Source organism: Schistocerca serialis, chromosome 3 (assembly GCF_023864345.2).
Source record: "Schistocerca serialis cubense isolate TAMUIC-IGC-003099 chromosome 3, iqSchSeri2.2, whole genome shotgun sequence".
Classification (NCBI taxonomy): Eukaryota; Metazoa; Arthropoda; class Insecta; order Orthoptera; family Acrididae; genus Schistocerca; species Schistocerca serialis.
In genome coordinates this window covers 871,233,909-871,378,087 of record NC_064640.1, presented here as the reverse complement: position 1 = coordinate 871,378,087, position 144,179 = coordinate 871,233,909, and the positions used below count along the sequence as shown (strand labels likewise).

At 43.5% G+C, this 144,179-nt stretch overlaps 1 protein-coding gene across 1 annotated transcript; it reads left to right on the top strand.

Annotated features, from left to right (window-relative positions):
- The first annotated feature begins 51,544 nt into the window (after positions 1-51,544).
- LOC126469609 (U-scoloptoxin(01)-Er1a-like) lies at positions 51,545-108,200 on the top strand. Its single transcript, XM_050096730.1, has 5 exons — positions 51,545-51,619; positions 85,748-85,790; positions 94,800-94,849; positions 101,890-102,113; positions 107,736-108,200. The coding sequence occupies exons 2-5, from the start codon at positions 85,754-85,756 to the stop codon at positions 107,812-107,814; spliced, it is 390 nt and encodes a 129-aa protein (XP_049952687.1). The 5' UTR covers positions 51,545-51,619; positions 85,748-85,753; the 3' UTR covers positions 107,815-108,200.
- The last annotated feature ends 35,979 nt before the right edge of the window (positions 108,201-144,179 follow it).

Genomic DNA, 144,179 nt, shown 5'->3' with positions numbered 1-144,179 from the left:
GATGTGGCCTGTGCAGCTTGCCTGCGTTTAGGTACGGATCTTTCGTCGAGCGAGCGGTTGTATATTAATGTTAGGTATGGAGCAGTTGTATCAGCATACTATGAAAAGAATCTAATTCGTATACAGTTTGGACAGGAACACTTGCCTTTGTTAAGTGATTTAAGCTTCGGTACACCGAGGATATGGAGACTGTGGTGTCACCGCCAGACACCACACTTGCTAGGTGGTAGTTTTAAATCGGCCGCGGTCCATTAGTACATGTCGGACCCCGCGTGTCGCCACTGTGTGATCGCAGACCGAGCGCCACCACAAGGCAGGTCTCGAGATACAGACTAGCACTCGCCCCAGTTGTACGGACGACGTAGCTAGCGATGCACACTGACGAAGCCTCGCTCATTTGCAGAGCAGATAGAATAGCCTTCAGCTAAGTCAATGGCTACGACCTAGCAAGGCGCCATTAGTAACATTGCATGTATCTAAAGAGTCTCACTTGTATCGCCACAATCTCCAGATGTACCAAAAGGATGGATTAAAGTTAAGTATTCCAGAAGCTACGTACTTTTCTTTATAACATTCATTACGTATCCTGTTTCAGACTTCACGCCATCCTACTTTAGCTTAGCGCGTGCCTTTCGGCTTCCTCTCATTGTGTCTAGGCTGTCTTGTCTAGACACAACAGAGACATTCAGACAGTCAAATAATCGGTTAACTAAATAAATGAATACGTTAGAAAAACAAGATTTGCGCACTTTATTTATATATATGAAGCTGTTCTACAAAGAAAAGATGGAAGAATAAGTTTGCATGGCAATATGTGGAACCACAGCACAGTTATCAGTCTTTTACAGTAGGTTACTAAAAAATAATTTATGTACACTCTAAGACAAAAAAATGTCGCACCACGAAGGAACTATCTGAATAGGACGAAAATCGGCACATGTGATGTACATTCGCAAACAAACAAATGGTTACAGTTTCAGAAACATTGTCTGATTTATTCCAGAAAAAGAGCTTCACAACTCGAGCAAGTCAGCAACCCATTGGTCCACCTCTGGCTCTTATGCAAGCAGCTATTCGGTTGTCATTGATTGAGAGAGAAGTTGGATGTTCTACTAAGGGATATCGCGCAAAATTCTGTCCAATTGGCTCGTTAGATCGTCAAAATGCCGAGATGATTGAGCGCCCTGCCCATAATGCTCCAAACGTTCTCATCTGGGGAGAGATTTGGGGATGTTGCTGGCCAAGGTGTTGTTTGAGAAACACGAAGATAATCAATAGAAATCGTCGTGTGTGAGCAGGCATTAACTTGCTGAAATGTAAGCCCAGTATCGATTTGCATAAAAGGCAGCAAAACGGAACGTAGAGTACCGTCGACGTATCGCTGAGATGTAAAGGTGCCGCGGATGACAACCAAAGGGGTCCTGCTGTGAAAACAAATGACACCCCAGACCGTCACTCATAGTTGTCGCGATCTATGGCGGGCGGCAGTCAGGTTGGGTTCCAACCGCTGTCCGGGGTGTCTCCAGACACATCTTCGGCATGGAATCTCATTGACTGGAGTGGAGTTGTGTTCAGTGATACGTCCCACATCAAACTTAGTCCCGGTGATCGGCGGAGACCTGATTGGAGATGCCCCACGCAGCGGTCGCATACCAACCTTACTGTCGCCCACAACAGAGCTCGACGACAAGGAGTAATGGCGTTGCGTGATATTTCTTTTCATAGCAGGACCCCTTTGGTTGTCATTCGCGGCACCCATACAGCACAGCGGTAAGTCTACGATATTCTACGTCCCGTTTTGGTGCCCTTCATGGCAATCCATTCTGGGCTTACATTTCAGCAAGATAATGCCTGCCCGCACACGGTGAGAGTTTCTACTGCTTGTCTTCGTACTTGTAAAACCATAATTTGGCCACTAACCTCGCCAGATCGCTCCTGAATTGGGAACGTTAGGAGCATTATGGGTAGCACCCTCCAACAATCTCGGGATTTTGACAATGTAACGCGCCAGTTGGACAGAATTTGGCAGGCTATCCCTCAGGCGTACATTAAACTATTCTATCAATCAGTCCCAAGCCGAATGAATGCTTGCATAAAAGCCAGAGACCGGAGATGGACCGACGCGTTATTGACTTTCTCACGTTGTGAAACTCTTTTTCTGGAACCGTAATCATTTTTTGGTCTGTATATGTACATCACTCCCATTCACACAGTTCCTTACTGATGCGTCATTTTCTTCTTACTTTTTTGGTTTTGGAGTGTAAATAAACAGCTCCCGCCCACCGTAAACTTGTCTTCAGATTACGAGTTGAGTTTTAAAGGGAGATTACATGTAAAGTATCCAATCTATCATACAGGTGTTGAAACGGAATATACTCGAACACACTGACGAATTATCTAACCTCTCATTATAAGACTAAAGCTAACAGAGTGAAGTACTAAATGTAGAATATCATTACATCACCAAGTTTATTTAAGATTAGCTAATGAAAGACTTGAGTTACTGTCACCGATTCAAATTTGGAATTTTTGACACATTTTTCATTCTTTTATTACTTCTTCTACAGCTACATCTACACTACTGGCCATTAAAATTGCTACACCAAGAAGAAATGCAGATGATAAACGGGTATTCATTGGACAGATATATTACACTAGAACTGACATGTGATTACATTTTCGCGCAATTTCGGTGCATAGATCCTGAGAAATCAGTACCCAGAACAACCACCTCTGGCCGTAATAATAGCCTTGATACTCCTGGGCATTGAGTCAAACTGAGCTTGGATGGCGTGTACAGGTGCAGCTGCCCATGCAGCCTCAACACAATACCATAGCTCATCAAGAGTAGTGACTGGCGTATTGTGACGAGCCAGTTGCTCGGCCACCATTGACCAGACGTTTCCAGTTGGTGAAATATCTGGAGAATGTGCTGCCTAGGGCAGCAGTAGTTAGGTTTAAGTAGTTCTAAGTTCTAGGGGACTGATGACCATAGATGTTAAGTCCCACAGTGCTCAGAGCTATTTGAACCATTTGAACCAAGGGCAGCAGCTGAACGTTTTCTGTATCCAGGAAGGCCCGTACAGGACATGCAACATGCGGTCGTGCATTATCCTGCTGAAATTTAGGGTTTCGCAGGGATCAAATGAAGGGTAGAGCCCCGGGTCGTAACACATCTGAAATGTAACGTCCATTGATCAAAGTGCGGTCAATGCGAACAGGAGGTGACCGAGACGTGCAACCAATGTCACCCCATACCATCACGCCGGGTTATACGCCAGTATGGCGATGACGAATACACGCTTCCAATGTGCGTTCACCGCGATGTCGCCAAACACGGATGCGACCATCATGAAGCTGTAAACAGAACCTGGATTCATCCGAAGAAATGACGTTTTGCCATTCGTGCACCCAGGTTCGCCGTTGAGTACACCATCGCAGGCGCTCCTGTCTGTGATGCAGCGCCAAGGGTAACCGCAGCCATGGTCTCCGAGCTGATAGACCATGCTGCTGCAAACGTCGTCGAACTGTTTCAACAACGTTTCACCAGACAACGCCGGTCAACTGCTGTTTATGTATGAGAAATCGGTTGGAAACTTCCCTCATGTCAGCACGTTGTAGGTGTCGCCACCGGCGCCAACCTTGTGTGAATGCTCTGAAAAGCTAATCATTTGCATATCACAGCATCTTCTTCCTGTCGGTTAAATTTCGCGTCTGTAGCACGTCATCTCCTGGTGTAGCAATTTTAATGGCCAGTAGTGTATGTCTACATTATCTCTCTGCAGTTCACTGTTAAGTGCCTGTCAGAGGGTTCATCGAACCACTGTCAAGTTATTTCTGTTCCGTTCCACTCTCGAACAGCGCGCGAGAAGAAACGAACACTTGCATCTTTCCGTGCGACCTCAGATGTCTCTTATTATATTATGATGATCATTCCTCCCTATGTAGGTAAGTGCCAACAAAATATTTTCATGCTCTGCTTACGAAGTTGGTGATTCAGATTACATGAGAAGATCCTGCCGCAACGAAAAAATGGTTCAAATGGCTCTGAGCACTATGGGATTTAAAATCTGAGGTCATCAGTCCCATAGAACTTAGAACTGCTTAAACCCAACTAACCTAAGGACATCACACACATCCATGACCGAGGCAGGATTCGAACCCGCGACCGTAGCGGTCGCGCGGTTCCAGACTGTAGCGCCTAGAACCGCTCGGCCACTTTGGCCGGCTTGCCGCAAAGAGAATCGTCTTTTTTTTTTTTTTTTTAAATGATTGCCACTCCAGTTCATGTATCATATCCGTGGCACTCTCTCCCCTATTTCGCGACAGTACAAAATGAGCTGCCCTTCTTCAAAATTTTTCGATGTCCTCCGTCAATCCTATCTGATACAGAGCCCACGCCGCACAGCAATACTCCAGGACACTGGTTCCAAACACTTGGTCCGCGGACCCCCAGGGATCCGCGAGGTATGCGAGACGGGTCCTCAAGATGCTATTAGAATACAAAAAAATATTAAATATATTTCGTATGATAGATTTTTTGTTTTGGCCGCTCAATATTTATTCAATAATGAATATGTCAATGTTTTTTCTATGTACCAAAAATAGTAAACGTATAAAAAGACTCTTAATTTGGCCGGTTTAGGTACTTGATACTGTGATATGACGAGGTACCAATCATGCATGATGAGGGGGTCCTCGAGAAAATTTTGTTGGGAACCCCTGCAGCAGGAGAAGACGTAAAAGCGTAGCGTATGCAGACTCCTTAGTAGACTTGTTACATTTTCTCAGTGTTCTGCTAGTAAATCGTAGTCTTTGGTTTGCTTTACCCGCAATATTATCGACGTGATCGTTCAAGATAGTTGTCTTTCACGAGAACGATGTTTCCTAAATTCGTGTTGGCTGATTGTCAATAAATCTTTTTCTTCAAGATAACTCATAATGTTCGAACACACTATACCCGTACGTCCCAAAATTCTGCTGCAAATCCGAGTTAGCGATATGGGTCTTAATTCAGCGGATTACTCCTATTTCTTTTCTTGGATACTGGTGTAACTTGTGCAATTTCCAGGTCCCCGTCTTTCAACGAGCGATGGGTTGTATATGACTGCTAAATATACAACTATTGTATCAGTATACTCTGAGAAAAATCTGACAGGTATACAGTCAGGATCGGGGGCCTTCCCTTTACTAAGTGATATAAGCTGCTTTGGTACACTCAGGATATCTACTTCTAAGTTGCTCATGTAGGTTGTTGTTCTTGGCTCAAATTCTGGAATATTTAGTCATCCATTTCCATCTTTCTTCATCTTTTTTATTCTATAATTTTATTTCAGTGGCCATGGTTGTCTAACGGAGAACGGTCGCCTAGGAAACGGAAGAGACAACGACGTAACCCTTCTGATGATTGCACCAATTGCACGTGTGCACAGGATGGCGACTCTCCTACTGATGATGCGCTGTCCTCTGACGCCCTGGCACCGGGCAACGCGACGTCGCTCCCTTCCCTTATCTCCAGACAGCATCCGCCTACGCACACCTAGCTTCCCCCGAATGTGACTGATGTAGTTTCCCCCTTCTGTGTCTGACGCTACATGTGGGTGTACCTCTGGTAGTGTTCCACTGAACCGGCCCAATGACACCCTGTCTCCTGGACGTCGATGCTGAGGATGGAAGTTCTGGAGGTATACAAAGCGACAGAGCCCTCTTGGTGGGATCAGTTCCCTCCCCATAACAGTGATGTGGCCTTCCACGGGGGACTAGCGTGGAGCTCCCTGTGCTTATCCCATGTTAGCATCACCCGTCCTCGAGGCGATGGCAGCTTTTCAGACTTACCGCATGGCCACGGTCAACGTCAATACCGTTCCCTCACTGCACAAACTGGCTTTACTCCATGAACTGCTGCATGCTGCAGACATTGACGTTGCCCATATTCAAGAAGGTTCATATTGCAACCTTTTGTGCCCCCATAGATTTACGGCACAGATCTCTCATGCTTCATCTACTGGTAGTGGGGTGGCGATCCTCCTACGTGATGGTATCCACGCTGATGCAGTTGCCTATCTCCCTGATACCATAGGTACAGCTCTCACGTGTAGTGGCATCATGATCATCAAAGTCTATGCGCTGTTGAGTTCGGGTCGCCGCCGTGAACGTTTCACTTTCTGCTCCAAGACATTTACGTCTCTCTTCCTGGATCGACAGGATGCGTTGATAATGCGAGGCGACTTCATCTTCACCCAGGCACCCAAAGACCAACTGCCACGTCACTCTCCGTGCACGGCGCTAGAGGCAATTCTCCAGTACCTCAACCTTGCGGACTCCTCGGAGCATGTTCATGGCGATCGTCTGGATTTAGGCATTTCATTAGTCATTCTTCCAGACGCATCGATCGTGTTTACATCTGCCGCGATATTGTCGGTGGTGTGCAGGCTGCTAAAGTTTGGCGTATAGCGTTCTCTGGCCATGACGCATGTGTCTGTGCCATCAAGCTCTGCTGCCAAAGGGTGTGGTGCGGCCAGGACCATGAAAACTGAATGTGATTACCGCCCCTTCGCGTTGCTCAACAGGAACACCAAGATCTCTACCCGGCTCTTGGCTGCACAGCCTAAACGGACGGCCTGATACGTGGTTTCCCCTGACCAAACTTCTTTGGGAGGTTCCAGTGACATCAGCATTGCGCTCTGTCGCTGTATGGACTTGATCGCTCTTGTTCACACTCGTCGTGCGTCTGCACTTTTGCAACTCTTGACTTCAGCTAGGCGTTCGATCGGGTCGATCAAGACTACCTGGAGGGGATGGTCCGCAGTAGCGATACCCTGATACTATTGCCGCTGTCGTAATGCGTCTCCTTCATGGAGCTGCGTCTCGTATAATCTAGAATGGCCGTCTCACTCTTCCCATCTCGATCCGTCATTCAGTGCCTCAAGGCTGACCACTCTATGCACTGTTGTGCGTTTTCGCCATGGAACCGTTGCTCGGTTCAGTCCGGAACCATGCGGCTGCTATGGTCGCAGGTTCGAATCCTGCCTCGGGCATGGATGTGTGTGATGTCCTTAGGTTAGTTAGGTTTAAATAGTTCTAAGTCTATGGGACTGATTACCTCAGATGTTAAGTCCCATAGTGCTTAGAGCCATTTGAACCATTTTTTGTTGCTCTGTGGCCACCGTCGACGCCTGTCTGGGATGTCTCTCTATGGCCACGTATTCAGCTGCGCTGCTTATGCGGACGATCAAGTTGTCGCTCTTCGTAGCGGAGCTTAGGCCAGGGTGTCACTGGCATGTGTTACCACCTACGGTGAAGCTTCTGCTAGCTGACTCGACGTGCACAAATCGAGCGCCATGGCTATTGGTGTGGGGCTTCCTGCGGACAGCGGTGCTCCGCTGTGCGTAGCTGCTACTATCCGATGCTTACGACTCAATTTCACAAATGATCTGCGACGCACGATTGCCTTCAACTGCCGGCGCCTTCTGTCCCAACTACGAGCTGGGCTCCTAGATGACCGTCTACGAGCCCACGATCTTCTGCAACGGACACACAATATAAATATACACTAATGGCCATTAAAATTGCTACACCAAGACGAAACGCAGATGATAAACGGGTAGTCATTGTGCAAATATATTATACTAGAACTGACTTGTGATTACATTTTCACGCAATTTGGGTGCATAGATCCTGACAAATCAGTATCCAGAACAACCACCTCTGGCCGTAATAACGGCCTTGATACGCCTGGGTATTGAGTCAACAGAGCTTGGATGACGTGTACAGGTACAGCTGCCCATGCAGCTTCAACACGATACCACAGTTCATCAAGAGTAGTGACTGGCGTATTGTGACGAGCCAGTTGCTCGGTCACCATTGAACAGACGTTTTCAATTGGTGAGAGATCTCGAGAATGTGCTGGCCAGGGCAGCAGTCGAACATATTCTGTATCCAGAAAGGCCCGTACAGGACCTGCAACATGCGGCCGTGCATTATCCTGCTGAAATGTAGGGTTTCGCAGGGATCGAATCAAGGGTAGAGCCACGGATCGTAACACATCTGAAATGTAACGTCCAGTGTTTAAAGTGCCGTCAGTGTGAACAAGAGGTGACCGAGACGTGTAACCAATGGCACCCCATACCATCACGCCGGGTGATACGCCAGTATGGCGATAACAAATACACGCTTCCAATGTACGTTCACCGCGATGTCGCCAAACACGGATGCGACCATAATTATCCTGTAAACTGAACCTGGATTCATCCGAAAAAATTAAGTTTTGCCATTCGTGCACCCAGGTTCGTCGTTGAGTACACCATTGCAGGCGCTCCTGTCTGTGATGCAGCGTCAAGGATAACTGCAGCCATGGTCTCTGAGTTGATAGTCCATGCTGCTGCAAACGTCGTCGAACTGTTCGTGCAGATGGTTGCTGTCTTGCAAATGTCCCCTTCTGTTGACTCAGGGATCGAGACGAGGCTGCACGATCCGTTACAGCCATGATGATAAGATACCTGTCATCTCGACTGCTAGTGATACGAGGCCGTTGGAATGCAGGACGGCGCTCCGTATTACCCTCCTGAACCTACCGATTCCATATTCTCCTAACAGTCATTGGATCTCGACCAACGTGAGCAGCAATGTCGTGATACGATAAACCGCAATCGCGATAGGCTACAATCCGACCTTTATCAATGTCGTAAACGTGATGGTACGCATTTCTCCTCCTTACACGAGGCATCACAACAAAGTTTCACCAGGTAACGCCGGTCAGCTGCTGTTTGTGTATGAGAAATCGGTTGGAAACTTTCCTCATGTCAGCACGTTGTAGGTGTCGCCACCGATGCCAACCTTGTGTGAATGCTCTGAAAAGCTAATCATTTGCATATCACAGCATCTTCTTCCTGTCGGTTACATTTCGCGTCTGTAGCACGTCATCTTCGTGGTGTAGCGTATATTTGGCGTCACATATTCCCCACGTGGCACAGACACTTCCTATTATGCCGTCCATGGCCCGCCGCACGCCAGCGGCATGGATTCATATACTTGCCACAGCTTACTGTTCAAGATAAGGTACGAAACCTTCACCCTTCCACTGAGCACGGGCGATTAGAACTCTATCATGTTCCTGAAAGAATGATATCCCTGTTCGTCAGCTCTCAAAATGTGCTGTGAAGCTGTTGTCTTACGTGTCTTGTCAGCCTGTTGCTGGAGACCCTTGCACCACGCTCTCTGTCAACCCCTGTTCAGTTTTCAGACTTTCTGTCGGTATTCTTTCACTTTCGCCATTTTTGCCTCGAACTGAACTATGTCCGTACTGTGATATTTCCAACGCAACTGACATCCGCGAGAGCGATCTACGGATTTCTTCAGCAGCACAAGTCACCGAATTTGGCTGAGCGAAAGCATACCCATGTCACTGGCGTGCCGTCTGGCGATCGGCGTGTGCTCCTTGTCTTACCACTGACGTCCAGTCAAAAAAATGGTTCAAATGGCTCTGAGCACTACGGGACTTAACATCTGAGGTAATCAGTCCCCTATAACTTAGAACTACTTCAACCTAACTAACCTAAGGACATCACAGACATCCACGCCCGAGGCAGGATTCGAAGCTGCGACCGTAGCGGTCGCGCGGTTCCAGACTGTAGCGCCTAGAAGCGCTCCGCCACACCGCTCGACTGACGTCCAGTCAGCGCGGTACTTTACGGCCAGTGGGAGGCCAGGATGCCGGCCACGTCTTCACGGGATTCACCTTGCAGACACCATGTTTTGTGTCGCCTGTAATGTTCTGGACACGAATGAGTATCACCTGGTGTACGGATCGGCGATACGTATCTGATTCTTGGTGCGATAGATGCTGGCCCTAATTACCTGTGCTACACTTCATCAGATACCTCATCACCTGCTTCAGTTCTCGGGATACATCCCAAAAACGAAGACGAACTCTGTGAAGTCGATTTGTGGATACGCAATTCACTACTTGTTTTCTGACAGGGAGAAAGGTTTCCTCGATGTTTGGCACTGCCTTAATGAACGCCATTGTTCAGTTGTCCGAAATCCTGAATACAGACAATTTTTCTCCGATCTCTTTTGTAGTGTCTTTCTTAAACCGTCCCAGATTTGGGGTGTTACTGCAATCAGGAGTTGAGCCACGCCTTTTCCACTCTCAGAACTCGTACATTCAGTGTTCATTGGAGTGTTCTTCTCCGTAAAACTAAGCATCCATAATATCACCGAAACCGACGACTTGCCGCTCCCTCCTCCTCGTGGCGTCGGTTTCCTGTATTCTCCTTGGTGTTAACAATAATAATAAGAAAGAAACAGAAAAAATAAAGGTAAAGCACTAGACTATGGTCGTAGAAGTCCCAGGTTCAACCCCGGATAGTGGAGGGAATTTTTCATCGTTCCAGTCTCACCAGGAGAGCGCCAGATTCATACAGCCTGCTGTCAAAATGAGTAGCTGGGATCTTTCCCAGGGGTAAAAGGCGGCCACTGTGAGGGACCCGCCACCCTCACCTCCTGGAGTCACAGCTGATAGAAGAGCTGCACTTACCTACAGTTACGCTTATAGTCCGGTTACGGGCTTGTGCCAGAGTCTTTACCTTTTTAAATTTTATTTCGCGATACAAAGTAGTGGGCTGTTTAAGTAGCAAATTAACAATTGTTAATATAGTGCTTTAGCTACAAGTTAGGAGATCAAACTTGGAAAGCACATCTCTAACGATCGTCCAATGGCAGGTTGTTGTTGTTGTGGTCTTCAGTTCTGAGACTGGTTTGATGCAGCTCTCCATGCTACTCTATCCTGTGCAAGCTTCTTCATCTCCCAGTGCCTAGTGCAGCCTACATCCTTCTGAATCTGCTTAGTGTATTCAACTCCTGGTCTCCCTCTACGATTTTTACCCTCCTCGCTGCCCTCCAGTACTAAATTGGTGATCCCTTGATGCCTCAGAACATGTCCTACCAACCGATCCCTTCTCCTAGTCAAGTTGTGCCACAAACTCCTCTTCTCCCCAATTCTGTTCAATACCTCCTTATTAGTTATGTGATCTACCCATCTAATCTTCAGCATTCTTCTGTAGCACCACATTTCGAAAGCTTCTATTCTCTTCTTGTCTAAACTATTTATCGTCCAAGTTTCACTTCCATACATGGCTACACTCCATACAAATACTTTCAGAAACGACTTCCTGACACTTAAATCAATACTCGATGTTAACAACTTCTCTTCTTCAGAAACGCTTTCCTTGTCATTGCCAGTCTACATTTTATATCCTCTCAACTTCGACCATCATCAGTTATTTTGCTCCCCAAATAGAAAAACACCTTTACTACTTTAAGTGTCTCATTTCCTAATCTAATTCCCTCCGTCCAAGTTTCACTTCCATACATGGCTACACTCCATACAAATACTTTCAGAAACGACTTCCTGACACTTAAATCAATACTCGATGTTAACAAACTTCTCTTCTTCAGAAACGCTTTCCTTGTCATTGCCAGTCTACATTTTATATCCTCTCAACTTCGACCATCATCAGTTATTTTGCTCCCCAAATAGAAAAACACCTTTACTACTTTAAGTGTCTCATTTCCTAATCTAATTCCCTCAGCATCACCCGACTTAATTCGACTACATTCCATTATCCTCGTTTTGCTTTTGTTGAAGTTCATCTTATACCCTCCTTTCAAGACACTGTCCATTCCGTTCAGCTGCTCTTCCAAGCCCTTGGGTGTTTCTGACAGAATTACAATGTCATCGGCGAACATCAAAGTTTTTATTTCTTCTCCATGGATTTTAATACCTACTCAGAACTTTTCTTTTGTTTCCTTTACTGCTTGCTCAATATACAGATTGAATAGCATCGGGGAGAGGCTAAAACCCTGTCTCACTCCCTTCCCAACCACTGCTTCCTTTTCATGTCCCTCGACTCTTATAACTGCCATCTGCTTTCTGTACAAATTGTAAACAGCCTTTCGCTCCCTGTATTTTACACCTGCCACCTTCAGAATTTGAAAGACACTATTCCAGTGGCAGGTAAGCGGACACACAGCATTACATTCTGTATGCGTTCCTTCTAAAGAAAAGTATTATTGAAAAGTATGTAGTTCATATTAATAATCAAGAAATACTATTTGTAGAGGTATATGAATCCAAATGGAACAGACAGTCCATTGTGGCTGATCCAACGCTGCGTATACGAACGAGGCTTGCAATAATTCTACACCTTTAAGGACCAAGTACTAAACACAGCCCCCCACCCTACTCGCTGAATGTTACTGCAGTCATCATAAGTAGTGGTTTTCATTGGCAGTACGATTAGGTTCGTAATGAGCCTGTCATTGTTACTCTTGCGTAATGGAGTGTTAACACTGAAAGCAGGTATCCGCTGGCGAATTGAGTTTAAGAACACATGCGCTGGTGTAACTGAGTATCTACGACCAGAGCCATATAAACTGCAGTGAAATGTTAACATGACAGCGAGTCTCTTCGGAAAGGCGTGTCTTCGCGTTACGGGCCACGTACAGGCACCGACAACAATAAACGCTGCGCGAGACACGGTGCTATTTTCGCTAGTGAAGACGTCCCGCTGTAGCTGCCGAAACGGGAAACACGTCCACTCGCTAAGAGCTGCTTTCGAATGACAGGCGAATGGCTCGCGCCCATTTGCCGAGTGGTAATCTGTGCGTACTGTACGTTTGCGTCAAAGCACGCGCCGCCGGAGGACAAAGGAACGCACTATATGAGCGGAGGTCGGGCTGTGCCCCCACCGCTGAGGCCACACGCCAACGTATCGGATTCTCGACTCGCCGACAAGACTCTCCTTGCTCGTCCTGTCAGTGTTGTCGCGTTAAGCACCTTTGCAGAATAGCTGCATGTTCGAACACAGGGGCTTGTCTTCTCATACAGAATATCTTAAATTGATTAATTTCATGTCCATTTATCATTGCGACATGGAACGTCGGTTGTTGTTTAGTGTGTGAGGCCCGAAATGGAAACAGCTAGCAACAGAATCGGTCTTGACATTTGTTTTTTATATAGAGCTACATTTATCTCCGTAAGTTTCTACTTTGCATTATGGAAGCTATAACAGCCCACTGCGTTACAAAGAAGGCAACAAAAAAAATCAAATGTGTGTGAAATCTTATGGGACTTAACTGCGAAGGTCATCAGTCCCTAAGCTTACACACTACTTAACCTAAATTACCCTAAGGAGAAACACACACACCCATGCCCGAGGGAGGGTGGTTGGTTGGCTGTTTCGGGGAAGGAGACCAGACAGCGAGGTCATCGGTCTCATCGGATTAGGGAAGGACGGGGAAAGAAGTCGGGCGTGCCCTTTGAAAGGAACCATCCCGGCATTTGCCTGGAGCGATTTAGGGAAATCACGGAAAACCTAAATCAGGATGGTAGGATGCGGGATTGAACCGTCGTCCTCCCGAATGCCCGAGGGAGGACTCGAACCTCCGCCGAAAGAAGGCAACAGGGGCAGTATTTCTCGACATCGAAATCGCGTTCTAACGTCTCTGGCAAAACGGCCTCATCTTCAAACTGAGTGTCGCTGGTTTCTCCGACGAGTTCGTACACTATCTAATCAGAAGTATCCGGACACCCATCCGTAACGCAGAAATGACCACTACATGTCACGCGAGGCGGACCCAACAGTATAAAAGGGGACGGGGAGTATTGCGCTGTCAGTACAGAAACAAAGGCGAAACGAGGCGGCCAGGGGAACTCAGTAGCTTCGACATAAGACTAGACACTCGATATAGCCCGAGTAACAAGTCCATCAGGAACATTTAAACCCTTCTGAAGCTGCCAAGTCGACTGTTAGTGATGTGTCTGTAAAGTGGAAATGCTTTGGAACAATCACAGCTAAACTGAGATCAGTCAGACCTCATGTAGGTCCTATTGGCGGAAGGGGTTCAAATGGCTCTGAGCACTATGGGACTCAACTGCTGTGGTCATAAGTCCCCTAGAACTTAGAACTACTTAAACCTAACTAACCTAAGGACAGCACACAACACCCAGCCATCACGAGGTAGAGAAAATCCCTGACCCCGCCGGGAATCGAACCCGGGAACCCGGGCGTGTGGCGGAAGGGGACCGTCGACCGTCGAACTTTGTCGAGGGTGGTTCTAAGTAATCGCCTGAAACTGGCAGAAGGAAACACTCGTGAGTTTCACAGTGGTAGCAGCTGTCCAACCAGCACAATACCTGTACGTAGGGAGTTGGGATACAACTCATAAGCCACACATTTCTGAAGTCAATGCTACGCGCCGCTTGAGGTGGTGTAAAGATTGATGCCACTGGACAGTGGATGACCGGAAACGAATGATTTTGAGTGCAGAATCGCCTCATATCCTGTGACAGACCAATGGAAGGAATTAGGTTTGGCGAATTCCTAGAGAACATAACCAACCATCTTGTGTAGTGTCAAGAGTAAAACACGGAACGTGTGGTCTTACGATATGGTGGTGTTTTTAGTGGTTAGGTGTGGTTCCGTTGTTTCGCTCAGAATACGCGAAACATACACCAATGTGAACATATTTTATAGCATTATGTACTGCGTAAAGTAGAGGAACAGTTAAGAGACATTGATTGTTTGTATCAGCATAACATTGCACACTTACTTATTGCAGCATCTGTGAGGCAATGATTTGTGGGCAATAACATTCCTGAAACTGACTGGCTTGCTCAGAGTTCGGAGGTGAACGCAATGGAACACCTGTTTGATGAGTTAGAACTTGGATTTCGCTCCAGATCCCAGCGTCCATCATAACTAACTTCTCTGGTCTCCGCTCTTGAGGCAGAATGGGCTGTCTTTGGTCCACAGACATTCAGGTATCTCGAACTAGCCCCATACATCCACACATGTTCCGTGAAGGACACATAACCTGGGATGGTTCTAGGTGTTTCAGTCCGGAACCGTGCCACTGCTACGGTCGCAGGTTCGATTCCTCCCTCAGGCACGGATGTGTGTGATGTCCTTAGGTTAGTTAGGTTTAAGTAGTTCTAAGGCACTGATGACCTCAGGTCTTAAGTCCCATAGTACTCAGAGCCATTTGAACCATTTTTTGAACCTTGGACGGAAGTGACTTCCGAACTGGTTTCACACATTTTCTATCGAGGACAGATCTGACGATCTTGCTGGCCACAGGAGCACACCAACATCACACAGACAGTCCACGGAGATAGGCACCATATGTGGACGAGCATTGTCCTGTTGAACAATGGCAGCACGATACTATCAGGTGAAAGGTCACACATGAAAACGCAGGATGTCTGTGATGTACCGTTGTGCCGTCAGATTTCCCTCAGTCACAATTAGTCGTGACCTGAAGTCACACTCGAAGGCAATCCACGGCACGACCCTAGGAGTAACACCGATGTGCCTCTCCAAAAGACTGGAAGAAAAGCACAGCTCCCCAGGTCTCCGCTGTACTCGAAGACGATGGTCACTCGGGGTAGTGCGGAACCGCGATTCGTCGCTGAACACAACACAACGCCATTCATTAGCATCCATGCTTCCCAGTCACAGCATAACTCCAACAGGAGCCGTTTAATGGCAGCCTACGAATGGGACAGTAATTCCCTAATCCGACTACTGATAGTCTTCGATCGGTGGTTTGGGATGACACATAATGTCGCAAGGAGTCCGTTACTTGTTTTCGGATGGCAGACGTAGATGTGCAGGTGTTACAATATGGCGCCCTCCCTTGTAATGGCCATGCGTAGTCGAGTGAAACCACGACGACGCACGTTCCCATTTTGTCCAACTTTGGGCCACTGTCACATTCGAATGTCCCACAAATCTAGATGCCGCACAATTCGACCATCCGGCCAAATGATCACCTCGAAAAATTTTCAAACTCTGTCAGGTGCTGATCACGCTGTCTCAGACGAGTACACGACATCTTTGTGATCTTCACAGTGAACATTCAACATGCGACGCTGTTCGCGCCCCTTATACACCCTACCATTCCTGCTAACAGTCAACGAACAACACTAGTAGCAGTTCTACCTGTCAAAGAGAACTGCAACTTGTAATGGGACACCCTTTTCTGATATCACCTTTTTTTATAGAAATAGCCAATACCATTTGTACTATCGAGTCTTATATAGGTCAACATTCTCGGCTATTTCCCTGAAAGAATTTCATTTGATTTTGTATACGATGTATTATATTTCAGGCTAAAATGTATAAAAAGAAATTAAGTTGTTACAATCGACACATCTAAAATTATTCGTCTCGTAAAAAATTTGAAATTACGAAATATCTGGCATACTTAAAATTCATATTATTAATTGCACAATCTAACGCTAATTAATAAATTTATTTCTGGATTCATTTATAAAATAATGTTATAACTTGGTTATGATTCTTCTTTTGTCAAGGAAGTATGTAAACTCTTTCGCTTTGTAAACTCTTGGGAATATTGTCAGTATCGCAGAATGTTAGTAGTAGTGGGCAAGCCTCTGATGGAGACAAAGATATTTATATGATCTGCACTAACATTGTAATTTGGAATATTAAATGGAACTTGTAAAGACGGTGTGACATGGAAAAATGTGACAAAGAATAAATTTCACGAATAATACAGGCAATTCTTCATTAGTTAATTAGTCATCAGGAACCCACAACGTTAAATCAAAATTTCAGCAGCGAGAATGTACCCCTAGACACAAGAAGTGTAGCCAACAATAAGAAGAAAAAATGAAGATAAGTAAAAAGTTTTTCTTTTGTATACCTTCTGCCTCTCGAAGCTTTTGAAAATAATGAAGAGACTAAGAGAAATTTTATGGTGATGTGTGGGAGGGAAAGATTACAAGCTCTAGTCACTTAAAAACCCGCCTTGGTGTGTTCGTATACGAAGTTGCATTGACATCCGGCCATGTCTTCTGGGTGGTTCACTTTTTTTGTCAGGTGGTGTACCTGTGATCAGAGTAGATAAATGAGAAGCTTCAGAATATTTCTTAGTCTGCACAAGTATGCAAATATATTTATTGTACGGTTCGCTTGTAGTGAGTTGTTCGCTGCGTCGGTTATTTTACTACCTTTTCCTCTGATTACGACATTTATTACTGTTATATAACTAGGTTCTGAAACTGTAGCCACATATACGTAACATTATTGAAGTACTTTAATTGTGTTACTTTGTTGCAGATAAGATCTTATGTTACTTGGAAGTCGTTCCAACTGCCTTTAATCGAGCTTTAAGAACTTTATTACACAAATATAAAGTACTCTAAGTATGCAAATTAAATCGCCTCAATTTACGATCGTCGTTAGTCTCCTTTCTATGACATTAGCAGTGGATACAGCAACTTGAAATGTGAATGTTCAACCGAATTTAAACACATACAGACTCACTACACTACTCTGGTTTCTTGATGACGGTCACAGTAATATTAAAATGTCTCTAAGAAAAACTCGATGATGCTCAGCTTTGTTATTGCGGTCATTAAATGCGTGTACGTAGTGCAAACAGAGAGCATGTGCAGTATCCGCTTGATGGGTAGAAAGAATGTGCGTAATGCAGTTAGAGTTGTCTAACCACATTAAGCTGACACCACCTTTATCCTCTGAAACCGGAGAGCTTAACAAGCATTCCTGTCTGAGCAGCTGCAAGGGTGTTAAATGTGCTCATGTGGGGCGCAATGTTTGCTCAACAGGTAATCTGTTATGGAAAGGGAACATTACCTTACACATTTCATCAAATTTCGTACGCGAATGTTACCTATGTTCTGACTGTTATGATAGTGACTGCAGTTTGTAGCATGTCAATTAAGTGGTCTGTAGGTCGTTTACAAAATGACAACACTTTTTGGAGGTGTTGCTTTCCAATTGCCAAATGTTTATGAATTAATTATTTGCTTTGTGAATTAACTATTTGTAAAAGGTCGAAGATTATTCGTATATAAGTAATACACATCTTCTTCACATGTGCATCACAATACCCATGGCGAAGTAGCTGCGTAATTAGTTGCTTTCCAGCGCTAATAGATACACAAAATAGTTGCTGTAGAGAGCAAAATTTCAGTTACATATCTGTAAATTTTACTCTGACGAGTCATTTACTTCTGACGGTATATAAGATCTTAGCTTTATATTTACCTATCACATGTATTCTGAGGAGATGAACAGGGCGGTCGAGAAATTTTCACACCATGGAAAGCAAGTAATGGTGCAATGCATGAATTTCGTACATACACACACCTGAACGTCACACTGTTACAGTAATTCTCTAAACAGTAGAAAAGTGTGTTGTACGTAGAGGATAGTGTACCTAGGGACACTTAATATATATATATATATATATATATATATATATATATATATATATATATGTATATATATATATATTATCAGTTTAGTGACTGATTTTAGAATCATATGAAGGAATGATCAGTAGAGACCTCCATTAGGAGTTTCTGCCGTTTGTCAAGTGTTTTGTTGTTGTTAGACATGGGGTTGTGTTTTGTTCACCGCTTGATAATATTTCTCTTTCTACATAGTAAAGTCCTGTGCCATTAGGATATGTTGTTAACTCTTTAGTTACGGAATTTTATGGTTAGTAAAATGCTGTATAGTTTTAGAACTGTTTCTATAACTTGTGGACATCTTGTACCTTTAAACTGAAGGTCTTTTACCGTGGAAAATGTGATTATTGAAAATTAACAGTTTCTTTAATTTATTAACTTTTAACCAGTCTTGAAAATGGAAATCTGTATTAGTTTCCAATAGCTGTAATTCAAAAATTAGTTTAACTTGTAACCGGTTTTTGACAATACTTCTTGATTTGGTTTCACTCACAAATTATTGGTGAGTAGTAGAGCAATAAGGTAAAGACTATTAAATACACGCTTTTGAATTTAAATAGAATAGAATATTCTGTACCTTGGAACATGTTTTCACGTTTGGAAGAACCTTAATTTTCGATCGAAACTTTCGTAATTTTAGAAAAACACTGCACAACGTAAAAATTGACAGCCATCATTGAAAAATTAAATAAGAAAATATACTACACTCCTATTACAGGGCTGTATGCAGGCCAAAGTGTGAAAACTGTACCTACGTATCTTAATTCATAGATAGGTGAGCGTGACTACTTTCTACATGTTTGAAGACACTTTTCTATTCATTCCTGCCGTAATGGTCACTTTAAGGTCTTCAAGTGTGAGAAAATCGTTTCTCTTAGTTTTTTCTTTGAGGCAACAAACGCCTTTATTTGAGGAAAGCTTCACAACTTCAAGATACTGAAAGAGCTTCATTCTAGAAACATCATAAACTGCTTAACTGATGTAATCTTTATTATAATTACCTCAAAATTATCAGGAGAGCGATCTCTATGCCAATGTAAAAAAGCTTCCAAAATAGGAAGTGTAATTGCCCAGACAGCAATTGATACATGTCCTGATTACTAGTTTCGGCAAAGTTATATTGCCATCTTCAGATTTGTAAGTGTTACTAATATGTTACAAGATTTATAATTTGCATAAGTAATTTTAAAAAAAGCTAACAGTTTTACACACCATCGGATACGTGAATAATGAAGTACCTACCTGTGGAACATTTCCATATAATAAAAAATATGGAGAAACAAAATTTTAAGGTGGCTGTAATATAGTGTCACAAAGCCAACACGCAAATAAGTGTTTTGTCTGGCTACTGTTTCCGACCCCCCATATCATATCTGTCCAGTACTCTAAATAATAGAGTTTGGCTGAATAACACGGTCAAAATGAGAAATTTCTTTATCACACGTAGTGAACTCTACAGAGGTGCCGATGGAGGCATATTCGTTTTTGTGTTATCAATTGTTTGAAGAAATTTCAGCGCAATCTTTGTAGGGTGTCCAATGTCGCAGAGCATAAGGGAAATGAAATATGTGCTTCTTCTGATATTTCGCGAATACGAGTCAAGCTAATGAGAATACTTGCGCAATTTACCTGAGTTTCGCAAAGCTACGCAACACGGAGAGGTGTGTGCATGAGTGCGTATAACTCTGTCGGGACGAAAACAGAAGTTGACGTAGACCTTTATCTTGAAAGGCGCGTCTGCTAGTACAGGATTTTTCCCCTACACTTATTTCAGTATAAGGTGTCCGACTGGTCCCGCAAGTGTTACGAGGCAGTTTTCATTATCTCCTCCTCCAACATGCCACCCATTTGCGGGAATATGCTATAAAGGACGCACGTGAGTGTCACAAACACCACTTTCAGAAAGAACCGCGTTGTAAAAAACTTGCTTCTTACTACGTACCAACCCTGCAACGCAGCTTCGCTATTCTTTTGTGAGAACTCATCCGACTAATTAGATTAAGAAGACAGGTGTGATGTTCGTGAATTTTCATTTTAACTATGGTTACGTCACCACTATAAGAAATAACTCTGAAATATTTTCCTTTGGGAAGAATACCGATGGTTAAACACGAAGTAAAATGCACAGAACTCAGTAAGGAAAACAATGCCGAGTAATTTCACTAATCTTGAAGACAAACAAAAGTTTGAAACTATGAAACAAGCGAGAAAGAGGATGATAGTCCTCTGTGGGCAAAGCTATTTTTCATAGGATTAAACTTGTGTGCCGGAATTGGAATTCGACTTAGATTTGAGCCTGTTGGAGATAGCACTCTGTTAATTAAAGTCTGAAAAATGTTTTAAAACCCAATTGACGATTTGGGGAACCTAATTTAGATTCAAATTTGATTTATTAAAATGTCTTCTATTGGGTAACAGAAACGTGTGACATCATGTAGGTTTCCCGGTGTATAGAATGTTCCATGAAATTTCGAACTGCCGTGTGTCGGTAACTTATTGCCATAACATTTCGACGCTGAGTCTTCTGACCATCTTCTGCATTATACACCTAGAGATTGCCAGAATCATATGCGATGAAATATCGTCGCAGGAAGTTACCGACATGTGGCAGTTCTCTAATAATTTCGTGGAACAATCGAAACATTTCTGTCACCACGTAAGTGTTGTTCAGTTGAACTGCCAGTCACTTTCAGACAATAGGAAACTGAAAAAAACTCAAAAAATTCACATGGGTGTAAGTAAAGCAGTATTAAAAAGTATCTGCCCGACACTGCGAAATGTGTAACGTTCCAAGTGAAATATGGGCAACAAAGCTAGTGTCAGACACGAACACGCAGGCGAAATATGCATGCAGACAACACAGGATGATGTAAATGACCATCTTATAAGAATAAAACCCACAGGTTTTATTGTCCAATAAGGTGGAATGCCTGTAACGAAAAAGAAGGCATTTTAGTCCTTACGGAAATAAGAGCTGAATAAATACAGTTAAGGCCTATTGGCAGCAACTAGGGACGTCATGGGTGCACAATGAGCAGCAAATTTCTAACGATGATGACCAAAACTCAACGAAATCCCTCACCGACGAAATAAACCAGGGAAGGTGAGAATCATGCCTATCACAACAGCTGAGCATACCCTATTCCGAATAGAGCTACGAGAGCGGCAGACATAGCGTCTGCACTCAGGATAATATTTGCTCGATGGTATCAAAAGATGACTGCAAGAGATGCATCAGGTTCAGCTTTCTCCAATGTATCTTTCTCTTATCAGTAGAACGGGTGAACCTCTTGCCAATAGAACGGGCAACAAGTGTTGGTGGACAAACAGCCTGCAGCCACGTGGGAAGAGCGCATAGCGGCATTAGCAGTACTTTGGCCCAGAGTCACACGTTAAGACCTTTTATTTATGTGAAAGAAATGTTACACTAGTTTCGTTACCCATCAGTCAATCTTAAGCGAAAATTTTCTACCCAGGGGAGGAACGTATATTCAAACGAAGAAATGACCCTTCCAACAACTGTGAGACTCACCATCGACAGTTGGTCTTCAGGTAGCCCTGAAACACTACTATCAGTCGAATGAGTTATTTTTATCTCGCACAGCTCCTATATGTATTTCACACGGTGGTTGCTCTTGATAGTACCTCATAATAAAATGGCTCTATATTTTACATTAACTCTTGATGAAAACGGAAAATAGGAAAGCCATTCACATAAAATTGAGTACTCAATGGACGTATGAAGTAAACATTAGAATTACCCATTGCTAAGTGAAGTATGTTTGTAATTTTATGTAATTTACGAAATGATATCACTTCGCTCGACTGCACATATTTAGTTACAGGAATCACATTTAAAGTGGCGTTTTTAGAGAGAAACAATCTTTCATCCTTAGGACAAGTGTAAAAAAACCTTCATACTGTGAAAATTTTTGTTTGCCTGTCCTGAATATGAGAACATGTTGCTGTTGAAACGTGCAGATTGAAATATGATCACTCTCATTAAATACATCTGACTTCTTAAAATTAAATTATTTCATAAATAAAATGAATTTTCGTTAATTTAGTTGAGGCTCGCAATAGATAACATTTGGTAAATAGTATTAAAAGGAGAGTGATACAAGCGGAAGAGTGTCAAAACCAAGTGTAATTTTCGTAAAAACACTAGAGTAGGCTACTACTGCACATTTTACACAATCAGACATATCCGGTAATCACAGTTAAGTACTGAAATCTGAGAGCTCCTGATTTGAAAAAGTAATTAGAAACCTAAGAGAACAATGTTATTCTTGCTACTCAGTGGGTTGATGCCCCTCTCTGTACATTCATAATCGCCGAAACTTTGATAGTGGCACGACTCCTAATAAAAGGCAAAAATGAAAGATTTGCAATCAGACATTCGAAAAAACTCGAAATTGCAATTTCTAGGGTGGTTATTCCAAATTAATACAGCCATGAGCACCGTAATGGTACAGTGACAGCCAAACTCTGTACTGCAGTTTTCGGGTACTACGCCTCGCGTATATCCGTCTCATCATACTTTGCCTGAAAGATATAGTGATTAAATCTTGCTTATGAATGTTGTTCTGGATTCTGTACTCGGTGTACTTGTTTTCCTGTAATTTCATCAACTCAAGGAAAATCGATGATTCTGAATGCTGCGCCCTTAATACTAGTATTTACCACACATCAATACAAATGAAACTTTTCTGGTAATTTTACTGTCATTAGGACAGTACATATAATTAATACTTTTGTTATGTATACTATGGACGTGTTTGTTCGAAATGATTTTGTGGTTACTCTTACGCAAGCGCAACGCATATTATGTCATTTATTTTTTATCCTTATTATTTTACTCATAAATTGTTCCATTGTCACTGTATGTTTCATAGACGTAACCTCCAGTACACTTATTTTGATTATGAAAAAGTTGCACTGATCCCAGTAGACACACACATGTGACAGTAAGTCAACAGCACCAATGTTTTATTTGAAGAAGAAAGCATGAAGGATTGAATTTAGTCATAAAGGAAAGTGGAGCTTTCTGCTAATACATGAAGCTTGCAGTGAAGGAAAATCCTTTGAAAATATCTCAACAAAGTCCTGCAGTGATGAGACATTAGGAAAGGCTACAGTTGACCTCCCGATCGGGCGTGGTTTCCCTAAACAGCTTAAGGCAAATGGTGGGAAGTTTCCTCCGAGAAGGATACGGATGAGCCGGCTGCTGTGGCCGAGCGGTTCTAGGCGCTTCAGTCCGGAACCGCGCTGCTGCTACGGTCGCAGGTTCGAATCCTGCCTCGGGCATTGATGTGTGTGATGTCCTTAGGTTAGTTAGGTTTAATTAGTTCTAAGTCTATGGGACTGATGACCTCAGATGTTAAGTCTCATAGTGCTTAGAGCCATTTTTGATACGGATGATTTCGCTACTCATCCTTCCCCAGTCCGAGCTTCAGCCTCATTTCTGATGGTATAGTCGTCGACGGGACGTTAAAAATTAAACTTCTTTAATTTCTATTGCAAATATCTCGAAACAAACGTCGTTAACTAAAATTTTCATGTTTCCTAAACTCTGTGTGGCAAGTACAGCTGCATGCAGGTGCTGAAAACAATTATTGCTGTGAAATCGTGATAAAATACAGACTCACTTCATACACCCAGAAGCAATACTAAATTACAGAATTTATCTCATAACTATTTTACGCTTTTATAGCTTCGTACACTGATCACCTAGAACATTATGAACACCGACTACTATCGATGTAGACTTTTCCAGACGATAGATGCGTCACATGGCGAGGAGGGACTGCTAGTCAGAAGCACGGTGTATGTGGTGTCAACGTGCTGTCCGTGTGTAGAATGGGAAAGGATCGTGCTCTGTCTGATTTTGACCGGGGGCGGATTGTGATGGACCGGAGTTTCGGAAACTACACGACTTGTCGGGTGTCAAAGGAGTGTTGGAATGAGTGTCTTTAACACTGGCGAAATCAAGGCGGAACCATGTCCACACGTTGTAGGATTGGGCAGCCAACCCTCATTACAGAAGCCTTAAGTCGCATATTTACTTTTAAAAAGTAAAATACAAAAGTTAATAACAAAATGTTGAACGTTACGTGTAAAGGTAGTACACTCCACCTCACAGTATGACCTTGCCCCTTATCTTTTTTTTTTAATTTCTTTCAAATTATAGTTTCCACAATCTCTGATAATATCAGCGAGTGAAGTCGTTTGCGTGGTTAACACATTGTGTACGGTTACATATCATTTCTTGTAACAGCGATGTCTTCCCGCAAGAGCGACGTCAGGTAAATATTTATAAGTTTATTTTAGCGTACTATGTTAAATATATAACAAGCTACTAAAATAATGTGTACAGCTTTCCGTTTCACGTTGAGTGCACGATTGTCGAGAACCTCGCTGCACATCATTATAAGCAATATTTAAAAAATACATGCAGTGAAACATTATTATCAACTGGAATTCCGGAATGTTACATTCATACTGAGATTACGGACAGCAGACATGATGCGATATTGCATATTATTATTATTATTGTTATCTACTACAGTAAAATGAATCTAAATTAAGAAAAAGTGCTAGCGATATTAGTTGAAATGAATATTTATTTTACCCACAAACCGTTCTTAAAGTAGGTCATGACATCTGCAGAATGATAGGATTGAAAAATACGTCGAGATATCTTCAAGAAAACATAAAAAGAATAACATTATACGATATTAGGATTCAACGAAGTATCATCTATGGGCGCTGGAATTCTTAGTTTCTGGTAAATTATGTAGTGATTTGCTTTTAACTAATACCAGTCGGGAGAAATAAAATTACGAAGATTCTTTCTGTTCTCATCTTAACGGAGTGGAAGAACCTGCAACAAAATAATAATATATGAGAATCTTAATATTCAAATTGAACTTCTCCGAAGAAAGTAATTGATAATTCCGTTGTCTTCGTGATGTTGTCATACGCTTCGTGGTGATTCGAGTTGCAAAGTACAAGGCTCCATTGCAACACGACGAAAGGAACCTTAATGAGATGTTGTACGGGAACACTGTGTTGGAATCGGACTGAAGAGGCCCAAGTCTTAAATTCAAGGAAGACAATTCAGATTTAGCTTTTCTTTAGTTACATTAAGCCAACGGCCTGGCCGCGTTGGTAATGCCGGTTCCCCTCCGTTAAGCGCTATCTGGGTTCGCTAGCACTTGTACAGGTAATGCTCGGGATCTGCCGAGCGGTGTTGGCAAGCGGGGTGCACTCAGCCCTTGTGAGGAAAGTTGAAGCGCTATTTGATTGAGAAGTAGTTCTAACCACATGCCTCTCCATATCCGCTTTTAGTGACGCCTGTGGGCTCAGGATGACACGGCGGTAGGTCGGTATCGTTGTGCCCCCAAGGTCGGTTCAGAGGCAGTTCAGTTATGTGGTTTCAGTAAACCACTGCAGGTGAATATTAGGAAGGTTCCTTTGGAAAGTTAAGTCCTGTTTGTGCTCTGACCTTAAAGATGTCCTATGCAGAGCTTGGAACCGTATTCCTCCATCATCTTTACACTTATGCGTTTTTACAACAGTCAGGATGTTCAGAGAGACGGTATTTCCACATTTACTAGCCAGGAACATTCTTTTTACTATCATATACGAAAATTATACTTTCGTAACCATCTATTGAAAGTATGGCTTCTATTACCTTCATTTCCTCCAGTAGTAATTTTGTGGGAAGCTTAAACTGGGCAGCTTTAGTATTCAGAGAAACCTCGTGTATTAGATTTGAGATTAAGATCCTCTGTTTCTGGTGTTGTAATGAGTGTCGAGCGTTGACAGCTTTCGGTTAACAAAATGGTTCAGATGGCTCTGAGCACTATGGGACTTAACTTCTGAGGTCATCAGTCCCCTAGAACTTAGAACTACTTAAACCTAACTAACCTAAGGACATCACACACATCCAGGATTCGAACCTGCGACCGTAGCGGTCGCGCGGTTCCTGACTGAAGCGCCTAGAACCGCGCGGCCACCGCGGCCGGCTTTCAGTTAACATATGACGTTAACATTCAGTGATGCCTAGACGTACGAAAGGTCAGTTTTCAGTAACATGTGTACGTACCCATGCAGAAATATCGCATAGAAATCGCAGTCACAATCGTCAATACATGTGATGTTGCCGGAAAACTTACTCATATGACACGGCTCACTACAAGATATTCTGAAAACTAATGTGGAGAAGAAAGGAGTATAATTACCGCCTGCCCTGGATAGCTTTCTATCGTTGAAAGTATGTAAATGAACAGTCATATCGCGAAGCTAGCTCTATCACCGTTTACATCCAAAAGAAGGAATGAAGGTTCAACATGTAAGTCACATTTCAGCTTTCGTCTGAAATGATTCGTAAAAACGGTAAAGATACAAAAACAATGGTTACCAAGCGTGTATTCGAACACTACCCACTTTTAATATCGATTCAGTGTCATAGCTACTGGGAAACCTCAACCACGGCTCCATACAGAGGTGTTCCAGTGCAGATCCTCGTCTGCAATCAAGAAAAATTAAGGATTCAATGCAGTAGGAAACTGGGACACGTCATAACGCAGCGGTAACTTGAAACAAAACCAGAATTACATAATTTCTCACATTATCTATAGCAAAAAACGAAAACTATTACTATTCACTCACATCTTGCGAGGGAATATAGAACGAATTCCCTATCTTTTGTTATTGAGACAGAGTATGCCCACGGGTTCTCACGCACAGCATCAGACAAGAATCTTGATGAAGGGATCTGCACCGCATTTATAAGCAAAAATCTTAGTTACATCACAAAATCCTCATCACTAAGGTATCAGTGTTATTAGCTGTTAACATAGTATAGTAAAAGTAACGAGTGAACAATCGCCGCTTATATTATCGATCATATTATTCAAAAAATCGGAATAAAAAATCCGCAAACATAACTTTGCTATCCAGTGTTTGTTTTGGTGTCCGTCATAAGAGACGACTAGTTTTGAGTACTTTAAGCAACTTTTAAACAACAAAAGTAACTGAGATGTGAAAATACGATTTTGTAATAAGATATTTGAGTCTCCATCATCAGCGAACAACTATGATAGCTTTTAACGTAACAATCGAAGCGCTGGCCTTAACGGCACCTGCAGAAATGAAAATTTGGCAAGTTAGTTTCTGCAGTGGCTGCGAGTCAACTCATTACATGGTTAATTCACGAAAAAAGATGTGACGAAAAGTTAAAGTTTAACGTCTCGTCTACATTGAGGCCGTTGAAGACAAACAGAACTAGCTGAATGGAATAAATGCAGTGGAGAGAATCAGTCGTGGTTTCATTGAAGGAATCATACCAACATTCTGCCAAAGAGATTTAGGGGAACCATGCAAAGTTTAAAACAGGAGAACCAGATAAGAACTGAAATACACATCTCTCAAACACGAAGCATGTGTCTTACACTTTGCGCCACTGCGTTTATTAAGTGGTTCAAATGGCTCTAAGCGCTATGGAACTTAACATCTGAGGTCATCAGTCCCCTAGAACTTAGAACTACTTAAACCTAACTAACCTAAGGATATCACACACATCTATGTCCGAGGCAGGATTCGAACCTTTGACCATAGCGGTCGCGCGGTTCCAGACTGAAACGCCTAGAACTGCTCGGCCACATCGGCCGGCGCGTTTATTAAGATCGCTGAACGTTGCATACATGGTATCCCATTTTATCTCGTCCACCCCAAATAACTTTTTGCCCAGAAGCAAAATGAAAAATGCCATCAAGACGTAAACAGCATAACCAACTTTCTTCTAACATCGATCGTTACGAAAATACGAACTGTGGTACATCTTTGTTAAGTAGCGCCCTATAATTTTTATTCGGTAATCGACTTCCTGTCCTGAATAACTATTCAGAAACATGTCGCAGCGTACCATTCACGTGAACTTTGTGCCATTATCACTAGAACAATAAAGGGAGGAAATATTACATTGTTACTAATCCACTATAAATTTTACTTCTATGTATTTTAAGCAAAGGAAGTCATAATTTATACGCTGATGGACAAAAACCGCAACACCAAAAAATAATTAATGTAGAGTAATGGAAATTCGGGAATATATTTGTCTAGGTAACATATTTAAGTGATTCATATTGCAAGATCATAGGTTAATGTAAGTGAGAGATAAGTTATTGCAAATCTGAAATGCTGGTACATTAATAACCGGTAAAAATGTCGTGTGGCTAGGGCCTCCAGTCGGGTAGGCCGTTCGACGAGTGCAAGTCTTTCGATCTGACGCCACTTCGCCGACTTGCGCGTTGATGGGGATGAAATGATGATGATTAGAACAACACAACACATAGTCCCTGGGCCGAGAAAATCTCCGACTCAGCCGAGAATTGAACCCAGGCCCGGAAGATTGACATTCCATAGCGCTGACCACTCCGCTACCGGGGGCGGACTGATAACCGGTCTAACAACCAGAATATTGAATGCACGCGTTGTGCTGTACAGGCGCCGGAAGTCTGCTTGTGTGATGGTTATCCATGATTTTTGCACGTGGTCGATCAATACAGCGACGGTTGATGCTGTTTGTGGATTAAATCTGGAGTTTCCGTCCGATTATATCCTACATGTGCTCGATTATGGACAAATCTGGTGATCCAGCAGGTCAAGGCAACATGTTGACACACTGTAGAGCGTATTGGGTTACAACAGCGGTATGTGGGCCAGCGTTATCCTGTTGGAAAACAACTCCTGGAATGCCATCGACGAATGGCAACACAACAGGTCGAATCGCCAGACAGCCGTACAAAGTTGCTGTCAAGATGCGTGGGATATCTCTGAAAACGCTCCGGCTGTCATACGAAATCGCACCCCAGACCACGACTCCAGGTGCACGTCCAGTGTGTCTAGCACGCAGACAGGTTAGTTGCTGGCCATCAACGGGTCTCCTCCTAACCAACATACAGCCATCACTGGCTCCGACGCAGAACCAGTTTTCATCAGAAAACACCCTGCCCCCCTAATGACCTCTCGCTTGATACCACTGAAGTTGCAAATGGCAGTGGTTTGGGGTCAGTGGAACGCTGGCTACAGGGCGTCTGGCTCGGAACAGCCCTCGAAGTATTGTGACAGTTCTTTGTGTTACTGTGGTGCCAGATGCTGCTCTAATTGCTACTGCAGATGCAATACGATGCTCCGGAGCCATACGCCGAACACGATGGTCTTTCCTTTCGGTATTGCCACGATTCTGTCCGGAGGCCGGTCTTCTTGCGACCATACACTCTCGTGACCAACACTGCCAGCAGTCATGTACAACGGCTACATTCCCGTCAAGTTTTTCTGCAGTATCGCAGAAGGAACATCCGACTTCTCGTAGCTCTGTTACATGACTTCATTCAAACTCAGTGAGGTGTTTATAATGGGGTCATTGTCACCTTAAAGGCATTCTTCACTAACATCAACTCAGCACGTCGAGTCTCAAAGATAGCTAACGCTCACGACCGGTACTGCGTGTATTTAAAGCAAACTTGTGTTGGATCCTCATAGTGGCGCTGCTAGCGCCACACAAATGCGACTTGCGTGAAATCTGAATAGATATCATCTTTCAGATGCAGAAACGCCTACCAACTTCCTTTATGTCGCACAACTCCTTCTCTGTGTTATCATTTTTTTCCGTCTGTGTTGTTTATGCCCTAGTTAATTCCAGTTGTAAGGTCTCCAATGGTATGTCACACACAAAGTAAGTACAAAATGTCCAGTTTTACACCCGATAGTGGTAACATCGAATTGGCACGAATCGCGAATTGATACCAACAAAAATCATAAATTGTAGGAGGGTTTAGTAATCTAGGATTGAAAATGTAGATCAGAATTTACTTTGACTCTTCTGTACTACATACCAGATAGCGCAAGTATCCGCGATAGCCAGCCGGTGTGGCCGAGCGGTTCTAGGCGCTACAGTCTGGAACCGCGCGACCGCTACGGTCACAGGTTCGAATCCTGCCTCGGGCATGGATGTGTGTGACGTCCTTAGGTTAGTTAGGTTTAAGTAGTCCTAAGTTCTAGGGGACTGATGCCCTCAGAAGTTAAGTCCCATAGTGCTCAGAGCCATTTGAACCATTTTTATCCGCGATGACGCAAATCACCCACGTGCTGGAGATGACAGTAAAGAAATGAAAATGCAAACGAAATACACACCGGTCATTCAGTCAACTTTTTTCAGTAATATGGCGCTCTTGTCAATCGAGCAATATGCATTGATGTTTTCTCATCTTCCTACCCTTTAACTTTTTTTTAGTAGGAGAGTGAGGAGAACCAGTTCTTTTACGACATAATTCTCTCAACTGGCTATTTCCCGCTGAGAATTGAGCTGTTATTAAAGAGTGGCGCCACAGGTAGCCTTGTTCACAAAACCTCTGGCAGCTACTGGCGCCACTCGTGACGTCATGCATGAGTGGCGCTACAAGTGTCCCTCGGCTAATAGCGATCTCATGTGTGCACAGTGCTCACCAACCAAGAGAATGTAGAAAACTGAAGACGGTTGAGAGTCGTGGAATTATGACTAGTTCGAGCAGTAATATTGCGCAACAGTCCTACTGTTGTCCAATTCCGACACATGATAGTATATGTTTCTTCTTCTTCTTCTTTCATAAACGGGGCACATCACGATGATTTATCAGATAACCAACATTCAGATACGACTTCTGAATGAGAAACCCTGTTCGTCATCTTTCCCTGTATACAGAATGTAGATGGCGTGATTTGCACGGTTGTCCTTTTCCTTATGCAAGCATGTAGAGATGTTTCATTCTGGAAACATTCCCGAGGTTGTGGCTAAGCCATGTCTCCGCAGTATCCTTTCTTTCAGGAGTGCTAGTTCTGCAAGCTTCGTAGGAGAGCTTCTGTAAAGTTAGGAAGGTAGGAGACGAGGTACTGACAGAAGTGAAGCTGTGAGGACAGGGCGTGAGTCGTGCTTTGATAGCTCAACGCCGGCACGGTAGCTCAGCGTGTACGGTCAGAGGGTTAGCAGCCCTCTGTAATAAAAAAAATGAGTTACTGGATCAATGACGAAGTGAAATGGGTGTCTTGCGACGTCCGCCCCGAACACATACAACGAACGAAAACGAACAAAACGAGATTTAAAATAAAAAGTGTTCGGTAAGAGTGTTGGCTACCGTCTGCAATTTAAAAAAAAAATGAGTGAACGGATCAACGAACAACCTGAACGGGTGTCATGAGCCGTCCGCCCCGAACATATACAGTAAATAAATAGAACAAAATGAGATCAACAAAGAATTTTGAAAAAAAAGGTGGTAGAGCACTTGCCCGCGAACGGTAAAGGTCCCGAGTTCGAGTCTCGGTCCGGCACATAGTTTTAAACTGCCAGGAAGTTTCATGTAGAGATGTCATGTCATACCAATTTGATATTTGTTTCATGACGGTATTACAATTGTTATGGTCGGCTGTGTATTTAGTTTAATGGTCTTTTGTAATTTCTTATCATAAAATAAGCCCAATGTCAGGTGAAAATTTCTGTAATAAATTTTCCCTCATTTACTTAAAATATTCGTTGTCAAAGCATCTCCAGTTTCATGAAAAAATTATACTTGGTGAAAACATCGAATAATTTAAATGTCAGACATCATATGCTGTATGTATTTGCTGCCCATATGCAGGGTGTCCCACAATGTTGCGACAAACTTCGGGCAGTTGTAGAGGGAATCTTATAGAACAAATCGAGGATAGAGATCCGTGTCCGGTAACGTCATTCAACGACGCTACAGAGCGTCGTAGTTACAGGAGCTGGTGCCTTCCACTACACCACGCTTTTGGCAGCAAGCACAGCGTTGTTCCTTTATATAAATGCGCGGTATCTGTGCTTTCAGACATGTCCAAAAGGACAGACACCGCGCATTTATATAACTGATTCGTCTAGATAGGCAATGGATCCACGTTCTTCAGTGCGGACGCGCAAGTACGTCACACCTCATGAGGGGAATTTCTCTGTAGCGAGCAAGGAGGAAATGGACAGGGACTGTGGATAAGTGGCGCTCCGTGAGAATGTCAGCAGGTCGTGAGGTGTGTCAAGATAGTCCGCGCAAGTGGGACAACCCAGTGCCCTAGATGGGGTAGTGTTTAAAGTACCTGCCTGGTAAGCAGGAGATCGTAGGTTCGAATCCTGATCCGGTATACGTTTTCACTCGTCGCTGCTCATTCCGCATAATGTCACAATGCAACTGACATCAATAATCCTTTCCTTTCCTTTCTCCCTCCTTCCTCAAATGGTTCAAATGGCTCTAAGCACTATGTGACTTAACATCTGAGGTCATCAGTCCCCTCGACTTACAACTACTTAAACCCAACTAACCTAAGGACAACACACACATCCATGCCCGAGGCAGGATTCGAACCTGCGACCGTAGCAGCAGCATGGTTCTGGACTGAAGCGCCTAGAACCGCTCGGTCACGGAGGCCGGCCCTCTTTCCTCCTTTAATTTACATGTAACTTTGTTCGCTGACGAATCATAGGCGAAACGACTCACAAGGTTGTTTGTTATTCAGTGATCGCCACTGATTGCCACTGTTCCCAGTGGAGAAGACGGAGGCAGCTGTAGTGTGGAAAGGCCTAGTCTACTATGAATGCGATGCTCTGTTGCCTCGATGGCTGACGGTTTCGGACATGGGATTGCCCTGCGCAATCTTCAGCGAGATCGCGCATACGCTCTTGTTGTCAGTGGCTGCTGAGCATACCACTACCAAGAAAAGAACGTTCTTATGTCGGGATGTTTCCTTTGAAAGGGCACAGCCGACTTCCTTCCCCATCCTTTCCTAATCCGATGGGACCGATGACTTCGCTGTTTGGTCCCATCATCCAAATCTACCAACCAACAACGTTCTTTTCATTCGCGATGGGTTAATCTGTTAATGAGCTTTGCAGCTGACGTGCAATGGATCCACGTTCTTCAGTGCGGATGCAAAAGTCCATCCGACCTCCTGGTGGAACCTCTCAGTAACGAGCAAGGAGGAAATCGTTAGTAACAGCTGACGAGCATATCTTTATATAATAAATTTTTGATTTCAGAGTCCCCTGTCTGAGCGGTGATTCTTCTCCCTGATGTTTCTGCTTCATAAAAACGCCACTGACAATGGTCGTCGATCTCGGACAATTATTAGGTAAAAGTAATGAAAGAGACAGAGTAAATTCAAAGAAAAACAACTGTTTCGTCTCGATTTCTACAAAATGCGTGAGAACGTCGTAAAGTTATCATCGAACTACAGCAGGAGGCATTACAATAAATATATTGGGCATCACGGAGAGATTCGTTCTTAACATTCTGATATACTGTCCAGTCACGTTAATGTGTTATGACATTTTCGTAACGAGTGATGAAGAACGGCTGTTATATGGCTAACGTAGACTTTGTATAATAACAAAATTACGACTAAGGATCATTTATCGGGAGGAAGGTAGGAACAATTGTTAGATATGAACGTTCCATCGACGTCACGTCATTAGACAGATAGCACTAGTTCAGTTCCACAATGATGAGGGAATAATTCGGATGTGGCCTCATTAAAGCAACTGTTCTGCCGTTAGCCATAAATGATTTTGAATAAATATGGAAAAAGTTAATATGAGAAGCCACCCTGGCTTAGAACACTTTCTTTCTATACGAGAGCGGTAAACGAAAGAAAATAATGGACGCTCTTCAAAACAGATGAATCAGTTAATTCTGAGAAATACTTTTCTCTTCAGTGAAATCGAGAAAAAAGCTGAAGTGGTCCAGAGTGGCTAACGGAAGTGAAGTTTCGTTTCACTCTTCTGCAACGAAATGTGAATTTTTCATAAACATTTTCAGTCTATGATATTTCATTGCCGGCCGCGGTGGCCGTGCGGTTCTAGGCGCTGCAGTCCGGAACCGCGGGACTGCTACGGTCGCAGGTTCGAATACTGCCTCGGGCATGGATGTGTGTGATGTCTTTAGGTTAGTTAGGTTTAAATAGTTCTAAGTTCTAGGGGACTGATGACCTAAGATGTTAAGTCCCATAGTGCTCAGAGCCATGTGAACCATTTGATATTTCATTTTTTATGAAAGTGGCTTTATTGCATTAGTATCTCACAGGCAATATACAGGGTGTCCCATTTATCTTGACCACCCTAAATAACTGTTTCCCCAGATGAAAATTACAAAATTTTTCAACCAAATGATCTTTAGCCGTCAGGGGGACATCAATGAGCATTATTGCCTTCGTTGTAGCATTGTTTTTTACAAAGATATGAACAGCAGTATGACTTTTTTAAATGGTACCCTGTATTTTTTATTCGGTAATTCATTTCCTCTCCTAAAGACCTATTCAAAACTGTATCACAGTGTACCATTCACTGAAACACAACGTTATTAATTACATAAAACAACATTGACTTTGAGCCTGGGATGAAAAACTCGTCCGCTTGCTGGAGTTGTCAGAAAACAAATGAAAACCAAGTAAAAACATGACACAAAATTGACTTTGGCTCTCCTGTACCATTTCCCAGGAGTAGAACATTCAAATGTGCTCAAAGTGGTGACCCTGGACACCAACACACTGGTGCACTCGTTGAATGAAAGAATTATTTATTGCTTTCAGTGTTGCCTGCTGAAGAGAATTACAAGCAAGCACGATACGTTCCTGCATGTCCTCTGAGGTTGTTGGAATATCGCAATAGACAACGTTTTTAATGCATCCCCAAAGAAAAAAGTCCGGAGGATTTAAATCAGGAGACCTAGCAGGCCAAGTAACTGTTCCTCCTCGACCAATCCATCTGGCAGGATACCTTCGCTTCAGAACACGACGTGCATGCAATGCATTATGTGATGGACATCCATCGCGTTGATACCACATAAGCATTCTGGTTCTTAGCACCACTTCATCCAGAAGAGGAGGAAGAATTCGTCTGAGGAAGTTGGCAACGCTGTCCCGTTTAGACTACCATTGATGAAATAAGGGCCAATAATTGCAGTACCAAGCATCCATCACCAGACGTTAACTCTCCATTGACGCTGATGTTCTACCTGTGTAGGCCATCGTGGGATGTCGCCTGACCAATAATGCATGTTCCTTGTATTTACCTGTCCTTTGTTTGAGAAGGAACATTCCCCGCTAAATAGAACATTGGAGAAGAAGTTCGGGTTGGCGAGGATTTGCTGCTGTGCCTACTGACAGAACTGTACACGATTCTGAAATCATTCCCGTGCAGTTCTTCATGTAGGTGTACATGATATGGATTGAACCGGTGACGTGTAAGAATATGATGTACACTGGTTTTAGGAATGCCAATCTCGTGTTCAAGCTGTCGTGTGTTCACATGTGGATTCATTGCAACGGAAGCGAGCACAGGAACTTCGGCAGCTTCGTCTGTGCGAGTGCTACGACGATTGCGTTGTCGTGGGTTGAAACTTCCCGTTTCCTGAAACGTCGCAACAAGACGAAAAAACATCCGTCGGGAAGGTGGGTTCTTGTCAGGATATCGCTCTGTGTACAGTTCCGCTGTCTGCGTAGCATTTCGCCTACCTTCAACAGCAACAACAACAATAAAAGAAACGGTATGTCGATGCAGCTTGTAGGAAGGATAGCCTTTACTATACGCCTACTCTACACAACATTATTTAAAACGACTAAACTACTCTACTAAGTGTACCCATACATAAGAAAACAGTACTGCAATTACTGTTCTGATAACTTACATTCCCCATATATGAGTAGCATTCCTACCTTCTCTTCGTTGGTGTACATTCTACTGACACAACTGTTCAACTGATGATGGTTGACGGAATGACGGGTGTGCATTTTACTTATGTTTACATTTGTCTTCTGTCAACGACAGCACGTGTATGTGTTCCATTACCCCGTGTACTTGCACTGAGCGCTGGGACCGTCAATGTCAATGTTGTGTTATGTAATTAATAACGTTGTGTTTCAGTGAATGGTACACTGTGATACATTTTTGAATAGGTCTTTAGGAGAGGAAATGAATTACCGAATAAAAAATACAGGGTGCCGTTTAAAAAAGTCATACCGCTGTTCGTATCATTGTAAAAAACAAAGCTACAACGAAGGCAATCATGCTGATTGATGTCCCCCTGACGGCTAAAGAACATTTGCTTGATACAAGTTGTAATTTGCATCTGGAAAAACAGTTATTTAGGATGGTCAGGACAAATGGGACACCCTGTATAGTATGTAATCGTGCCATCTTTGATGAATGTGAATTCTTTTCCTTGCCGAGAGCTACTGTTGCCTCGAGTTTCTGTAACAAGTGTCACCTGTCCAGTGCAATATATTTCAAACCCCAAACTCACTCTGTATTGAGTCAAATTACATTGTAGATCATCGTTCGATATTCTCTTGGAACAAGGTAATTATTTGTGCAACTGGTAGCAGAAAAAATAAATAGTTGTTCCACACAGTCACGGTGCCTGAAATCAGCCAACATGGCCAAATTTAATTAGTTAACAGGTATTAGGTTTTTGCTGTTCATATACGTTTCCTGATTTTTCGTATCCTGCTGTGGAAGACCTTATAAATGAACCCCAAAAAAAGGGTATGGCTAACTCGTGAACTCACAATCGTAGCATGATGTTGTTTTCTGAAAATCAATCGAGTTTGTGGGACATAATTAAAAAGTGGATGTTTTACCACTTTACTTACCAATTTTCCGTTAATATTTTCCTCTAGAAGAATACCAAACTTCGCTGGTAGTAATTTAGATCAGTGAACACTGATTAACGCAAGTATCTGCTAACTACCTCAGATGTCTGGTTTCAGGCAAAAGAGATGTAATTCTGTTCACTCATCTTCATACCAGTAGGTGTACCTGTGAAAAGCAAGAGGAGATGATAATGTGTGACAGTTTCGTAAAAACAAAAAGTCGAATACCATCGGACATTTATAGGAGCAATATATATTAATTCACACAGATAAAGTGAGTGTATTTCGGTTTCACTTTGGGCTACTATATTGTGAAATTAATCTTCCATAAGTCATGGGCTGAAGCTGCAAAAGTAACCAAAAGTATCTTGCATAATTTCTCGGCAGAAAAACTTTCGCTGGTAGTTACTGCGGATACGCAGGTAGCTCCAGAGCCTTGACAGCATCCACAGTAAAACCCCACACATCTTCGATTGACGATAGATCTTACATTCCCTCTCGCCATCATAGAAAATCCACAGCTGTAATACCTGGTTTTCAGAGTGTGGTGATACTAGTTCGAGTGTTGATCTGGTGAAATACAGCGTTTTTAAAAAAGATTCCTCTGATTTCACAGGACCATATTTTTCTACATAGATGAAGATAGGAATTTTGGGTAAATTTTAATTTCTGCGTAGGGTTTAAAAGGGTTTTTTGTTTTTATTTCAAATGGTTCAAATGGCTCTGAGCACTATGGGACTTAACTTCTAATGTCAGCAGTCCCCTAGAACTTAGAACTACTTAAACCTAACTAACCTAAGGACATCACGCACATCCATGCCCGAGGCAGGATTCGAACCTGCGACCGTAGCGGTCGCGCAGTTCCAGACTGTAGCGCCTAGAACCGCTCAGCCACCCCGTCCGGCTGTTTTTATTTCCTCGCAAGCCCACTTTCATTTGGATGGACTCGTCAATAAGCAATATTGACGCAGCTTGGGGACCGAGGATCCGTATTTCGCGATCGAGAAGTCTCTTCATCTTCAACGGGTGACTATATGGTATGCAATGTCCAGTCACGAGTGATAAGTGCGATATTCCTTGATGGCAGGGTGACTACCGAAAGGACGTGAAAGTTTTGGAAGGTGATTTCATCCCCATTATCCAAAGTGACCCTGAGTTCGACAAGATGTGGTTCATGCAAGACGGAACTCGATCTCACTGAAGCAGGAGAGTGTTCGATGTCCTGGAGGAGCACTTTGGGGACCGCATTCTGGCTCTGAGGTAGCTAGAGGCCACTGGCATGGGCCTTTATAGGCCGCCATATTCTCCCGATCTGAACCCATGTGACTCCTTTTTGTGGGGCTATATTGAAGACAAGGTATTCAGCAAAAAGCCCAAAACAGATGTTGAGCTGGAAACAACCATTCACGAGGTCATCGACAGCATCGATGTTCCGACACTTCTGAGATCATGCAGAATTTCGCTATTCGTCTGCGGCACATCATCGCCAGTGACGGCAGGCGTATGGAAACTGTCATAACCTTAATCCGAATATCTGTAGTGACGTTTACACGTTGAATATAGTGTGTGTACGCTGCAGTTTGTAACTAATTTACTTTTTTCATATAGTTCAGTGATTGTCACCCTGCAGGAGTTCTTCTGTCAAATACCAACCACAAACAGCAACGGAGATCGAGCATCAGTGGGCAATCTTGACCCACTCCATGCTCAAGTAGTTGGGGCATGTGATATGTGACAACAACAGACATATGGAGTAGACAGTTTGAAACAATGAAGATAGTCTGTGTGTTGTTAAGAGAGCACTCCTATGACCGTGGAGAAAAACAGTTCTACGTGTTACCTGAGTGGGATGATGGCAGTCAGCGTGACTCTAAAGTTTGGGATAGACAAGAAGCTCTAGAGATGCTGCCAGATTGTGGGCGTCTGACCAATGTCGGGCAGACTCTGGGCTGGCTGTGTTAGGGTGCAGGAAAACTGCCGTCACTAGATTCCATTGCCGTAAGTGCAAGATATTTTTACATGGAGCGCTGTCGTGTATCACCCAGTGTACCAGTGGACGTACGATGGCACTTCAGAAAGGAAGTTACACACGTCGTCACACTCTAAGACCACTCGCGCCACAAAGAGCGGAGCGTTGTCAGAAGAGCACATGATGTGGGTTTCATGCAGAACTCTGCCGCGATACAGATGACAGGTTCATCACAGTGAGGGAGTGAAATGGCGAGGCAACTGGAAACGTACTGAAATCCGCGGGACGGTCGATTCTTTACACACATATTCGTGTTGAAATTCTGGCGGTATACGAATCAAATGTAGTGTCACATCCAGCCGCAGTTCAATGGTACCAAATATTTGACCAAGGCCGAACAAACATGAGTGATGCTGGTCGGGAACGAAAGCCATTGACATCGACCACTGACGACACTGTCCAGGCAGTCGAGGAACCGATTCTTAGCAATCGAAGACGATGACGTTAACACAGCGGCTCTCGTATGGCACCGTGCCGAATGAGCGAATTTCTAACGTCGAGGAATTTAACGATTGGCAGAATCGAACAAACGTGGGCGATGCTGGTCAGGAACGAAAGCCGCTGACATCGACCACTGACGACACTGTCCAGGCAGTCGAGGAACCGATTCTTAGCAATCGAAGACGATGACGTTAACACAGCGTCTCTCGAATGGCACCGTGCCGAACGAGTGAGTTTCTAAAGTCGAGGAATTTAACGATTGGCAGAACGTTCCGACCATTGTTTGCAGAGATTATGTAGAAAAATAGTGTCATGTATCTGTATCACATTGAAGTCTAGTTCAACACTGAATGAAAGGTGCTTGACCTGTCATAATAATGTTTATCTTACTTTTTAAAGTACTCTCGTACGAGCCATACTGCAGCAAACTACTCTCCAATTTGATGCTGAACGATAATAACCGGAAAGTAGCCATATCGTTCGAAGGGTCCACAGGGCACCACCCTATACACGCGGCTCTGTCACCTCAATGACTGGAAACAGTTGATGGGGCGGGCACAGTAACATCGCTTTCGTACACTCGAAGCATAAAAAGTAAGGTCACTATTACTCAGGGCTATGAGGTGTAGTCATATCGTTTTATCAACTTCAAAAAAAGTTGGGTAATTATTTTTAGTTTTTTAGCATGTAACTCCTGTGTTATTGTGCACAATGAAATCCTAGTGCCACATTACGGTAGCACGCCACTGGGAGAGCCAAGACGAAATCGCACAGCCCACTGATAAAGTGGAGATGGGTTGCGGCATTCACGAGGAACGTGTAACAAGTAATTCAACACAGCTTTTTTCTGAAAGGATGTTATCTAGGATTCCAATATACCACATTATTCCCAACTCTTTTGGTTAAAAAAACCCTTGCTGAGAGGTCCTGTATGTCCGCATGGTACCATTCTACCGGTCGACTTCAGAACCAACGTCTCTCTGCACAAGTAATGTCCTCAACATCGACGTACCGTTTTCTGCGGAGTGCCTCCTTCATTGGGCCAAACAGATGGAAGTGATGCGTTACTTAGTGAACGCCCCTCGCAGGTTTGGCGCGAAGATTTCAGTATGTACCAGGACTGCACATATAAATGTTTCCAAAACGTTCGCACACTACCACATGGTATCAATCTAGACGCATACACACCAGGTAAACAAATTTCGTCCCGTGGGAGGGGGGAGGGAGATGTTGCTACAGGCAGGGAATCGACCCACCTCTGCCACTGACATTAACAAATTCAGAATAACATGTCGATCCTGTGAAATGCGGGAAAAGTCCAGAAGTGCACGAAAAAGAAGCCGACCAGGGCTGCAAACATATGTGCAAGAAAAAAATTCAATTACGTAATTTTACCATTTCGGGGGGATAAGTAGACCCTTAGTATTGTAATCACCTCTCGTAGGTTTCGAAAGCACCTACCGCGTGAAACCAGACTTCCATCATTTGTTCTCGAGATCTAGAAAACCGTAGATAGCAGAGCCGATCTTCATGCCGTGCTTCTTAACTTTCGAGATAATCACACAGTTCCGAACCTCATACTGGTAAGTAAAATGCGTGCAAGCGAAATACATCAAGTAGTGTGCGATTAGACTGAAGTTTTCTTAGAAAACACAATTTAATACATTCTTCTGAAAGAGGAGGAGACATTGTCAGAAGCAAACTTTGCGTTCGGGAAAGCTTTGTAGAGTGTGATAAGCTTGATGATCATGACATGTGTAAATGACCTGGTAAAAAACATCTATGGCTGCCTCGGTAGATGATGTTATGCTAAGCTTCTTATTCTCAAAGTTCCGAGAGTCCACGTTCCAATTTGAGTCAACAAACGTATGATTTCCTTCAATACACATTTTAAATAATAGAAGCCCCATGCTCTTAGAGAAAATACGACTGGTAAAAAACGGAAAGATATCCGACGAACGTGTGGCTGGTAACGAGTAGCTATTAAAATATTGATTATTTTACTTGTGTCAAGAATGGAAAGAAGGGAGGAATATTAGGTTCTATCGACCCTTCCATCATGAGGTTATCAGAGAAATGGCAAAAGATTTAATTTAGGAAGGACGTGGACGATGTCTTTTCTGAAAGTTTTTCCATAAGGGATTTAGAGTAATCACGTTAAACCTAAATGTGTATGGCCGGGCGGAGACTAGAATCACTGTCCTCATACATCGGATCCCACTTTTTTACAACTGCGGCACTTTTTTCGTTTCTATTGTAGTCCTCCAGACCTCCCTTTCAAGTCCAAACCGTTCTTTCCCCATGATTGGTCCCTTGGGTAACTTTGTTTGCTATACCGGTAAGTGAGGAAACTGTTGTTTCTGTTAAGTTCTAACATGATACATTGTCACTGGTTTCCGATTCTGTGTGCAGCTCTGATTAATATATGCTTCGCTATATGGTTCTTGATTGTAATTAGTTTCTGCTTATCCCTTTTGGTTTCACTAAAAGTGCTGTATATTGAAGTGGATTCTTTGGCACTATCACCTGGAATGCGTGCTCTATCTCGGTTCCCTTCCGAGGACTGCCGCGCCAGAGCGACTGTTTTGACTTTCATTCACTTAATACTCGGTATATCAGCGATTATAATCACTGTATCACCGTATAGGTCGCGCGGTACTGGGAGGTAAAACTCTAACGTGTTTTGCCTACATTAAGATTTCTCTTTGGAGAAGTTCTTTGTACATTTCTGGAGGCCTGACTTTGTCAACGGAGTCCTACTTATCCTGCCATCTGTATACGTTGATAACCGTCTGATACATTTATTCCAAGTATATTCGACTTCTTGAGCCAGATACTATCTTTTAAAAATGAGTCATTGATCTATCACACGTCCCTTCCAAGAAAGACGCTGTAGTCGGGGAAAGTAAATGGCCGATAACTTTAAAAAAAAATGGTTCAAATGGCTCTGAGCACTATGGGACTCAACTTCTAAGGTCATCAGTCCCCTAGAACTTAGAACTACTTAAACCTAACTAACCTAATGACAGCACACACATCCAAGCCAGAGGCAGGATTCGAACCTGCGACCGTAGCGGTCACGCGGTTCCAGAATGAAGCACCTAGAACCGATCGACCACCTCCGGCCGGCGATAACTTTACAAATGAAACTGTTATGTTCACAGAATCGGTCGAGTTGTAGATTCGCTATTGGTATATGTAAATCCGGAAGTATTAGGACGGAGAAAAATCCAAGAGTCCTGTACGTAGTTAGTAAAGAGAAGGAAATAAATTGTTATTTTGTTTAGAAGTCAAAACATAGTTCCCGCGTTCTTATGTAGTCCGAAGCTACTAAATAGTTGTTATTAGAGAGGAATCATTTATTATGATAGAAACAAGCGAAATCTTAAACTATGGAATGTTAACAAATAGAAAAGATACGTCAGAGATCCTTGAGTGACAAATGAAAGCAAGATAGGTAATCCAAAGTATTTAATTTTCACATCAAGATCATTGAATTGATAAAATCATAATTAATTAGGGCTATACTAAGTGTTTAAAGGGTTGTACGAGTGATTTATCTACAGAAAATACGAAGGGTTGGTTAATTTTTAGTTCTTAAGTTGAAAGTTTACAAACGTTGTTCGTAACATGAAGATAAAGACGTTGTTTGTATTATTGACGTGCGTTGCTGTAGAAACCAAATAGGTTGCTGACTGTATCTGTTAAAATTCATACACTTTAAACATATTATGGATTTCTGCTGATGGTAGTACGCGTAAATAAGAAGGTAGCAATCTATATTAACCTTTACTGTGACCGAGCGAGGTGGCGCAGTGGTTAGCACACTGGACTCGGATTCGGGAGGACGACGGTTCAATCCCGTCTCCGGGCATTCTGATTTAGGTTTTCCGTGATTTCCCTAAATCGCTTCAGGCAAATGGCGGGATGGTTCCTTTGAAAGGGTACGGCCGATTTCCTTCCCCATCCTTCCCTCACCCGAGCCTGCGCTCCGTCTCTAATGACCTCGTTGTCGACGGGACGTTAAACACTAATCTCCTCCTCCTCGTCCTTTACTGTGATTTTACTAAAAGCTCAACAGGGAAGCGCGTACATTTTTTTAAGGTCTGTGACTTATGTTAAAGAGCGGTCTGATGTGTCTATTGGTAGTAGTGATTCTTGGTTACTGTAAAAGGATGCGAGTAAGAAAATTAAATTATTTCTGTTATAGAAACAATTCTAGAGCGCTACCTCCAACATACGTGTTCAGACAAAATAATTTCATATTAATATCGATCAATTTATGGTATTTATGATATTTGTTACTGGACAATATACGATACGCAATTCTATTTTTCCGTTACTTTGTTGACATCATCGTAGGAGGAAATACGTATTAAAAGTCACCACTATTGACCTTAATATAATAATAATAATAATACATAACAGAAAGGTATTTAAAAACTATGTCAATAACAATTTACGCAAATAGCTGCCGTTTGCATGCTCATTGCAATTTCCCGGAACCTGAACTTCCGTGTAGAGAGAGTGGTCCGCAAACGTTCGCTCACGTTAAAAATCATACTTCTTTGAACTGTTTAGATTTTTTTCGCCGTTTCTTTTCTTATCGGTTCGGGGTTGTGTCTGCTAGTAACAGGGTTAGTTACGTAAAGTTATAGGCGGAAATTCCTGCATAGTGCAAGTCTTTTAGTTGAAGAACTTCACATCACCGTTATAACTGAGACTTTGATCCTGTTTATTTAACCCATAGTTAAAATCTCATTCAGTTGCCGAAGAGGAAGGTCTGATAAACAAGTTGGCTATTTCGATTCGGAAAAATGTGCTTCTCTGTGTTCGCCCATTATTTCCCATAGGTCACTAATATATTTCGTGTAAGACCATTGAGATTCATCTAACCGAAGCTAAAATTACTTGCTCCTAGAAAATAGCTACGCCACGTCCTGTCGCTATATTTAGAACTGCATCATAGGCTACGAGGTAGGTGATCTGAGTAACAATTTTGTGCATGAAGAGGATCTCTAATTGCCTTTCCCCGGCGTATAGTAATCCTTTAAGAATTTAATTTTAGCATCCAACTCGACACTGTTTATGGTTACCGTTGCTATTCTATAGCTCCACATAGTGTCTACGCGAGCTGTTACTCAACGTTAGTCACCAATGCCCTCTCACCAGTCCTAGATTGTTTCTAATGTATTCGAGGCATTCCTTTGCATTGCCTCGGTTTCCTGCACGTTTACAGTCATAGCGTCCATCTCTTAATCCAGTTGGGATTTTGATCTTCCCTCCATTTTTAATATTTTATGCATACTTCGATCAGCCTTCAGCAACTTGCTGACCAGAGCTCAAAGGTGCCAAGAGATGAATAGTAATCACTTTCAACATGTGCTACAGTCAGGTTAGTACTGTATTTCCTTTCCTACATCTACATCTACATCTACATCTACAGTTATACTCCGCAAGCCACCCAATGGTGTGTGGCGGAGGGCACTTTACGTGCCACTGTCATTACCCCCCATTCCTGTTCCAGTCGCGTATGGTTTGCGGGAGGAACGACTGCCGGAAAGCCTCCGTGCGCGCTCGAATCTCTGTAATTTTACATTCGTGATCTCCTCGGGAGGTATAAGTAGGGGAAAGCAATATATTCGATACCTCATCCAGAAACGCACCCTCTCGAAACCTGGACAGCAAGCTACACCGCGATGCAGAGCGCCTCTCTTGCAGAGTCTGCCACTTGAGTTTGCTAAACATCTCCGTAACGCTATCACGCTTACCAAATAACCCTGTGACGAAACGTGCCGTTCTTCTTTGGATCTTCTCAATCTCCTCCGTCAACCCGACCTGGTACGGATCCCACACTGATGAGCAATACTCAAGTATAGGTCGAACAAGTGTTTTGTAAGCCACTTCCTTTGTTGATGGACTACATTTTCTAAGGACTCTCCCAATGAATCTCAACCTGGCACCGCCTTATCAACAATTAATTTAATATGATCATTCCACTTCAAATCGTTCCGCACGCATACTCCCAGATATTTTACAGAAGTAACTGCTACCAGTGTTTGTTCCGCTATCATATAATCATACAATAAAGGATCCTTCTTTATATGTATTTGCAATACATTACATTTGCCTATGTTAAGGGTCAGTTGCCACTCCCTGCACCAAATGCCTATCCGCTGCAGATCTACCTACATTTCGCTGCAATTTTCTAATGCTGCAACTTCTCTGTATACTACAGCATCATCCGCGAAAAACCGCGTGGAACTTCCGACACTATCTACTAGGTCATTTACATATATTGTGAAAAGCAATGGTCCCATAACACTCCCCTGTGGCATGCCGGAGGTTACTTTAACGTCTGTAGACGTCTGTCCATTGAGAACAACATGCTGTGTTCTGTTTGCTAAAAACTCTTCAATCCAGCCACACAGCTGGTCTGATATTCCGTAGGCTCTTACTTTGTTTATCAGGCGACAGGAACTGTATCGAACGCCTCCCGGAAATCAAGGAAAATGGCATCTACCTGGGAGCCTGTATCTAATATTTTCTGGGTCTCATGAACAAATAAAGCGAGTTGGGTCTCTCACGATCGCTGTTTCCGAAATCCATGTTGATTCCTACAGAATAGATTTTGGGTTTCCAGAAATGACTGCAGTTTGGAAAAAGGTGTTTAGTATTACAGCTTTACTCGTGTCATCCTCTGTTTCAATGCCATTATCATCCCAGAGTGTCTGGATATGCTGTTTCGATCCACTTACTGATTAATCGTAAGACCAGAACTTCCTAGAATTTTTTGTCAAGTCGGTACATAGAATTTTACTTTCGAATTCACTGAACGCTTCACGCATAGCCCTCCTTACGCTAACTTTGACATCGTTTAGCTTCTGCTTGTCTGAGAGGTTTTGGCTGCGTTTAAACTTGCAGTGAAGCTCTCTTTGCTTTCGCAGTAGTTCCCCAACTTTGTTGTTGAACCACGGTGGGTTTTTCCCGTCCCTCACAGTTTTACTCGGCACGTACCTGTCTAAAACGCATTTTACGAGTGCCTTGAACTTTTTCCATAAACACTCAACATTGTCAGTGTCGGAACAGAAATTTTCGTTTTTATCTGTTAGGTAGTCTGAAATCTGCCTTCTATTACTCTTGCTAATCAGATAAACCTTCTTCCCTTTTTTTATATTCCTATTTACTTCCATATTCAGGAATGCTGCAACGGCCTTATGATCACTGATTCCCTGTTCTGCCCTTACAGAGTCGAAAAGTTCGGGTCTGTTTGTTATCAGTAGGTCCAAGATGTTATTTCCACGAGTCGGTTCTCTGTTTAATTGCTCCAGGTAATTTTCGGACAGTGCACTCAGTATAATGTCACTCGATGCTTTGTCCCTACCACCCGTCCTAAACATCTGAGTGTCCCATTCTATATCTGGTAAATTAAAATCTCCACCTTAGACTATAACATGCTGAGGAAATTTATGTGAAATGTATTCCAGATTTTCTCTCAGTTGTTCTGCCACTAATGCTATTGAGTCGGGAGGTCGGTAAAAGGAGCCAATTATTAACCTAGCTCGGTTGTTGAGTGTAACCTCCACCCATAATAATTCACAGGAACTATCCACTTCTACTTCACTACGGGATAAACTACTACTAACAGCGACAAACACGCCACCACCGGTTGCATGCAATCTATCCTATCCTTTCCATTGCTTCGTTTCTTTGTATCCTAAAACTCTATTCTCCTGGCCACTTTTATTTGCCCTACCCTGTACAATATAATGAGTTTTACCTTTGTTTAAGTAAGTAGAGTAAAAATAGAAACTTAAAGGAAAAGTTTCTCCAAACGGACTCGAATCCAAGGTCTGTAGATTACCACTCAGTACTCTTTCCGCAGCTCCAGCTGTGGCTGGAAACTATGTTAACATAAACGACTCATTCCTCGCCTGACCTCCACCAAAAATGCTGTTTTCTTCTAAACGCTTCGCCATCTGGAGCTCCCATTTCTGTCACTTTGATTTCCACCAAGCTTTGAATATACTATAAATGTTTACGCGATTGGTGATGGCGAGTAGGCACGATCCCTTCGTAAGAAATTTTGGCCCAACAGCCTCCCGTTCTTGAGAAAACTACCCCTAAAGTTCATGTCTCACTATCGACTCAGAATTTAAGGGGTCGATAAATAATTGAAAATCGAGCATTTACCACCAACTTACACGGGGTCCGCAAACGCATATTTTTCGAGAAATCTAGGAAAGAAATTTTATCGACTGACGCTTTGTACCCATAAGGTAAACAATGTTAAACGAGTACGAGAGCACCGGTGGCATAGCGTGCAAAGCATTTGGCTGGGAAGCAGAGAACCTGTGTCTGATTGTCAGATGCAGTCTACCGGCCGGCTTGTGTGACCGAGAGGTTCTAGGCGCTTCAGTCTGGAATCGCGCGACCGCTACGGTCGCAGGTTCGAATCCTGCCTCGGACATGGATGTGTGTTATGTCCTTACGTTAGTTATGTTTAAGTAGTTCTAAGTTCTAGGGGACTGATGACCTCAGATGTTACGTCCCATAGTGCTCAGAGCCATTCGAACCATTTTGCAGCCTACCGTTGTTTTTTTTTCATTTTGATTTTTTCTGAATAGAAATTGACAGGCAGAGGGGGGATAATAAGGTAAATCAATCGAAAAGCCAAATAAGTTTCTCAAACGATCTGGATTAGTAACGAATTAAGCCAAACTGTATGAAAACATTTCAGAGTAAGACTACAGGAAAGACTAGTATTCGATGTACGTTATTGCATTAGGGAGAAAAACTAAGCCATGTCGTCGTTAGAAGTCTACATAAAATAACGCATTCGCACATTGCGCAAAATTCCATCAGAGCGCCTGGAAAATTGTTAGCTACGGTTTTCCTGTCCACATAAGAAACTAATGATTAATGTCCTTCTCTGGATACAGATGAGAACAATCGTTTAACCGAAACGTTAAAAAAAATCGTTACATCACTTGCTCCAAATCTAGAAAACTGAAGAAATCAATTTACAAAACATATCTTGAGCACATTTTAAAACCATAAGTTACTGATAAGTTTTGTTTACTATTGTATTCCTGGGATGCAGAAACTAATAAAGTTAGGTATGATAGCACATACATAGACGGCGAGGAACAACTGATTTGCACGGTAGAAATAATATCGCCAAACCGCGCACCTGTGTGCCACCTATGTGATGTTTCCTTTTGACGTTAAAAACTTCATTACGAGGCTTAAAAGTTAGTCTGCTTCCGGGAACCTAGCGGGAATTGCGCAACCGAGAAAGTGCAATAACAGTTTACATCATAATTCGTGATTTAACTTCAAAAAATGTTCAAAAGTGTGTGAATTCCTAAGTGGCCAAACTGCTAAGGTCATCGGTCCCTAGACTTACACACTACTTCAGCTAGTGTATACTAACTTATGCTAAGAACAACACACACACCCATGCCCAAGGGAGGACTCGAAGCTCCGGCGGCAGGGGCCGCGCAATCCGTGACATGGCGTCTCCACCGCGCGGCCACTCGGCCCGGCGTTTTAACTTCAGCACCGATTTTTCAGACTATGTAGTCGTATATGTGGTATGCATCAAAAATTAATTCCTGAAAAATAAATATTTTTAAACTTAAGTTAAATGTATCAGCATGCTAATTAACAGCTACGTTTCGCTGGGAGTGAGTTCTTGTCTTCTGGCTTACAATCGCACATTGCAAGTGAACAACACATTTTCAGCGGTGGTTGACCAGGTTACTAAACGATCATACTTCTGAGTGTCGCTAACATTTGCAGGAATAGACCGGTGAAAGAATTGCTAACAATCGGTTGTGTATCCAGTAAGTTCACAGGAACGGTCAAAGGACGTTCGCCAATGGCCGTTGTTATACAGGGTGTTTCCGTCAGAGCGTGTAAAAAGTTAACAGGACATAGAGGATGCTCCACTGAACAATTTGAGGTGGGGTCAGAGAAGCCAGCTTGAGGAGAAAGTAGGAATAAAATCATATTACTGTGTACTTTCTTATTTACATTAAATACAGTTAACTGCAAATGCCACCACTGACACAATGAACATACCATTTGTACTGTATATTACAAAAAGTGCTGAAACTGAAGACCATCAGTCTCAGTGCCAGCATGACATCGGCGGAAAATCTCATCACAGGCAGCCACAATTCTGGCAGCTACTTCCATCTCCGTGTCCACTGGAGACTCATAGGCAAGTGACTTTAAATATCCCCATAGGCAATAATCAAGGGGATTCAGGTCAGCTGACCTCTCATGCCATATAATAGGACCTCCCCTTCCAGTCCAGCGACCAGGAAATACAGCACTGAGATGACTGTGAACATCCATACTAGATTGAGACATTGAGACGGTGCACCGTCATGTTGTATCCAAGGTACGTTATTTATCAACTCGGGTAGAACTCTTTGCACGAACCTCGGCTCAGACGGTCAGGTAGATTTCCTAATAATCAGGCTCACCCTCCTTGTCTCCTTACAGGAAGTGAAGACAGTATATGTAAATAAACAGCACAGTAAGTGTAAACTTGTACGGATGCTAGTTGTAAATAAGCTGGAAAACAGTAATACTAGACAAAGCGGTAGGCAAGTTTACTTCCATATCTCCTTAAGCCGGCTTTTCCGACCTCAGGTTCCCTATCTCAAATTGTTCAGTGGAGCATTCTACAGCGTGTTACAAAAAGGTATGGCCAAACTTTCAGAAAACATTCCTCACACACAAAGAAAGAAAATATGTTACGTGTACATGTGTCGGGAAACGCTTACTTTCCATGTTAGAGCTCATTTTATTACTTCTCTTCAAATCACATTAATCATGGAATGGAAACACACAGCAACAGTACGTACCAGCGTGACTTCAAACACTTTGTTACAGGAAATGTTCAAAATGTCCTCCGTTAGCGAGGATACATGCATCCACCCTCCGTCGCATGGAATCTCTGATGCGCTGATGCAGCCCTGGAGAATGGCATATTGTATCACAGCCGACCACAATACGAGCACGAAGAGTCTTTACATTTAGTACCAGGGTTGCGTAGACAAGAGCTTTCAAATGCCCCCATAAATGTAAGTCAAGAGGGTTGAGGTCAGGAGAGCGTGGAGGCTATGGAATTGGTTCGCCTCTACCAATCCATCGGTCACCGAATCTGTTGTTGAGAAGCGTACGAACACTTCGACTGAAATGTGCAGGAGCTCCATCGTGCATGAACCACATGTTGTGTCGTACTTGTAAAGGCACATGTTCTAGCAGCACAGGTAGAGTATCCCGTATGAAATCATGATAACGTGTTCCATTGAGCGTAGGTGGAAGAACAAACTAAAATGAGCTCTAACATGGAAATTAAGCGTTTCCGGACACATGTCCACATAACATCTTTTCTTTATTTGTGTGTGAGGAATGTTTCCTGAAAGTTTGGCCGTACCTTTTTGTAGCACCCTCTATATGTCCTGTTACATTTCTGCACACACTTATGGAAACACCATGTATAGTTATTGTTATGCACAGGAAAGCTGTAACTCTCAAAAAGCAGTCAACAAAAACACAGCGTTGATGAATATGTAAATGTATTATTGAAAACGGGCGAAAACTCAATAAGGGGCTTGGCATAATTAAAGCTACAAAAAAGCGATCGATTGCTGTATTTCTTGAAATAATTAGATGACTACCGCAGCTGAGCGCTCTCAGTCACCGAGAGAGTCGGTTCCTGTCGTAAGGTCTTATTCAGTGCACGAGAGGCTGCACCTCTCAACTGTGTCCCGACGCATCTGGTACGTACGGTGCACTGGAATTCCCGACGTTTATGTAAGTGAAGGATGGGTGTTAAGGACGCCCGGCGCCGAGGTGGGGTGGACGCCCGGCGTCTTGACGCCTCTCCGTCGGTGGCAACAATGGCGCGGCCTTATATAATGGCCGACGAGCAGAAGTAACAATGGCGTGTGTCGTAAGATAATGACGCGTGTGCCCATCCAGCCCGCGCGCTGCTCCACAGACGAGCTGGGGGGGCAGCGCCGGTCGAGGGGGGGATGCTATATAACAGGCAGAAGCGCAGCCACACGCAGCCTCCGCCTCCGCCGCCGTCGCAGCTGCTCCAGACCCGAGACCGGACTGCCGCACTCCAGGTACGCAAGCGCGGCTCACGCACGCACGCGTCTCTCCAGTTCTCCGACTATTCCAGCTACGGGAACGCTGGGGTCTTCAACTCACAGGGGGATGATATCTGTAATGAACCATTGTGATGTCCGCCTCGGTTGCTGCGCGGACAGCGTGGCAGATTGCTAACCGAAGGGGCCCGGGTTCGATCCTTGGCCGGATTGCTTGGCTCGGTTGCTGGGTATTGTGTTGTCCTTACGTCCGTGTCGTCATAATTGACATTCCACTACTGAGACGGCCGTATGGGCAAGTCCCGGAAGCAGACAAATAAAAATAAATAAAGAAAGAAAGAAAACATGACGACAGTCTAAAACGGTGTCCTGCACCAGAACTACAACCTCCGCCTTTAGCAGGTTGTGTACTACCGGTTCTCCCAACTGCTCATGCCGAAACAGTTCAAATGGTTCAAATGGCTCTGAGCACTATGGGACTTAACTTTTGAGGTCATCAGTCCCCTATAACTTAGAATTACTTAAACCTACGGACATCACACACATCCATGCCCGAGGCAGGATTCGAACCTGCGACCTTAGCGGTCGCGCGGTTCCAGACTGTAGCGCCTAGAACCGCTCGGCCACTCCGGCCGGCGCCGAAACAGTCTTCTGACGTCCGTTGTATCTCCCCCACTATAACAACCTCCGTAGAAGGCCATATTTCACACAACCAATGCCAACAAATTCAGGCAACTTGTAATAACCGCTTCAGATAGGAGAGGAATCGGAAAAGTTCAAAGAAAGCCAGCTCGTTTTGTACTATCGCGAAAGAAGGGAGAGAGTGTCACGGATATGCTAGGCGAATTGGGGTGGCCATCGTTACAGCAAAGGCGAGTCTCGTTGCGACAGGATCTTCTCATGAAATTTCAATCACCAATTTTGTCCTCGCAATACGAAAATATTTTTTGGTGCCTACCTACATAGGAAGGATTGATGGTCAAAATAAAATAAGAGAAATCAGAGTTCGCACGGAAAGATTTAAGTGTCCGTTTTTCCCGCACGCTGTTCCAGAGTGGGAAGGTAGAGAAATAATTTGAAGGTGGTTCGATGAAGTCTCTGCCTGGCACTTAATAGTGAATTGCAGGATAATCATGTTGATGCAGATGAGGATGAAAGCCTAGTCTATGTTTTGAGTTGGCCAATAAATCGAAACTCAGAGAGTAGATTTCTAGTGACACTAGGGCATATAACTGTTAACTGCATTTTTAATCTACTCTCTCTCTACTAGCGTTTATCCCGTCCTATGCGGTCCACAGTTTTCATTTCGGTAAATTTATTTTATTTAACTTCGTGGCCGGTTGCCCTTAGAGTCATCACAGCCATTAGGTAACCTAAGAGAAACAAGTCATGTGCGCCATCTGGGCATCGTGTAAACTTTGTTCTGTGTGTTTTTGCATTCACCTGTTGGTGTATCGGATTTTCCGGAGCAGAGACTGGAGACCAGGCCAACATTTTCCTAAATGAGTGTGGGAAGACGCCTAAAAGCCAGACTCAGCCTGGTCGGTGTGTGGGACCGACGCCATTATTACACCGCATTCTTTTGATCCGATTCTGGTCTCAAGCTAACGAGCTATACATTAAGCTACAGTAGCAGGTCGCTGCTGTGGTCTTCTGACTTCACATTAACTAATAAACTTAACTTCCTGTCCAAGATATATTTCCGTGTGTCGCGAAGCGTCGATGATCCCATTTTCCTGATCAACATTTCAACGACTGATCTGCTCCTCCTCATGTGTTGGTAACACTGATCTTCAACATTCTTACTATCTTGACAGTAAAGAAACGTTTAAGATGTCAGCAGAGCCTGATGAACTGGATTATGTCACTCGTCGCAATATGCTACAGCAAATGAAATTCTCGTAACTGATATGGATACCTAGTAATGTGTCTTCTGTCAGTAGCAGAGAGAAATCTTTAGAATCACAGAAAATTTATTTAATTTCAGTCAACAATAGCATAGAATCATCTACTCTAGTTTTATAACATTAATCTCAATTTCGGTAGCCATTCTTACGCTCTGTGAGTTCTTTCACATATAACTTTATCCCTTCATCCTATTTTTGTTAAATTACAGTACAGAGAAACAGTATTACGTTTATTAACTACTAATATTGATTTCCATTTTGGTGTGCATTAGTGGTTTTCATCCATTAAATTAGCCAGGTTTTAGTGACACAGATATATTTCGTAATAATAGTACTTCCTTTTCATCTGGACGGCCACAGATTTTCCTTTTATTTACACCGCATATGTTTTCGAGAAATATAAAGTTTGAGAAACTACAGAGACTTCGCCGGCCGCTGTGGCCGAGCGGTTCTAGGCGCTACAGTCTAGAACCGCGTGACCGCTACTGTCGCAGGTTCGAATCCTGACTCGGGCATGGATGTGTGTGATGTCCGTAGGTTAGTTCGGTTTAAGTAGTTCTAAGTTCTAGGGGACTGATGAACTCAGATGTTAAGTCCCATAGTGCTCAAAGCCATTTTTTGAACAGAGACGTCGTAGTTGCTTTCGAGTCGTAACTAGACAGTTAAGCTGGTAAAAACATTGCTCGCGACATGCAAGATTCATGGTTCTTGTCTCTTTCCAGCACAAAGTTTTATGTTGCTATGAAGTTTATAACAACAGCAGTCTTCAAAAGTATCAGTATCAAGCTTATTTTAGAAACGAAAATATTTACATTGGAGATAGTTCCATTCTCAAATTTTTATGTAGTTTCCATTTGAGTATACGATACCTGAACGTGCTTTTTGTGACGCATATATTGCATTGCATGACAGGAGAAATTCTGTGTGCAGGCGTACAACTATTTCGAAGGCCTTGCTTTTTAATTGTGCTTAATAATGGTGGAAGTAACCGTGAATGACTCTTTCTTTTGTACCACACATTACTGGAACAAGATTACGATTAGTAGTTAGATTTGTGGTATTTTATGTGGCAAATAAGCAACTTTGATTTCTGTTGAACCCTTCATTTGCATGTCACGCCCCTTGTTGCACATAGTGTCGTCGCAACCTAAAACTTAAGATAAATTTGCAAATGCAAATGCAAAGGACACAGGATATTTTAGTTTATGCAGTTTAAAAACACACGCCTTTTCGCCCAATGACAGAACAATATGCGTAATATTAACGAGAAATTTTATCAAATACCTTACAACAGTTACCGTCAGCCTGGTCCCTTCCCCACACTATTGGGCATTATAGCTTTCATGGGCGGTGGTAGACCGCACAAGTTTTAAAAATATTTCTCTTAGGTTTTCATGAAATTTTGATGAAAGTATTTGGTACTTATTTATTACTTTATCCTTTAACTTGCTGCAGCTCTGCTTTATAATTTTTTAAAAGTACAGTTACTTCCCTACTTTACAAATCACCAGTACTGTGGAACCGATGGGCGGTTAGAAAATGTTATTACTAACAGAGATAGAAACGTGGACCGTGAGTAAAAAAGGTTGACTACCATTGCTTCACAACAGTACCTCAGATACCTTAAATTCCAGTATTCCATACTTTTTTTAAAAAAAAATTAGCAATGGTTTTGAAGGGATGTCTAAAGTAAACCTCGTTTTATTTGAAAGCACTATAGCGATAAATTATTTTTGTCAGCATTGCAAAATAAGATCGTATTTCAACAGTTTATTCGAGCATTATAATTTTCAAAATATTTCAATGTTATTTGGAAAATTGGCCCGGAATTTATTCCGGATATTGAGCACCAAAAAGTAACTCGTATTAACGCAGGAGATAAACTAAAAGTTCACTGTATTCTCCTGAGGTCTGACAGCTTAATGTTTTTTAAAGCAAGTAGCCAGTGAAACACGTTTCATAATATTAACTTTACGCCACAGTTAACAGAAAAAAATCGTTTATGGTATCCGTCTTCTATGCTTAAGTCTGTAATTCATTACTTACTTCAGCAACCAACAGTGTTTAAGTTGCAGGAATATTTTTCTATAAGTGCTAATACTCACCGCTAAAAAGAACAGTTTCATCATAGGATGACAGCAATGCAGAAGTACATATATCTTCAACAACTTCAAGCAAACTACGAACTGCATTAGCACTACGTCCACTCTTCGCAATTTAAAAGAATTAAATGCGAGATATTTCTAAGATTTCTGGAGAAAGTGCTTAAATACATATGAGATATGACAAATACATAATGTCATGGCCTCTATCTTGTTTCAAGAGCTTTTAAAATAAACATACATGGCGATACAGCGGTATTTCCGAGGGAAAGAGAATTGTTACTGACATTTATGCGGATGACCTCCTGGGTTTTCTTTCCATATGCATGAGCTGCAATATCCAGCAAGATCCACGCGCCGCATGGCAGCCAACATAGAAATGTCACAGATATTTAGACATTGGAGCTACTAACACGAAGTCTAGCAAAGAACGATTCCGTAAATCGAATAACCTCTTTATAAGTAATAACACAATGTGTGGTGAATACCTACAGCTTTCCAGATATTTTATTTGGGGCTTCATAGCATCCTCATAACTGGATATTATCTTATGCAGGTACAGTTGAGGTCTTCAGAGAAGCTGATTATTGAGAGTTTAGTGAATATTTGTGGATATTATTCGCACCATGAATCGAAGCAACTGATAAGCGATGTTTAAGCAAAACTGTAAATGTTAGGAAAATGACAGCAATCGGTCGCAAAATTTGTCGTTTGCAACTGACTGCCGTTCTTTTGTTAATACTGAAATGCTCATCGGTCGCTGCGCACGCAGGTATGTAATGGGTTCTAGTTTAGATGAACTATAAATGTAAGAATTTAAGCTTCGTAATATGTTTCAGATAAAATGAAAGTTATCTCCCGTACGCCGGGACTTGGATGACGCATATTTCATTTTTTGAAAAGAGTAAGTTATGCATTCCACGTATGCATGTTTTGAAGAAGGTATGCTGGTCATATCTATACATGTAAGTTTCGGTGCTCAGTCTTCATCATAGATTTACCTAAAGGTATTATTTAAAATTCAGAAATTCCTATATACAAAAATTCGATGAATGTTTGCACGTCGTTTTATTTTGTTCCAATGATCCTTCTTTTTGCATTACTGCCTGCCCAATTCTTTGCCTGTTGAAGTTGAATTTTCATGATTTTAGTTGAGGTTGGCTGGTTTGTGGGATTAAAGGGACCAGACTGCTACGGTCATCGGTCCCTGATTTCAGTTGAGGAGGATCATACTTCACTATCAGTCACCCATGACATTCTTCGACTGACTGGACGATTTACGATTTGTTTTGGTCAACGACATACCACTCTCCAACAACTTGAAGAAAGAAACTGTCACCAAGTCGAAGATTGCTTTGAGTATCACACTGCTAGACCTACCTCTTTTGAGGTGATCTGTACTCTTCTTGGAGCCTGAGAAATAACTCACTTTATCACTTACTTACGAACCTACAATTTCTTGTGGAATGGAACAATAGTGTGGATTGACGCTCACAATGCTTTTCACGTAAGACATCAGAAAAAATAAACTGGGATTCGAGCGAGATTCGAACGCAGGATTTTTAGATTTCTAGAACGATTTCTTAAAGAAGTAGGCCTAAACTGTTAATTAAAAGACTATTTTTGTGCGAAAGGTTTCTGATGAAAGTAAGGCAAAGACTGATAACGATGAAAATTTTTAGATTCACCAGACCGAGGACTGTAACCGAATGATATATACAACCACCACGCTATGACCACGTTGAAGGCGGGATAAGGGAATCGGTGTGGGGAAGGTATCCTCGACTCTTATTATCTGGCAGTTGTCTTCCTTTTTCCCAAAAGTGGATGAACTAAAGAGAGTACAAACGAGAATACGTCATGGCTTTTCTGAAGAAACCTTTTCGAAACAATTCTATTTTTATGTAAGAGTTAGAATCATAACAGTGTCTCTTAGAGCCTAAAAATAGTGATTGTTTTATGTGGAGACTGTAACTACAACGTAATGATAATACTTATTAATAGCAATAAGTCTAATACTTCCTCCAGGTGATTACCTATATTGAACTGTGAAGAATATGCTGCTTTTTGGAAAACAAGTTACTTAAATTCTTATATGCGCTTCAAGAAGAGATTAAGATTACAACTGAAGATAATTGTTTTTAATAGCATTGTGTTAATAACAAGAGCGATCGGACTGAAGCAAATTTTAGAACACACAATTTTCATTCCAATGGATCAGGTCTAAAAACCAAGGGGGGCATCATTGGAGAAAACTACTTCAGTTGAATTTTGGGACGTTTCCTTAGAAACAAACTGTTAAATCTACCACTCTATTCTCTGGCTGAACAGTGCTCCGTGGGTGTCGACCGTGCGTTTACTCTTGACCTTCTTGTAAATCATCCGGTGACTTCTTTGGAGCTCGATATCCACGACCGTGCTTGCATGACAATTAAGTAGACTGAGGATGCTGCTTTGAAGAAAACGCAGTTATATTGCTGTTCTGTTAAACAGAATCTGTCTGGTTTCTATTCTTCCATCTTCATCAGGTCATTTAAAAGGAGATATGTACTGAATAATAAATACACGTAAATATGGAAACGATCATCAACGTTATCGTGAGATTTTATAAAGCAGGTGTTTTAGCTCCACTTGTAACAGTTAGTTTAGCTACCTGACTTGGGTTGTTCAGCCCGTTTCCTTTGCAAGCTTAATTAATTGCAGTTGGAATTCTGAGAAAACTCGAATTTTTACCCGAAATCTGAGAGCTCAGAAAACAATTAAATGAGGAACTAATATAACTATTTTCTAAAAAACTTCCTGGCAAATTTAAACTGTGTGCCGGACCGAGACTCGAACTCGGGACCTTTGCCTTTCGCGGGCAAATGCTCTGCCATTTGAGCTTGGATAGCACGACCCGTCCTCACAGCTTCAATTCTGCCAGTACCACGTCTCCTACCTTCTAAACTTCACAGAAGCTCTTCTGCGAATCTTGCAGAACTAGCACTCCTGGAAGAAAGGATATTGCGGAGACATGGCTTAGCCACAGCCTTGAAGATGTTTCCAGAATGAGGTTTTCACTCTGCAGCGGAGTGTGCCCTGATATGAAACTTCCTGGCAGATTAAAACTGTGTGCCTGACCGAGACTCGAACTCAGGACCTTTGCCTTTCGCGGGAAAGTGTTCTACCATCTGAGCTATCCGAGCACGACTCATGACCAGTCTGCCAGTACCTCGTCTCCTACCTTCCAAACTTCACAGAAGAATTTTGTAAAAGTTACAGTGAGGTTCAGACAGTAGCCATATCCTGAGGCGGCACTATCCTCTCTGTCGCTGGGGTGCGAGGGCTTAATGATGAATCGTGCCGTCAGATTCAGCGCCCCCTTGGAACCAGCACCCGCTATGGAGCACGCCTTGCACTCCTGTGTAGGACAGCCTCTGATCATGTACATCTTCTTATTTCTCACATAATTTCCCTTTTGCAATAAATAAAATAAACCCACTGGTGCTCTGCTTTGCTGATCGTATCCCCAAAGAACTTTAGTTCTTACATCTACAACTACATGACTTTCTTGCAACTCATAGTTAAGTAAAAGGGTTCATCGAACCACCTTCAAGTTATTTCTCTGTTGCGAGGGGATTTCGAAAAGTAAGTTGCACAATATCAAATGGTTCAAATGGCTCTGAGCACTATGGGACTCAACTTCTGAGGTCATTAGTCCCCTAGAACTTAGAACTAGTTAAACCTAACTAACCTAAGGACATCACACACATCCATGCCCAAGGCAGGATTCGAACCTGCGACCGTAGCGGTCTCGCGGTTCCAGACTGCAGCGCCTAGAACCGCACGGCCACTTCGGCCGGCACACACAATATCATGGCAGGCCAAGAAACTTTTATTGAATGCTGCACTATTCTTTCATGTGACACAGAAGCGTGACACTGTTTCACAACACAGTCACCAAGGTTCTGTAAACAACGGTCGGAATGTTCTACCATTCGTTCAGCCCTCGACGATAGAATCCCGCTCTTTGGTCACAGAGCCATTCGAGTGAACGTCCTCGTCGTTGCAAAATCTCATTCCACCTGGATGTTCTTTCAGCTTGCAGTAAAGTTGGAAATCGCATAGTTTATAATTTGGATTTTCTGACCACCATCACCCATGTTTGTGCGGTCTCGGTCAAATTATTGACGCCCTTCCACTGCGGCTGGACGTGACTTCGGTATTGGTCCATTTAGCGCTAGGATTCCACAGTGAATATATGCGCATATTAGATGTTTTCTCTACGAAGATCTTACCGTCCTGTCTACAGCAACTTTCGAGTAAGTTTCTAGTTGCCGCGCCATTTCCGTGGCACACTGTAAAGCACCTGTACCGCAGCAACACTGTCCGAAGGAATCTCGGAATATCTACTCTCTTCTGTCAATGCGCCACTCTTTTTGCTCAATGTTCGTACCTTCGGACGACATGTGTAACTTACTTTTGAAGCCCCTGCTTATTAATAACTGAAGTTTATAAAGATACCCGGGTCTCGGATAGTACGTATACAGACTTCTAAAATCCTCACGTTTTCTGTATAATTTCTGCTTGTGCTATCAACAGTAATGTCCCCTCTCCCACAGATGACATTTGCTGTTTGCCAAATCATTTGTAGTATCAACCACGTTTATTCTGAATGAGCTAAAATCTAATGAAGCAGCTCGCTGGAATATTCTCCTTATTAGAACTCGAAACTCACTGCCAGTAATCTTTCAGATGCACTTGGTGCCATTATTTGTTGTTCATGGGAGACTGTTTTAAATGAATTCTATACTTTACTAGATCATTCCCACGGTATCATTCGAAAAACTGAGTACATTCTTTATACTGCCTGAGCTATTTCGCTATCTGTAAAAAGGTCTACAAAGTTAGCTCGTAGATGGACACCACAGTCTCAATAAATCTGAAGAAGGATATTATTCACTATTCCACCAGGCTTCTTTTTAACGAAACGACTACGAAGCATCCACAACTGTTACTATAGGTAACTACTACGTTTGTTTAAGGCTAGGTCCAATGAGATACATGACTTTCAAGTTGTAGGTCTCTTTTTTATGGTGTGTTGTTATATTTTTTAGATCCATTTGAGAAACGAGAGACTAAATAAAAATTTTAAATGCCACCTGGTGGAATAATGTCCTGCTTCAAAAGAAACATGCTTTCAAAAATGGCTCTGAGCACTATGGGGCTTAACATCTATGGTCATCAGTCCCCTATAACTTAGAACTACTTAAACCTAACTAACCTAAGGACAGCACACAACACCCAGTCACCACGGGGCAGAAACATGCTTTCTTTGACCTTATTCAGCCTCCCAAGAAACAAACACGACCTACCGAAGAAACTCGTTCTCCAGGTCCTCCACGTTACCGCAGATATTTAGCGAAAGGACGCGTAAACATAATTTACGGAGAAGGCTGCTGGTCGTTTAGCCGGCGTAGCGGAGCGCCCGCTCCCACAAAGGGCCACGAGAGTTATACCCGCCAACTACTGTGAAAGGCGACGCGGTAGCGGCTCAGATATATCTTCCAGCTGCCGTCTGCCAGTCGTGAAGCTCCCAGCCCTCTGCGGGCCTCGTTTAACAGCGCTACTTCGCTCTGACACAGTCTTAGAAAGCCATTAGCAAAGAAGAATAAACGTTCCAGCCACACTGGCTCCCACAGGAACTGCAATTCACGTTTCCTGGAAATATTGGAAAACCATTCAGAATTGGCACTCATACGAAGGATGAGTACTGTAAGTGATCCGACAATGACCGAGAAATGAAGCAAACTACACTACTGGCCATTAAAATTGCTACACCGCGAAGATGAAGTGCTACAGACGCGAAATTTAACCGACAGGAAGAAGATGCTGTGACATGCAAATGATTAGCATTTCAGAGCATTCACACAAGGTTGGCGCCGGTGGCGACACCTGCAACGTGCTGACATGAGGAAAGTTTCCAACCGATTTCCCATACACAAACTGCAGTTGACCGGCGTTGCCTGGTGAAACGTTGTTGTGATGCCTCGTGTAAGGAAGAGAAATGCGTACCATCACGTTTCCGACTTTGTTAAAGGTCACATTGTAGCCTATCGCGATTACGGTTTATTGCATCGCGACATTGCTACTCGCGTTGGTCTAGATCCAATGACTGTTAGCAGAATATGGAATCGGTGGGTTCAGGAGGGTAATACGGAACGCCATGCTGGATCCCAACGGCCTCGTATCACTAGCAGTCGAGATGACAGGCATCTTATCCGCATGCCTGTAACGGATCGTGTAGCCACGTCTCGATCCCTGAGTCAACAGATGGGGACGTTTGCAAGGCAACAACCATCTTCACGAACAGTTCGACGACGTTTGCAGCAGCGTGGACTATCAGCTCGAAGATCGTGGCTGCGATTACTCTTGACGCTGCATCACAGACAGGAGCACCTGCGATGGTGTACTCAACGACGAACCTGGGTGCACGAACGGCAAAACGTCATTTTTTCGGATGAATCCAGGTTCTGTTTACAGATTCATGACGGTCGCATCCGAGTTTGGCGACATTGCGGTGAACGCACATTGGAAGCGTGTATTCGTCATCGCCATACTGGCGTATCACCTGTCGTGATGGTATGGGGTGCCATTGGTTATACGTCTCGGTCACCTCTTGTTCGCACTGACAGCACTTTGAACAGTGGACGTTATATTTCAGATGTGTTACGACCCGTGGCTCTACCCTTCATTCGATCCCTACGAAAGCCTACATTTCAGCAGGATAATGCACGAGCGCATGTTGCAAGTCCTGTACGGGCCTTTCTGGATACAGAAAATGTTCGACTGCTGCCCTGGCCAGCACATTCTCCAGATCTCTCACGAATTGAAAACGTCTGGTCAATGGTGGCGAAGCAACTGGCTCGTCACAATACGTCAGTCACTACTCTTGATGAACTATGGTACCGTGTTGAGGAGGCATGGGCAGCTGTACCTGTACACGCCATCCAAGCTCTGTTTGACTCAATGCCCAGGCGTATCAAGGCCGTTATTACCGACAGAGGTCTGGGTACTGATTTCTCAGGATCTATGCATCCAAATTGCGTGAAAATGTAATCACATGTCAGTTCTAGTATAATATATTTGTCCAATGAATACCTGTTTATTATCTGCATTTCTTCTTGGTGTAGCAATTTTAATGGCCAGCAGTGTATAAAGGATGAGTACTGCAAGTCATCCGACAATGACCGAGAAATGAAGCAAACTATATTCATAATTATTTGAAGAACAACTTTTTGCCAGATACAATTTTATTGTTTATTACCCAATATATTACAGTACTGTTGTGGCGTCTTAAGTGGATACTTGTTTTCATTCCGAAATTAATGAATATAATCTACAGGGTCACAATTATTGAATTACATGAAATAAAATCGTCATATCTTCTGAACGGTTTGCGTTAGGGCGTTCAAAGTGCACGGTGGGCCCTGGGGCATGATGGGAGTCAGTATGTACATGCACGGTTTGGTTAAGCGACGAGGTTCACTTTCTTTTGGGAGGGTTCGTCAACAATCAAAATCGGGGCATTTGGGGGACTTAGAGTCCGCACTTCGCGATCGGAAGTCTCTTCACCCTATACGGATGACTGTATGGTGTGCAATCTCCAGTCACCGAAAAATCGGTGCGACATTCCTTGATGGCACAGTGAGTACCGAACGGTACGTGAAGGTTTTAGAAGATGATTTATCCCCATTATCCAATGTTACCCTGATTTTGACAAGATGTAGTTCATGCAAGATGACGCTCGACCCCATCGAAGCAGGATAGTGGTTGATGTCCTGTAGGAGCACTTTGGGGACAGCATTCTGGCTCTGGGGTACCCAGAGGCCACTGGCATGGGCCTCGATTGGCCGCCGTACTCTCCGAATCTGAACACATGCGATCCTTTTTGTGGGGCTATATTAAAGACAGAATCTAGAGCAATAATCCCAAAACCATTGTTGAGCTGAAAACAGCCATTCAGGAGATCATCGACATTATCTGCGTTCCGACACTTCAGCGGATCATGAAGAATTTCGCTATTCATCTGCGCCACAATATCGCCAATGATGGCAGGAATATCGAACATGTCATAACCTAAATCCAAATATCTATAGTGACGTTTACATGTTGAATAAAGTGTGTGCACGCCGTAGTTTGTAGCTAATTTAAGTTTTTTTTCATGTGGTTCAATAATGGTTACCCTCTATTTGGTGATTTAAGATATTGCGGGAAAAAATATCTTATGAAGTAGACTATATTCATAAATTCGAAACTACTCTGTAATATCTTACGCTTCGCAGATCTTTATGTTGTAGAATATCTTTCGCTATTGGATGCTATGATAAGTGAAGAGTGTCACGTGCAAAACGGATTCTATTAATAGGTTAAACGGAACTTGAAATATATCTCTGGAATTGACTTGACAATCACTTGTACAGTCTATACTGGTATACTCGTGAAGTGTGTGGAATGCAAAGGTGAACAAATAGGGGATGTCAAGTTTATACACCGAACGGCAGCGTTAATAGTCACAGGCTTGTTTGCCGTGTAAGAAATAAAAAATGGCTCTGAGCACTGTGGGACTTAACATCTGTGGTCATCAGTCCCCTAGAACTTAGAACTACTTAAACCTAACTAACTTACGGACATCACACACATCCATGCCCGAGGCAGGATTCGAATCTGCGACCGTAGTAAGAAATAAAACGAGATGCTCAATTGAGGGCACATTCGAAAAAAGACGCCTAATATCTCTCGCAAATCCACATATAAAATTCCAGAATCTAGTTTCCAAAGCAGAATCTAAGAGTATTCTTCAGTATCATACCTATTGCACTTGTAGAGATCTTGAAGGAAAAACTGGAATGATAATAGTACTCATTGTCTCCAACTCCATAAATGAATGGAAAAAGGAGAAACCTAATACACAGTAAATTAAAAAGTGCTCTACTACATTCACTTTAAAGTGATTCTCAAAAGATTGACGTAGATATGAATACGGAAGGAACGATCGAGGAATTGGTCTCTAGCGATTTAAGATGATCATAGACAACCTAAATTACAGTAGTGCGACGGATCTGAAGCTTGCTCCTTCCGAATACAAGACTGCAATACTTGACCGCTGCGTTACCATTTTCAGCTACAGACAGCAAGCGAGTCCATTTCATACATTTTTCTTCATAATGGTTGTAGAAAGAGATTCTAAATTTCTTTCTCTCACATCCTGTACGTTGAAGAACCGACTATCGACCACATGAGCTCCTTGCCATTAATTACAGACGCACACCTCCAAAGACATAGACTGTCTGTCTTTACAAAACCATTTCGGGCTTTGGAATATGCATTACATATAAGTTCTTCAATATTCAAGAACTTAATATTGTACGGAATGCAACCCAGAACTTTATCTTCGTTATTGGCATCAATCCATCGTTACTTCCCAACCGTGCGAGACCACACAGTGGTAGAATGCTAGACTCGTAACTGGGATAATTTTAATTTTTAGTTAGTTTGACATCCCGTCGGCGCCAAAGTTATTACCGATAAGTTTGTTAGACAGTGGGTCGTCTGTGATCTCGCTGATGGAATCATTGTGACGATCTCCTCAAGCGATTTAGGGACCCTACGATGTCTAATATAAGATATCTGTTTCAGAACTGCATAGCGCTTCGATTCCCCTTGGGACCATCTAGGTAGCAGGTATCCCAGAATCGCTCCGAGTGAATTTTCGAACCATTCCTCAGCAAAGCCACAGCCGCTAAAGAGTCTCGCTGACTCTGATCGAGAGATGCGGCGCACTGGTTGAGACGCTGGACTAGTGTCGAGGTATAGGTTCTCCGGAGTATATTTCATTAATTGGAGACGTTTACAGGTATCTTTCCTTCTGCAGATGACTCCTTCCCTTCAGCTGAATTACCGTTAATGAAGCCAGTGTCGAAGAGATGTTACTCTCTTGCCGTGCTTTCTTTGTTTAATGTGAGGCTATACTCCCTCCGGATAATCTAGACGATGACGGGACGCAACTTCGGCCGTAATAGGGACGTTCATAAATCTGCTGGAAACTTTCTGTGAAGACACCTATTGGCATATGTCGAAACACCGACTTACAGGTCTTTGTATGGCCATCGGAACGTGAAAGGCATAGTACGAGGCATGTCATGGGTTTCTACCATACTGTACATGACGGCACCGCCTCTTACAGCATGTGATGATGGTTAGAAGAACATGTGATCTCTGTGAAATATGTTAATATCGTTGGGAAGTGTTCAGCATTTTTCTCGTTAATCATTTGATGCAGCATAGCCGCGCGGGATTAGCCGAGCGGTCTAGGGCGCTGCAGTCATGGACTGTGCGGCTGGTCCCGGTAGAGGTTCGAGTCCTCCCTCGGGCATGGGTGTATGTGTTTGTCCTTAGGATAATTTGAATTAAGTAATGTGTAAGCTTAGGGACTGATGACCTTAGAAGTTAAGTCTCATAAGATTTCACACACATTTGAACATTTTTGATGCAGCATAGATTAGGTTAAATATACTTTGGTTCTGTAAGTCTACAATAAGGAGATCCTCCAGGATGGAGAACATTTCATAAAACAAGAATACATTACACACAGTTACAAAACATAAGCGATAGGCTAATGGTGCTAGCACAGATCCTAGGTGAAATGGTTCTGGCGGATTTGGAATAAGTAAAAACTCTGAAAAATATTTTCCTATTAAGGCTAAGACCAAAACTAGTTACAAACATGTCATGTATATACACTGGCGTGCATAAGACAATTCTAAGGATATTGTAGCCACGAATCATATAACAGCGGTTAGAGGCGCCCGGTCCCTCCCGCCGGAGATTCGAGTCCTCCCTCCGGCATGGGTGTTGTATTGTTCCTAGCATAAATTAGTTTAAGTTAGTTTAAGTAGTGTGTAAGTCTAGAGACCGATGACGTCAGCTGTTTGGTCCCTTATAACATAAAACAGTTTACTACACTTATTTACAATGATAATGTTATTGCACTAAAATATGCCGGAATCAAATTTTACATAACTCTCGTATAATTTGAAGTTGTTAATAGTGTATATATCAACTAGTTCTACTAAGAAATTCAACAATGATGTGGGAGTTGCACATCAGTAAATAGTTTAGACTCCTTAGTAGCTAAACTTTTTATAGCCGCTTGCAGGTTATTGAAAATATGTATGCCTGAATAATGGACACGTTTAAGGACCAAATTATGTGATTTTAAATCTTGTTGAATATTACTCTTATTTCTAGGGCTGATTCCCTGAACTGACCTGTTGGTCTCAATGAGAGATATTCATGAAAAATTTCAGTAAGGAATAGATACATTAGGGAGCAGTAGTTAGCATCCCCAGCTCCTTTAACAGGTCACTGCAGAGTGTTCTTGAGATCAAATCACAAATAATTCATATTACATTTGTACACAGAAGAATTTAGCTTGGCTTCAGAGATACCGCCGGCCGCGGTGGCCGAGCGGTTCAGTCCGGAACCGCGCGACTGCTACGGTTGCAGTTTCGAATCCTGCCTCGGGCATGGATGTGTGTGATGTCCTTAGGTTAATTAGGTTTAAGTAGTTCTAAGTTCTAGGGGACTGATGACCTCAGAAGTTAAGTCCCATGTGCTCAGAGCCATTTGAACCATTTTTCAGAGATACCAAAACAACGATACCGTGTGACATGGAATTAAAATAAGCAAATTATGGCTTTTTTATTTTTATACTACCCATGACACACAAACCTTCATCTCTATCTACGTACATATTCCGCAAGCCACTGTATGGTGTATGGCGGAGGGTACCACGTAGCACTACTTGTCATTCCCTTTCCAATTCCATTTGCAAATGGCCGAGAGGAAAACTGCCGTGTACGAGCCATAATTCCTTTTATCTTCTCATCACGGTTCTTAGGTGAAATGTGCGGCGGTCTGCAATTTGTTAAGGACGTCTCTAACGCTGTCCGTGCTGATTCTCCATTCCTCCTAATCAGTCTCAGAGACTGTTACCGATTTTGTAGCATCAACTGTCGTAATTAATCGAGGCTGCCTGTTGTTATGCTCTTTGACGCTCAACCTGAACGTGACTCACCATCAACAGTGTGGCGTAGTCGTAACGACATATTACGCTCATGACTCCTGCTCCTTACACTCGTACACGTGGATCACGTCTCATGCGTCTCGTCACTGTTTGTTGCTGTATGTAATGAAGCTTTACTTTGGTCTATTGTACTACGTCATTAGTCCTGACACACTGTATGTTCGACTGACCAAGCAGACAAAACCGCTCCAGTGAAGTGTGTTCTGTGGTACACAGCATTCGCATAAGTGTTCCTCCACCTACATGCATCCATTTTTAACTGATATTGTCAATTAGATTTCAGTCCATCCACTGGTCTTTCTAGACACACCTTGTATACCTTGAGACAGAAAAGTTGCTGTCCATGCATCAGCACGGCTTTAGAAAGCGTCGCTTCTGCGAAACGCAACACGCCCTTTTTTCACATGATATCTTGCGAACCATGGATGAAGGGTATCAGACGAATGCCATATTCCTCGACTTCCAGAAAGCGTTTGACTCGGTGCCCCACTGTGGACTCCTAACTAAGGTACGAGCATATGGGTTGGTTCCCAAGTATGTGAGTGGCTCGAAGACTTCTTAAGTAATAGAACCCAGTACGTTGTCCTCGATGGTGAGTGTTCATCGGAGGTGAGGGTATCATCTGGAGTGCCCCAGGGAAACGTGGTAGGTCCGCTGTTGTTTTCTATCTACATAAATGATCTTTTGGATAGAGTGGATAGCAATGTGCGGCTGTTTGCTAATGATGCTGTGGTGTACGGGAAGATGTTGTCGTTGAGTGACTGTAGGAGGATACAAGATGACTTGGACAGGATTTGTGATTGGTGTAAAGGATGGCAGCTAACTCTAAATATAGATAAATGTAAATTAATGCAGATGAATAGGAAAAAGAATCCTGTAATGTCTGAATACTCCATTAGCAGTGTAGCGCTTGACACAGTCACGTCGATTAAATATTTGGACGTAACATTGCAGAGCGATATGAAGTGGGACAAGCATGTAATGGCAGTTGTGGGGAAGGCGGACAGTCGTCTTCGGTTCATTGGTAGAATTTTGGGAAGATGTGGTTCATATGTAAAGGAGACCGCTTATAAAACACTAATACGACCTATTCTAGAGTACTGCTGGAGCGTCTGGGATCCCTATCAGGTCGGATTGAGGGAGGACATAGAAGCAATTCAGAGGCGGGCTGCTAGATTTGTTACTGGTAGGTTTGATCGTCACGCGAGTGTTACGGAAATGCTTCAGGAACTCGGCTGGGAGTCTCTAGAGGAAAGGAGGCGTTATTTTCGTGAATAGCTACTGAGGAAATTTAGAGAACCAGCATTTGAGGCTGACTGCAGTACCATTTTACTGCCACCAACTTACATTTCGCGGAAAGACCACAAAGATAAGAGAGATTAGGGCTCGTACAGAGGCATATAGGCAGTCATTTTTCCCTCGTTCTGTTTGGGAGTGGAACAGGGAGAGGAGATGCTAGTTGTGGTACGAGGTACCCTCCGCCACGCACCGTATGGTGGATTGCGTAGTATGTATGTGGATGTAGATGTAGATATACAGCACCACGTTGTACAACGGAACTGAAATTTGATTGAGGAGCGTACTGAAACACCACTCGTGAACCGCTTCGAAAATTAATTCAGCGCCCGTTAGTAACTCACGCTTTAGCTAAAAGAAACTTTTAATAACCAGTCTATCACTATCTCTCGCTTGTTGCCACATAGTTTCCTCGTAATCCACCGTCGGAGCCTGCGCAGAGCTCCTAGCTGGCACTCAGTGGACTTGTGGCGCGGGCTTCTTCATTTGCATCCCTGCTGATCAGATATTGGTCCTGCTCGTTAGCAGCGGCAGCTGACTTTCTCTCATTTCCTCGGCACGACATCCACGCACTGTCAAGTGCTGCGCAAATATCTCCCGTCCGTCAGTTTCTCATGTTGAGCAGAGTGGAGGATACGACAGCTTTACGTAACTTGACCTTTCCATCCAGCCAAAAACAGTTGTGTGCCATTTTTTGAAAACATTCCATGCTATGAAAACTGAATAACAAGTCAGCGGCTTCAGAGGTACAGATTAGAACCAATTCATGAGTAACTATAAACGTCATCCGTAAAACAGCGACTCCATGAAAACCACTTTTCATCAATGTTTTCTTTTCGACTTTTTGTAATAACACATATGAAGAATCTCTTTCATTTTCGATTTGTTGAAGAAGTAACGTAACCTTTCCCCGCAGTATCACAAGCTCTGTATCCAGAACGACAATAAATTCGTACCCCGTCTACAGATTTTTTTGAGTACAGTGCGGAGCCAATCTGGTTTGCTCGATTTCTATTTTGTTAAGTTGGTAGCATCTGCCCCCGTACCCAAGATCGATAACGCACAAAGCTGCGGCATCGTTTGCCAAGCCGGAAGTTGTCGAATAGTGGTAGTGGCAGACATTTCCGTTACCATTATTTTACTGGCGAGTGGAGAAGAGATGGAGAGGAAATCCCTAACCAACGGACCTTGCAGCAATGTTTATGGTTGAGTCTCGAAGCTCTCCGCACTCTCTCGTGCGAAGAAGACATATGTCACTGTTGATGATGATCCGTCTCTATGATGATATCAGTAAGTTCGGCTACGCTCTTCTTGCTAAATGGGAGGAGTAAGCTGCATGTTGGCATAGAGTTTCATCCCCTTTCTCCTTTTATTCCCTGCCTCTCCATAACAGCTTTAACCAAAAGTTGCACTGTACAAATCCTCATGACAGACATCCACGTCATAGAGAATCTACATCTACATCCATACTCCGCAAGCCAGCTGACGGTGTGTGGCGGAGGGTACTTTGAGTACCTCTATCGGTTCTCCCTTCTATTCCAGTCTCATATTGTTCGTGGAAAGAAGGATTGTCGGTATGCCTCTGTGTGGGCTCTAATCTCTCTGATTTTATCCTCATGGTCTCTTCGCGAGATATACGTAGGAGGGAGCAATATACTGCTTGACTCTTCGGTGAAGGCATGTTCTCGGAACTTCAACAAAAGCCCGTACCGAGCTACTGAGCGTCTCTCCTGTAGAGTCTTCCACTGGAGTTTATCATCTCCGTAACGCTTTCGCGATTACTAAATGATCCTGTAACGAAGCGCGCTGCTCTCCGTTGGATCTTCTCTATCTCTTCTATCAACCCTATCTGGTGCGGATCCCACACCGGTGAGCAATATTCAAGCAGCGGGCGAACAAGTGTACTATAACCTACTTCCTTAGGATTTTTCCAATGAATCTCAGTCTGGCATCTGCTTTACCGACGATCAACTTTATATGATCATTCCATTTTAAATCACTCCTAATGCCTACTCCCAGATAATTTATGGAATTAACTGCTGTCAGATGCTGACCTGCTATATTGTAGCTAAATGATAAAGGATCTTGCTTTCTATGTATTCGCAGCTTATTACGCTTGTCTACATTGAGATTCAATTGCTATTCCCTGCACCATGCGTCAATTCGTTGCAGATCCTCCTGCATTTCAGTACAATTTTACATTGTTACAACCTCTCGATATACTATAGCATCATCCGCACAAAGCATTAGTGAACTTCCAATGTTATCCACAAGGTCACTTTGCAAAAAGTCGTAGGAAGGTGACGGAAAACACGGCGGCTAAGACCTGGCACTAATACCTGGCGCTGGACTGCAGTGTGAGATTGTTCCATTGTCTCAGACACTCATTTGACTTTTAATGGTGCTTTGGAAGCATCATGAGAGGAAGTTCATTTGTAGTCGTGAAGATATATTTATACACTTTACAATAAGGATCGTAGACAGAGGGTAATATATGTTACCGTGTGAGCAGTGCCCGCAATTTTTTGTCTACTGCGATGTTAAAAGTATTATTTTTTACAGAAACGATGCCCTTTTGTCAGTGCTAGCAAAACTGTGCCAAAATTAGTCGGCACACTGCAATTTCAAATCTATTCTCCCATCCTTGATCAGGAAAAGAAGTCAGAACTGAGCTGCATAAACAGATTTTGCAAACGGCGGTTAAGTGTTTAACATCTAGTCGGCGATTAAATCATAAGAAGCTGAGGGGGGAAAAGGAAGACTAGAGTTTAACGACCCGTCGACGACGAGATATTTAAAGATGGACCACAAACTCTGACTAGGGAAGGATGGGAAAGGGAATTGACAGTGCCATCTAGAGGGCAACATCCCGGTATTCTCGTTAACCTAAATCTGGATGGCTAGACGGGGATTTGAACCGCCGTTCTCCCAAATGCAAGTCCAATATCTTCACAGCTTCATCACCTCGCTCGGTTTTGTATGATGGGCACAAACTCGAACTGTACGAGGGTGTAAAAGCCGGCCGGAGTGGCCGAGCGGTTCTAGGAGCTACAGTCTGGAACCTCGCGACTGCAACGGTCGCAGGTTCGAATCCTGCCTAGGGTGTGTGTGTGTGTGTGTGTGTGTGTGTGTGTGTGTGTGTGATGTCCTTAGGTTCAAATGGTTCAAATGGCTCTGAGCACTATGCGACTCAACTGCTGAGGTCATCAGTCGCCTAGAACTTAGAACTACTTAAACCTAACTAACCTAAGGACAGCACACAACACCCAGCCATCACGAGGCAGAGAAAATCCCTGACCCCGCCGGGAATCGAACCCGGGAACCCGGGCGTGGGAAGCGAGAACGCTACCGCACGACCACGAGATGCGGGCTGATGCCCTTAGGTTAGTTAGGTTTACGTAGTTCTAAGTTCTGGGGGACTGATGACCTCAGAAGTTAAGTCCCATAGTGCTCAGAGCCACATGAATCAAGCTTTTTTTTTTTTTTTTTTTTTTTTTTTTTTTTTTTTTTTTAGGGTGAAAAAGGAAATCGGTAGATATCTAGCATTCTCATTTAATGATTTAGGGAAACCGGAGGAAACTTAAATCTAGACGGTTGGATGGAGATTTGAACGCACCGTCTTTAGAATACAGGGTGATTCAAAAAGAATACCACAACTTTAGGAATTTAAAACTCTGCAACGACAAAAGGCAGAGCTAAGCACTATCTGTCGGCGAATTAAGGGAGCTATAAAGTTTCATTTAGTTGTACATTTGTTCGCTTGAGGCGCTGTTGACTAGGCGTCAGCGTCAGTTGATGCTAAGATGGCGACCACTCAACAGAAAGCTTTTTGTGTTATTGAGTACGGCAGAAGTGAATCGACGACAGTTGTTCAGCGTGCATTTCGAACGAAGTATGGTGTTAAACCTCCTGATAGGTGGTGTATTAAACGTTGGTATAAACAGATTACAGAGAATGGGTGTTTGTGCAAAGGGAAAAGTTCTGGACGGCCGAGAACGAGTGATGAAAATGTAGCACGCATCCAGCAAGCGTTTGTTCGCAGCCCAGGAAAATCGACTCGCAGAGCTAGCAGAGAGCTGTATATTCCACAATCAACTGTATGGAGAGTCCTACGAAAAAGGTTAGTTATGAAACCTTATCGTCTGAAATTGGTTCAAGCACTGTCTGCAGCTGATAAGATTAAAAGAATCGATTTCTGTGATTTTATCCTTGCTCAAATGGAAACAGATGAATCTTTCGTTTCAAAGATTGTGTTTAGTGATGAAGCAACTTTCCACACTAACGGGAAAGTCAACCGTCACAATGTTTGTATATGGGGCACTGAGAATCCGCGGGAAACGACTCAGTATGAACGTGACTCGCCTAAGGTGAACGTTTTCTGTGCCATTTCAGCCAATCAAGTTTTTGGTCCCTTTTTCTTCGAAGGTGCTACTGTAACTGGACTACAGTATCTGGAGATGTTAGAGAATTGGCTGTTCCCTCAGCTCGAACAAGAAGCACAACAATTCATATATCAGCAGGATGGAGCGCCACCACATTGGCACTTATCTGTCCGTAACTACCTGAACGTCAACTACCCGAGGTGATGGATCGGCCGCCAGGCAGCCCGTGACAGAGCACTTCATCACTGGCCTCCAAGAAGCCCTGATCTTACCCCCTGCGATTTTTTCTTATGGGGGTATGTTAAGGATATGGTGTTTCGGCCACCTCTCCCAGCCACCATTGATGATTTGAAACGAGAAATAACAGCAGCTATCCAAACTGTTACGCCTGATATGCTACAGAGAGTGTGGAACGAGTTGGAGTATCGGGTTGATATTGCTCGAGTGTCTGGAGGAGGCCATCTTGAACATCTCTGAACTTGTTTTTGAGTGAAAAAAAACCTTTTTAAATACTCTTTGTAATGATGTATAACAGAAGGTTATATTATGTTTCTTTCATTAAATACACATTTTTAAAGCTGTGGTATTCTTTTTGAATTACCCTGTACTAGAAACACAGAGCCACTGTACTCGGTGAAATGTGCCAGCCTCGTATTTAGCATAATATCTCAACTACTTATAGGAAACGTTTACTACAACCGTTGGAGTTTGTTATAGTCATGCATTTTGTTTTCTTAGGATTATAGAAAGCCGTTTAGAAAATTACATTGTTACTTTAATTATGCATATACCTAGCGGACCTCGGGGAAGATCAGTTTGGATTCCGTAGAAATGTTGGAACACGTGAGGCAATACTAAGCTTACGACTTACCTTAGAAGAAAGATTAAGAAAAGGCAAACCTACGTTTCTAGCATTTGTAGACTTAGAGAAAGCTTTTCACAATGTTAACTGGAATACTCTCTTTCAAATTCTGAAGGTGGCAGGGGTAAAATACAGGGAGCGAAAGGCTATTTACAATTTGTACAGAAACCAGATGGCAGTTATAAGAGTCGAGGGGCATGAAAGGGAAGCAGTGGTTGGGAAAGGAGTCAGACAGGGTTGTAGCCTCTCCCCGATGTTATTCAATCTGTATATTGAGCAAGCAGTAAAGGAAACAAAAGAAAAAATCTACATCTACATTTATACTCCACCCAACGGTGTGTGGCGGAGGGCACTTTACGTGCCACTGTCATTACCTCCCTTTCCTGTTCCAGTCGCGTATGGTTCGCGGGAAGAACGACTGTCTGAAAGCCTCCGTGCGCGCTCTAATCTCTCTAATTTTACATTCGTGATCTCCGCGGGAGGTATAAGTAGGGGGAAGCAATATATTCGATACCTCATCCAGAAACGCACCCTCTCGAAACCTGGCGAGCAAGCTACACCGCGATGCAGAGCGCCTCTCTTGCAGAGTCTGCCACTTGAGTTTATTAAACATCTCCGTAACGCTATCACGGTTACCAAATAACCCTATGACGAAACGCGCCGCTCTTCTTTGGATCTTCTCTATCTCCTCCGTCAAACCGATCTGGTACGGATCCCACACTGATGAGCAATACTCAAGTATAGGTCGAACGAGTGTTTTGTAAGCCACCTACTTTGTTGATGGACTACATTTTCTAAGCACTCTCCCAATGAATCTCAACCTGGTACCCGCCTTACCAACAATTAATTTTATATGATCATTCCACTTCAAATCGTTCCGCACGCATACTCCCAGATATTTTACAGAAGTAACTGCTACCAGTGATTGTTCCGCTATCATATAATCATACAATAAAGGATCCTTCTTTCTATGTATTCGCAATACATTACATTTGTCTATGTTAAGGGACAGTTGCCACTCCCTGCACCAAGTGCCTATCCGCTGCAGATTTTCCTGCATTTCGCTACAATTTTCTAATGCTGCAACTTCTCTGTAGGTATTAAAATTCATGGAGAAGAAGTAAAAACTTTGAGGTTCGCCGATGACATTGTAATTCTGTCAGATACAGCAAAGGACTTGGAAGAGCAGTTGAACGGAATGGACAGTGTCTTGAAAGGAGGATATGAGATGAACATCAACAAAAGCAAAACGAGGATAATGGAATGTAGTCAAATTAAATCGGGTGATCCTGAGGGTATTAGATTAGGAAATGAGATACTTAAATTAGTAAAGGAGTTTTGCTATTTAGGGAGTAAAATAACTGATGATGGTCGAAGTAGAGAGGATATAAAATGTAGACTGGCAATGGCAAGGAAATCGTTTGTGAAGAAGAGAAATTTGTTAACATCGAGTATAGATTTATGTGTCAGGAAGTCGTTTCTGAAAGTATTTGTATGGAGTGTAGCCATGTATGGAAGTGAAACATGGACGATAACTAGTTTGGACAAGAAGAGAATAGAAGCTTTCGAAATGTGGTGCTACAGAAGAATGCTGAAGATAAGGTGGGTAGATCACGTAACTAATGAGGAGGTACTGAATAGGATTGGGGAGAAGAGAAGTTTGTGGCACAACTTGACTAGAAGAAGGGATCGGTTGGTAGGACATGTTTTGAGGCATCAAGGGATCACAAATTTGGCATTGGAGGGCAGCGTGGAGGGTAAAAATCGTAGAGGGAGACCAAGAGATGAATACACTAAGCAGATTCAGAAGGATGTAGGTTGCAGTAAGTACTGGGAGATGAAGCAGCTTGCACAGGCTAGAGTAGCATGGAAAGCTGCATCAAACAAGTTTCAGGACTGAAGACCACAACAACAACAACAACGTAAATCTTAGTAGATAAGAAAAATTAACAGCACAGTGAAATATATAAGTCTGCAGGTTCTCTTACCGCGTGATATTCCTCGTCAGTCTTCTACAATACTGTACGTTACGACCCTTCTGGTGGGTCGTTCTTAGGAACCCAGGGACACTATCAGAATCCTCAAGAATCAGAAGGTCGAAGCGTAGAGTATTCCAACAGTCTAACAACTTAGAAGATTTTGCTATCATAAGTTAAACTACTTCAATCATTGTGTCGTGTCATTTGCTGGAAACACAGTTGAGATATCTCGAATCCTTTGGGAAAAATCAGGATAGGCCATGTTAAATGGAATATTTGGGAAGCACCTGATACCTAAGGATGATAAGGAAGACGGAAGGTTACAGTTGAACATCCCCCTGGTAACGACGAACACTAGCTCACTTGGATAAGAACGGGGAAGGAAACCGGCAGTAACCTTGTGAACGGAATTACCAACATTTTTAATTGGCTCGATTAAGCAGCAATTCCGTTAGCCGCCCACATAGTCGTTCGTGTAAGGTGCCGCTTATGGTTGCTCCGACGGCCAACCTGGGTGTGGGTTTTGGGCGGTTTCCCACATCTCACTAGCTGAATACCAGGCTGGCATCCCACCCCTGCCTCAGTTACACGATGCGCAAACTTTTTGAAAACTTTCACACGGATAACACTAAACGCAGACAGTTTGGGTCCTGGAGGAAGCTTGCTGGCTGCAGGAAAGGCATCCGGACACCCCTTAAACTAACCATGCCAAAATCATAAATAACAATGCCGAACATAGGCCGATGAGGGGCAAAGGCACACGCAAAAGAAGAAGAAACAGGCACTCCGCTAGATCAACTTGTTTTTGGAGATGCATTAATTCTATACATGTATCAACAAGTACGCATGTCACAATGCATTGTCTACAAAAAATGGTTCAAATGGCTCTGAGCACTATGGGACTCAACATCTAAGGTCATCAGTCCCCTAGAACTTAGAACTACTTGAACCTAACTAACCTAAGGACATCACCCACACCCATGCCCGCGGTAGGATTCGAACCTTCGACCGTAGTGGTCGCGCGGTTCCAGACTGAACCGCCTAGAACGGCTCTGCCACACCGGCCGGCCATTGTCTACAATTGTCTGAATAACTAATGTTAAGAGACTAATATACATGCGACACATTGAAAGTCCATAAGCATACCGAAATAGCGACTGGAATTTGCGACTTCCAATTTCCACAGTGGCAAGGTCGCCCAGAGGCCACAGACGCTAGCATCTTATAATTACCCTGCATTTAGGTAAACCACTGAAAATTCAAGTGAAATGGGGATATGACCCTGTATCGCTTGGTACCTGATTGGTGAGCGCAGTAAGAATAAATCCATTCGGTTTGTGTGCGTTACTTGTAGAACGATTTGAAGTTCATCTCCTGATAAAGTTTTAACAGAACTGAGCTACAAGGAATTTTTTGATTTGGATCGTAGTATCTGGCTTAATTAAAACACGCATTTATTAAAAATATGGAGTATTTTGGTTTGCTCTAGAGTGAAGTCTGCCCGCACACTTATGGCAGAAAGCACAGAACAGGTTTCGCTGTTACGGCAGTTCGAAAACAGTTGCGCGCTTGGGGAAGATTTACAGTCTTCATCCTGTCATTGTGTACAGCTGGCTAATAACTCTCTTCGCTGTCGAACCTGTTCATTGCGAAAGCGGCTCGTGGAAGACGGTGACAATATAATTGAGCCAAATTACACAGGCGACAAATTCCTGACGACGTGCGATGTTGCAGGCCGACCGGTGTTTGCGATTCGTCATACGAGGAACCCCGTAGAAAGCGTATGCCATAACTTACGGCGGTCCTTTACATAAAGGCGTGCGGCGCTTTTACGTAAGTGTGGGTGAAAGCGTGCCGACCTTTGGTCCAGCATGAGGAATGCGGCTGACCCAGGCGGATGCGCCATGCGCCTGCCGGCTCGACACACTTTAACTTACCATCGAGCCGCGCGCTTACACACTGGCCAACGCCTCCACTCCAGAGCGCCAGTTCGCTCGTCACGCTGACGCCACATCCCACGCACGTGCCTACACCGCCGCAAGTGGAACTTCATGTCGGAGTATCCCCAGGTGGATATACTCAGGGCAAGATGAAAATATCTCAGAGTGGCTCAGAAAGGAGTTCGACGTTAAGGAAATTTTTATGTTACGATTTTATATGCCACGCAATTATATCAGTCAATCGTAAGTGTGATATCAAGAAAACTTTTCTCTACAAGATTTCTTAAGGTAGTCGCGTTGCGCTTGTTTCGTTCAAATAGGTAAACAGAAACACTTCGACGTCACAGAATTATTTGTTCTGGGCTGATTATCGTCAACGGAGGTTGGTCCAAAGTTTTTGAAATTTTATAAGCAGTCTACTCATTCAGTTTCATCAGTTATACATTGTGCGGCTAAATTCACATTTCTCTAATCTAACCTAAATAACAGCTACATTCGAAAACAGCGTCGAAGTACACAGTATGGGATACACGATGGCATTGCCATTACCGGGCGAGGGGATGCAATGGATGAGACACTGCAGCCGCTTTCGAGAGGGCTGGAACTCAGTTCGCCACCAAATCATCCAGATTTAGGTTTTCCATGGTTTCATTAAACCGCTGAAAAGAAAACTCCACAATAGTTCCTTTCAAGAGGACGTAAACAATTTCCTGCCGCATACTTTCTCAATCCGAGTTCGGGCTTAGTCTGTGATGCCTTCATCTCAGAAGAGATATTTACCCTATTTTTTCTAACATATGGAATAAGACAACTGATGATTAATTTATGAAATACGGAACTCTTTGAGTGAGTCGGAAAACTGACTGAGGTTTATTTTACGGGAGAAGTTAAACCCAAAGTTAAAGATCTGTGCCCCATTTTTTGAATGTTCCTGAAAATGATTGCGAAAATAGATTTCTTATCAGTACATATTAATAGGTACCTAATTGTTTTTTCGTCATTTTATTACTGTGGTTGAGAAATTTCACGCAGGGAACAATCCAGCATTCAAAGCAATGGGTATACTCTGGTGCGACAGCACTAAAATACGAGATGTCTATTTTGTCTATCGGAAAGATTATGGACAGTGTTCTGTAAGAAAAAATTGTGACTTTACTTGTGTATTTCCTTGTAACGGGCAAATAATAAGTAGCAGTTCGTGTGCACCAAATGAGAGGAGAGCAAAGAAGGACGGAACATTAGGGTTTAAAGGCCCGTCGACAACGAGTGCCTTAGAGTCGAAACACCATCTCAGATCGGCAATGACATCGGTCGTGCCTTTCCAAAGGAATCATCCCAGCATTCACCTTAACCGATTTAGGAAAACCACGAAAAACTTAAATCTGGATGGCCGGACGGGATTTGAACCGCCGTTCTCCCGAATGCGAGTCCAGTGTCTTACGAATACGTAAACTCGGTCGGTCAGCTGTGAAGAGAAACACACGAGGAAGAAGTAGTACTCGAAAAGAAACAAAAAAAAAATTTGGTAACGGACGAGTGATGTGGAATCAGAATCGTTGTAGCATGCACCGTATTCATCAGACTGCTTACGTCAGATTTCCGCCCATACACACAGAAGATTTTTGTGGCTGGAAAACGTTTCTAGTGCAGTGAAAATAGTGACATCCGGAAGTTGGTATCTTGTAGACTTCTCGGGATAGCACTTGAGGGATGCAGTACACTCAGTGGAAAATTTCTGGACGAGATGCGTTGACCTGAAAGGGTCTCCATCAGAAAAGAAGTGCATTACGGGCCTGAAAAGCACAGTCTTTCAATTCAGGTCCAAGAACTTTTTAGCGTGCCGTTGTAGCTCTGACGTTCGGTCTCAGATCTCTGCGTGTGGTTTCCACGTTTGTTCTGACCTGGACCCTCGAGTGATCTCTTAACCCGACATATTGTAAAACTGACTCGCTTTTCAGCTAGTTTTAAATAAGTGAAGCGTCTGTTGCTTCATTTTATGATGTTTCTGTTCCGTAATTTCATACAAAGGTGTGTTACATCAGTTTTCCCGTATGGGGCCGGGTCATTGTTTTCTTCCAATGTTTTGTCAGAAACATTGCAGTCTTCGGGTTAGCAAGTCGTTGACTAACTCCAGAGTGGAAATTCTTCACTGTTCACTTCTTTAGAACGTCAAGCCTTACAAAGGTATTGCTTGACAACCTAAACTGTTGTCCGAACTAGAGAGGGAACACCGTCGTTTCCACGCCCGAGAATTCGTGAGACATACATACGTCATGCACTAAACGTCTAGCAGCAATAAAGGATTTATCGGCTATTTTGTTAAAAAATAGTCCTTGCACACTATCAGCTTAATGACATTTATTTGGTGTGTAATTTGTGTGTAAATTCATGTTTCCTATAAATATACCAACAGGCATTTGGATTCCAAAACATCGCTTTTCATAAAAATTTAATGCGGTTCACTCACTTTGCAACTGTGTTTTACCGCACGTACATTTTAAAATCTGAATCTCCTTTAAAGGATAAACCGAAGTAGGTGGTACTGAGTTTAAGACACTGAATTCGCATGCGCGGGACCTGGGTTGCGTTAACCGAGCCGCCATCAATGGTTTCCCTAAATCACTTTAAGGAAATTGCGGGTCGATTTCATTCACAAATAAAACCGATGAATTTCTTCTCTGTGCGTCCCTAGCTCAATGCAAATGCCGTCTCTACTGTCAACATCGACGGGACGTTGTTCTCCAATCTTCCCTTCCTTTTAGAAAGAATAATTCTTCATAGTTTCTTTGATAACCTTGAAGTCCAGCCCTGAATGTCAACATTTAGCAAGCGCTGTCACTCTTCCACCTCTTCTTATCATCAGTAAATTCACGACGTTCATAGCAATCCTTCGCACCTGTCCGTGATTTCATGTTCCGAATCAGATTCCTTTTTGCACTTCAGCTAAGAACCCACACTACTGGAGCGTTGCTACGTGCCTGTAGTTTGTTCTGTTGATTAGTAAGTCTGAGGAATGCCCGCAGAGTTAGACCTGACTTTGATTTAAAAGTTTCAAGACATATGTCCCTTTTTAACCAATATTTCGTAAGATAATTTAAGGTGAAAAAATGAAACGAGCGTGTGGCATTGTTGGCCAGGAGGCCCCAACCGGGGAAGTTCGGCCGCCGAATGCAAGTCTTATTTCAGTCGACGCCACATTGTGCGACTTGCGTGCTGGTGATGAGGTTGAAATGATGATAATAAGGACAACACAACACCTAGTCCACGAGCGGGGAAAATCTCCAACCCTGCTGCGAATCGAACCCGGGCGCGCTGCATGGGAGGCAAGCGCGTTACCATGCAGCTAAGCAGGCGGACATTTAAGGTGATTAATGGGTAGTGACGAAGGGGATGGAAGATAGGTTCGAGATTCTGTGCAAATGGCGATACCATTATTTTTTACAAATCTCTGGCCTCGGTGGTGTAGAAATTCGCCAATGAATGAAAAAAAAAAACGAGTAAAACCTCAATTGCGAAACTCACAAGCAAGGCGTAGAATTGGCGGTAGGCCAACGCGAAGCAGGGAGCTACACATTACTTCAATTTCTTCATCCCCTTGAATATCTATGTTCTTCGTCCAGACGGTTAGCTTTTTAATAAATGCTTCTCGTTTCAGTTATATTGTGATTGTTCCCCGTCATATTCTTCAAAAGGTGATATTGCAATTGGCTTTCCTTTGTTTTATGAGATAGGAAGTTGCCCCCTTCCGTACTAGGCCACGTAAAGGCGTAAACTAAAAGAGTGCACCGCAGGTTTGGGGATTTCTTCACGAAGAAGACGCCACCGCTGCTAGAGAGGGTTGAACTGAAGCTCCCGTGAGTTAATTGTTTTACTGCAATCATTAGGGTATGATCGACGGTGGAAGGTTCAATCCTAATACGGTATAATCCGTAGACATCTTGCCTACTCGTCTACTTTAGTTCTTATTTTTCGCTTAACTACGTTAATTCACAAAAAAATAGAAAAAATGTAGAGGCATTCTTCTTGAGACGGGCGCGTAATACTACAGATTATTTGTAATAATATACATACATAGATGCATTTAAGTTGGCCGAGCGGTTCTAGGCGCTTCAGTCCAGAACCGCGCGACTGCTACGGTTTCAGGTTCGAGTCCTACCTAAATTCTAGGGGACTGATGACCTCAGATGTTAAGTTCCATACTGCTCAGAGCCATTTGCATTTAAGTACGTGCGACCATCGTATACAGTATATCACATACATTGTGGTATATGTGCCCAACTTGCAGATGTGTTGCCCACTTGTTCATTTGTCGAGCAAAAAATAGCTTCAAACAGAATTCAGCTGTGTGTAGATGTAGTGTATGGTTCCCAGTGCATTTGTTTCTAGATTGCACGTACCCATTTTATCAGAAAACGCATCTATAGAAATGAGATCATTCTTCACCTAACGATTTGTTCTTACCCCTAACGAAACCGAGATTCTGATCCATAATTTTCCTCTTTGAAAATAAATAGTACATTTACAGGGCAATGGGGACACGATAATTAAGTTTAGTAATGGATGATACCATCCAGTCCATCTCAGATTATTTTATCTTTCAACCCACTTTAGAATTTGGTTTGTCGAATACCATGACATTTTTTATTCCCAAGCAATACTTGAACTAACATAAGGTAGCAGACAACTATAGTAGTGCTTGGTTAAATAATTTCTACTGTAGACTATAAAGGATGGTCAGAAACAATCAGAAAAGCTTGTAAGGGCGTTTCAGGGTAGATTGTTCTAAGAAATAACTGTTAAGAGAAAAATTCGATCGTTGTGTCGTTTCCAAGTTAATTAGAACTTAAATTAGCCAATCAGGCAGTTGCGCACGCAAATTCAAGCTGCTCGTCAGGGACAGTGTTGCCAAACGTGTTCTTTGTTTGGTTTCATAAAACGGAACAAGAGAGTGATACAAAAATTGGACATGGGACAGTTGAATAGTCTCGCGTGCTGTCATCTACACTATGAGAATAACTGACATTAATTGTATCTTATGGGCCACATTAATCCGTGCGAAACGGCTTGATTGGCTACTATGCCAACTGACTCGGAATAGGCTCATGTATCAGTTTTTTTCGTAACAATTATTTCTCAGCACAACCTACGCTGCAACGCCCTTACATGCTTTTCAGACTGTTTCTGACCACCCTTCAGTAAGGTGCTTCAGCGTTGTCAGCATGTCATGGTTCCTTGTACACCATCGTGGACGAAAAAGAAAGCATAAGTTTTCAGCACATTAATATAATAATTAATATATAAAACTCATAAATCTCCATATTCATGTAACAGTGAATTATTGCAAAGACTACAGCAAGAAAACAAAAATTTTGAAAGCTGCTTGTCGAATAAAATCAGAAGTTATCAGCTCAGATGATAATACAACTATATCCCTCAAAGGGAAGGGATAAGACGGCTGTGTACGTGGTATAATATTTCAAAGGCGGAGACAGGCATCTCAGATCTCAAGAGGGGTTACCCGGGACTTTTAAAACCAGTGGATCGAAGCGGCAGCTTATAAGGTAATCAGCAATTTACGGAAAAAACTTCTGAAATGAGAAACGGTTGATATGACGTCCAAGTCAATTATGGTATCAAATCAGACGGATAGTTAGTAGTGCATTAGTTACAGGGTATTGTGTTTCCATTATCATTTCGAAAATTTCGGCTCTTTCGTCCAGATAATAGCGTGCCTTTACAGTTTACGATCAACGTGTTCTCCTGGAAGAAAATTTTTATTTAAGTATTTTTTTTGTAGTCAGCCTATAATATGGCGTAGAACAAATACATGAGCGTCTTCTTACTAGCCCCAAAATGAGAACAGAGCGGACAACTCAACAAAGCTCTGACAAACCGCGTTGAACACTGAACTACAGTTGTTTAGTTTCGTTTCCCAAACTCAGCAAGAGAGCAAGTGTGTCAATCCTTTGCTGACGGATAACGAGAGAACTGAAAGTCACGAACTGCTGTTAAAGATCTGCATATAGGCAGACTTTTCATCGTTAGCGAAGCAGTGACTCTCTGGGGACATGCTCTCGAAGTAGAGAAGAAATAAAAGCAGATTAATCGTTTCTATCCTGCAAACCTTTTTCTCAGTCTCAGCAGAAGCTATAGACGGTTTCTGTTTTCCGCTCTTAAAGGCGCTGAAGATTTTAGACACCTACAGATATACCAGACGCAATGTCACACGGAATTATTACGCTATGCAGGATATTCCAGGAGCAGTGGTCAGTATCCAGGGGTATAACAGAAACGAACATTCGATGAAAAGAAAGTCTGCTAAACATATGCTCTAAACCCCACACCTTAAGAGCTGTGAGCAATTGTTCTATAGAAGAGATGTTTTTCACAGAAGGAAAATGAGCAAGTGCTCGTAGCCCTTAAGGTATGCCATTCCGGGTACGTGTTTACTGGATATTTTTTCTTGCTTTGGTCCGTATTATCACCTCTCAAAGTATGGAAAGCAGGAGAGATTTTTTTCACAGTATCGAAGATGAAGAAGTATTCATAGCTGTTAAGCTATGTATTTAGAAGCCCATGCTCAGTAGACTCTTCGAATCATCATTCTTTTCATGTCCCTAAATACTGACCATACCACCTCGGACGCGCTGTATGTATTAATTAAGAAGAAATGACAATAAGCGAAGGGATAACTATGTGCAGTGCTGTGCAAGAAAATTTTAAACGCTTACATTAAGAACAGCCCATATTTTTGCCGAAAATATAAAAAAAGATGTAGTTAAACCTGCAAACATAAAAAAGATAGCTTCCTATCCACTAATTATCTTGCATGCTTCTGGATGAAGTCACATTCATTTGTTGAAACTAAGCTTTTCGGCTCACTCGTGGTACAGCAGGGTGTGGCATTTTCAACATTATTCTGCCAATGCAGGAAGTGAGATGAACATTTCAACGGTGTTGCTCATCTTATTTCTAACTTTATCCACTTTGTTTCTTAACATGATAATTGCTCATTAGTACAGTTTACTGATTAGTCTGATCCACAATTATCTATTATGTTGGTGCATAAGTTCGTAGCGCTTTTACTTTTCGTGTTTGTATTTCGGTTGGTATTGGTTAATTTATCAATGGTCATTTTTTATTTGTAGTTCACTGTTGCCATTTGAGTTGACATATTGTCATTTTGTCATGTTGAGAGAGTAAGTGGAGCTTTGGACGCTATAAATGGAGTGCCAAGTGAAGAAACTGGAACGTTTCCGGCATAATCTTCTGTTCGAGTTCAATAGAGGCGTGACAGCAGACGAAGCAGCCATAAATACTTGCACCGTGTATGGGTATAATGTCATTGGACAGAGCACGGCAGGAAAACGTTTTTCTCCTTGTAAGGAGGATCGTTTTGACATTAGTGACTCTTCATGTTGAGGAAGACAGTGAAGGAGAATATAATATTGATGACTAAATTCTCTGTTATGAATGTCTGGCTAGGAACTTATGCACCAACTAAGTATTTGTCTTACTTAAAACGTAACTAACCTTTGGAATGTATTTCAGGTTACCATGCTTCGACACGTGTTTCTCGCCGTGCTGTTTGTCGGTAAGTTACAAAAATCACATTCTAACTACTGAATTTTCCTATGTTACTCTCATTACGTAAAGCATGAAATATACACTACTGGCCATTAAAATTGCTACACCAAGAAGAAATGCAGATGATAAACGAGTATTCATTGGGCAAATATATTATACTAGAACTGACATGTGAAACATTTTCAAGCAATTTGGATACATAGATCCTGAGAAATCAGTACCCAGAACAACCAACAACCACCTCTCCTCTTGATGACTGGGTGTTGTGTGCTGTCCTTAGGTTAGTTAGGTTTAAGTAGTTCTAAGTTCTAGGGGACTGATGACCATAGATGTTAAGTCCCATAGTGCTCAGAGCCAACCACCTCTGGCCGTAATAACGGCCTTGATACGCCTGGGCAATGAGTCAAACAGAGCTGGGATGGCGTGTACAGGTACAGCTACCCATGCAGCTTCAACACGGTACCACAGTTCATCAAGAGTAGTGACTGGCGTATTGTGACGAGCCAGTCGCTTTATCCTGCTGAAATGTACGGTTTCGCAGGGATCGAATGAAGGGTAGAGCCACAGGTCGTAACACATTTAAAATGTAACGTCCACTGTTCAAAGTGCCGTCAATGCGAACAAGAGGTGACCGAGACGAGTAACCAATGGCACCCCATACCATCACGCCGAGTGATACGCCAGTATGGCGATGACGAATACACGCTTCCAATGTGCGTTCACCGCGATGTCGCCAAACACGGATGCGACCAGCATGATGCTGTAAACTGAACCTGGATTCATCCGAAAAAATGAAGATTTGCCATTCGTGCACCCAGGTTCGTCGTTGAATACACCATCACAGGCGCTCCTGTCTGTGATGCAGCGTCTACGGTAACCGAAGCTATGGTCTCCGACCTGATTGTCCATGCTGCTGCAAACGTCGTCGAACTGCTCGTGCAGATGGTTGCTGTCTTGCAAACATCCCCATCTGTTGACTCATGGATCGAGACGTGGCTGCACGATCCGTTACAGCCATGCGGATAAGATGCCTGTCATTTCGACTGCTAGTGATACGAGGCCGTTGGGATCCAGCACGGGATTCGTATTACCATCCTGAACCCTCCGATTCCATATTCTGCTAACGGTCATTGGATCTCGACCAACGCGAGCAGAAATGTCGCGATACGATAAACCGCAATCGCGATACGCTACAATTCAACCTTTATTGAAGTTGGAAACTTGATGGTACGCATTTCTCCTCCTTACACGAGGCATCACAACAACGTATCACCAGGCAACGCCGGTCAACTGGTGTTTGTGTATGAGAAATCGGTTGGAAAGTTTTCTCATGTCAGCACGTTGTAGGTGTGGCCACCGGCGACCACCTTGTGTGAATGCTCTGAAATGCTAATCATTTGCATATCACAGCATCTTCTTCCTGTCGGTTAAATTTCGCTTCTGTAGCATGTCATCTTCGTGGTGTAGCAATTTTAATGGCCAGTAGTGTATTTATGAAGCTGCCAGACATTTGAGAAAATGAAAGGTATGCGCTCTTTTAAACTTAAGTTAGTGTCACATAAAAGTATTAACAGCAACCTGGATCGTGACCAACCAGTTTCTCCGCCTGAGCAGCCATAGCGTACGGATCTCCGTACCGGCACGTTCACAGGAGCTCAGTCCGTCAGTTCACCTGATGATGGCGACATGTATGATCGCCGAAATATTGTGCCCGTTGGACACTGTAGACCGGCAGTACACCCGTGGATATTTTGATTATCAAATACGCCGGGAAAAACTCAAGAATCACGTTATTTTTATCATTTGATTTCCTGTGTTTCGCTAATGTTTAAACCGAATTTGTAAAGTTCGGGCGAAGTCATATGCCTCAAGATGTTACTGAAATATCTTTAAAAAATCCTGAGACTATATGCTGGTGATTCCACTCACCTTTGTTCCAGATCTTGCAAGTTAAGTTTTGATGTAGAAAATAGCTCTCCAGTGGATTCATTATTATTTCTTTCTGGAACCTACATTTGGAAAAAAAAAGTAAGAATCTATGTAGATATAATAAACACCTATTGATGCGACAAACGTTCGCCATTTTATTGATTCGTTTGCTTGAAATACATTTGCACAGAAGTCTAGACAATTATGTTTTTTTTTTTTTTTTTTTTTTTTTTTTTTTTTTTTTTTTTTTTTTTTTTACAAAATCGCATTTCGTTTACGCACAGGGTAAGGCTTCACAAAACCCAAACTAAGTAAGTATCAACAAACAAAAATAAAGTTTACACTAGTCGCGAACAGATGGCACTCACGAATTTCTTTTCATAGGGTGATTGACGTTTTTAGCGACTGGAACGGTATAGGGTAGTAAAATTGAGTAAAATATATAAATAATCCTGCCAAAGATGGCACAAACGCTGCAAGAAAGAGAGAACAATGACGCGGAAAGTAGACTCTGTTGGGCCACTTCGTGGTGGCATTGTACAAGTGACGCATGCTGGCGTACGGCGTGTGTGATAACGTATGAGAGTGGTCCTGTACTCAGGGAATGAGCATAGGGAAGCAAATGCAGGAATCCTGCATCGCCACTATTGGCAACGATGTATAGGAGGTTGCCATTGCCATTGCCTTCCTCCGGCGCGTTTTGAAGTGTCAAGTGCGTATTTGTGTCGTATGGATGACGTGGTTAGTGCTTGCACAGTGCAGTGTCAGTATGTGTTGTTCTATGTGAAGGGAAATGAGCAGATGAAAAGCAGTGCCATCGCATAGCCTACTCCTCTAGAATAGCACCAGGGGACCACCGAGTTCGTCCCCACCCGACGGACAGATCTCCATCAACGATGTCATATGCCCTCATTTCATGAGACGCTGCAGAGAGGTTTTGGAATCTGATCCAAGACATTAGCGAAAAGACTGGAAGTTCATGCCACCACCTCTCTTCCCCTTGTCGGCCAAATACTGGCAGCGAAAATTTCATCCACCACCATGATATTTTTACGTGATTATGATCAGTGAACATGTACAAAAGAAAATCCTATAGAACACAATGCTATAAAAATATTACTCAATAGGAAAAAAGTTGTAGATTGCTTGTGCAACTTCAGCTAAAAGAATCTTTCTTCAAGAAATGGTGCAGCTGGATATTTCTTGTCCACTACCATCGGCGTTTTCTATCTCCAACAATGCCGTGTAAAAATATTTACAAGAGACTCATTCAGCTTTGCTAATGCCTCTATGAATGCAGCTGTGATTGGTTGGCTGGGACGAAGGGGCCAAACAGCGAGGTCATCAGTCCCATCGTATTAGGGAAAGATGGGGAAGGAAACCGGCAGTGCTCTTTCCAGGGAATCATCCCAACTTTTACCTGAAGCGATGACCGGATGTGGGTTCGAACTGTCGTTCTCCGGAACGCAAGTCCAGTGTGACATCCACTGCGCCACCTCGCTCGGTAATGCAGCCTTCCATGAACCAGGCAATCTCTTTTCCTTCTCACTGCTTACAACTCAGGACTTTCTGTGACGTCGCTCTGAACGTCAGACTGAGCCTGGCACTCTCCAGCTAAAGAGGGAGATAACGAAAACACTACGTAAATAACTTACGGAGAGCGTACGGTACCTCTATGTGCGTTAGAAGACGTTGTGAGCGTTTTGCAGGTACCACCAGTAATCAAAGTCCACTTTCCTTCCTTCGCCGAAGACATATTCGATGGCAATTCCCTCGAACGCACAGTATTTTGCAGAGGGAAAGTAAAAGTCATCCGGACATCTGGAAAGACGAGGGCCCAAGTTTCAATCACGTCAGGTGTGACGCGGAGTTGACAAGCTAAGATCTTCTGTCTCAGTCGCCAAACACCCGACGACGACACACACGTTAAGCGATGTTCTTCGGTGTCCAGGAGGCGACAGTCAGGGCAAAGGGGAACTCCGATAATCCAATAGCATGGAGCCGGTTTGTCGTCGTATATTGTTTGTTGGTGACTCGAACGTATCACACTTGGTGATGGGCAGAAAGTGTTGGTGTATTGATTTACACACTCTCGGACAATGGACAAGGGCGTACTCGGTTTCTATCAAAATTGGTTCAAATGGATCTGAGCACTATGGGACTTAACATCTGAGGTCATCAGTCTCCTACAACTTAGAACTGCTTAAATCTAACTAACCTAAGGACATCACACACATCCATGCCCGAGGCAGGATTCGAACCTGCGACCATAGCGGTCGCGCGGTTCCAGACTGTAGCGCCTAGAACTGCTCGGCCACCCCGGTCGGCATCAAGAGTAGTGGCTGGCGTATTGCGACGAGCCAGTTGCTTGGCCACCATTGAGCAGACGTTTTCAATTGGTGAGATATCTGGAGAATGTTCTGGCCAGGGCAGCAGTCGAACATTTTCTGTATCCAGAAAGGCCCGTACAGGACTTGAAACATGCAGTCGTGCATTATCCTGCTGAAATGTAGGGTTTCGCAGGGATCGAATGAAGGGTAGCGCCACTGGTCGTAACACATCTGAAATGTAACGTCCACTGTTCAAAGTGTCGTCAATGCGAACAACAGGCGACCGAGACATGTAACCAATGGCATCACATCCCATCACGCCGGGTGATACGCCAGTATGGCAATGACGAATACACACTTCCAATGTGCGTTCACCGTGATGCCGCCAAACACGGATGCGACCATCAAGATGTGGTAAAAAGAACCTGGACTCATTCGAAAAAATGACATTTTGCCATTCGTGCACCCAGGTTCGTCGTTCAGTATACCATCGCAGGCGCTCCTGTCTGTGATGCGCCGTCAAGGGTAACTGCAGCCATGGTCTCCGAGCTGATAGTCCATGCTGCTGCAAACGTCGTCGAACTGTTCGTGCAGATGGTTGTTGTCTTGCAAACGTCCCCATCTGTTGACTCAGGGATCGAGACGTGGCTGCACGATCCGTTACAGCCATGCGGATAAGACGCCTGTCATCTCGACTGCTTGTGATACGAGGCCGTTGGGATCCATCACGGCGTTCCGTATTACCCTCCTGAACCCACCGATTCCATATTCTGCTAACAGTCATTGGAACTCAACCAACGCGAGCAGCAATGTCGCGATACGATAAACTGCAATTGCGATAGGCTACAATCTGACCTTTATCAAAGTCGGAAACGTGATGGTACGCATTTCTCCTCATTATACGAGGCAACACAACAACGTCTCACCAGGCAACACCGGTCAACTGCTGTTTGTGTATGCGAAATCGGTTGGAAACTTTCCTCATGTCAGCACGTTGTAGGTGTTCAAAAATTGTAGAAAATGAATTAACACTAAATCGCAGTAAGACACAGTTTCTAACTCATAATTCAGCAAAACGTGACGGTTTAATTACACACAATTGGCATATGATTATGAGACTGAACAGTACAAATTTCTAGGTGTTCAGGTAGATCGTAAATTGCAGTGGATAAGCCATGTTCAGGATCTCTTTCAAAGACTTAATGATGCCATTTTTGCTATTAGAAAAGTGTCTAAGGTAAGTCATTGTTCGACACGAAAAGTAGTCTACTTTGCTTATTTCTATTCGCTTTTGACCTGTGGTATTATATTTTGGTGTAACTCTTCCCATTCTCAAAGGGTATTTTGGCTCAGAAACGGGCGGTTCGGACAATAAGTGGTGTACGGTCGTGAACTTCTTGTCGATTCATGTTCATTAGTCTGGGTATTCTGACATTGGCCTCTCGATACATATACATTTTTACTGTCGTTTCTTGTTAACAGTATAAGCTTATTCCGAAGAATTAGCAGCTTTCACTCAGTTAATACTAGGCAGTAATCCAATTTGCATTTGAATCACACTTCCTTGACTCTTGCACAGAAATGTGTGCTGTATTCTACTGCATCCATTTTCAATTAGCTACCACAAGAATTCAAAAATCTTAGCAGTAATCCACGCACTTTCCAATCTAAACTGAAGAGTTTCCTCATGAGTTACTGCTTCTGTTCTGTCGAGGAGTTCCTTGAAAAATTAAGCTGGTTCCTGTGTTACATTGTTGGTCGCGTTTACATAAACTTACAGCTTGACGTCTTTTTAGGTTTCCTAAATAGTTGATTTTATCTGTTATTACTATTCCATGTACTGACACGATCCATGACCATGAAGATTTGCTCCTCAATTTGGTCCTAAGTAACTAGACGTGAAAAATTAAAAAGAAAGTAAAGTAAGCCGTAGAGTCAGAGTCGCATCTCGTGTTCTTCCATTTCTCTGGAGCCGAAACTGATCCTCCCTGAGGCCGGCTTCTACAAGTTTTTCCATTCATCGTAAATAATTCCTGTCACTACTCTGCAGCGAAGATTTATTAAACTGGTAGCCCAGTATTATTCCACTTATCAGCAACCGCCTGTTTTGGAATTGGAATTATCTCATTCTTCTTCATATGTGAGGGTATTTCGCCTGTCTTGTATATCGTGCACAATATATGGAATAATTTAGTCATGGCTGTGTCTCCCAAAGATCTCAATATTTCTGAGGGAATATTGTCTACTCTAGGGGGCTTGTTTCCACTGAGTCTTTCAGACTCTGTAAAACTCTGTAAACTTCTTCTCGCAGTATCATATCTTCCATCTCATCTTCATCTACTTCGAATTCTCTTTTCATAAAATTTTCCTCAACTTCGTTTTCCTTATATTCAGGGTGATTTTCATGAACGGAGTCAAGGTGCAGGAAACGAATCCTGAGAGGATGCAGAACAAAAAAGTTCATACGAACATCTATCCGGAAAGGCGTTTCAAGAGAGGTACACCCGCTTGAAGGCGGAAATAAAAGATCTTTGACAGTGATTCCGATATCAGCAACAGGCAAGAAGCCAGCCAGTATGATATAAGCCAGACGACCGCCGTGGTCCATTCTCCACGAGAACTGCCGCGATTCGGATCACTTACAATACCTGCAGCACTTATTACCTCCGGATTTGCATCTGCGGTGACGTTCTCTTTCGCTGGTTCGTCGCACAGTCTACCAGGGTGCTGGGATTTCTGTCATCCATCCTTTTCACAGATGAGGCTACCTTTACGAGGGACAGCATCGTCAACTTTCACAGTACTCACGTCTGGGCTACGGCGTATCCCTATGGTATGGCGGCAGCGGACCATCAGCATCGGTTTACTTCAGTGTCTGGGCGGGGATTATTGGCGACCGCCTCGTGGGACCAGTTGCCCTTCCACAATGCCTCACAGCAGTTATCTCCGCTTCCTACGGGTGAACATGCCTCCCTTGCTGGAAGATGTGCCTTTGGTGGTACGAAGGGTAAAGTGGTTATTTCATGATGGTGCTTCAGCTCACTGTCCTCTTGAGCGTGGTGCCAAAACCGTTGTAGAAAGAGAACATTCCTACTAGTCTGGTGTGTTCTCATGTGTGCTTTCAATAATTAAAATATACACTGTCAAAGATCTCTTATCTGCACCTTCAAATGGGTGTACCTCCCCTGGAACGCATTTTCGGCCATATGTCCGTATTACCTTTTTTTCTCATTATCCTCTCAGGGATCTTTTCTTACTGTTTAGGCTCCTTTCGCAAAAACACCTGATAGAGCCTCTGTATATCCCTTACACGTTTCAACCTGCCCTTATTTGCTTAGTATTGACTTTGTCATATGAGCTCTCGATATTCATCTAGCTGCTTCTCTTTTCCCCAAATGGATCTTTAATTTTCCTGCAGGTAGCATCTATCTTTACCAAGTATGCACGCCTCTACAGCCTTGCATTTGCTCTCGAGCCATGCTTGCTTAACCATTTTTCACTTTCTGTCAATCTCGTTTTTAAAGTTTTGTATTCCCTTTCGCCTACTTCACTTTCTGTATATTTATATTTTCTCCTTTCCTCAGTTAGATTTAATATCTTCGGTGTTATCCAGGGATTTCTATGAGGCTCTGTATTTTTACCAGTGTGATACTTTGTTGCTTCCCTATTCCATCTCTCAAACGTACCTGTTTATCTTCTATTGTATTCTTTTCCCCTCTTTCGGTACAACGCTGCGTAATGTTCACGCACATCAGCCCCTTTTCTTGCTATATGTGAAAGCTATGTCGTATGTGCACTTGTGGAGCGTAGGTGAGTGTAATGTATGCGTGTATAGTGTAGTGTTATTTGTGCATGTATCATGATGATGATGATGATGATGAGAGAAGGGAGTGGGTTAATCCTCGGCGCCTACACATAGCCTAGTCCTCTCGAATAAGACCAAGTGGGCAGCAGAGCTTAATGTTCCCATTCGACGGATGAACCAACATCAACAGTGTGCTCACTGAATGAGACACTGCGGAGGGGTTTGGAATTTAATCCAGGACATTGACTCTAAGGTTGATGATCGGGAACGTTACGCCACCAGCTCTCATCTACTTCCTATTCAAGTACTGATACTGAAAATTTTCACCACCGGGATTCGAACCAACTTACCTCCGAGGCGAACATCATCGCACAAGCGTGAGTCAGCGAATTCGACACCGATGACGGGTATGGAGAGAAAAAATAAAACATGACAACTATAGCTTCCGAGGTATGTAGCACTACCTATCAGATGAGGCCTGAAGAATGTTAACAGAGCTCTCTAAGGGATTTCACAGTAGCGATAATATTATGCATTCGAATTCTGCTGTAGACATAGGTTTTCTATTTCAGCGCTATGTTTATCCTCATATTTTATGTCATCTTCTGATGGCATCTTCGTGAAATTGTAGCCTCAGTGACATAGAGAATGAATGAAGGTTGCAGTCGTTATTATTTCTTTGCGCAACGTACATTTAGAAGGAAACAACGTGGGAAGTTGTTCGTAACACTTACGTATGATACTGACTCGAGTTTAAAAGAACGCGTTAATTTCTACACAAAATAATATTCTCTGCTCTGAGGGATAAAAAGAGGAAATCACTATCAAAGAGAATGAAATCGTCGAATAGTCGATAGCCATAAATTCCCTGTGCTGTGATGTTTGTGCTCTCAGAACAAATACTAGGTCAGTTAACGAAGTCGATAACTAAACATCGTTATTTTTGTTGCAGCGCTGGCTTACGTGCATTGCAAGCCGGCCTCCCTTCGACCTCTGCACCGGGTAAGTTACAGCAAAGCTATTTCATTGTTTTTGTAATGACAAAAAATGAATATTGGAAATTAAAACAGTTATTCTCAGCATTTACACATAAACGCGTATTTATAATGTAGATGGCTTTAGAAAACGCAAATGTGAAACTCATAGCAATCAGTATGAAGAAAAAGGAAGGTAGGAAGGTTAGTGTTTAATGTCCCATCGACAACGAGGTCATTAGAGACGAAGCACAAGCTCGGATTTGTGAAGAATGGGAAAGGAAATCGGTCATGTTCTTTCAAAAGAATCATCCCGGGATTTGCCTTAAGCGGTGTAAGGGAATTACGGAAAACTTAAGTTTGGATTGCCTAATGGGGATCTGAACCGTAAGTCGTCCTGAATGCCATTCCATTGTGCTAACCACTGCACCACCTCTTTAGATCTGAATGAACTAGAATGTCTGCATTTACATAGAACTTTCAAATTCCACTTAGAAACTACCAGGACAGGTCGAGCGTCTGAGAAGACAGTCGTGTGAATAGTAAAATATCGTTAGAGACGTGCTATTTCCATTCTGTTGGAACAAATAATAATACGTGTACTTAGTCTACTGGGTGAAAGAGGGATACTTTGCTGTAATTATTGCCAACTAACTATTTTGGTTATAATTCCGTATGCTAGCCTTTTTTTTTTTTTTAGGAAGGGGATTCTGGTTATGAAAGAAATAAGAGTTACCGGGCATGTAATGTGACGTACGAATGCTTTCCGTTTCTTGTGTACCTTACCAGAGGCACTGTGCAATGTTACTACATTAGTTATCTGAATATCTTTGTAACTTTTGTCAGAGATACAGTGAATCTCTGTGGCTCTTTCGCCCAGCAGACTCACAGTTTTCATCACTATTTGGCCGTGAAGGTAAAGAGAGGTGGCTCTTTGTCATCAGATTCGGCGCCATTGTTTTGTGTTAAATTGCAAGTGCTTCACTGAGTAGGAAATGTGACACTATTGGTTCAAAAATGGCTCTGAGCACTATGGGACTTAACTTCTGAGGTCATCAGTCTCCTAGAACTTAGAACTGCTTAAACCTAACGAACCTAAGGACATCACACACATCCATGCCCGAGGCAGGATTCGAACCTGCGACCGTAGCGGTCGCGCGGTTCCAGACTGAAGCGCCTAGAACCGCTCAGTCACTTCGGCCGGCGACGCTATTGGTGGTTATCAGTCTGTACTATAGGGACACTAAGTTATGCGATTCCCTACGTGCTATCCGACGAAAGTAGACTGTGTGTCTCCATATCGGATTTCAGCCTATCTCCCGTCCTTTCATCGGCAACATAATAATTAGGATCCGACACTACAAAAGAAATCATCACAGTCAGCCAGATAGTACAGATAAACAATTTACGTTTCATAATAGATAGGAAGACAGGAGACAGCATACTACATGCACCTGGATCATCTATAAGAGTACAATGTGGCACTCCTGCGTTGTGGTCAACTCTTGCTATCTAATTATACGGTTGGTTATGACTTTGACAGAGCTAGGATGTCGATAATGATGCTGTTCCGTCTGTTAATAATCCAAAGGCTTATGCGAGTAAAATCTATGATATCTGAAGCGGTAGATTCGGTTAACAGTAGGTACTCAACGTCGTCTTTCCAATCGGAAGAGACATTATACGAAATACAATAACAATGGGAAACCAGTCTATTAAATTCTTTTATATGGAAGTTCGAAAATTTGTGCCATACTATAATTATCTGCAGTTTGTCACAATCACTCGCTTTAACCAATTACGCCATCCGAGTACAGATTCAGGATCTACCTATACTTCATACGTCGCTGATCCTTTCCTTCATTTACTAAGACTTTGATCGAAGGCTCTCTCATGGGATGTGTTGGAGCAGCATCATTCAGTATCGTGTGACTGAGTTGTGGAAGTAATTTTAATAATTTCTTTGATTTCAGTGTTCCTATAAATATTACCAATCCCCGATCTGTATAACAGAACATCTGATCCCTAATTGCTGTTACTCCCATACAACGCTTGAGAGATCCTGTGTTTGTAGTGTCCGGAAATAATAGGACAGAAACATTAGAGCCATATTCTTTTTTTTGGTCATCGTGGCGTTACGGAGTGTCACAGTTCCCTGCCCCTGACATCGTTCCACATAAATTTTCCAATGTTACGATAAATTAAAAATATTACTGCGTATGTGACCTAATTCCCTGCTTCCAACATTTCGGACACACATACACTCAAAAAACGTAATACTAATAGTTAGTTTCAAGGGGTTCTCTTACAGTTATGTTACTCTAGCTGCGGTAAATGTATTCAACACTGCGTAATCCATACATATTACAAAAATGGACGTACGTCTTTACGTACTAGTATGTATGTATGTACACTATATGATCAAAAGTATCCGGACACCCCCAAAAACATATGTTTTTCTTATTAGGTGCATTGTGCTGCCACCTACTGCTAGGTACTCCATATCGGCGACCTCAGTAGTCATTAGACATCGTGAGAGAGCAGAATGGGGCTCTTCTGCGGAACTTACGAACTTCGAACGTGGTCAGGTGATTGGGTGTCACTTACGTCATACGTCCATACTCCTAAACATCCTTAGGTCCACTGTTTCCGATGTGCACACAGGAATTCCAAACTGCATCACGATCCACTGCAAGTACTATGACAGTTAGGCGGGAGGTATGAAAGCTAGGATTTCATGGTCGAGCGGCTGCTCATAAGTCACACATCACGACGGTAAATACCAAACGACACCTCGCTTGTTTTAAGGAGCGTAAACATTGGACGATAGAACAGTGTAAAACCGTTGTGTGGAGTGACGAATCACGCACGGAGCACAATGTGGCGATCGATGGCAGGGTTTGGGATGGCGAATGCCAGGTGAACGTCATCTGCCAGCGCGTGTGTAGTGCCAACAGTAAAATTAGGAGGCGGTAGTGTTATGGTGTGGTCGTGTTTTTCGTGGAAGGCCTTGGGCTTGCGACCCTTGTTGTTTTTTGTGGCACTATCACAGCACAGGCCTACATTGATACTTTAAGCACCTTCTTGCTTCCCACTGTTGAAGAGCAATTCAGGAATGGCGACTGCATCTTTCAACACGATCGACCCCCTGTTCATAATGCACGGGCTGTGGCGGTGTGGTTACACGACAATAACATCCCTGTAATGGACTGGCCTGCACAGTCCTGACCGGAATCCTATAGAAAACCTTTTGGGATGTTTTGGAACGCCGACTTCGAGTCAGGCCTCACCGACCGACATCGGTACCTCTCCTCAGTGCAGCACTCCGTGAAGAAAGAACTGCCATTCCCCAAGAAACCTTCCAGCACATTGCTGACCGTATGCCTGCGAGAGTGGAAGCTGTCATCAAGGCTAAGGGTGGGCCAACACCAAACCGAATTCCAGCATTACCATTGGAGGGCGCCATGAATTTGTAAGTCATTTTCAGCCTGGTGTCCGGATACTTTTGATTTAATATGATTCCACACCTTCTCTTAAACCACTGCACCGATTTCAACTAAACTTGGTGCACATATGACTTATTGTCTGGAAAGAATCTCTGTGGGCGTAAGAACCATCCACCTATCAAAGGGGTGCAGGTCAAAACACAGCGTTACTCACGACGCGTGAATACCCTTACTTTAAACAGAAAATATTTAAAAATGAAAGCACTTACGGGCTTGCAGAAAACTTGACCTTTAACTTCAAACCTTTACGAAAATTTTTCTCGCTGACAACACCCAAAAAATGATGAAAGGAAAAGAGTTTATCGCTGACTACGTTTTTCTGTTCATGCACTAAAACTTCCGCATGTAGCATCACGTTTTAATTTATTACTTCTTTACTACTAAATGTATTCGTGACACATTTTGTAGGCAAGAAATGGAGATGGGCAGAAATAGGGAGGAGAAGGAGATGTAACAGCAAAATTATATCACTGTGCGACATACAGTTCAGGAGATACACTGATAAGCCGAAACATTGCGACCACTGCCCATCGCCTTGTGGAGTTGTGGGCAAGTAACGCGGTAACAAAAGTATGTAAGCGGAGCAGTAACGGACGGGGGATCAGCCTAGCGAAGATATGGGACGCAAATGGGGAAATCCATTGAAATAAGCGAGTCTGACAAAGGGCAGATTATTAGTATTCATAGCCTTTGAACGAGTATCTCGGAAAATGCGATGGACAGTGGAACTTCCATTAGGCGCTAAATTGTTGGATGTCCACGACTCTTCATAGAACGTGGGGTTCGGAGGCACGCATGTTTCTGTAAAATAGGATATGTGGTGATCTATCTGTGGCATCTCTTCCGACAGAGCACAATGCCAGTGCATGCACAAGTGTCTCGACGACATCGTTAGTTACGATAGCAGAGGACACGAGACCATCGGATATCACAGCCGATCAATGGAAACTTGATGGCTCTTCGAATGAATCGCATTCCTGCTACACTAGGTCGATCGCTACCTCTACAAAAGCCGCCAACGAGGTGAACGGCGGCTCGAAACGTGCAGCGCACCGAGGACGCATGCTTGTGGAGGCAGTATTATGCTATGAGAGACATTCTCCTGCACTTCCCTGAAAGCTGTGCTTGTAATCGAAGACATGCTGACAACTGCGAACCACCTGCATCCCTTCATGCTTGAGGCAATATTAATTCCATTCTGGAAACCAGGCAACGACCGTAGCACCCCTAACAGTTACCGGAGTGTAGCCCTTACCAGTTGTATGGTTAAGACTCATGAACGTATGGTCAACCGCTGCCTCGTCTGGCTACTCGAATCCCGAGGTCATCTGAGCCGCTCCCAGTGCGGTTTCATGCGCTACCGTTCCATCCTTGACAACTTAATTCTACTGTAGACAGCGATACATGAATTCTTCTTACGCCGGAACCATTTGTTTTGTGTGTATTTTGATCTCGAAAAAGCGTATGACACAACTTGGAGGTACAACATCCCTCGCCAACTTCATGAGTGGGGACTACGTGGACGCCTGCCACTTCTTTTCCAATCCTTTCTCGAGGACCGGCGTTTTCGATGTCTCGTAGGCGATGCCTTGTCTGACTGCTATGTTCAAGAGAATGGGGTCCCCCAAGTCTGTGTTCTCAGTGTCACATTGTTTGCCATCGCTAACAATGGCATTTTCTCCGCAGTCAAGAGCCCTGTCAAATGCTCTTTGTTTGTGGATGACTTTTCAATATTCTACTCTTCCTCTGAGCGGTCCATTCGGCAGGTTGTTGGGCCCGTCTGTACCGCGCTGCATGGTGTCATGGTTGCAAAGATAGACCTCGCCATGAACGTCGGGCGTGAAGTTGCGCATCATGCAGCCTACTTGGCACAGTTTTAGTCGTAACACGACGTTCTGTGGCTGCACGAAAAGCGTTATTCAACATGGTGCGTTGCTGTCAGGACTCCTCCTTGCCAATATACGTAGGTAGCGGTCATCCACTGCAGCAGTAGCCCTTGGGCGGCCTGAGCGAGGCCTGTCATCGACAGTTCCTGTCTCTCTATATCTCCTCCGTGTCCGAACAACATCGCTTTGGTTCACTCCAAGATGCCTGGACACTTCCTTTGTTGAGAGCCCTTCCTGGCACAAAGTAACAAAGCGGACGCGATCGAACCGCGGTATTGACCGTCTAGGCATGGTTGAACTACAGACAACACGAGCCGTGTATCTCCTCCTTGCTGGAATGACTCGATCTGATCGGCTGTCTGACTCCGTCTAAAGCCGCATGGTGCATGGTTGTTTACATCCTTGGGCGGGTTTAGTGACATCTCTGAACAGTCAAAGGGACCGTGTCTGTGATACAATATCCACAGTCAACGTCTATCTTCAGGAGTTCTGGGAACCGGGATGACGCAAAACTTTTTTTGATGTGTGTACATGTCGATAAACCTAATATCACACTAGACAAATGTGGTAACGCTCTACCGAATGGGCATGTAAAAGTTCCACTGTAAATTTTTTTTGTACTTTTTTTAAAACCGGAAACGAATTGTCGCTTTCGTTTGACACTGGTCGACGCATGAAAGACGTTATGAGCAGTTTTTGTTCGGGCTGACTCCAGCTACACATTACAAAAACACCAGAAAAAATGCGTCTGACGACCCTTACGAGGTGTATACTTTATATAGAGCCAACGATTCGCAGCAATTTAAACAACGTGTTTTCCAAACATGTTCTATAAAACCAGAGCCTCGTTTTACATCCTTTGCAACTGTGTTTTGAAATAAGATAATTTGTGGTACATCAAGCATGCTTCTCACAACTTTCTTTGCCGGCCGATGTGACCGAGCGGTTCTAGGCGCTTCAGTCTGAAACCGCACGACCGCTACGGTCCTGCCTCAGGCATGGATGTGTGTGATGTCCTTAAGTTAGTTCGGTTCAAGTAGTTCTAAGTTCTAGGGAACTGATGACCTCAGATGTTAAGTCCCACAGTGCTCAGAGCCATTTGAACAACATTCTTTAGTACCAATACGATGTTAAATGCCACGGCCCTTAATTTTACTTGAAGGAGTTCGCTTGTTTTCCACTACAGTGGTCGTCTCTAAAATATTCGCTAACTTTTATCTCTCAGACAAATTATCCTTACTTCTTTTACTTCACCAACTACCTGTCATAGAGACTGATGGCACTGATTTCTAGCTCGATAAACTTTTCTGTGAGTATCCTCTCCGTCTTTAATATCTTACAATATGGTACGTTACACTCAAAATACACTTATCATCAGTGCAATGTAAAATAACTACTGATTTGCATGCTGCTCTGTAGACAACTTTTTGCGTAAGACTATTCCGACTGGTGATAACGTTTCCGGGACTTGCCCTCCGCCCAAGCTTCATACTTTTTTTTCTGACCTCAGTTTCAGTATTCGGTTGAGCACTCTACCTCAGGCTGTATCAAGACTATATCTTTATACCGTTTCATGAAAAAAAAAAGAGCACACTGAGCTTCTTGGACGAGTAGAGACAGGGGAAGTGACAAAGTGACGCATGGTGCTATCTGACTTCGTTTTCTCCTCATTGCAGGCTAAGAGGTGGGAAGAGTTTCCGAACGTGACGTTCACGTTTGACTGCTCGGACCGCGCCGTGGGCTTCTATGCCGACATGGAGCATCACTGCCAGATTTTCCACATGTGTGATGAGGACGGCAGACGCATCCCCTACCTCTGCGCCAACGACACTTCCTTCAATCAGGAGTATCGTGTCTGCGACTGGGAGTACAACTTCGATTGCCAGAAGTCACAGGACTGGTGAGCAGCACACGTCGTATTTCTGTCTTTCTCTCTCCCTACCATTAATGACGAATATATACAGTGTACTTGTTGTTATTTGCGATTCAGTTTCAGAACTATCAGAAAAGTTTTCTCTACTGCCTCTTTGAAACACAACTAAAACTGAGTAAAAATTGTAAATATATTTCAGTTCTTTGAGTTTATTCAATAGAGAAAAATAATCTCTTTATAGCCTAGGAATTCTATAACAAAATTACATTTAATTACAGGTGGACATAAGTTTTAAAAATGTGTTGTTTCAGTAAATGAACGTGATATACCAAATATAATCGAAATAATATAACAGTTCACTTCATTTAATTGACCTTCCATTTGTTGTCCTGATATGTCTCCACGTGTGTGTTTAGTGCCTCGTTTCTCTTCATCAGTACTCAGGTGGCCCATGTTTCCTCTCGCTGATTATTGGTTGTAATTATTCCCGTTTTAATGCACATAATCAGAAATCATTTACCTAATTATCCGTCTTGTGTAAGGGCGGTTCAATGAAAACGACACAGATGGGGAAAATTTCGTACAGTGTTTATTATTTCAAAAGTATTCGCCATAATTGTTAATATACTTATCACACTGCAGGAAAAGATGGTCAGTGCCAGCGTGGAATTTTTTTGCGTTTTCCTATGGAACAATGATTGTACCCAGCCGTGAACCTCTTCATCCGAAGAAGTCGACACCCACGAGTGCTTTCTTCGGGACGCCAAAAATGTGGAAATCACACGGGGAGAGACTGGACTGTATGAAGGATGTGTAAGGGCTTCCCAGCAAAACTACTGCAGCGTATTCCAAACAACCTTTTCAACACTGCATAAGTTTCGGTGGGAACCGCTCGCACATCCTCAATTTCTCTCCATGCGATTTCCAAATTTTTGGAGCATTGAAGAAAGACATTTGTGACCTTCGATTTACCTCGTGGGTGCACGCCTTGGTACAGTCGTGGTTCTCTAGGCAAGTGCAAAAAATTTTCCAAGAAAGCAATGACCGTCTTGAAACTTCCTGGCAGATTAAAACTGTATGCCATACCGAGACTCCAACCTTTGCCTAAAATTGGCAAGTGTTCTACCATCTGAGCTACCCAAGCACGACTCACGCACCCTCCTCACAGCTTCACTTCTGCCAGTATCTCGTTTCGTACCTTCCAAATTTTACAGAATCTCTCCTGCGAACCCCCAGGCTGTGGCAAAGCCATGTCTTCGCAATGCCCTTTCTATCAGGAGCGCTAGTTCTGCAATGTTCGCAGGAGAGCTCTTGTAAAGTTTGGAAGGTAGGAGACGAGGTACTGGCAGAAGTGAAACTGTGAGGAGGGTGTGTGAGTCGTGGATGGGTAGCTCAGATGGTAAAGCACTTGCCAGCGAAAGACAAAGGTCTCGAGTTCGAGTCTTGATCTGATACACAGTTTTAATCTGCCAGCCCACACTCCACTGCAGAGTGAAAATTTCATTCTGCATCGACCATCTTGTATCACATTGGGTCATACGTGCTTACATTTATGGTGATTACTTTTGAAATAATAAACAATTTGCTTACTTTTCCATCTGTCTCGTTTTCATTTGACTGCTCCTTATAGTTTTTATGATCTTCCTCTCAAGCGTGAGGGTACACATGCGACGTGATTTACTTCTAAGGTTCGTTCATCAAGACCTTCAGTCCGTTCTGTAACACTATCGGAACTAATCATTGGATCACTATTTTTACTTTTAAATAGCTGAAATGGCCAACTAGAACTTAAAGAATATCCAGTAATTTTCTAGCGATATAATACATTCTTGTATACCGGATGTCTCTTCTGAGCGTCGCCGCGTTTCCTGTTGTGTTTCGGTCGATATATGAAATTTAGTTTCTACGATTTTAGATGGAGTCACATCAAACAATACTTCTCATCAAGTGTTTCATGTGACGCTCAGAATCGCAGAAAGTGTCGGTTTATGTACCTTAACAAACATTTTAAAACCTGTAATTGTATGTGCTCATTGGATGAGCGGTTCAACGCTAGTCTAGTGCGATATTCACTTCAACGATAAATGTTAAATGGGACAGCGAAGCACGAAGAATAACTAGTGCTCCTGCAGCTACTGTGTAACACTATTGCATGGCGGCAGCTAACAAACAGCACGGCCTATCTGTTGGTCTGGTACCCCTTCTAGCAAATTCCGCGCCATCAAGGAGACTAGTACTGCATGGCACTCCTCCCTTCGTTGCTCCCAGAAGGAATCAGCCGTCCTATGTCGCCTCGGCTTTACTTCACGTTGTGATTGCGGACTAATATTGTCGGACGTCTCACGGGCAGTTGAACTGGTTCCCCTTTTACTCCGTGAAAGTGCTTTTTATTTTCAGATATGACATTTTAAAATACACTCCTGGAAATTGAAATAAGAACACCGTGAATTCATTGTCCCAGGAAGGGGAAACTTTATTGACACATTCCTGGGGTCAGATACATCACATGATCACACTGACAGAACCACAGGCACATAGACACAGGCAACAGAGCATGCACAATGTCGGCACTAGTACAGTGTATATCCACCTTTCGCAGCAATGCAGGCTGCTATTCTCCCATGGAGACGATCGTAGAGATGCTGGATGTAGTCCTGTGGAACGGCTTGCCATGCCATTTCCACCTGGCGCCTCAGTTGGACCAGCGTTCGTGCTGGACGTGCAGACCGCGTGAGACGACGCTTCATCCAGTCCCAAACATGCTCAATGGGGGACAGATCCGGAGATCTTGCTGGCCAGGGTAGTTGACTTACACTTTCTAGAGCACGTTGGGTGGCACGGGATACATGCGGACGTGCATTGTCCTGTTGGAACAGCAAGTTCCCTTGCCGGTCTAGGAATGGTAGAACGATGGGTTCGATGACGGTTTGGATGTACCGTGCACTATTCAGTGTCCCCTCGACGATCACCAGTGGTGTACAGCCAGTGTAGGAGATCGCTCCCCACACCATGATGCCAGGTGTTGGCCCTGTGTGCCTCGATCGTATGCAGTCCTGATTGTGGCGCTCACCTGCACGGCGCCAAACACGCATACGACCATCATTGGCACCAAGGCAGAAGCGACTCTCATCGCTGAAGACGACACGTCTCCATTCGTCCCTCCATTCACGCCTGTCGCGACACCACTGGAGGCGGGCTGCACGATGTCGGGGCGTAAGCGGAAGACGGCCTAACGGTGTGCGGGACCGTAGCCCAGCTTCATGGAGACAGTTGCGAATGGTCCTCGCCGATACCCCAGGAGCAACAGTGTCCCTAATTTGCTGGGAAGTGGCGGTGCGGTCCCCTACGGCACTGCGTAGGATCCTACGGTCTTGGCGTGCATCCGTGCGTCGCTGCGGTCCGGTCCCAGGTCGACGGGCACGTGCACCTTCCGCCGACCACTGGCGACAACATCGATGTACTGTGGAGACCTCGCGCCCCACGTGTTGAGCAATTCGGCAGTACGTCCACCCGGCCTCCCGCATGCCCACTATACGCCCTCGCTCAAAGTCCGTCAACTGCACATACGGTTCACGTCCACGCTGTCGCGGCATGCTACCAGTGTTAAAGACTGCGATGGAGCTCCGTATGCCACGGCAAACTGGCTGACACTGACGGCGGCGGTGCACAAATGCTGCGCAGCTAGCGCCATTCGACGGCCAACACCGCGGTTCCTGGTGTGTCCGCTGTGCCGTGCGTGTGATCATTGCTTGTACAGCCCTCTCGCAGTGTCCGGAGCAAGTATGGTGGGTCTGACACACCGGTGTCAATGTGTTCTTTTTTCCATTTCCAGGAGTGTACTTTCGGAGCTTGGGCAGCGTGGCTGGCGTTGTGGCCTCTACTGCCACATGCTGGGTCTGGGGACTTTCGACCCTACCTTCTTTGCTAGCTGCCTTGTTCCTTATCTCTGTAACTGTGTTTTAATTACTTTTCTGCTGCACCCTGCTTTCCGATTTAGGGACAGCACTCCGATGAATAGTGGGTGCTGCTTCCCTTTTTAACACTTTGACTATAACGGATCAGGTGTGGGACGGCTGTGGGAGATATAGCCCCGTTGCTTGCAGAGCCCTGCGGAACTCTCGCGACCCCACCCACCTACTGACCTGATCATTTTTGTCATCTTATTTTATTATTGTCGGTCCAACTGATGTCCATCATGTTTATAGCCTCCTCATTTTCACTATTACTTCCGACTCTAAGGAATCCTTTATTCTGTAACTCTCTGCGCCTTTAATTGGGTTGTCGGGGAGGGATAAGAGTCAGATTCTGGTGGTCTTATGTTCGCCACAGATGAGCCCTGGGAGACCACTCCTCTGTTCTGACCTTCGTACCAGCCCGCTCCTTATACTTTTGCTTCTCGTTATGTTATTTCACAGCTCTTGCATCAATATTTCCTTGAAGACCTCGATTTTACCACACCTACATATTCGTACTTTCATAATTCGATCTAATTTTTGGTTGATGTCACTAACTCTTGATGAGCTGTCTGTCATCTGAGGGGCTGATTGCCTCGCTGTCTAGTACCTTAACTCACAACCATCCAACCAGAAAAAACGGCGAAGGATCACTGACTTTGTTGTTTGGAAGGATATTCGTAATTTTGTTTCACACTGTATAGGAGGAATGATTCCAAACAAATACTGTCCGTTATGTGTTCCATGCCACATCCAGCGTCGAGGGAAAACGTTGCTGCGTAGATTTCCTAATAACGTAACTATGGATTACCTACGGTCTGCAAGAATCCCTCTCTAACGACTTCGTTATAAGGGCTCGATAAAACCGAGGCAAAAAAGAAAAACACTTTAATATGATTAATACATGTGCTTGAATTAAAACAGGAAAACTGTCTTAACATGTACACCCATACGCCGTGGATAACTTTCAAAGTAATTAATTTTTAGATGATTGTGACTTTACTATACAACTAGTAAAATAAAAAAAAGAATTCACGAATACGTCCCGCTGATGTTGCGAAACACTAATACGACATAAACTTTGGCAGTTACAATGGAAACAGTGAATTCCATTTTCCTTTCTACTGAAGACGACTACGTCCAGACATTGCACGCACACTAAACACATTGCTTTGTGAGGCAGACTACCCACTTTAATTCCTAATTCCGTTACTACGAAAACACGATGCCGTCGAGATCATGAGGTACAAAATAGGTTCTTAGTGGTAGATCTATGAGGAAGGAATAACCATCGTGACATTCACGTCAAGTGATTTCGATAAACAATGTGAATCCAAATTAGAATGGACGAACGAACATTTGAACACCGTTCCTCTTGTACGTATGGCCAGTGGCTTAGCTAACTATACCTCAGGATTTCTTAGGCTTTTCTTTCAATATACTGTGTTCTTTTTTAAAGTTTCTCCCAGTTAATTCCATTCGCCTTTCTTGCATTTTAGCCAATTTTTTTAAACACTTTCACAGTTTGGTCGTGCTTATAATGAAAGTGTTATGTTCACATCTCATAACTTAGTTGTTGGACTTCCGTCACATTTCACCGAATTAATTCATGCGCTGTATCAGCTTTATTTTGTAGATTATAATTTAATTAATGAGTAAGGTAGTTATTTTAATGACTGTTTTTCTTATTTTTCAGGTACTATCTTAACGAACTGACATACGTCACTGACCCACCAAAGCCCAAGAACGCAAGGCCCATAAACGCAGGACAATAGGAGTGGAACACCCAAAGGCTTGTTTCACTGAGCCATAATTGTCGCAAGTGTCAGCAACAAAAGTGTTAAAAACTATCATTTTTATGAGCTAAACAGCTGTGTAAAGTATATATTACTCAAAGAGAGAACATTATGAATCCAAAGGTCTACTAAAAATCTCATCTTCACGACTTATCCTGAGATACGAATGCATTAAAATGAATGTACTGCATTTAGTTCAATATCAACAAAAGGCTGACAGATGCATTAATTTTACTCATATTAGCATGAAATTTGTGTGCCATCAAGAAAAAATGTTCAAAATATTTTTAAGTATGTCGTGATATACCTGTTTTTATATATAAATTCATGTTTGCCTGTATTTTAATAAATGTAAGTGTTTTATACTCTAGAGTGTATCTTGTTTCACATTACGTTATCCATCCATTTTATTTTCCATTTGCCTTTTGTTCTACCTATCTGAAGATAGATCCAACAGGAGAGTAAGACGGACATAGTATGATACTCAATAGGGAGAAATGAATGTTTTTTACATATCTTAGCAAAGTTTAGTCGTCTCTTTGGTGCCATGATACTTAAATCTGCCACTAAATTAATAACTGGATTAAGATCACTTCGTGAAAGAAACTGTTGAGGCTGAGAAGGAAATTTTAAGGGTTTATTTCACGAGGAAATACATTTGGCGCCGATGGGAAAAATTAATAACGTATTTGGAACTTCGAACGATTACTGTAACGAGTTAAACACAAAACGAAAATACACGTCGTAGCCTTCTCGTATACATATTGTTCAGGATACTGTCATTAATTTTTGTTCTTCAGTTTCCAACAACAGGGACAATAGCGAGCTTCTGAGAGGGCAGGAGCTCTGCGGCTCCCCCGTGTGAATTGCAGAGCAGCAACGATCCTTTATGATAGTGCACCAATTTGCCAGGACAACACTAACAAGGGGAGGCTGCCAATTGTGAAATTCAGATTCGATAAATACTGCGCATAATAAAAGCTCATGGCCAGAGGTGTAATGTGGCAAAGCACCAAGATGCACTTCTCAGCCGTTGTCGAGAAAATCGACAGTTAAAAGAAACCGTTGCGGTGAAATATTCTCTACGATTGATAATTTCGTACAGCGTCGTGGCGCAGGGGTAAGCGCTTGGGTTCGTAATCCGAAGGTTGCCGGATCGAATCGCGCACCATGCCAATTTTTTTCATTATTAGTTTTTTGTAATTCAAATATATATATTTATCCTGAGATACGAATGCATTAAAATGAATGTACTGCATTTAGTTCAATATCAACAATATCAATATATATATATATATATATATAAACTATTGATGAATTGCTTATGCATGTTGGAGAAGGCGGATCGCTCTCCAATTGTACCGCCTCCATTTTTCCGTTTGTTTAACAGGGTGTACCAAAACTCTCACGTCCGCACTGATTTTCAACGATGTTATAAGTTGCGCTAGGGACCGCATCTACCTTCTTTCGAAGTTAGCATGCAACTACGCTGTTATGCGGCGGCTCGTTTCGGCCCATTCAACATCTGTCCATCAAGTGTAACAAGCGAGTAACGGAGTTTATATTTCATACCTGCCACAGCAAATTTGTGTTCGTGGGGTCTCTATTCTAATTCGAACGTTTTACTTACGCTATACGTATTCGTTTCGGAATATCGTTTCTACGTCTTCCGTTAACTATACGTGGTAAACATTATGAAGACAATTAATAACATATGTGAAATACAACTTGATTTGCGGAAAACATAATGATGTTCGAAGTCGCCAGTTTTTCCACGACAAACGACTTTCAACAACTTATTATATGCATAATTGTTGCAACTGATTGCCGGGAATTATATATATATATATATATATATATATATATATATATATATATATATATATATATATACATTTGAATTACAAAAAACAAATACTAAAAAAAAAAAAAAAAGGTTGCATGGCGCGAGATTCGATCCGGCGACCTTTGGATTACAAACCCGAGCGCTTACCGCTGCGCCACGACTCTGTAGAAAACTAATAATCGTAGAGAGAATTTCACCGCAACGGTTTCTTTTAACTCGGTTTTCTTGACAACGGCTGAGAAGTGCATCTTGGTGCTTTGCCACATTACACCTCTGGCCATGAGCTTTTATTATGCGCAGTATGAATCGAATCTGAATTTCACAATTGGCGGCCTCCCCTTGTAAGAGAAGGAATTACTCATGTCTTTATTGAGGTAACCAACTCGTCACCACCTCGAGTTGTTTAGAGAAACAGTGGGTTATAGTCACTTCAGATCTGTTCCTCCGGCGCACAAGCTCAGTAATTTACCAGTATGCTCGATTCTTTTCTCATGCCAACTTGTTTTAGTGTGAGAAATGTACAATGGAAGTGGCTTCTTAGAACCACTGATGTGTATTCTTGCAAAATGTTATAGGTTTAAGGATTCTGAAGCCAGTGTCAAAGTTGCTTCAGTGTACACCACGCTGTCTCGTTCGATCTCGTGTCATACTCTTTGGGACTGAGGCCTGAGATATAAAGACATGGTACAGTTGGTTCAGGACCGCTCTGAACCGTCATTTAGGGCACAATTCTGCCCGTATAAGAGGACACGGACGCTGTTATACTGAATGGTTGAACTTAAAAGTACAGCTACTCACTGAGGTCGAGCGTGGGCTGTACTTATCATATGATAGCGAAACTTTGTAAATAAGTCAATGCAGAACCGATTTACGATGGAAAGAAATGTTCCGATTTTGGCCACCAACTGCATCTGGTACTGTACAGCATCTCGTCGACGTTTTCGACTGGTCATACTGAACAAATTGTGTAAACGGCGGTTAAAAATAAAATTATGCTTTTCTCACTTGTTTGACCTTTTTGCCCCACGTCTCAATGCTAATGCATTACACATGGAAATGTTCCTATAAACCATTCTTGCATTCAAAGCGCCAGATTTACACCTGGTGGCGAAAATTGGATTTTTTTTCAGTGTAAATCAGTTCTGCATTAACGCGTTACAACGCCTACCAAGTTTCGTTGCCATACAACAGTTTTAGCTCACACTGGGCGTCTCTGAGTAGCTGCACTTTAATTATAATGACCCAGTAGTTGAGAGAGGAGATGGACTGAAGTCGGATCGGCCTATGGTTTTGTTAAAGTAAAACAGCCCATCTTTTACTGCTGATTAATGATTAGTAGGGAGGTTTTAGTAATGGTAACAAAAGCAATATGGTTTCACAGAAGGAAAATCATTACACGACGTAAATAATCAGGTAATTGTTTTCGTGAGCAACGTGCTGAATTGTTATAACTGATAGAACTGACGCTTCTGACAGCACACGTAATCCTTCCGTGGTTGCCTGAGTTACTGGCATGATAGTTTCGAGATGGGAATATCTGCTACTCATGCATAATAACAAACATAATAATATAAAATGAACAAGAAATAAAGTAAGAGGTCCTAGGCAAGGACACTGTATAACCAGTTGTAGAACTACAGCAAGATAACAAGGCTGCAGGAACTGTCGTTGTGTATCAAGACGACCTCGTAATGACTCTCCAGACGTAATGTAACTCAAGACAAATATGGGACGGAAATTCAGTGAAACCATGAATAAAATAAATAACAGCCTCAATCAGCGTAAACTGAAGGTATCACCTTGAGTTATCTTTCGACGTGCTAAGAGATCTACAAAACAAAACGAGGAGGACTTCCAGCGACATTCGGATGTTATCAAGTAGATCTGGGATGTAAGGGGCAAATGGTACAGAAAAATTATTACAGCAGACTGCATCACTGGATACGAAATAAATAAAAACTGAGTACTAAAATTAAGTGCAAAAGGAATATCAGACACCAAACACCCAGCAAACTTGTGAAGTAATAACTGTAAATGTGGTTGTTGTAAATATTCATGAGCATGCCTCTCTCTCTCTCTCTCTCTCTCTCTCACACACACACACACACACACACACACACACACACACACACACACACACACACATACACACATAGACACATACACACTCCCCTCTCTCTGCAAAAAATGCGTTTCGAAGGATATTAAAAGTGTTTTATACTAACGACAATAGTAGTTCTGCGATATAAGTTCTCAAATTTGACGCACCATGCTCCCTGCCGCTGTGGAGAAGTGGTCAGTCTCCGTGGCTGCTGATGCCGAGATCCCGCATTTGATTCCAAGAGACCAACTCTAATTTCGTCAAGATGAGAAGTTCTACAATGGAGTCCACGTTGTCTCGTGAAACCAAGTAAGAAACTACTTGAATTAATAAACGGTGAAGTAGGCACGCTAGCCATCGGAAGTGGAGTCAAACTGAAAGTTTTGCGTTAAATTTTGAACCACAGTTGTAGCCATTTCTACCCCTTACCCATATTGAAAAGTACAAGTACAAAGGTATAGTAATGTCGTGTGTGGTCCTGCCCACTCGTCTCGTATAGGGTGCCTAAATGACGCTGCTTTCTCGGAATGCTATACGACAGTTCAAGCAAATTACATTAATAGTTTTTATTTCAATAAAGAATACTTAACTTTGAATTTACAACGGTGTCGCAAGCGATGGACGACATGCAAACAATCAAAGTCCTTTGCTGTACACAAGGTCCATGAAAGCAATTGATATGGATCACACGTATCTGCTATCATAGTGCTCTCCGCTAGGCCGTCTAGTACTGTCCTAATACTGTGCGAATACTGTACTGGTCGCGAGTCCCGGTCTGGTTCTGTGTGTCCGAGGCTGGCAAAGCGGCGCTTAAACAGGGTGTTACAAAAAGGTACGACCAAACTTTCAGGAAACAGTCCTCACACACAAAGAAAGAAAATATGTTCTGTGGACATGTGTCTGGAAACGCTTACTTTCCATGTTAGAGCTCATTTTATTACTTCTCTTCAAATCACATTAATCATGGAATGGAAACACACAGCAACGGAACGTACCAGTGTGACTTCAAACATTTTGTTACAGGAAACGTTCAAAAATGGTTCAAATGGCTCTGAGCACTATGGGACTTAACAGCTGTGGTCATCAGTCCCCTAGAACTTAGAACTACTTAAACTTAACTAACCTAAGGACATCACACACATCCATGCCCGAGGTAGGATTCGAACCTGCGACCGTAGCAGTCGCGCGGTTCCGGACTGCGCGCCTAGAACCGCGAGACCACCGCGGCCGGCCGAAATGTTCAAAATGTCCAAAATGTCCTCCGTTAGCGAAGATACATGCATCCACCCTCCGTCGCATGGAATCCCTGATGCGCTAATGCAGCCCTGGAGAATGGCGTATTGTATCACAGACGTCCACAATACGAGCACGAAGAGTCTCTAAATTTGGTACCGGGGTTGCGTAGACAAGAGCTTTCAAATGCCCCCATAAATGAAAGTCAAGAGGGTTGAGGTCAGGAGAGCGTGGAGGCCATGGAATTGGTCCGCCTCTACCAATCCATCGGTCACCGAATCTGTTGTTGAGAAGCGTACGAACACTTCTACTGAAATGTGCAGAAGCTCCATCGAGCATGAACCACATGTTGTGTCGTACTTGTAAAGGCACATGTTCTAGCAGCACAGGTAGAGTATCCCGTATGAAATCATGATAACGTGCTCCATTGAGCGTAGGTGGAAGAACATGGGGCCCAATCAAGACATCACCACCAATGCCTGCCCAAACGTTCACAGAAAATCTGTGTTGATCACGTGATTGCACAATTGCGTGCGGATTCTCGTCAGCTCACACATGTTGATTGTGAAAATTTACAATTTGATCACGTTGGAATGAAGCCTCATCCGTAAAGAGAACATTTGCACTGAAATGAGGATTGACACATTGTTGGATGAACCATTCACAGAAGTGTACCCGTGGAGGCCAATCAGCTGCTGATAGTGCCTGCACACGCTGTACATGGTACGGAAACAACTGGTTCTCCCGTAGCACTCCCCATACAGTGACGTGGTCAACGTTACCTTGTACAGCAGTAACTTCTCTGACGCTGACATTAGGGTTATCGTCAACTGCACGAAGAATTGTCTCGTCCATTGCAGGTGTCCTCGTCGTTCTAGGTTTTCCCCAGTCGCGAGTCATAGGCTGGAATGTTCCGTGCTCCCTAAGACGCCGATCAATTGCTTCGAACGTCTTCCTGTTGGGACACCTTCGTTCTGGAAATCTGTCTCGATACAAACGTACCGCGCCAGGGCTATTGCCCCGTGCTAATCCATACATCAAACGGGCATCTGCCAACTCCGCATTTGTAAACATTGCACTGACTGTAAAACCACGTTTGTGATGAATACTAACCTGTTGATGCTACGTACTGATGTGCTTGATGCTAGTACTGTAGAGCAATGAGTCGCATGTCAACACAAGCACCAAAGTCAACATTACCTTCCTTCAATTGGGCCAACTGGCGGTGAATCGAGGAAGTACAGTACATACTGACGAAACTAAAATGAGCTCTAACATGGAAATTAAGCGTTTCCGGACACATGTCCACATAACATCTTTTCTTTATTTGTGTGTGAGGAATGTTTCCTGAAAGTTTGGCCGTCCCATTTTGTAACACCCTGTATTCTCTTCAGCTATAGGGCGCTCCTGTGGTGGTGCGATCCTTGTTAGTGGGCTATTGGCTGACATCGTCTCACAGCCTTCTTTGCTCTTGCGTTCTTCATCTTCGTGCCGTCACTTATCGTTATACCGGAACATTTCCTTCATCGAAAATAAAGGAAAAGAAACAGTAAAATACGAAAATGTAATGGTGAACTGGTCACACATTTAGAGTAATGGCCGACAGATTAGCATTAAATTAATTTCTTGTACCACCGTCATATACCGAGTAAACTATTCCTGGCTCGTTTCGATACTTTCTTGTAAGCTTTTTGCTTAATAATGTTCGCTAATTGTGGCTCTTTGAAAAGCCTTTATTGGCTTCCACAAGTAATTTGACTTCACCGCTTAAGTCCCAGGATCTAATACTGTGGTCAGTTTAGTTGTTGACTAAACATAATTTTGTCCGCCCTGCTAAGACACCTGATTGCCTTTCCCCAGTTGGCTTGTACTGTCTTATCTGTCAAGGGGTTAGGTGATTAATGGAGGTCCGTACATTAGCAAGGACCCTGCTGCTCTGTGCATCTTCTTGATTCACCTGCTACGAGGAAGACAAGCGAATTCGCGAACCATGCATCAAACAATTGACCCTTAACAGAATTTCTAATAAAATTACTGTTGTATTGAAGTCTAATTCAAGCTACAGTCCGAACAATACTTATTCCCGACCACCATCCATTATTTTGCGATCAGATCGAGGTAAAATAGATTGCTTATTTATTAGTCCCATAGTAAAACTATCAGCTTCCAGAAATGTTTTTGAATATTCGGCTTATGAAGCCATTGAGGCTGTCGATTTTCAACTTCGAAATTACCGAATATTGATTAAATGGCTTCAAATGGCTCTGAGCACTATGAGACTTAACATCTGAGGTCATCAGTCCCCTAGAACTTAGAACTACTTAAACCTAACTAACCTAAGGACATCACACACATCCATGCCCGAGGCAGGATTCGAACCTACGACCGTAGCGGTCGCGCGGTTCCAGACCGAAGCGCCTAAAACCGCTCGGCCACAAACGGCCGGCCAGGGGTATGACAGAAACGAACATTCGATGCAAAAAAGTCTGGTAAACACATGCGTGGCCACCGCGGCCGGCTATTGATTAAATATCTTTCAATATTAGTATCAAAGGAACTGCGTCTACTGCGAATATATTTGTGTTTATGCCGCCTAATAAAATGAGATATTGACGCCTACTATCCGTGAATATTCTTCGAAGCAGCCGCTTGTCACACCGAAGTGACACAGCCGCAAGCAGCCTAGGCAGATGCGCAACCCAACCCTGCTGAAATGGCACATACCAAGCGCCGATTAGCAACAAACTGCGCTACGAACCAGGCGCTGTAGTGGGCACTAGTGACCCAATTAAATCGTACTTTATAAACAAAAAATTCTAGCACAACACACTTGAATAACGTGTTTGCAGACTTATTCGACAATTAGCTATCAAACACAGTAACAAAGCTGTTACAAATTTTTGATAATTACTACTGTATCCCACCACACTGTAGGTACTCTCTGCAATTGCACATTCTGTCCTATTACAACGCACAATTCGACATCGGAAAGCTTACGTAATTACTGCTAACACTAAGGGTGAATCACGTGTTGCAACACAACACGTAAACCCAATAGTGAGAAACTGATTGCAGTTTTATTATTGGTACCATGATACACTCTAATCTGGAATGAGAAGTTATTTTGATTTATTCGCCTTAAGACAGACACAACTTATATATTTCGCACCAAGCCAGTCCAGTGCTACTTTAAGAAGCCACATTACAAATTACGTTTATTACGGAGCTCCCATCATTCATCGCATCGGTATGAAAATTCCGATCTAGACAGGTAAGTTCGTCACAAAAGAACTGTCGACGCGGCCTATAAGAGTCGTCAATCGAACGCACCGATTGTTATAGTTGCAGGCGGGCTGAGTGCAACTAACAGAAGTGAAAAACACAGGAGGATTCACATTTGGAAAAGAGGCGCCCTGGCTCAGTAACATTGACGATAGGAGGTGAAGCGTATGAGAGAGCTAGTAGCAGTTCTTTTTCATTAACAAAACCCAAGAAGCAATCGTATCATGAGATGTAATGATGTCAAACAGTACCCTCATAGGAGGCAGATATTCTCGAAGTACTTTCACAGGTTCGAGAGTTTGACAAATAAAAGATACGAGGAAGTTATATCAGAATTAATAATGGCAAGAATAGACTACGCCCACTGCTGCTCTAGCTACTAATAATGTGTATTGTTATCAGCGTAAGGGTATTGAGCTCCGCCTTGCTATTTTTGCATTTGTAGTGTTAGATTTTATGATTTTGTTTTGTAAAGAGCAACGGTTTTCTCCTTCCCTTGAGCTTAGGCATGGACTTACATGCATTTTTTGTCATGTGTATATTCGAAATAAAGAAATAATCTGCCTTAATGCAACTGAATACTGCTCAATGTGTTGACAGAAGAAGGCGGAGTGTGTCAATTCTTATTTTTTCGTTTCTAAATAACGTTGTTAGGTAAAAAGCCTTACCCTAACTTCAACGTCACTTCCCCTGACAGGCTCAGTGATTTACTATTCCCCCTTTTCAAAGTGCATATCTTTTTAGAGTGTTGGAATTGAAATGAACACGAGCAGCCTAAGGCGAATTGTCACACTGCTCTCTGATTTGGCTTACGGCAACATTTCTAATAGATCATGAGTTAGAGTAGATTACTTCTATAAGAACTGGCAGTAGTTAACTGTAGCAAGGGAAGTGTACGATGTATAATCCCTTCCATAACAATAGTGCTCTAGAGGCACCATCTGGGACCATCAACTTACTGTAACATCATTGAGTGATAATGACGCATGATACTGAGGGAATTGTCAATGTTAGTGACGCGGCGCTTGCTGGTTGACATAACGTTCGTTTGTTCCTGTAGTGCATAAGGTGAAGTAGAATGAACTGTAACCGCATGCTGCCGCAGTTTTTTTTTTTTTTGAGTCCTTGCTCTGTATTTATAACCCTGCCGCCACAAAACCAACGCCGTTCTGTACTTCATTCTTCTCTCGATGAGGGGGCAGCTCAGGATAATCTGGACTGAGTCACTCCGACAGTACCAAAACTATCTCACCTTTTCTATCCAAAAACAACGAGGTACTGCTCCTCCCTTACCGCAGTTCGAATGGTTCAAATGGCTCTGAGCACTATGGGACTCAACTGCTGTGGTCATAAGTCCCCTAGAACTTAGAACTACTTAAACCTAACTAACCTAAGGACATCACACACATCCATGCCCGAGGCAGGATTCGAACCTGCGACCGTAGCGGTCGTGCGGTTCCAGACTGTAGCGCCTTTAACCGCTCGGCCACTCCGGCCGGCCTTACCGCAGTATTCCATACTTAGTTTCACCCTGGTTTACCGTGAGGCATGGGCGACGTCTCGGTCTCTCAACCAAGTAGACGACTGATGTTTTGAAGGACGAAACAACATATCGATGATCAATCAGTAAGTGTTTGGGCAATTCTAAGGAGAAATCACCTTTCATTGTGGCGCACCAAGCCCTCTGACACATCTTTCGCTTGCCTGCACTTGTGTGTATTGAACCAGGGACCTAGAAACGACGGAGAGGCTTCGTCCCCACCGTAGGCCTCAGTGATTCACAACCCCACAACAGGCTACAGAAGCCCACTCACCCCACCGCCGCCCCACACCAAACCCAGGGTTATTGTGCGGTTCGGCCCCCAGTGGACCCCCCCTCCCGGGAACGCCTCATACCAGACGAGTGTAACCACAAATGTTTGCGTTGTAGAGTAATTATGGTGTACGCGTACGTGGAGACAGTGTTTGCGCAGCAATCGCCGACATAGTGGAACTGGGGCGGAATAAGGGAAACCAGCCCGCATTAGCCAAGGCAGATGGAAATCCGCCTTAAAAACCATCCACAGGCTGGTCGGCACACCGGACCTCGACACTAATTCGCCGGGCGGATTCGTGCCGGGGACCGGCTAGCCTGGCGGGCTGCCTGCACTTAACTCCCTGCCGATGCTGCTCCTGTTTCTTTATCTTCTGACCTTCACAGTTACACATGAATGTTTGTCACACATCTCTGTTTTCCCATTAGCCATTTTTATTTCGAGTAGAACTGAGTGGCCCACTCAGTTATTACAGCTCCAGTAACGGATAACGAGCGACACTACTTTCGATAAATCACTTAGGGTATTGTCGATTACTCCCCAATCCTCCAGGGACGTGCTCTGGTACAGTGTACTAGCAACCACAGATACCCCGAACTGGTCATAGTATTTTCTTTCGTTTCGTCTTCATACTATGGCCTGTCTATCCTCTGTCGCTTTGCAATTCACACAAAGACAAGCACGCTTTCCATGCACAGCGAGCGCTACGGCACTTCTAATCGGCTGTAGTGGCTCCATTCACATCCAACACAAAATTAATCTGGTCACATTTTCCAAAAAAAAACACGCGACGGTTGTTAGTGGTATATGATTACAGTAAGTTTCCTTTTGCCGTTCTCATGACATGCATGTACAGTTACGTCTTTGTCTTCTATCCTGTGTTAAAGGTCAGGCAGAGGTCATTGTCTCGGATAATGGCTCAAAATTCACGTCAGCCGATTTCCAATAGTTTTCTGCCGCCAATGGCACACACCGTATGACCACTGCCCTTTTTCACCCACAGTCTAAAGGTGAAGCTGTACGATTCGTTGAAAGGTTCAAGAGCCGCATGGAAAAACTCCATTCCTCCCACACATAGCAGCACACACAGAAAATTTTTCTGTCCTCTTATTGCTCCTTGCCACGTGACGAGAAATCGCCGGCATCCTATTGAATCATCGATGGTAACCGTGGGAACAATTCGTTCCGCAAGGTCAGACAAAGTTTCAGCCTCAAGATGACGTCTTTTGCAAAGTCTCTGTAAAGAAACAGAGGAGCATGGAGCTATTACCGAAGCAATCAGACGTTCGTTTTATGTCGTCCAGAGTTCCGCTGGGCTACCGGAGCGCCAACAAAATTAGCTGCGCCGCGCATTCCAGTATGTCACTGATTCTGCCACAGAATGTTTGTCCACAGACCCAACACGACACTGGCGTCCTCACCTTCAGTCGCCCCTGTCTCCCCACCAGTCGAGATCGGCACCTTCCACTGTAGTGAGCATGGAGGTCGACGCCCCCCGCCGCCGTTGAAGTCACCGGCGCCAGCACCCACACACCAGCCGCAACCGATGTCCGTCGATACGCGCCCCTCAGGTTATTACGCCGCTCCAGAGGATCCTTTTGCCGTCCGCCCGACCACAGCGTCTGCATCTCTGGATATGGGCATCTACATCTACATAGATAATCCGCAAAACACCGTACGGAGCTTGGCGGCCGGTACTCTGCATCACTGCTAGTCAACTCCTTTCCTGTTCCAGGTGTAGCCGTGCGGTCTGCGGCGTCTTGTCACGGTTCGTGCTTCTTCCCCCGTCGGAGGTTCGACTCCTCCCTCGGGCATGGGTGTGTGTGTTGTCCTTAGTTCAACTGCCTCAGCAGTTTGGTCCCATAGTCCTTCCCACAAATTTCCAATTTTTTTTTTCCTGTTCCACTCGCAAACAGCGCGAGGGAAAACACTGTTTTTATGCCTCGATATGAGTCCTAATTTCTCGTAACTTATTTTTGTTGTCCTTCCGCGCAATGTATGTTGGCGGCAGTAGAATAGTTAAACAGTCAACTTCAAATTCTGTTTCTCTAAATTTTCTCAACAGTGTTTCTCCAAAAGAACGCCGCCTTCCCCCCAGTGATTTCCATTTAAGTTCCTGAAGCATCTCCGTAACACGTGTTGTTCGAACATACCCAGACCCAGAAAATATTAGATACAGGCTCCCAGGTATATGCTATTTTTCTTGACTTCCGGAAGGCGTTCGATACAGTTCCGCTCTGTCGCCTGATAAACAAAGTAAGAGCCTACGGAATATCAGACCAGCTGTGTGGCTGGATTGAAGAGTTTTTAGCAAACAGAACACAGCATGTTGTTATCAATGGAGAGACGTCTACAGACGTTAAAGTAACCTCCGGCGTGCCACAGGGGAGTGTTATGGGACCATTGCTTTTCACAATATATATAAATGACCTAGTAGATAGTGTCGGAAGTTCCATGCGGCTTTTCGCGGATGATGCTGTAGTATACAGAGAAGTTGCAGCATTAGAAAATTGTAGCGAAATGCAGGAAGATCTGCAGCGGATAGGCACTTGGTGCAGGGAGTGGCAACTGACCCTTAACATAGACAAATGTAATGTATTGCGAATACCTAGAAAGAAGGATCCTTTATTGTATGATTATATGATAGCGGGACAAACACTGGTAGCAGTTACTTCTGTAAAATATCTGGGAGTATGCGTGCGGAACGATTTGAAGTGGAATGATCATATAAAATTAATTGTTGGTAAGGCGGGTACCAGGTTGAGATTCATTGGGAGAGTGCTTAGAAAATGTAGTCCATCAACAAAGGAGGTGGCTTACAAAACACTCGTTCGACCTATACTTGAGTATGCTCATCAGTGTGGGATCCGTACCAGATCGGTCTGACGGAGGAGATAGAGAAGATCCAAAGAAGAGCGGCGCGTTTCGTCACAGGGTTATTTGGTAACCGTGATAGCGTTACGGAGATGTTTAATAAACTCAAGTGGCAGACTCTGCAAGAGAGGCGCTCTGCATCGCGGTGTAGCTTGCTCGCCAGGTTTCGAGAGGGTGCGTTTCTGGATGAGGTATCGAATATATTGCTTCCCCCTACTTATACCTCCCGAGGAGATCACGAATGTAAAATTAGAGAGATTAGAGCGCGCACGGAGGCTTTCAGACAGTCGTTCTTCCCGCGAACCATACGCGACTGGAACAGGAAAGGGAGGTAATGACAGTGGCACGTAAACTGCCCTCCGCCACACACCGTTGGGTGGCTTGCGGAGTATCAATGTAGATGTAGATGTGGATGTAACAAATCTAGCAGCCCACCTCCGAATTGCAAGTCCCATAGTGCTCAGTGCCATTTGAACCATTTAGACATTCGGCGGTTGGTGGCCATCAGGACTCAAGACACCCGCAAGGGGAACGCCACTAGAGCCACACAGAACAGCGCACATAGGGATACAATAGTGTGTATATTCCTGAGCGGGCAGTAACGAAAAAGCTACAAAGACAGCTAAAGGAACGAATGGAACGGAGTCTACAACGCAAAATAGCGATCAAGTAAATCTGGGAGAGGTATGTTTAATTCATATTTAACTCGTCATATTGGAATTTTGAGCTCATTTCCCGTGATTACAGAAAATAACAATGAATTAACGATGCGTCCGTCATTTTGAATGTATACAATTATTGTTTGTCTTTAATACCCAAACATGTTTCACCACATCTGTGGCATCCTCAGTGGCATTTCTTCTTACATACGTATTTCACCTTTTATTTTATACTGTCTCATTACCCCAGCAGCACGTTCGTACCCTTCTCTCCAGCTACCTCGTGCGTCACCTTGCGGCGTTATAGAGAAGCAATAAAACATCGCCTTCCCTGTTAAGTTCCTCAGTGGTCAACAGGAAAGGTCGCATTGGGCAACGCCGCTTCTAAGGACGAATACGGGTACGTATTTGTGTCTCAAAAACTGTTCGCCTAAATATTATGATACACACATATTTGAAACCGTCTTTTTAAGCCCTTCATGTTACGCTAAAATTTAACATAGGGTTCCATTTAAAAAAACCAAAGATGACCGCATATCTCTGTAATAAAAAAAAAAAAAAAAAAAGAGCACAAACATGAAGCCGGCCGGTGTGTCCGTGCGGCTCTAAGCGCTTCAGTTTGGAACCGCGTGACCGCTACGGTCGCAGGTTCGAATCCTGCCTCGGGCATGGATGTGTGTGATGTCCTTAGGTTAGTTAGGTTTAAGTAGTTCTAAGTTCTAGGGGACTGATAACCTCTGAAGTTAAGTCACATAGTGCTCAGGGCCATTTGAACCATTTTTGAACAAACATGAAATGTGATGTATTTAAGTAGCCCCTGTCCCCACAATTCACTGTCCAAATGGCATCTTTGAATCTATTACGGTTGTGGAGATACAAGGGGTGTAATGAATTAGCTGCCTCACCCTGTATACATGACTATTCATACAGATGACTATTTATGTTTTCTGCAGATGTTAGCGCTACGCAATTGAAAACTGGCAACAGCGCAGCCAGTTTTGCATCTTGAAGAAGCATTCATATGAAAGTTAGCATATTTCTGAGCCTTTTGCTTTACTACGATGCATTGCCTCTACTGTTTGGTGTGCCGTTATAACTACTGCTAGAATTATACATTCCAACAGATTTTTCGGTTACCACACAGAACCATTAAGTTAGTTATAAAATAAGCGGTCTTTGTATGTCCACATATCCAATATTAGTCGCAGTTGTTCTCTATGCTTGAAGTGAGGAGTGGAGTTTGTGTGACTGATTGATGTGATTGATTGATTTATGCAGGAGACAATACAAAATTTCTTTAGCACTCTGACAGAAGCAACAAAACTGAGTTTATTATGCACTTTCCCTCCCTGTAATTCTAATAAAGCAATCCACGGTCAAGTCTGCGGAGCGCTTCTTCTTCCATCCCCAGATACGCTCTTCCGAGCAGGTGCGAAATGGCTATAGCCTATGTTGAAAGCTACACACACTGGAAACTCATAAAGACTTGTTTGCAACATAGTGCAGCTACTTCGAAGAGATGAATATGGCAGCATATTTGTATATCCAGGCCTCCATCATAGGTGCCTATTTCCAACATTCATTTTTCTCCAGAGCATTTACACACTGTGATCAAATATATCCGGATACCTCCAAAAACATACGTTTTTCATATTAGGTGCATTGTGCTGCCACCTACTTCCAGGTGACTCATAACAGAGACCTCAGTTGTCATTAGACATCGTGAGAGAGCAGAATAGGGCGCTCCGCGGAACTCAAGGATTTCGAATGTGGTCAGATGTTTGGGTGTCACTTGTGTCAGACGTCTGTACGCGACATTGCCACACTCCCAAACACCCCTTGGTCCACTGTTTCCGATGTGATAGTGAAGTGGAAAAGTGAAGGGACTCGTACAGCACAAAAGCGTACAGGCCGACGTCGTCTGTTGACTGACAGAGATCGCCAACAGTTGTCTAATAGGTAGACATCTATACACACTATCACACAGGAATTCCAAACTGCATCAGGATCCACTGCAAGCACTGTGACACTTAGGGGGCAAGTGACAAAACTTCGATTTCATGATCGAGCGGCTGCTCATAAGCCACACATCAAGCCGTTAAATGCCAAACGTCGCCTCTCTTGGTGCAAAGAGCGTAAACATTGGACGATTGAACAGAGGGAAAACGTTGTGCGAACTGACGAATCAGGGTAACCAAATTGTTAAAATGGCTCTAAGCACTATGGGACTTAACATCTGAGATCATCAGTTCCCTGGACTTAGGACTACGTAACCCTAACTAACCTAAAGACATCACACACATCCATGCCCGAGGCAGGATTCGAACCTGTGACCGTAAGACCAGCGCGGTTCTGGACTGAAGCGCCTAGAACCGCGCGGCCACAGCGTCCTGCTCACGGTAAAAAATGTGGCGATCCGATGGCAGGATGTAGGTATGGCGAATGCACAGTGAACGTCATCAACCAGCGTGTGTAGTACCAAAAGTAAAATTCGGAGGCGGTGTTGTTAGTGTATGGTCGTGTTTTCCAAAAAATGTTCAAATGTGTGTGAAATCTCATGGGACTTAACTGCTAAGGTCATCAGTCCCTAAGCTTACACACTACTTAACCTAAATTATCCTAAGGACAAACACACACACCCAAGCAGGAGGGAGGACTCGAACCTCCGCCGGGACCAGCCGCACAGTCCATGACTGCAGCGGCCAGACCGCTCGGGTAATCCCGCGCGGCCGTGTTTTCCATGGAGAGGCCTTGCACCCCTTGTTGTTTTGCGTGGTAATGTCGCAGCACAGACCTACATTGATCTTGTAAGCACCTTCTTTCTTCCCACTGCTGAAGAGCAATTCGGGGATGGCGATTGTATCTTTCAAGACGATCGAGCACCTGTTCATAATGCACGGCCTGTGGCGGAGTGGTTACACAACAATAACATCCCTGTAATGGACTGGCCTGCACGGAGTCCTAACCTGAATCCTATAGAACACCTTTGGAATGTTTTGGAACGCCAATTTTGTGCCAGGCCTCACTGACCGACATCGATACCTCTCCCCAGTGCATTACTACGTGAAGAATGGGCTGCCATTCCCTAAGAAACTTTCCAGCACCTGATTGAACGTATGCCTGCGAGAGTGGAAGCTGTCCTCAGGGCTAAGGGTGGGCGAACACCATGTTGAATTCCAGCATTATCGGTGGAGGGCGCCACGAACTTTTAAGTCATTTTCAGCCTGGTGTCCGAATACTTTTGACCATATAGTGCACTTTTATTACTTGATTAAGTAAGTACATTATACAGGGTGAACATTAATAAAACCGACAGACTATAGGGACGGATTCCTGATTGAAAATGGAGGAATAAAAGTCCTATGAACATGTGTCCGGAAATGCTTCGTCGCCTAGATGGAGTTGACGAATGAAAGTTTCTCTGAACACGTGCCGTGTGCTCCTTGTGTGCTGCAGACTGTTTGATTGACGCAACGTACTGTAAGCAGCATAATGGTCCGGTATTCATGTCGGCAACAAGCCGAGACAGTGTTTGTGAACGGCCAACGAAATGGAACGGCTGAGAGGCAGCACGACCGTCCAAATCTGGTGCACGCGCATTCCACCGCTTCTCTCCATGTTCGTCTGTCTGAAAGGACTCATGATCACACAAAGGCCCAAAAGTGGATTGAAATGCGTGATGTGGTTGGTGTCTGTGAGGGTACTTGTTTTGATGTAGCTGTGCTGCCTCTCAATCGTTTCCATTTGCTGGCCGTACACAAACACCATCTCGGCTTGTTTTCGATAGGGATACTGAATCATTCTGCAGCTTGCAATACGCTGCGTCAATTACACAGCCTGCAACACACAAGGTTCAAAATGGTTCAAATGGCTCTGAGCACTATGGGACTTAACATTTGAGGTCATCAGTCCCCTAGAACTTAGAACTACCTGAACCTAACTAACCTAAGGACATCACACACATCAATTCCCGAGGCAGGATTCGAACCTGCGACCGTAGGAGTCGCGCGGTTCAGGACTGAAGCGCCTAGAACCGCTTGGCCACAGCGGCCGGCAAACAGCGAGGTCATCGGCCCCATCAGATTAGGGAAGGATGGGGAAATAAGTCGGCCGTGCCCTTTCCACGGAACCATCTCGGCATTTGCCTGAAGAGGTATAGGGAAATCACGGAAAACCTAAATGAGGATGGCCGGACACGGGTTCTAACCGTAGTCCTCCCGAATGCGAGTCCAGTGTGCTAACCATTGCGGCACCTCGCTCGGTTGTAGTCCAAATAGTAGTGTCATAGAACTGTGGAGTAACGGTTGATGTGTCGCTTGTTCGCGTCCCACTGGATGTGCGTTTCCTATTAGGTTCTGATACTTTCTTATTAATTTAATAAAAGTATATTCTATAATACTCGGTATAATGTAAATATAAGTGCGCTGTTTTTGAGGAAAGAATTTGTTCTATTGGTTTGACCTACAAGACAGCTTGCACTACTTGGCAGTAAGATACTTCGCACCCTCTTGTTTCAAGTTTGGTATTTCATATGTTGTGAAGATCCTGCTACCGAATAGGAACAGTGATCAAGTAAGAATGACCTTAGAGTTCTACAAAAAAAGTGAGAATGATCAAATAATTTCTATCTTACCAGGAGAACTTTTGTAAATTTATATCGCCCTATTTATAAAGGAACTTTTATAAGGCAATGTACCTACTGACTGAACATGGTACTGTACTTTCCTTTTTGCCTTATAACATGTTCACGGAAATTGAAGATATTATTTATGTATACTACTGACAGAATAACACGACTAGCATATGGACAAGGGAGGAAATGTGCGTTTTAATACAGCTAACAGAGGAATTTTACGCCCGTGCACTTCGTAAACGGTGTGATTTGCGAGCCAGATATAGCCAACAACTGCCGCTGGGAGCGCTCTGTGATAGCGTATACGACGTTGAGGCAGACGTCCCGTAGGCACATATCGCATCGTCTCTGAGCGTTCAGCAGCACGTTGAATTCGACATGCTCAGCGTTGACGTTCAAAAGCACGGTCCGTTTGCTGACGGCCTAACAGACGAAACCTTGCACATAACCGTATCGTAGGTGCAGCCACAACGGCGGAGTATATGTGAAGAGATCAGACTAATCCGTGGTTCCTGAACTAGGGCTGCAGCCTTTCCAGTAGTTTCAGGTAGAACAGTTTACATAATTGACCAGCGGCGGGCGCTAAGAGATTCCACTTGTGGTGCCAAAAAAAAAAAAAAAAGGCAGCTTTGTCTGGTAGCATCCAACGTATTACAAAATTTTGTCAATAATTCATATATTTCACAAGATATTATATGAAACAAAACATATACGGAAACAGAAATAAACACTAACTACAACAGCACCCTTCTTACGCACAGCAAGAGTTTGATATATTCCTGGAGAATGTAATAGTAAGCATTATAGAGAGAGAGAGAGAAAGTGGTTGCTTTAGCTATTTTTTTCGCATGTCTGCATGAGATGTAACTCCAAAAATCTCTCTCGTACATACAAACGTACGTTCGCGCACACATATCAACAGTACACATCTTCACTGCTCACACGGTGCGAGCGGACGCTTCTACGTGGCAGTCGTAAGTAGAGGGTGCTTCGAAATGGTTACGTAATATACCGGTAAAGTTCAGGTGCGAACTACCCCGTTAACGACACTGCCAACTTCAGCAAACAATTGCGCTCTGGCCGTTACAGAATGATTTGTGAACTCCGCTTTGCATTGAGTTGCGCTTGCAGTTTGTATCCTTTTCTTATTTAGAAATGAGTGCAGAGAGCGGTATTGCTCTGTCACAGGGTTTGAATACGACTCTCGTAACATCAGATCGAACCAGCTATCCATATGTCCATTATTACGTCGGTTCTGCCCTCCCAGGAGCACAGAACACGGACGTTGGCCGCCAGCCCTGTGAGAGGGAGGCGTGGTTTGTCCCCCACTCCGCTCTTCTCCCCCTGACAGCCAGAACTCCTCGTTTGTTTACGTTAGCGGCTGACTGCCAGAAAAGTGTCCGGTAGAACATGAGTGCCAGTAATAGAAATAATAAAGCATGCATGGATTTCGGGAAACATATTTAATCAAATTACCAACATTGAAAACTAAAAGCTTTCTACTCAGCAAAAGCAGCAACTCCATGACTTTTGAAAAACAGCTTTAAAATAATTAGTAAGAACGGTATTGCAAATACACTCCTGGAAATTGAAATAAGAACACCGTGAATTCATTGTCCCAGGAAGGGGAAACTTTATTGACACATTCCTGGGGTCAGATACATCACATGATCACACTGACAGAACCACAGGCACATAGACACAGGCAACAGAGCATGCACAATGTCGGCACTAGTACAGTGTATATCCACCTTTCGCAGCAATGCAGGCTGCCATTCTCCCATGGAAACGATCGTAGAGATGCTAGATGTAGTCCTGTGGAACGGCTTGCCATGCCATTTCCACCTGGCGCCTCAGTTGGACCAGCGTTCGTGCTGGACGAGCAGACCGCGTGAGACGACGCTTCATCCAGTCCCAAACATGCTCAATGGGGGACAGATCCGGAGATCTTGCTGGCCAGGGTAGTTGACTTACACCTTCTAGAGCACGTTGGGTGGCACGGGATACATGCGGACGTGCATTGTCCTGTTGGAACAGCAAGTTCCCTTGCCGGTCTAGGAATGGTAGAACGATGGGTTCGATGACGGTTTGGATGTACCGTGCACTATTCAGTGTCCCCTCAACGTACCAGTGGTGTACGGCCAGTGTAGGAGATCGCTCCCCACACCATGATGCCGGGTGTTGGTCCTGTGTGCCTCGGTCGTATGCAGTCCTGATTGTGGCGCTCACCTGCACGGCGCCAAACACGCATACGACCATCATTGGCACCAAGGCAGAAGCGACTCTCATCGCTGAAGACGACACGTCTCCATTCGTCCCTCCATTCACGCCTGTCACGACACCACTGGTGGCGGGCTGCACGATGTTGGGGCGTGAGCGGAAGACGGCCTAACGGTGTGCGGGACCGTAGCCCAGCTTCATGGAGACGGTTGCGAATGGTCCTCGCCGATACCCCAGGAGCAACAGTGTCCCTAATTTGCTGAGAAGTGGCGGTGCAGTCCCCTACGGCACTGCGTAGGATCCTACGGTCTTGGCGTGCATCCGTGCGTCGCTGCGATCCGGTCCCAGGTCGACGGGCACGTGCACCTTCCGCCGACCACTGGCGACAACATCGATGTACTGTGGAGACCTCACGCCCCACGTGTTGAGCAATTCGGCGGTACGTCCACCCGGCCTCCCGCATGCCCACTATACGCCCTCGCTCAAAGTCCGTCAACTGCACATACGGTTCACGTCCACGCTGTCGCGGCATGCTACCAGTGTTAAAGACTGCGATGGAGCTCCGTATGCCACGGCAAACTGGCTGACACTGACGGCGGCGGTGCACAAATGCTGCGCAGCTAGCGCCATTCGACGGCCAACACCGCGGTTCCTGGTGTGTCCGCTGTGCCGTGCGTGTGATCATTGCTTGTACAGCCCTCTCGCAGTGTCCGGAGCAAGTATGGTGGGTCTGACACACCGGTGTCAATGTGTTCTTTTTTCCATTTCCAGGAGTGTACATTCATCGCTCCTTCTTGTTGGCAAATAAATCTATTGATCTGAATTGAATTGAATCTTGAACTGAAATCTTCAATTTTAGACACGAATGACTTTTCACAGGATAGTACTCCTAAGGCATTCAGTCGTTCTTCTTTCATGGTGTTTTATAGACACGTTTTAATTCTCTTGAACATTGAAAAGCACCGCTCAGCTTCTGATATCGAGACAGGCATGGTGATTAGCAGTTTCAAAACTTTAACAGCCTCCTCTAGAACAAGGAAAAAAACGGAACTGCGCCAGAAACTGTTCTCAGCTCAGGCTTAGCATAGAAAACTTGAAGCTCACCCTTCAACTTTTTTTTTTCCAGAAATGTATGTGTGTCTGCAGTTTCAAGGTATTTATCTGGAAAATTTCTTACGTATTTGTCAAACTGATTTACGTCAAATAAGTTGGCTCCAATGAGGTGTCCAGTGAACTGAAAACGTAATTTTATTTCAGAACTGATGGCGTCGCACACTTCCAAAGCATCCCTTTTTTATGTTCAACAAGAATCCATGGCTTCTCGGAAGGAATTATATCTTCCCTATTTACATAAACATCTTTTACTACTCGGGTATGGCAATTCCATATCGTGATCTCGTAACACACACTCGGGGCAAGCTTTTCTGAATAATGCCATACAACAGTTTTGATCTCTATGGCAAATTAGGAAAGAAAGGAGAAATACCTGAAAGATGTGCAAAAAAGATGCGAGCTTTGCGATTAACAGAGGGCGCCGTAGATATAATAAGGTTGGACTGATGCGTGTCACAATGGATGTAGTTTGCATTTACGTATTTGTCTTTAATTAATTTCTGAATGCGATTCGACTTACCATTCATAACGTTTGCACCGTCCCAACTCTGAGCTATCAGTTTTGCTCTGTCACCTTCAATTAATGGCTCAAATTTTTTTCAGAATACTCAATACTTTCATTCTGACCTTTTGGATTGACAAAGTTCGATAATCATTCAACGGATTTTCCCTCAACAACCTAATGCAGAACAATAACCAACTGAAATTCGCAAGACACGTCTGTGGTTTCATCCGCGATTATTGCAACATAATCGTCACGTTTTATTTCTTTACGAACGTCATCATGGTACACTTCCAATATGTGTTGCGCTAGTTCGTTCTCAACAATCTTAGAAGTGCCTTTGAACACTGATGTTTGACTGAAATGAACTTGAAGATCTTTATCCAGTTCTGCACTGGACTGAATTAGCTCACGAAAAAACCTCCTTATTTTGAGAGGCATCAGATTCATGGTGGACCCCGAGAGCTAGATCCAAAGCGCCAGAGAACCGAATACAGTTTACAATTAAATGCAGTATATATCTATTCTTTTCTACACGTTTGTTGTGGCTGTCAGTTGTTTCTCTCTATAGCGAATCTAATTTCTGGTGAACGCTGGTTTTGCCTAGAGATGAAAGACTAAGTACATTATTCATGCATCGCTTAAACATTTCATGTACTTTCATTTTAGACCATACATGCCCAATATCAGTTCTTGGAAAACAAAAAACAGCGTTGTTTTCTTCACACCCACGTCCGCCCCCCGTAGCTGAGTGTGGCAGTCGGCTTTTGGCAGCCGTGGTGTGCGGACCTCCGGCGTGTGCTGTGCGCTGCGGTCTGCTGCGCTTCGCTCGGTAAGTCAAGCGCCTGTTGCAGTAGTTAGCTGCGTTATTTCAGACTCTTGATGGATTCATATTAGAAGGAGAGATGGATCAGCCTAATAGAAGAGACACGTTGAAATTTGTTTTTGACCAGAAAGGGCAGAGACCGAATTCGTTCGAAATTGAGACGTGGCTAGAGGAAGTTGTGAAAATTTCGTTTGGGATATTATAGGTGTTCACCGTTCAGTTATGAGTAGCATAGTGTATGTCAAGCTTAAAAACACGGAATTGTGTGACAAAATTGTTGAATCTAGTGGCGGAACATTTAAGTTCAAACATCACGATGGCAATATTAGTGAAGTTCGTGTTACGCATGCTGGCTTTGGATTAAGGACTGTCCGTATCTTTGGGCTACCATTTGAAATCACTGCTGAGCAGATCAGTTCGGTGATAGCTCCTTATGGGAGAATAATTATCAATTTTGCAGAAAAGTGGTCTGCTACTCACAAGTTCCCGGTGTTGAATGGTGTCCGCAGCTCGTGGTCGTACTGTAGCGTTCTCGCTTCCCACGCCGGGTTTCCCGGGTTCGATTCCCGGCGGTGTCAGGGATTTTCTCTGCCTCGTGATGACTGGGTGTTGTGTGATGTTCTTAGGTTAGTTAGGTTTAAGTAGTTCTAAGTTCTAGGGGACTGATGACCATAGATGTTAAGTCCCATAGTGCTCAGAGCCATTTGAACCTTTTTTTTTTCTTGAATGGTATCAGGCAACTGCGAGTTGATTTACACAAGCACATACCCTCGTGCATAAATGTTTGTGGTTATCGGGCTATAGCAATATATGATGGGCAGCCAAGAACCTGCGCGTCTTGCGGCGGTACAGGCCATGTCCGCTCGCAGTGTATGCAACGCCGAGTGGCCCAGCTACCTGCGGGCGAAGCAGTGAGACCCCCGGCCATGTCAACGTTGCCTTTAACTTACGTAGCGGCAGCCGCTGGACATCTCCATACGCGTCACGCTCCTGACGCTACTCGGGACGCTACTCGGGATGATGCAGCTCGCGACAATCAAGTGATAATGGAAATTAGCGACTCGACGGTCACATCACAACCAAAGAGTCAAGAAGAAGAACCAAATATCTCTGTTCAAATAGAACAAACCCCTGAACCGATTATAGTCCTTCAGAATGAGCAGTCTCCAGAAAACCACAAGGAAACCAACCCATCACTTGCCAGCGAACAGGACCGAGCGCAAGAAACCCAAGAGGCAATGTAAAACGTTGAAATCTCCCCAAGAGTCAGTCCTCCAAGAAAATATAAAAAGAGGAGACTAGCTCACAAGGGCGCTGAACAACTGGCACCGCCTTTGCGAGAAAAAGCAAAGCAGATTAGCAACAAACTGCATGAAGAACAACATAGTAATCCGGTTCTGAGTATGCAGGCACCTGACCCCTTGCAAGCCAAATCAAATACACCATGCCCCATGTCAACGGACCATTCGTCACACGAGAGATTGAAGCTGCTAGCAAATTTCGATCCAGACAAGGTTTTCCCTGATACTAGAAATGCAGAAAAAGAGACATCGAAAGCTAATCAACACAAAACCTGGGCTGATGAATCGGATGAAATGAATCAATATGAAGAATTGAATGAAACTGGAGGAACGGAACAGACTCCTGCCCCAAGAGATCAACTGAACACGATGGATACATCATTGACGAAACATACATGTAAAAAAGGATTTTCGTCCGACAGCACTTCGTATGACGAATATTGACTTCGGTAATGAATAGGACAATATGAACGCAGCACAAGCCTACAAAATCGCCACGTTGAACATTAATAAGATACGCTCCTCCCTGCATTTACAACATCTGCAAGACTTTCTATACGCAGCTGACCTTGATATACTACTGTTACAGGAAGTAACAGATACTAAACTAGAATAGACGCCTGGGTACAACGCCATAATAAACCCCGGTATCGGTAAAGAGCTGGGAACCGCAATTCTCACGAAAGAAGGCATCCGTGTCACACAAGTAGCTAAACTTGAAAACAGTAGAGGAGTTGCAGTGACTGTTAATATCGCCCGCATCATCAACGTTTATGCACCGTCAGGAAACAATAACAATCGTGCTAGAGCGGATTTTTTTAAAAGTGAAATCGTTCATCTCTTCGGTACACGTCAAGATTATATAATCCTAGCCGGCGATTTTAATTCTGTACTTAGCCCGAAAGACCAGACACCGAATTTCAACAAGTCCTTAGAACTGGAAAGAGTAGTCCACCAAATGCAGTTAACCGATACTTGGGAACATACCCATGGCGCACAGCCCGGTTTCATATGTTTTACCAGTCACTCAGCAAACAGGCTAGACAGGATTTACGTCTGGTCCAACCTTAAGAACCATATACTCCAGTCTGAGGTCTGGCCCACTATGTTTTCTGATCACACCGCGTACATCACCACAGTAGATTTGGGAAAACAAGAGACTTACCGAGCGAGGGCCCTATGGAAACTCAGCATTACACATCTACAAGATGAGGAATGTCGCGTAGCATTTACTAATGTCTGGCAAGAATGCGAGAAACAATTCCCGCTATACAATTCTGCCATAGCTCGATGGTTACAATGTGCTAAGCCTAAAATAAGAAGAATGCTGATCGATTACTCACGACAGAAAAGTTTCTCGATTAAAAAGACGACTGAATTTTATTTTAGCTTCCTTAGAGACCTGTACACCCTGGACACACGATTAATGAAGAACTTGAGCCGGATCCAGAAAGTTAAAGCAAAACTTTTAGCACTGAAGCGGCGAAAGTCAGAAGGTTTTAAAGTCAGAGCGAGAATACAAAACATTGTAGAAGGAGAAGAAACAGCTATGTACCATGTAATGCGTGAGAATAAGAGAGGAAACAGAAAAATACTGACAGAAGAAAGTTACCTGATGGGACCAGTCACACAAATCAGAATGAAATTCAAAACGCTGTTCATAAATATATCACAGATATGATGTCCACCAAACCTACCGTCGACGAGGCGCGGCGAGATCTTGTTAGAAACATATCAGGACGAATTAGTACAGAGCAAGTAGAAAATCTCACGGCTGAAATAGAAGAGGACGAATTGAAAGACGCAATAGCACAGAGTCCTAAAAATAAGTCCCCAGGACCTGATGGTATCCCCGTGGAATTCTACCAAGTGTTCCGGCCACAAATGAAAAGCAAGTTGCCATGCATGTACAACGAACTCATGAATGGAAATGTTGACGCTCCCAAAGAATTTCCTGAAGGGATCATAGTTCTAATTCCTAAAAACTCACTTAGCAAAGCAACTGAAAACCTTCGCCCAGTAACATTACTCAACAGTGATTACAAAATTATGGCCCGCGTATTAGCAAGAAGAATAAAAATGGTTATTAACTCTGTAACTGGCCCGTACCAAACATGTGTAGACAAAGGCAGAAACATCTATCAGAATATATGCGAATACAGGGATATAATATCAACCGCAAATTTATGCCGAATAAAATGTGCTTTAGTGTTATTAGACTTCGAGAAGGCGTTTGACAAAGTAGATCATAAGTATCTCCTCGGAGTCATGGAAGTAATGGGATTCCCACCACGATTCGTGAGGATTATTCAACAAATTTTGAAAAACAGTGGAGCACTAATAATGATAAACGGACAAATAAGTAGAGAGATCGAATTGACTGGATCCGTACGTCAAGGTTGCCCAATGCCAATGGCCCTTTTCGCAATAGCAATAGAACCTCTCCTCGCGACACTCACGCATCACTTGCAAGGTTTGTGTATAAGCGGCAAGAAAATAGTGTGCAACGCCTACGCAGATGATATGGGCGTTCTGGTCATAAATAAAGTGGCGAAAGCTCTTCAGATTGCAAACACATATGAACTTGCTTCTGGCGCCAAACTAAATAAAAGGAAGTCAGGCATCATGAACCTAGGCAGAGGAATATTCATGCAAAATCGGGGACAATTGACGGAAGTATCCACATTGAAATGTTTGGGTATTGAATTTAGGAACAACATCCAACACACTATTGCCGTCAATTATAAAAATCTACTTGCAAGCATACGAGCATCTGTACAAGGAAACTGTATGAGGCAACTGGACGAGATACAGAAAACCACACTAGTAAATGTGTATATGACATCCAAACTTAACTATGTTGTCCAAGCTTTCCCGATGCCATTAGAAACAGACAGAAGAATTTTGTCCGCGATAGGAAGCTTTGTAAGCCAAGGCAACATTTTCAAAGTGAAGTTCAATACACTAACACTCCCAACAAGGAAAGGAGGTTTAAACCTCGTTGATGTCAGTTACAGGTCACGAGCGTTATATGTGCGTCGAATGTGCAAGCAATGGAAACAGATGCCCGACAGCTCAACGGCCAACTTGCTGAATGAAACTACTCCAGCAAGCATGCAGCCGCCAATAGATGTGTAGCATATACCAGCTGGTCTTTGTCACCTAAAAACTTTTCTCGTTGAATACAGTTATATCTCATAAAGGACATCTATACGTATTTGAGGGAAGCTAAGGAAGGAAATATTATTGAAAGAAAATACCCCAACGACGACTGGTCTGCAATTTGGAAAAATATCCACGATCGGAACTTACCCCCTAAGGTGAAAGCAACTTAGTACAATGCAGTCAAAAGGAAAATATCAACTAATTCCAAATTGCATGCTATACATCTCACAAATTCGACCTTGTGCGCGTCATGCAACCTTCTTGACTCTGAAGAACACCGATTCGTGTGTGAAAGAGTAAGAGACATATGGCATATACACTCCTGGAAATTGAAATAAGAACACCGTGAATTCATTGTCCCAGGAAGGGGAAACTTTATTGACACATTCCTGGGGTCAGATACATCACATGATCACACTGACAGAACCACAGGCACATAGACACAGGCAACAGAGCATGCACAATGTCGGCACTAGTACAGTGTATATCCACCTTTCGCAGCAATGCAGGCTGCTATTCTCCCATGGAGACGATCGTAGAGATGCTGGATGTAGTCCTGTGGAACGGCTTGCCATGCCATTTCCACCTGGCGCCTCAGTTGGACCAGCGTTCGCGCTGGACGTGCAGACCGCGTGAGACGACGCTTCATCCAGTCCCAAACATGCTCAATGGGGGACAGATCCGGAGATCTTGCTGGCCAGGGTAGTTGACTTACACCTTCTAGAGCACGTTGGGTGGCACGGGATACATGCGGACGTGCATTGTCCTGTTGGAACAGCAAGTTCCCTTGCCGGTCTAGGAATGGTAGAACGATGGGTTCGATGACGGTTTGGATGTACCGTGCACTATTCAGTGTCCCCTCGACGATCACCAGTGGTGTACGGCCAGTGTAGGAGTCGCTCCCCACACCATGATGCCGGGTGTTGGCCCTGTGTGCCTCGGTCGTATGCAGTCCTGATTGTGGCGCTCACCTGCACGGCGCCAAACACGCATACGACCATCATTGGCACCAAGGCAGAAGCGACTCTCATCGCTGAAGACGACACGTCTCCATTCGTCCCTCCATTCACGCCTGTCACGACACCACTGGTGGCGGGCTGCACGATGTTGGGGCGTGAGCGGAAGACGGCCTAACGGTGTGCGGGACCGTAGCCCAGCTTCATGGAGACGGTTGCGAATGGTCCTCGCCGATACCCCAGGAGCAACAGTGTCCCTAATTTGCTGAGAAGTGGCGGTGCAGTCCCCTACGGCACTGCGTAGGATCCTACGGTCTTGGCGTGCATCCGTGCGTCGCTGCGATCCGGTCCCAGGTCGACGGGCACGTGCACCTTCCGCCGACCACTGGCGACAACATCGATGTACTGTGGAGACCTCACGCCCCACGTGTTGAGCAATTCGGCGGTACGTCCACCCGGCCTCCCGCATGCCCACTATACGCCCTCGCTCAAAGTCCGTCAACTGCACATACGGTTCACGTCCACGCTGTCGCGGCATGCTACCAGTGTTAAAGACTGCGATGGAGCTCCGTATGCCACGGCAAACTGGCTGACACTGACGGCGGCGGTGCACAAATGCTGCGCAGCTAGCGCCATTCGACGGCCAACACCGCGGTTCCTGGTGTGTCCGCTGTGCCGTGCGTGTGATCATTGCTTGTACAGCCCTCTCGCAGTGTCCGGAGCAAGTATGGTGGGTCTGACACACCGGTGTCAATGTGTTCTTTTTTCCATTTCCAGGAGTGTACATTCATCGCTCCTTCTTGTTGGCAAATAAATCTATTGATCTGAATTGAATTGAATCTTGAACTGAAATCTTCAATTTTAGACACGAATGACTTTTCACAGGATAGTACTCCTAAGGCATTCAGTCGTTCTTCTTTCATGGTGTTTTATAGACACGTTTTAATTCTCTTGAACATTGAAAAGCACCGCTCAGCTTCTGATATCGAGACAGGCATGGTGATTAGCAGTTTCAAAACTTTAACAGCCTCCTCTAGAACAAGGAAAAAAACGGAACTGCGCCAGAAACTGTTCTCAGCTCAGGCTTAGCATAGAAAACTTGAAGCTCACCCTTCAACTTTTTTTTTTTCCAGAAATGTATGTGTGTCTGCAGTTTCAAGGTATTTATCTGGAAAATTTCTTACGTATTTGTCAAACTGATTTACGTCAAATAAGTTGGCTCCAATGAGGTGTCCAGTGAACTGAAAACGTAATTTTATTTCAGAACTGATGGCGTCGCACACTTCCAAAGCATCCCTTTTTTATGTTCAACAAGAATCCATGGCTTCTCGGAAGGAATTATATCTTCCCTATTTACATAAACATCTTTTACTACTCGGGTATGGCAATTCCATATCGTGATCTCGTAACACACACTCGGGGCAAGCTTTTCTGAATAATGCCATACAACAGTTTTGATCTCTATGGCAAATTAGGAAAGAAAGGAGAAATACCTGAAAGATGTGCAAAAAAGATGCGAGCTTTGCGATTAACAGAGGGCGCCGTAGATATAATAAGGTTGGACTGATGCGTGTCACAATGGATGTAGTTTGCATTTACGTATTTGTCTTTAATTAATTTCTGAATGCGATTCGACTTACCATTCATAACGTTTGCACCGTCCCAACTCTGAGCTATCAGTTTTGCTCTGTCACCTTCAATTAATGGCTCAAATTTTTTTCAGAATACTCAATACTTTCATTCTGACCTTTTGGATTGACAAAGTTCGATAATCATTCAACGGATTTTCCCTCAACAACCTAATGCAGAACAATAACCAACTGAAATTCGCAAGACACGTCTGTGGTTTCATCCGCGATTATTGCAACATAATCGTCACGTTTTATTTCTTTACGAACGTCATCATGGTACACTTCCAATATGTGTTGCGCTAGTTCGTTCTCAACAATCTTAGAAGTGCCTTTGAACACTGATGTTTGACTGAAATGAACTTGAAGATCTTTATCCAGTTCTGCACTGGACTGAATTAGCTCACGAAAAAACCTCCTTATTTTGAGAGGCATCAGATTCATGGTGGACCCCGAGAGCTAGATCCAAAGCGCCAGAGAACCGAATACAGTTTACAATTAAATGCAGTATATATCTATTCTTTTCTACACGTTTGTTGTGGCTGTCAGTTGTTTCTCTCTATAGCGAATCTAATTTCTGGTGAACGCTGGTTTTGCCTAGAGATGAAAGACTAAGTACATTATTCATGCATCGCTTAAACATTTCATGTACTTTCATTTTAGACCATACATGCCCAATATCAGTTCTTGGAAAACAAAAAACAGCGTTGTTTTCTTCACACCCACGTCCGCCCCCCGTAGCTGAGTGTGGCAGTCGGCTTTTGGCAGCCGTGGTGTGCGGACCTCCGGCGTGTGCTGTGCGCTGCGGTCTGCTGCGCTTCGCTCGGTAAGTCAAGCGCCTGTTGCAGTAGTTAGCTGCGTTATTTCAGACTCTTGATGGATTCATATTAGAAGGAGAGATGGATCAGCCTAATAGAAGAGACACGTTGAAATTTGTTTTTGACCAGAAAGGGCAGAGACCGAATTCGTTCGAAATTGAGACGTGGCTAGAGGAAGTTGTGAAAATTTCGTTTGGGATATTATAGGTGTTCACCGTTCAGTTATGAGTAGCATAGTGTATGTCAAGCTTAAAAACACGGAATTGTGTGACAAAATTGTTGAATCTAGTGGCGGAACATTTAAGTTCAAACATCACGATGGCAATATTAGTGAAGTTCGTGTTACGCATGCTGGCTTTGGATTAAGGACTGTCCGTATCTTTGGGCTACCATTTGAAATCACTGCTGAGCAGATCAGTTCGGTGATAGCTCCTTATGGGAGAATAATTATCAATTTTGCAGAAAAGTGGTCTGCTACTCACAAGTTCCCGGTGTTGAATGGTGTCCGCAGCTCGTGGTCGTACTGTAGCGTTCTCGCTTCCCACGCCGGGTTTCCCGGGTTCGATTCCCGGCGGTGTCAGGGATTTTCTCTGCCTCGTGATGACTGGGTGTTGTGTGATGTTCTTAGGTTAGTTAGGTTTAAGTAGTTCTAAGTTCTAGGGGACTGATGACCATAGATGTTAAGTCCCATAGTGCTCAGAGCCATTTGAACCTTTTTTTTTTCTTGAATGGTATCAGGCAACTGCGAGTTGATTTACACAAGCACATACCCTCGTGCATAAATGTTTGTGGTTATCGGGCTATAGCAATATATGATGGGCAGCCAAGAACCTGCGCGTCTTGCGGCGGTACAGGCCATGTCCGCTCGCAGTGTATGCAACGCCGAGTGGCCCAGCTACCTGCGGGCGAAGCAGTGAGACCCCCGGCCATGTCAACGTTGCCTTTAACTTACGTAGCGGCAGCCGCTGGACATCTCCATACGCGTCACGCTCCTGACGCTACTCGGGACGCTACTCGGGATGATGCAGCTCGCGACAATCAAGTGATAATGGAAATTAGCGACTCGACGGTCACATCACAACCAAAGAGTCAAGAAGAAGAACCAAATATCTCTGTTCAAATAGAACAAACCCCTGAACCGATTATAGTCCTTCAGAATGAGCAGTCTCCAGAAAACCACAAGGAAACCAACCCATCACTTGCCAGCGAACAGGACCGAGCGCAAGAAACCCAAGAGGCAATGTAAAACGTTGAAATCTCCCCAAGAGTCAGTCCTCCAAGAAAATATAAAAAGAGGAGACTAGCTCACAAGGGCGCTGAACAACTGGCACCGCCTTTGCGAGAAAAAGCAAAGCAGATTAGCAACAAACTGCATGAAGAACAACATAGTAATCCGGTTCTGAGTATGCAGGCACCTGACCCCTTGCAAGCCAAATCAAATACACCATGCCCCATGTCAACGGACCATTCGTCACACGAGAGATTGAAGCTGCTAGCAAATTTCGATCCAGACAAGGTTTTCCCTGATACTAGAAATGCAGAAAAAGAGACATCGAAAGCTAATCAACACAAAACCTGGGCTGATGAATCGGATGAAATGAATCAATATGAAGAATTGAATGAAACTGGAGGAACGGAACAGACTCCTGCCCCAAGAGATCAACTGAACACGATGGATACATCATTGACGAAACATACATGTAAAAAAGGATTTTCGTCCGACAGCACTTCGTATGACGAATATTGACTTCGGTAATGAATAGGACAATATGAACGCAGCACAAGCCTACAAAATCGCCACGTTGAACATTAATAAGATACGCTCCTCCCTGCATTTACAACATCTGCAAGACTTTCTATACGCAGCTGACCTTGATATACTACTGTTACAGGAAGTAACAGATACTAAACTAGAATAGACGCCTGGGTACAACGCCATAATAAACCCCGGTATCGGTAAAGAGCTGGGAACCGCAATTCTCACGAAAGAAGGCATCCGTGTCACACAAGTAGCTAAACTTGAAAACAGTAGAGGAGTTGCAGTGACTGTTAATATCGCCCGCATCATCAACGTTTATGCACCGTCAGGAAACAATAACAATCGTGCTAGAGCGGATTTTTTTAAAAGTGAAATCGTTCATCTCTTCGGTACACGTCAAGATTATATAATCCTAGCCGGCGATTTTAATTCTGTACTTAGCCCGAAAGACCAGACACCGAATTTCAACAAGTCCTTAGAACTGGAAAGAGTAGTCCACCAAATGCAGTTAACCGATACTTGGGAACATACCCATGGCGCACAGCCCGGTTTCATATGTTTTACCAGTCACTCAGCAAACAGGCTAGACAGGATTTACGTCTGGTCCAACCTTAAGAACCATATACTCCAGTCTGAGGTCTGGCCCACTATGTTTTCTGATCACACCGCGTACATCACCACAGTAGATTTGGGAAAACAAGAGACTTACCGAGCGAGGGCCCTATGGAAACTCAGCATTACACATCTACAAGATGAGGAATGTCGCGTAGCATTTACTAATGTCTGGCAAGAATGCGAGAAACAATTCCCGCTATACAATTCTGCCATAGCTCGATGGTTACAATGTGCTAAGCCTAAAATAAGAAGAATGCTGATCGATTACTCACGACAGAAAAGTTTCTCGATTAAAAAGACGACTGAATTTTATTTTAGCTTCCTTAGAGACCTGTACACCCTGGACACACGATTAATGAAGAACTTGAGCCGGATCCAGAAAGTTAAAGCAAAACTTTTAGCACTGAAGCGGCGAAAGTCAGAAGGTTTTAAAGTCAGAGCGAGAATACAAAACATTGTAGAAGGAGAAGAAACAGCTATGTACCATGTAATGCGTGAGAATAAGAGAGGAAACAGAAAAATACTGACAGAAGAAAGTTACCTGATGGGACCAGTCACACAAATCAGAATGAAATTCAAAACGCTGTTCATAAATATATCACAGATATGATGTCCACCAAACCTACCGTCGACGAGGCGCGGCGAGATCTTGTTAGAAACATATCAGGACGAATTAGTACAGAGCAAGTAGAAAATCTCACGGCTGAAATAGAAGAGGACGAATTGAAAGACGCAATAGCACAGAGTCCTAAAAATAAGTCCCCAGGACCTGATGGTATCCCCGTGGAATTCTACCAAGTGTTCCGGCCACAAATGAAAAGCAAGTTGCCATGCATGTACAACGAACTCATGAATGGAAATGTTGACGCTCCCAAAGAATTTCCTGAAGGGATCATAGTTCTAATTCCTAAAAACTCACTTAGCAAAGCAACTGAAAACCTTCGCCCAGTAACATTACTCAACAGTGATTACAAAATTATGGCCCGCGTATTAGCAAGAAGAATAAAAATGGTTATTAACTCTGTAACTGGCCCGTACCAAACATGTGTAGACAAAGGCAGAAACATCTATCAGAATATATGCGAATACAGGGATATAATATCAACCGCAAATTTATGCCGAATAAAATGTGCTTTAGTGTTATTAGACTTCGAGAAGGCGTTTGACAAAGTAGATCATAAGTATCTCCTCGGAGTCATGGAAGTAATGGGATTCCCACCACGATTCGTGAGGATTATTCAACAAATTTTGAAAAACAGTGGAGCACTAATAATGATAAACGGACAAATAAGTAGAGAGATCGAATTGACTGGATCCGTACGTCAAGGTTGCCCAATGCCAATGGCCCTTTTCGCAATAGCAATAGAACCTCTCCTCGCGACACTCACGCATCACTTGCAAGGTTTGTGTATAAGCGGCAAGAAAATAGTGTGCAACGCCTACGCAGATGATATGGGCGTTCTGGTCATAAATAAAGTGGCGAAAGCTCTTCAGATTGCAAACACATATGAACTTGCTTCTGGCGCCAAACTAAATAAAAGGAAGTCAGGCATCATGAACCTAGGCAGAGGAATATTCATGCAAAATCGGGGACAATTGACGGAAGTATCCACATTGAAATGTTTGGGTATTGAATTTAGGAACAACATCCAACACACTATTGCCGTCAATTATAAAAATCTACTTGCAAGCATACGAGCATCTGTACAAGGAAACTGTATGAGGCAACTGGACGAGATACAGAAAACCACACTAGTAAATGTGTATATGACATCCAAACTTAACTATGTTGTCCAAGCTTTCCCGATGCCATTAGAAACAGACAGAAGAATTTTGTCCGCGATAGGAAGCTTTGTAAGCCAAGGCAACATTTTCAAAGTGAAGTTCAATACACTAACACTCCCAACAAGGAAAGGAGGTTTAAACCTCGTTGATGTCAGTTACAGGTCACGAGCGTTATATGTGCGTCGAATGTGCAAGCAATGGAAACAGATGCCCGACAGCTCAACGGCCAACTTGCTGAATGAAACTACTCCAGCAAGCATGCAGCCGCCAATAGATGTGTAGCATATACCAGCTGGTCTTTGTCACCTAAAAACTTTTCTCGTTGAATACAGTTATATCTCATAAAGGACATCTATACGTATTTGAGGGAAGCTAAGGAAGGAAATATTATTGAAAGAAAATACCCCAACGACGACTGGTCTGCAATTTGGAAAAATATCCACGATCGGAACTTACCCCCTAAGGTGAAAGCAACTTAGTACAATGCAGTCAAAAGGAAAATATCAACTAATTCCAAATTGCATGCTATACATCTCACAAATTCGACCTTGTGCGCGTCATGCAACCTTCTTGACTCTGAAGAACACCGATTCGTGTGTGAAAGAGTAAGAGACATATGGCATATACACTCCTGGAAATTGAAATAAGAACACCGTGAATTCATTGTCCCAGGAAGGGGAAACTTTATTGACACATTCCTGGGGTCAGATACATCACATGATCACACTGACAGAACCACAGGCACATAGACACAGGCAACAGAGCATGCACAATGTCGGCACTAGTACAGTGTATATCCACCTTTCGCAGCAATGCAGGCTGCTATTCTCCCATGGAGACGATCGTAGAGATGCTGGATGTAGTCCTGTGGAACGGCTTGCCATGCCATTTCCACCTGGCGCCTCAGTTGGACCAGCGTTCGCGCTGGACGTGCAGACCGCGTGAGACGACGCTTCATCCAGTCCCAAACATGCTCAATGGGGGACAGATCCGGAGATCTTGCTGGCCAGGGTAGTTGACTTACACCTTCTAGAGCACGTTGGGTGGCACGGGATACATGCGGACGTGCATTGTCCTGTTGGAACAGCAAGTTCCCTTGCCGGTCTAGGAATGGTAGAACGATGGGTTCGATGACGGTTTGGATGTACCGTGCACTATTCAGTGTCCCCTCGACGATCACCAGTGGTGTACGGCCAGTGTAGGAGTCGCTCCCC

Coding starts and splice junctions, on each gene's coding strand:
- LOC126469609 (XM_050096730.1), top strand. CDS start 85,754: ATGCTTCGACACGTGTTTCTCGCCGTGCTGTTTGTCG. Junction 94,850..101,889: donor CCCTTCGACCTCTGCACCGG/GTAAGTTACAGC, acceptor TCCTCATTGCAG/GCTAAGAGGTGGGAAGAGTT. Junction 102,114..107,735: donor TGCCAGAAGTCACAGGACTG/GTGAGCAGCACA, acceptor CTTATTTTTCAG/GTACTATCTTAACGAACTGA.